A 121,896-nucleotide genomic window follows, 5' to 3' on the forward strand; every position below is an offset into this window, starting at 1 on the left:
ATGCTTGGTACACTGGAATTACACACAATGTCAAGGGGCATGGAGGAGTTGACCTCGAACTTGGTGCCGGGCTTTGAGCAGAGCTTGGAGCCCATCCTTACCCACACGGAACGGGTGGTCACCTCCATCCACATACCTGTGGAACCCACCATGATGCAGCGTTTGATGACCGACGCCGTGGCTTCCATTGCAGCACAGACAGGTGTCATCATAGGTCTGCATGCTTCAGCTGAAGCTTAGACAGCTGCTATGGCAGCTCAAACTGATGATATGGCAGCTCAGATTGATTCTAAGGCAGCTCAGACGGCTGCTATGGCAGCTCAGGCTGATGATATGGCAGCTCAGACTGATGCTATGGCAGCTCAGGCTGATGATATGACAGCTCAGATGGCTGCTATGGCAGCTCAAACGGCTGCCTAGGAAGCTCAGACTGCTGCTATTGTGGCGGGTACCACCGTGGAACGGGGCTTCCAGGGCGTCACAGCACTCCAGCAATCTATTCTCCAGCTGATCACCAGGATTGCTGAGGCACCGCCACGTGCGAGTTGCAGAGGTATTGTGACAGTCGAACCTGCTGTCCTCTTTCCGGATGACAGGATTCCTGCTCCCACTGCTGTCATTCTGTCAGTGCCCTTGCTGTTGCCTAGCAGCCAGCTAAGCCAGACTGCTGCAGCCCATGCCAAGATGGTGCAGTCTGAAGCCAGGCCCTCCCAGCCCAGAGCTGCTCCAGGTCGTCCGCCATGGCCATCTTCACACTCCTCAATTGAAGATCAGCAGCCTTCCACCACCCATGCTCCAGCCACTGGGGAAGCACCTTGTAGAGCACTAGGAAAGGTAAAGGCACACGAACAACAGGCACTGAGGGAATTGGCAAGGGTGAATAGTCTAATCTTTGCTACTACAATTAATGTGTTACGTTATAAATTTGGATTTGAAGTCAGTTGGTGGTGGTTTTTATTTCTGTGATGCGCTGTGGGAGGAGGCAATGTGTAATCATATGGAGGGTGATTTGATGGTCATGAGGATGAGGACAAGTGAGGAGTGTAGGACTGTTGGTGACTTGGGAGATATTGTTGAGGTTACTGATATCGCTCATGAATAAGGTGAACACACGGAGCCCTGGCTGATAGGGCCTATGCACCTTGTTGTCTCCTTGACTCTTCCTCCACTTCCTCTTCTGTCTCCTCCTCCTCTTCCTCGTCCTCCTCTTCCTCTGCCTCTGGCTCAGGGTCTTGCCATATAGACGGTGGCAAGGGCTGTTCCCTCATAAGGGCGAGGTTGTGCAGCACACGATGAATCTTGACACCTGCACAGCGGAGTACTGCAGGGCTCCACCAGAACGGTCCAGGCAGCGGAAGCGTTGCTTTAGGAAGCCTACAGTGTGCTCGATGACGTTCCACGTGGCCGCATGGCTCTCATTGTAGGCCTGCTCTGCACGTGTGCGTGCTTGACTGACCGGTGTCATGAGACACCTCATGAGGGGATAGCCCTGGTCACCCAGTAGCCAGCTTTCAACTTGCCGAACCAATGCAAATATAGTTGGCACGTTGGACTGCTGCATAATGAAGGCGTCGTGACTGCTGCCAGGGAAGCGGGCATTGACCTGCATGATGTGCTGCGTGTGGTCGTACACCAGCTGCACATTGAGGGAGTGGAACCCCTTTCTGTTCATAAAGATGGCCGAGTTGAGATGTGGAGCACGCATGGCAATCTGTGTGCCATCAATGGCACCTTGCACCATGGGGAAGCCTGTAATGCGAGCAAACCCTCATGCTCGCTCATTCTGCTCCTCTCTGTCAAGAGGGAACGTGATGAATCTGTTGTGCAGCTCGTATAGTGCCTCCGTGACCTCCCTTATGCAGCAGTGCACTGCAAACTTCGAGATGTTGCACATATCACCAGCAGAGGCCTGAAAGGATCCAGAGCCGTAAAAGTTCAACACCATGGTTACCTCGACAGCCACAGAGAATGCTGTCCTTGCCCTGCTCTGAGGCTGTAGTTGTGGCTGCAGCAGTTGACAAATCTCCATCACAACTTCTTTGATGAACCGCAGCTGTCGGATGCACTGATCTTCGTTCATGTTGAAGCAAGATTATTGTTCCCTGAAGGCCCTCATGGGATATGGCCTCCTGCTCAGTGCTCTGCTCCTCCTTCTCCTCCTCTTCTCGCAGCTTGACCTGCTCTGCATGGCCTCTCTGCATGCTCCCAGTCGTGTTCTATGCCCAGCAGGAGCCCTAGCAGGCCACCCATGGTTGCCAGGAACCTTGTTTAGCACACTGTTGTAAATGACACCAACAGTAATGTAGGACCTACCTAACCACTCTTTACATACTAAAGCAACCCTATCCAAGTATAGGAAACTTCAACAAACATATACAATCGTACCAGCAGCCAATGGCATTAGTCCAGCCACTAACCTGCAACACCTGCATGATACCTTTAAATAGTGCTGGTAGAGGGTCTTCCAGGCCGTCTAAGACATGGTCAGCTGTTCGTGGTTAAGAAAGTTTGTTGGCTGGAGCGTTGAGTGCCAAAATGGTGTCTATCCCTTTAAATCAGCATTGCACACTGACCTATCGCATATTCTTCCTACTTTACATGATGCCGACATTCGTTATCTGTGCGTGCGCAAAAGTCTTTACCAAAATGGCGTCTGGCGCACGGCATGCTAGAAGTGTGCGCACGCATTCCAGATGCCATTTTGAGTCCTTAGGAGGCCACATAGCACCTGAAAAACGAGCGCTACATGGCCCAATTTCTAGCCCAGAGCTTCTTTTTTTTAAAAGAAGAAAAGGTGAAGCACCAAGGCCAGTAGTGAGGACACCATTAAGAAGCAAGATGAGGTAAATGAAGAAATAATGGTTAGATGGTGTCAAGTAGGAGGAAGGGATGACTGAGGGAGATAAGAAGTTGCATATTCTTGAGTAGGGGAAATAACGAGTAGGAGGCAATGAATCTTCGTTTCAGTACAGTAGGGATTCATAAAAGGCAGAATGTTTTTAGCTTAGAATAAATTAATTGCCAATTAGATTAATGATGGAAAAAGTAGTGAGGAGGTGGGTAGATATTTCAGGTGGACACCCTTCATCAGAATGCAGTTCTGGCAATGGGGTCTGTGCCTGTTTTTATTCCTTTCTCTGTTTTGAGACCGGCAGACCGACTGCATGTTTCCAATATTCTCTGTTTTCCTTTCCCAACCCCTGTATCTGTAGAGCTTTCTTTTAATTTTTTTTTCCTCATTGCCTTGTCTCTCCCCTTGTGTGAACCTCTCCCTTGTCTTTTCACCTTGTCAGCTATTTGCACATTCCATGATCTTTTATATTTGCTAACAGTTTTCTATTAAAAGGTTTTCAGGTCATCAACACATTAACTTTCTCTCTATAACAGGAGTCTTTGTCGTTTCTTTTTTCTTTCTCAACCTTACTTGTCTTTCAGTTTTCAGTTCTGACAAAAGGTTATACCTGAAACATTAACCAGCCTTTTCACTTTACAGTTGACTGACCTGATGTGTATTTCTAACATTTTCTGATGTTGTTTCAGATTTACAACATTGGTAATTATTTTTCTTTTTTTTAGTAATATCCATTTTTCTGACTTAGGCCATCTATTATAGCATTCACACTGGTAGGAGATGTTCATCATGTGAATCACATAAAATTTTGATTAAGATTAGGTAACACAAGATACTAGAGAATGACAAACTCTAAAACAGTATGAGATTTTATCTTTGCTGTTGGTAATGATGAATTATATTTTCACTCCGTCCAGTGCTGATGGCAGGGAAGTTTTGCTGGAACTCAGAGAAGAAAGTGAGTCAGTGGCACTGTAGACTCCATCTGACTCCCCTTTCAATGGTTTGATGCTAAGATTTGTGGGGACACAACCAATAACAAGTTAAATTTATATAGTATCTTTAATGTAGAAAAATGTCCTAAAATACTTTATAAAATGGTGATTGGGAGCAAGTGATTAGGAAATGGGATGGAAAGCTTAGGTGAAAAGATGAGTTTCGAGAAGAATTTTAAAGGAGGAAAGAGAGACAATGAAGTGAAGAGGTCTGGAGAAAGAGTTCCAAAATGTGGGACCAATGTGACTGAACGCTGTAGCAGCAATAATTGGGTGAAAGGAAGATGAATAGAAAGCCCGAATCCAAGGGGCAGAGTATTCAAGAGATCGGTACAGTAAGGAACATAGGAACATAGGAACAGGAGTAGGCCATTCAGCCTCTCGTGCCTGCTCCGCCATTTGATAAGATCATGGCTGATCTGTGATCTAACTCCATATACCTGCCTTTGGCCCATATCCCTTAATACCTTTGGTTGCCAAAAAGCTATCTATCTCAGATTTAAATTTCGCAATTGAGCTAGTATCAATTGCCATTTACGGAAGAGAGTTCCAAACTTCTGCAACCCTTTGTGTGTAGAAATGTTTTCTAATCTTGCTCCTGAAAGGTCTGGCTCTAATTTTTAGACTGTGCCCCTACTCCTAGAATCCCCAACCAGCGGTAAAATAGTTTCTCACTATCCACCCTATCTGTTCCCCTTAATATCTTATAAACTTCGATCAGATCACCCCTTAACCTTCGAAACGCTGGAGAATACAACCCCAATTTGTGTAATCTCTCCTCGTAACTTAACCCTTGAAGTCCGGGTATCACTCTAGTAAACCTACGCTGCACTCCCTCCAAGGCCAATATGTCCTTCCGAAGGTGCGGTGCCCAGAACTGCTCACAGTATTCCAGGTGCAGTCTAACCAGGGTTTTGTATAGCTGCAGCATAACTTCTGCCCCCTTGTACTCCAGTCCTCTAGATATAAAGGCCAACATTCCATTAGCCTTCTTGATTATTTTCTGCACCTGTTCATGACACTTCAATGATTTTTGTACCTGAACCCCTAAGTCCCTTTGGACATCCACTGTTTTTAAATTTTTACCATTTAGAAAGTACCCTGTTCTATCCTTTTTTGATCCAAAGTGGATGACCTCACATTTGTCTACATTGAATTCCATTTGCCACAGTTTTGCCCATTCACCTAATCTATCAATATCCCTTTGTAATTTTATGTTTTCATCTACACTGCTTACAATGCCACCAATCTTTGTGTCATCATCAAACTTAGATATGACACTTTCTATGCCTCCATGTAAGTCGTTAATAAATATTGTGAATAATTGAGGCCCCAAGACAGATCCCTGCGGGACTCCACTAGTCACATCCTGCCAATGTGAGTACCTTCCCATTATCCCTACTCTCTGTCGCCTTTCGCTCAGCCAACTTCCTAACCAAGTCCGTACTTTTCCCTCGATTCCATGGGCTTCTATCTTAGCTAACAGTCTCTTATGTGGGACCTTATCAAATGCCTTCTGGAAGTCCATATAAATAACATCCATTGACATTCCCCTGTCCACTACTTTAGCCACCTCTTCAAAAAATTCAACCAGGTTTGTCAGGCAAGACCTACCTTTCACAAATCCATGCTGGCTCTCTCTGATTAACTGAAAATTCTCGAGGTGTTCAGTCACCCTATCCTTAATTATAGACTCCAGCATTTTCCCCACAACAGATGTTAGGCTAACTAGTCTATAATTCCCCGGTTTCCCTCTCTCTCCTTTCTTAAAAAGCGGAGTGACATGTGCAATTTTCCAATCTAGAGGGACAGTTCCTGAATCTAGAGAACTTTGAAAGATTATAGTTCGGGCATCCGCAATGTGCTCACCTACTTCCTTTAAAACCCTGGGATGGAAACTATCTGGTCCTGGGGATTTGTCACTCTTTAGTGCTATTATTTTCTTCATTACTGTTGCTTTACCTATGTTAATTTTATCGAGTCCCTGTCCCCGATTCAATATAAGTTTTCTTGGGATTTCTTTTTCGACTGTAAATACTGACGCAAAGTAATTGTTCAACATGTCCGCCATTTCCTCATTGTCAATGACAATATCCCCACTTTCAGTTTTTAAGGGGCTAACATTGCTCCTGACCACCCTCTTTTTCCTAATATAACTATAAAAGTTCTTTGTATTGGTTTTGATATCCCTTGCAATAAGGCTGTGGAGAGATTTATAGACAAGGATGGAGATTTTAAATTTACTACGTTGAGAGATAAGGAGCCAGTGGAGGTCAGCATGGACAGAAGTGATGGACGAATGAGACTTAGTGAGGGGCAAGGCAACGGCAAAGTATTTTTGGACAAACTGGAGTTTATGTAGGGAGGAGAACGGAAGACCAGCAAGGAGGGAAATGGAGTAGTTGAATATGGAAATTACAAAGGTGTGTGTAAGTGTTTTGGCAGCAAAGGAGCTGAAGTAGGAGCCGAGGTGGGCAATGTTGTAGAGGTGGAAGTGATGGATAGGATATGGAGTTAAAGAACATCAAGATTATGAACATTCTGGTTCAACTTGGCAGAATAGCCGAGGGTGAGCACAATGGAATCTGTGTCAAGGAAGAGACAGGAGTCTGTGACGTGGGACAAAAACAATTGCTTCGGTCTTCCTGATGTCAAACTGCAGGAAATTAAGGCCGATCCAGGATTTGATGTCAGACAAGAAATCTAAGAGCGTGGAGGCAGTTGAGGGGTCAAGAGAAGTGGTGAAGAAGTAGAGTTGGGCGTGATTAATGTACATGTGGCAGCTAATCCCATGTTTGTGGATGATGTCAGCATGGGATAGTATGTAGATTAGGAAAAGAAGAGGGCTGAGGATATATTATTGGGGGACTCCAAAGGTAAAAATGCAGGGGAATGAGTACAGGTCTTTGCTGGAGATGCGCTGGCTGCATTCAGGTAGGTAGGAATGGAACCACGGACGCGCAGTCCCGTGAAGGTGGACATTGCAGGAGAGGGGTTAGAGAAGGATGGTGTGATCAACAATGTCAAGTGCTGCAGATACGGCCAGGTGGACAAGGGTTAAGGCACCTTACTCACAGTTACAATGGATGCCATTCAAGACTTTGGCAAGAGTCGTTATGGTGCTGTGAAAGGGGAATAAATTTGAATTGAGCGATTCAACAAGGAATTTCCAATCCAATTGGAAGTTCGGCTATATTAATTGTGGGTGAATTGCAACCTAAAACTGGTAATGGAATCCTGCCTTTATAGGATAGGAGTCCCAGCAATATTTTGTGTCATTGCTTTTGTTTAAAGTACATAGAATACAAAAAGAAAATTGACAAAGCTTCCACACCACTTGGATAACTAGACACACATTATGTAGTGTTGGGTGGGGGGAGAGAAGGAGAAAATAAATACCGTGACACATAAAAGTTGTGGGGCAAATATTTGCAAATTAAACTTTCTTGTTTGCCACCCCAACAGGAAATTATAGAATGAGTAGTAGTGTAATTTCCAGCAGTAACACCAGTGGTAAGGGTAGTGACATCTAGCAGAAAGAATAACCTGGGATGTGTATTATCAGAATGGCACTGATTCAGCAATTTTCGTATGTTGGATATTTTGCACACAGCAATATCTCACAAATATCAATGAGATGAATTACTCATAATCTGTTTTGTGTTGACCAGATTAACAGGAGAACGTCCTAATCTTCAGATAGTGCTATTAAAGTCCACCTGAAGAGACAGATGGGATCTTAGTTTAACATCTCATCCAAAGAACAGCACTTCAAACACAGAGGCAGTCCCTCAGTACAACACGAGAGTGCTATTCTATTCATGTACTCTACTCCTGGAGTGAGGCTTGAATCCATAACTTTCTGAGTCAGTGACAAGAGTGTTACCAACTGAACTAAGCTGCCATTCAAAAGGAGAAGCAGAGGTGACAGTCTTATTTGGGATCTCTAAAATATTTATTACTTTTGTGTACTATAAAGTAAATATTCATAGAATCATAGAATCTTACAGCACAGAAGGAGGCCATACAGCCCATCGTGCCTGTGCCGGCTCTTTGAAAGGGCTATCCAATTAGTCCCACTCCCCTGCTCTTTCCCCGTAGCCCTGCAAATTTTTCCTTTTCAAGTATATATCCAATTCCTTTTGAAAGTTACTATTGAATCTGCTTCGACCACCCTTTCAGGCAGTGCGTTCCAGATCATAACTGCTCGTTGCGTTAAAAAAAAATTCTCTTCATCTCCCCTCTGGTTCTTTTGCCAATTACCTTAAATCTGTGTCCTTTAGTTACCTGCCAGTCAAAACAATTTCTCCTTATTTACTCTATCAAAACCCTTCATAATTTTGAACACCTTTATTAAATCTCCCCTTAACCTTCTCTGCCCTAAGAAGAACAATCCCAGCTTCTCTAGTCTCTCCACTTGACTGAGAGGGCATGCATCTCCCTGTGCAGTGGATGAGAGAAAGTTATGGAAGGTATACGAGACTTAGAAACAGTATCGGCAAATGATTTGCAGAGGGAGAGTTTCCCACTCTTATATGTTTTGGGGGGAGATGAAAACTAATTTAGAGGACAGCTCATCCCTTCTGAGCCACATCTCCTGCTGCTTGATCACAATGTAACTTTGATGTTGGTCGTAGAGACCTGTCACTCAAACTATCCTTATCCCAGATGGAAAAGAATGTGTGGCAACAATCCTAAGGGGAAGATTGGAGTTAAAATACTTTTAAAGCCACAAAAAAAAGCAAAGGAATTGAATACTACATGTAGTATCAATCCAAATATTAACACATTGCTTACCTAGCTTCTTTACACCAAATCCTGGTTGGCATTCATAGTGTTTTAAACAAAACTCAAATTCAAAGTAGTGGCCTTCGACACATTCACAGATACGGTTGTGAGTGCTGTTGCATTCATGTTTAACGTATTGATATTCTTTGCAAAACACATTGCAATACTGGCATTCGTCAAGGTAGTTCCAGTACCCTGTGTAGTGTGAGTCAGGACAAGGTGTACATTCAGTCCTCCTTTCTGCATTGCAGTGAGTCTTCCTGTAGGTGCCAGGAGGGCATTGTTCACATATGTAATACTGAGCCAATTCATCATCCCAATGTTGGTACAAAGGGGCAAGTGAGGATTCCTGCTGCATATGATTTCTGCTGGTATCACAGCAGCACACTGATAAAAAAGATATAATGAAGAGCTGGAAAATAAAATAAAGAGAGTTGTAAGTTTCACCATAGTAATCTTTCTGCGGAACAGATTATATCTTTATTCAGCTGTGAATTCTCTTAGAGTAAGAGTTGACAGCAGAGGAGCAGAATTTTACCACATGATGCTGTTTTTATTTTCTTGCCCATTTTCTCCTCTCCTCTCTTCCCCTCCCCTCTCCTTCCCTCTCTCCCCTCTCCTCCCTAGTCTCCCCTCTCCTCATCCCTGAAAATGAGGCCTACGACTGCCTCACAGCCCTGACCAGGATTTCCGTCCCCCCTCATGTTTGATGCATCCTCTGAAGATCCCACTCACTGTATGTCATGTTTTTAGTGGCACTGCAAGAAAGAAGGCATGTCAGGGTGATCAAAAGCCAGTATTGCCTGATTGACCACATCTGCCAAGATGCTACCAGCTATTTCTGCAGGACATGGTGCAGCAACCAGTCTTCTCAGGGTCTGAGTCAGCAGAGAGGACCATGGGGTGCCTTGCCATGGCATCTTTTGAAAGGCCACATGCAGCTCCCATGCAGAACAGTAAAGGTCAGCAGTGGCCTAAAACTTGACTCCACTTCACTCTGGGCATGCTGCAATGTCGACCTATGGGGATGGTATCATGGAGTGCCACATAGTGCAACCTTCATCACAGCCAACTCATGCAGAACCACTTCCACTTCAGCAGCTATTGAACAGGGGGTCAGATGCTCCATCAGGTGCTCCATCAATTGCCTGCTCCCTTGGTTTTCTTTCTATTCATTTTTTCCTGTCTTTTAGTGCGCTGTTTATTCTTGGCAAAGGCTAATGGTGGATTAAGATGCCTTCTGAGATTCTCCAAAGGGTTTCAAAATATTTGTCCCCCTTTTGTGACACTCACTTTTAATTGTCTCGATCCCTTTCACATGCAATTTTCTACACCTATGACTATTCCTACTGGTAGTTTCCATTCACCACTAAACCACTAAACCACCACCAACATAGAATCATAGAAGTTACAACATGGAAACAGGCCCTTTGGCCCAACATGTCCATGTCGCCCAGTTTATACCACTAAGCTAGTCCCAATTGCCTGCACTTGGCCCATATCCCTCTATACCCATCTTACCCATGTAACTGTCCAAATGCTTTTTAAAAGACAAAATTGTACCCACCTCTCCTACTGCCTCTGGCAGCTCGTTCCAGACACTCACCACCCTTTGAGTGAAAAAATTGCCCCTCTGGACCCTTTTGTATCTCTCCCCTCTCACCTTAAATCTATGCCCCCTCGTTATAGACTCCCCTACCTTTGGGAAAAGATTTTGACTATCTACCTTATCTATGCCCCTCATTATTTTATAGACTTCTACAAGATCACCCCTTAACCTCCTACTCTCCAGGGAAAAAAGTCCCAGTCTATCTAACCTCTCCCTATAAGTCAAACCATCAAGTCCCAGTAGCATCCTAGTAAATCTTTTCTGCACTCTTTCTAGTTTAATAATATCCTTTCTATAATAGGGTGACCAGAACTGTACACAGTATTCCAAGTGTGGCCTTACTAATGTCTTGTACAACTTCAACAAGACATCCCAACTCCTGTATTCAATGTGCTGACCAATGAAACCAAGCATGCTGAATGCCTTCTTCACCACCCTATCCACCTGTGACTCCACTTTCAAGGAGCTATGAACCTGTACTCCTAGATCTCTTTGTTCTATAACTCTCCCCAACGCCCTACCATTAACGGAGTAGGTCCTGGTCCGATTCGATCTACCAAAATGCATCACCTCACATTTATCTAAATTAAACTCCATCTGCCATTCATCGGCCCACTGGCCCAATTTATCAAGATCCCGTTGCAATCCTAGATAACCTTCTTCACTGTCCACAATGCCACCAATCTTGGTGTCATCTGCAAACTTACTAACCATGCCTCCTAAATTCTCATCCAAATCATTAATATAAATAACAAATAACAGTGGACCCAGCACCGATCCCTGAGGCACACCGCTGGACACAGGCCTCCAGTTTGAAAAACAACCCTCAACAACCACCTTCTGTCTTCTGTCGTCAAGCCAATTTTGTATCCAATTGGCTACCTCACCTTGGATCCCGTGAGATTTAACCTTATAACATGGAAGAGGCCTCGAGGCAGATGCTGAACAAGATGGGAGGACAACATAAAACTGCTCCTTAACAGCAAAGGCCTCACTGCCGATGAGGCACAAGCGAGAGCCCTGAACCGTAACGGTTGATGAAGCTGATAGCGGCAATGTCATACATAACAAACACTGCACTTCAAAACAATTAAGTGTGTCTGAAACGCTTTGAGATTTGATAATGCTCTATGATAACGCACATTTTTTTCTTTTTCAAGGTTACTGTTAACGCACAGAGATATTTCTGGAATGCATGCTGTTAGAGAGAGGTAGCTGAACCCTTGAAATATCTATATTATTTTAAATTATTATTTTAACCTTCCATACAGAAACAGAGGCCCTGAAATTCCTTGGGGGTTTGACCTGTTGCCCTGAAATTCCTTGGGATTGGCACCAGGTTTCCACTGTTTCTAGGGGTTTCCTCAATGCCTCGTACGGGGTGGAACTTCCATCCATCTCTTCCAAGGAAACTAAAGGCCAGGGCAGAGCCAGGAGTGAGGACTCCCTAGGCTGGGAGTTCCTGCTCCTGATCCTCAGTCGGGACCCGGTGTTTAGTAGCAGCCAGTATAGGGAAGTGGGTTGAAGAATACTGGCCTCCACAAGGGCGTTAGTGGACCGATCTGAGCCAGGCCAGGCTAGCAGTCTGGTGATTTCAATTTAAAAGTGTGTTGTGGTTGTTAGAGGAGGCCTGACACAATCATAGAATCATAGAAAGGTTACAGCACGGAAGGAGGCCATTCGGCCCATCGAGACCGCGCCGGCTCTACGTAAGAGCAATCCAGCTAGTCTCATTCCCCCGCCCTGTCCCCGTAGCCCTGCAATTTTTTTTCTTTCAAGTACTTAAACAGTTCTCTTTTGAAGACCATGATTGAATCTGCCTCCACCACCCACTCTGGCACGGCATTCCAGGTCCTAACCATTCGCTGTGTAAAAAAGTTTTTCCTCATGTCACCTTTGGTTCTTTTGCCAATCACCTTAAATCTATGTCCTCGGGTTCTTGACCCTTCGATCAATGGGAACAGTTTCTATCGACTCTGTCTAGCCCCTTAATGATTTTGAATACCTCTATCAAATCTCCTCGCAACCGTCTCTGTTTCAAGGAGAACAACCCCACCTTCTCCAGTCTATCCACGTAACTAAAGTCTCTCATCCCTGGAATCATTCTAGTAAATCTCTTCTGCACCCTCTCTAAGGCCTTCACATCTTTCCTGAAGTGCAGTGCCCAGAACTGGACACAATACTCCAGTTGTGGCCGAACCAGTGTTTTACAAAGGTTCATCATGACGTCCATACTTTTGTACTCTATGCCTCTATTTATGAAGCCCAGGATCCCGTATGCTTTTTTAACCACTTTCTCAACCTGCCCTGCCACCTTCAACGATTTGTACACATATATCCCCAGATCTCTCTGATCCTGTACCCCTTTTAAAGTTGTGCCCTTGGGTTTATATTTCCTGAATCAGGCCTGACTTGAGCTCCCTCACAGCTCAGATACACTGATTTTAACTACCAATGGGTTTCTGGCAGGAAACCGCTGGTTTCAGTCAGTTTCCCGCCCTGGGCGGCGGGTCCTCATTAACATGCCGCCAGTCCACTTCCCACTCGGAACGGGAGGAATGTGGATGGGAAGTAGCTGCCAGCATCTAGAAAATTGGGTGGCCCTCAGACACCTGCTGGCAGTCAGGCATGTGTGGAGAAGAGGTTCTGTGGGAGTCTAGCGGTAGGGAAGGGGGGTGTCCGGGCAGGGGAGACCTAAACTTTCCTTGTGGGGCCCAGAGGTGCACCCTTGCTCCTTCTGGACCCACAAAGGAAAATAAGAAACTTACTCGGAGGACCTCTTCAGCTTCCCAATCCTCTTGACGCTGTCCTTTACCCGGCGGGTAAGGAATGGCATCTTCCCCATTCAGGCCAAAGTTAAAATCATTGTCAGGGCCCGATGACATTATCGGACCCCAATTAGCATATGTGAATTAGGACCTCGCCAGCTTTGGGTGGGCATCTGAGCTGCCTATCCAGAAGCATCCGTTAAAATTGGAAACGGCGGGATCTGGGCAGCTTTCCAGCGGGTACGTAACCGGAACATTTTAACTGCATACCCGCTTGGTTTCTGCCAGGCGAGTGGGGTTAAGATTCCCCCCCACTGTTGGGACTCACATATAAAGAATGGCCTCTTAGGCCAGGTAATAAGGGTTGCCAGTACCTGTGGAAACATACCTCACCAGTCCTTTCAGGGCAGAAGGGAAAAAAATTGGAAAAGAAATATAAAATTATTAATTAAAATCTGAGCCACAATCTATTGAATTTAATAAAGTTGTTGACTAATTAGATACAGTACTAATGTACACATTGCAGTACATTACTTGTATTATTGTGTAAAATGCTTCTGTTTGTCCAATATCAGCATACTGTGAAATCTGTTTTAAAACTGTGGTTGTACTGTGCTACTGGTCTGGGACTGGTAGCAATAACGTCAGTTTGCAGTTGGCAACACCTGATTCATACTGCTTGGCTGGAGTATCTCACTCACAGCCAAAAGAGAACATGTGCTAACTTATACCCTCATAGCTCTGCTTCCAAGCTGGTAAATTTTGAGAGTGCGGTTGAAATCATCTCTGCTATCCATTCATTAAAAACAATTGCTGTCTGATTGTCCACCTGACTTCAGAGTAATGATGGCTGTTATCCTTTTCCTGGAGTTGTCCATGAGTAATTTCGGCAACGGAAAAGCACTGCGCCAGGAGCACCACCTTAGCATCCAACCCTCCTATCAGCCTGATTTGTGTATCACATGCACTCACTGGGTGCAAATGGGGTGCTCTATTGGAGCAAGGAAAAGAAGTTCTGGGTGCTGCCTGTGGCTTAAAGGCAGCAGCAACCATAAAGGGGTAGGTCAGATGGAAGTTTCATGAGAGATCGTAAGAATTTTGAATATGACAGGTAGCAGACAGCTTCTGATGAACTATGCTATGTTTTTAAATCCATTTACGCCTGCTCGAAGCTGTAATTTGCATGCCGCTGGTCTTCACAATTATTTAAAGTCACCATCTCCTGTAAGTAGGTTTGTGCTACTGTGCCAAAGCTGAGATGATAGCAGTGCTCCAATCAGGAGTCCAGGCACCTCTGCAGTCTGCCTTGGCAGGAGCTGGTAAGAAAGTGGCATTGTGGTTCCAAACAGTACATAGGAACATAGGAACAGGAGTCGGCCATTCTGCCCCTCGTGCCTGCTCCACCATTTGATAAGATCAAGGCTGATCTGTGATCTAACTCCATATACCTGCCTTTGGCCCATATCCCTTAATACCTTTGGTTGCCAAAAAGCTATCTATCTCAGATTTAAATTTAGCAATTGAGCAAATATCAATTGCCGTTTGCAGAAGAGAGTTCCAAACTTCTACCACCCTTTGTGCGTAGAAATGTTTTCTAATCTCACTCCTGAAAGGTCTGGCTCTAATTTTTAGACTGTGCCCCCTACTCCTAGAATCCCCAACCAGCGGAAATAGTTTCTCTCTATCCACTCTATCTGTTCCCCTTAATATCTTATAAACTTTGATCAGATCACCCCTTAACCTTCGAAACTCTAGAGAATACAACCCCAATTTGTGTAATCTCTCCTCGTAACTTAACCCTTGAAGTCCAGGTATCATTCTAGTAAACCTACGCTGCACTCCCTCCAAGGCCAATATGTCCTTCTGAAGGTGCGGTGCCCAGAACAGCTCACAGTACTCCAGGTGTGGTCTAACCAGGGTTTTGTATAGCTGCAGCATAACTTCTGCCCCCTTGTACTCTAGTCCTCTAGATATAAAGGCCAGCATTCCATTAGCCTTATTGATTATTTTCTGCACCTGTTCATGACACTTCAATGATCGATTTACCTGAACCCCTAAGTCCCTTTGGACATCCACTGTTTTTAAATTTTTACCATTTAGAAAGTACCCTGTTCTATCCTTTTTTGATCCAAAGTGGATGACCTCACATTTGCCGACATTGAATTCCATTTGCCACAGTTTTGCCCATTCACCTAATCTATCAATATCCCTTTCTAATTTTATATGTTTTCATCTACACTGCTTACAATGCCACCAATCTTTGTGTCATCGGCAAACTTAGATATGAGATTTTCCATGCCTTCATCTAAGTCGTTTATAAATATTGTGAATAATTGAGGCCCCAAGACAGATCCCTGCGGGACTCCACTAGTCACATCCTGCCAATGTGAGTACCTACCCATTATCCCTACTCTCTGTCGCCTTGCGCTCAGCCAACTTCCTAACCAAGTCCGTACATCTCCCTCGATTCCATGGGCTTCTATCTTAGCTAAGTCTCTTATGTGGGACTTTAGCAAATGCCTTCTGGAAGTCCATATAAATAACATCCATTGACATTCCCCTGCCCACTACTTTAGTCACCTCTTCAAAAAATTCAATCAGGTTTGTCAGGCACGACCTGCCTTTCACAAATCCATGCTGGCTCTCTCTGATTAACTGAAAATTCTCGAGGTGTTCAGTCACCCTATCCTTAATTATAGACTCCAGCATTTTCCCCACAATAGATGTTAGGCTAACTGGTCTATAATTCCCTGGTTTCCCTCTCTCTCCTTTCTTGAAAAGCGGAGTGACATGTGCAATTTTCCAATCTAGAGGGACTGTTCCGGAATCTAGAGAACTTTGAACGATTATAGTTAGGGCATCTATAATGTGCTCACCTACTTCCTTTAAAACCCTGGGATGGAAACCATCTGGTCCTGGGGATTTGTCACTCTTTAGTGCTATTATTTTCTTCATTACTGTTGCTTTACTTATGTTAATTTTATTTAGTCCCCGTCTCCGATTCAATATTAGTTTTCTTGGGATTTCCGGCAGTAGGTGGAGGAAGATGGGAAACAAGTGTGGGGATGAAGAATGATGGAGTGGGAATAGGAGGAGGGTACTAGTTTGACTTTGAGGCATCTGTTTTTATTCTAGGTAGCACGGAGCAGGTGTGAGGTCAGGAAGAGGGCAGGCAGGGATTCTTGCTCTGAGGTAGGGAAACAGTTGTTCTTGGCTCAAGAGAGGGTCAGGCCCAATTACTTCAGCAACTGACAAGGGGGCTTGTGGTTGTTTCTCTACATCTGCCTCCAATAAACCATATCGTAAAAGGATAGGGACGGTGCGGGGGGGGGGGGGGGGGCGGTGGAGGAGAGGGGCAGTGGCACAGTACTGAACATGGCCTCCATCTCTAAATATAAGATACCTTCAGCATTCTGCAACAAATACTGGAGCAGCAGAACCATTTTGAATGCCTAAAGCCAAAAGTAAAAACATTTTCTTGACAATACCAGCTGTCCCTTAAGGCAGATAGCATCTAAATGGCATCTCTGGACGCAGTCATACCAAGTTTTGTGGGGAGAGTTAGAACTGCGTCTGGCACTATTGGAAGAAATCAATGTGCAGCCATTTGCAAGTAATTTGCTGCAACCTCTTCAGGCACAGTCTGGCGCAGACACCAGAAAAGCCATAGAAGTAATTTGTGTGCAGCTCTATTTAGGCACAGAACAAGGAGAAACGATTAGTACCCGTTTTTCCTTAGTGTTGTATCTGCTTTCTTTTCGGTGCTATTTGGGAGCAAGGCAGAGAAAAATCAACCCGATTCTGTCACTGTTGTATTGCTGTGAAGTGAAAACTGCTTTCTAACAGTGCAAAGGTGGTGGTGCAATTATACCCTTAAAGACTAACTATGTATAATAACCAGTGAATATCAGCCTCACTGACAAATAATTCCGACTGCAGCCAGAATCAGGCTACCTGCCAAGTCCCGTCCAGAAGTCCCTATATACAGGCATCACACATTTTCCTAACAGCATTGATGCCCATGGAAAGTAATAGGCAAAGCTTGTTTCCCTAACGTTTTGTGGAAAATCAATATGACATAATTTGGATTGGGATGATGTAATTCCAGTTGAAAATATAATTGCTTTGTTTATATATAGAATCATAGAATCATAGAAAGAAGGCCATTCGGCCCATCGAGTCCGCGCCGGCTCTATGCAAGAGCAATCCAACTAGTCTCACTCCCCCGCCCTTTCCCCATAGCCCTGCAAATTTTTTCCTTTCGAGTATTTATCCAGTTCCCTTTTGAAGACCATGATTGAATCTGCCTCCACCACCCCCTCGGGCAGTGCATTCCAGATCCTAACCACTCGCTGTGTAAAAAGGTTTTTCCTCATGTCACCTTTGGTTCTTTTGCCAATCACCTTGAATCTATGTCCTCGGGTCCTTGACCCTTCTGCCAATCGGAACAGTTTCTCTCTATTTACTTTGTTTGGACCCTTCATGATTTTAAATAACTCTATCAAATCTCCTCGCAACCGTCTCTGTTCCGAGGAGAACAACCCCAGCTTCTCCAGTCTATCCATGTAACTAAAGTCCCTCATCCCCAGAATCATTCTAGTAAATCTCTTCTGCACCCTCTCTAAGGCCTTCACATCTTTCCTGAAGTGCGGTGCCCAGAACTGGACATGATACTCCAGTTGTGGCCAAACCAATGTTTTATAAAAGGTTATAAAGCCCAGGATCCCACATGCTTTTTTAACCACTTTCTCAACCTGCCCTGCCACCTTCAACGATTTGTGCACATATACCCCCAGATCACTCTGTTCCTGTACCCCTTTTATAGTTGTGCCATATAGTTTATATTGCCTCTACTCGTTCTTCCTATCAAAATGTATTACTTCGCATTTTTCTGCGTTATACTTCATCTGCCACGTGTCTGCCCATGCCACTAGCCTGTCTATATCCTCTTGAAGTCTATCACTATCCTCCTCACTGTTTACTACCCTTCCAAGTTGTGTCATCTGCAAATTTAGAAATTGTGCTCTGTGCACCCAAGTCCAAATCATTAATATATATCAAGAAAAGCAGTGGTCCCAGCAATGACCCCGGGGGAACACCACTGTACTCCTCCCTCCAGTCCGAAAAACAACCGTTCACCACTACTCTCCCTTTCCTGTCCCTTAGCCAATTCTGTATCTATGTTGCTACTGCCCCCTTTTATTCCATGGGCCACAATCTTGATGATAAGCCTATCATGCGGCACTTTATCAAATGCCTTTTGAAAGTCCATATACACCACATCAACTACATTGCCCTCATCTACCCTCTCTGTTACCTCATCAAAAAACTCTATTTGCCTTTAACAAATCCATGCTGGCTTTCCCTAATCAATCCACTCTCGTCCAAGTGACTGTTAATTCTGTCCCGGATTATCATTTCTAAAAGTTTCCCCATCACTGAGGTTAAACTGACTGGCCTATAGTTGCTGTGACTATTCTGTTCATCTTCCCAACACTTTTTTCCAGCCGCTCCACCCTAACAAACAGTGCAATCTCCCTATAAGTGCAAAATGTTCCCTATTACTGTGTACTTCTGGCTATTTTACAGCAGGGAACTGCCCTTGACATTAGATAACATATAATAAAATCCCATTATGGGGAATTGAGTCATCTAAATATACAATGCGACTTTATAAACATTCTCTTTAAACATTGGCTCATACTTTAATTATTGGTCTTCACGGAGAAGTTTTAACCATTTAGTTCCTTCTTTTTTCAAAGCACTTATTCTTCCTTAAAAAGTGTTAACAGCTTTTCCACTAATACTTCCTCTCACCCTATGTGATTCTGTTCCAAATAAACAGGGCTACTTCTGCTGCTGTTAACAGTTCTACTGATACACTCTCCGCTTTCTTTGTGAGATCCATACAAAACAAATACAGCAGCTGGATTATGTTTATTTGTTCCCATAAGAAAGAACTCAAGTACATCCTTGTGAAATGTGATTTTAACTGTAAGGTTATGCCATAGAATTGCGTGCGTTGGGTTCACGGAAGGGTCAGAAGGCAAATCTCCGTCAGAGTGAGAGTGGGGTGGGGTGGGGGAGAAATGTTGTTGTTAGTCTTGGGCTAGATAGACAAAAGTAAAAATCAACCAGGGTTCTCACCTCTTGTGCGGGCTGGGGGTTCTTTCGGAAAATCTCGTCAATCCCGACCATCGGGCAGTCACGCCCGTCGGCCTGGTAGCAAGTAAGATCGGTCAGAGAGAGATCAGAGATTGAAAGAATCATAGTTATCCAGCAACCTCTCTGGAAGGGTGCATGTGTGGATGACAGGTGAGGACAGAATTGTGCTTGTCTGTGATGACTCCTGAGGTTGATTGGCCCACCAACACCAGACCAGCCATTTGAATGAGGCAATGGAGGGTCAGTGCCACACCTACAATTGTACTTCAGCATGGGATGCTGTCTTCAGGTGAAGTGGAGTGAGGGGGAGAAAATTGCCCTACACTGAGCAAAAGGTTTATTCTGCTCAAATGTTTATGGTTCTTAAAGATTCATTGGACCCAACTGAAATGTGGGTTTCCCTAAGGAAGAAGCCCCCTCCAGCCGTCAGATTGATCCAGCTAGACATGGCCTCAGTATTTCCCAGGTTAAATCAGAACTCTCTGAGGAGATGTAGAAGACCAGCCTATTCCTATTCTTTTCTTCTCCATATATAAATATTTAATTTTTTTTTAATTCACACTAATCTTAGGTCGGTTACTCTTTCATTGAAAAGGAGGTAAACAAATTGTGTCCTCTACACCCAAGTCCAAGTCATTAATATATATCAAGAAAAGCAGTGGTCCCAGCACTGACCCCTGGGGAACACCACTGTACACCTCCCTCCAGTCTGAAAAACAACCGTTCACCACTACTCTCTATTTCCTGTCCCTTAGCCAGGTTTAAAGCTGCTTAGAATGTGCCATAAAAATAGTCAGAGATATGGAAACTACAAGATAGTTTAGTCATCATACTCCTTTAATTAAACTTTCTCCAATATGAGAGATAACTCAATCTACCAAAGTAATTTGTATAGCTGGGAATCTGTTTACACTTAAGCTCCAATGTTCTGTGCTCTACCTGCAACATAGAACATTGCTGGGGCCAAATGTCAGCACAGCCTGTCTCCGAGTTTCTGATTCAGATACATCTGTGCCTGGGGCCAGCTCAATCCTATTTTCGCCGACATCAGAAAATCGTGGCTTTAGTGCCTAATTGACATCTATTTAAATATATCACTCATAAGATAACATTTATATAGTACTTCACCTTTTCAAAATATTTCAGCACCTCACACAATGAAATGCTTTTGGAATGCGATGACTGTTGTCGGGTAGGAAATGTGACACTGTCAGCAACCCATTAATATATTTTCTTAAGGCAATATGACCCAAGACCTAGGTAAGTTGCTCAGAAATTTTGAATGGGATTTTGACTCTGATTTTCCCTAATTGTTTTATAAATAGATATCTTTGTATGGGTGAGTAAATTTTCTGAAACTTGCCTCCCAGTGTGGAGCCTTACTCGATGGGAGCAAGGATCTCGCCAGGAGTGAAACCAGGGGAAGATCGTAACAATCAGGGATATTATGGGTAGGACCCTCATTTGCATGTTTAAACCGGCACCTGCTTGATCTTGATGTGGGAATGTGCCCAACAATTTTCAGGCCAAATCAAACTGAGTGGGCCAAGGACATTCAGTTTCATCGCTTCCCCAAGTTTAAAAGGTGTAGGACTGTGCAATCTGGCAGAATTACAATCTTACATTAGGTAAATAATGTGTATGGACATTAAGTTAATCCCACACCGAATGAAATCCTTTACTACTAAAGTACTAAAAAGTTTCAAGTTTGATTACAGCTATAAACTAAAAGTGAAAATTAGTTGGAGTAGTGGGTTAGTGGACTATTTCTTCAACTTTGTAACCTGTATTTGAATCCAGTTTAGATTTGATAGGATGAAATCCTTCTCTCTCTGCTGGTGTAAGAGTTCTATATGAGAAGACACTGTCTTTTTAGTCAGTGTGAACTAACAGCAGAAAATTGCCCTTACTTTAGTAACTAAAAGTAACAGCTACAACACTGGCATCTACCCGACAATGTGGAAAATTGCCCAGGTATGTCCTGTCCACAAAAAGCAGGTCAAATCCAATCCGGCCAATTACCGCCCCATCAGTCTACTCTCAATCATCAGCAAAGTGATGGAAGGTGTCGTCGACAGTGCTATCAAGCGGCACTTATTCACCAATAACTTGCTCACCGATGCTCAGTTTGGGTTCCGCCAGGACCACTCGGCTCCAGGCCTCATTACAGCCTTGCTCCAAACATGGACAAAAGAGCTGAATTCCAGAGGTGAGGTGAGAGTGACTGCCCTTGACATCAAGGCAGCATTTGACAGAATGTGGCACCAAGGAGCCCTAGTAAAATTGAAGTCAATGGGAATCAGGGGGAAAACTCTCCAGTGGCTGGAGTCATACCTAGCACAAAGGAAGATGGTAGTGGTTGTTGGAGGCCAATCATCTCAGCCCCAGGACATTGCTGCAGGAGTTCCTCAGGGCAGTGTCCTAGGCCCAACCATCTTCAGCTGCTTCATCAATGACCTTCCCTCCATCATAAGGTCAGAAATGGGGATGTTCACTGATGATTGCACAGTGCTCAGTTCCATTCGCAGCCCCTCAGATAATGAAGCAGTCTGTGCCCGCATGCAGCAAGACCTGGACAACATCCAGGCTTGGGCTCATAAGTGGCAAGTAACATTCACGCCAGATAAGTGCCAGGCAATGACCATCTCCAACAAGAGAGAGTCTAACTACCTCCCCTTGACATTCAATGGCATTATCATCACCGAATTCCCCACCATCAATATCCTGGGGGTCACCATTGACCAGAAACTTAACTGGACCAGCCATATAAATATTGTGGCTACAAGAGCAGGTTGGAGGCTGGGTATTCTGCGGCGAGTGACTCACCTCCTGACTCCCCAAAGCCTTTCCACCATCTACAAGGCACAAGTCAGGAGTGTGATGGAATAATCCCCACTTGCCTGGATGAGTGCAGCTCCAACAACACTCAAGTAGCTCGACACCATCCGGGACAAAGCAGCCCGCTTGATTGGCACCCCATCCACCACCCTAAACATTCACTCCCTTCACCACCGGCCCACTGTGGCTGCAGTGTGTACCATCCACAGGATGCACTGCAGCTGCTCACCAAGGCTTCTTCGACAGCACCTCCCAAACCCGCGACCTCTACCACCTAGGACAAAGGTAGCAGACACATGGGAACAACACCACCTGCACATTCCCCTCCAAGTCACACACCATCCTGACTTGGAAATATATCGCCGTTCCTTCATCGTTGCTGGGTCAAAATCCTGGAACTCCCTTCCTAACAGCACTGTGGGAGAACCTTCACCACACTGACCGCAGCGGTTCAAGAAGGCGGCTCACCACCACCTTCTCAAGGGCAATTAGGGATGGGCACTAAATGCCGGCCTCGCCAGCAATGCCTACATCCCATGAACGAATAAAGAAAAAAAATTGACAATCTCAAACAAACAGGCCACCAGGATGGCTGGTGTGAGAAATGGAAATATTGCAGTAAGGGATCAATTTCTGAAGTTTGATGTTTAGCCACGTTGTTGGGACAGAACACAGGGATAATTCTTTTGCAACAGGTTGCCACTGGGGGGTAGATTTTGGTCTGGGCCCAGCACATGTCCAACAAAGAGACCTTGAGAATCCCTACGTGGTCAGTTTTCGGTAAAATATTAAAATGCCTACGTGGCAAAGAAGCAGAATGCAAAATGGTTAGAAAGGGTTAATTAGTTAGTAACTGAGATTGGTACAGGTGGCCTGGCCCTCCTGCTGGGCCATATGTTTGCGTAGTCAGCAGGTTTGCATTGTCTTAGCAATGTAGAGTCTTTGATGTGATTCAAGGACTGGTCTGAATGTCTCCATGTTTATGGCAGATCAATATTGGCAACGAGCTTAGCCAAAGTTGAAAGACATTCCAGGTTGGGAGATAAGGAACAGAAGGGACAGGGAAGAACATTTCAAGTTGGAAGGTGAGGAAGTATCCCCTTTGATGTCTAACAGCAACATGGTCAGCACATGGATTATCTATGATTGGCCGGAAATAATGTAACCTCGCATGGCAACCTGTGCCCGGCTTATGATTGGTGTTGACCCTCGTTAAGTATGTTCCAACCCTATTGATTTGTATAAAAACGTGTGGATTTCTGTATGTTTTTGTTCTTGCTCTGCCAGCATACAGGGACTCTATCAGGAGTCCAAATCAATGCTGCAGACTAAGAAGCCTGCTATTAAAGTTGTGATGAACTTTAAAATGTATTCGACTTCAGTTTTTACTGAACCAGACTGAGGGGAAAGAATCCAGATCGTCATTTGGTGGCGCGTACGGGGATCTTAACGGTCGTTCACCGAGAGTTCGCGGAGTAAGAGGCGGATTGTCTCAGACACGGAGGAAGGAAATGGCGCCCCGATGTAAGTAGTCGTAATTTACTACGTCGGTTTTCCTCCAATCCGTCAGTCTGACGACGAATCGTCCAATCGCTAACACTCGTGTGGCGTCCTTACAAGATTCAGGTCAGTCTGGCGAATACACAGAAATAGCAGGAAGAGGTCGGTGGTCGAATATCACTGAGGGAATAACTTGTAAGCGGTAGGTCAGTGGTTAATATCACTGAGGGTAGTCAGGGTTTAAGTTCCTGGTGATTGGATATAAACAGGAACTATTGATAAAAACTTAGATGCCGCCAAAAAAGGCTCAGGAATTAATTTGGAAAAATAACAGAGGTACCACAGCCAAAGAACTAATTGCTTTATGGAGACAGTACTGTCAAAAAAAATATGGATAGAATTAAGTGACTAGACAAATGTTTAAAAGACAGAGACCCTAAAAAGAAAGGTTTTGTTGTTTAAGTGTACTGTCCCTTTAAAAAGCCTGTCTTGATCAGTGTTTTTTTTGTCGGTGTTGTGGGCCACGCCCCCTTCTTACTGTGTCTTGCGTGTTTTCTTCCTTTGTGTAATGTATCTGTCTTGTCGTGTGTTTAATTCTGATACTGCCGAATTAAAATTGGAGTTATTGAGGTTAAGTGACCTATTAAATTCTGGTTCTTATCAAGTGTGGGCATGTTAAATTCTAGACGTGGGATCTTCAAAAAATTGGCATTTTGAATGTTTATTTTGTGATTGGCTGTGGTTTAAAAAGAGGTTAAAAATTAACGAGATAGATTAAAAAAACTATCTGGTATCACTGTGATAGGAAAAGTCGGAAAGCTGGAACAGATCCACTAAAAGTATGTGAAAAATAGTGTGCAAACATATAGTATAAAGCCATCCACAAATGTGGGAAGTAAAAAAATCAGTCAAACCTGTGTGAAGAGAAATTTTGAAGGTGGGAACTTAATCTCAAAGGGAGAAGGATCAAGTTACTCCTACCACAAGAGCAAGTTAATATTAACCCCTTCCATCCCAAGAAGCCAGACTGTCATGCCAAGACCAGTTCAAACAGATAGAAATGACCCAGTCGGTTGAGAACTGTCTGAGGCTAACCATTACACAGGTGAACATGAGGTAACAATTGGTATAGGTTATATTAGTAAAATTGTCCCAATCACTCGGAAATGCCAAAGGCTACAATTGACTGAGAAATAAGTTTTCACGCTACAGTGAAAAATTGATAAGAAAGGAATGTAAAACAAATCATATGAAAAGGAAGCATAGGTTAGACAATTGGAAGTCCATTACTTGAGCTATGTACTGACACAGGGTACTAAACGCCTATCAGTTTTACCCTGCCACAGTATGATAAGGAAGTTTTGACAAGTTCTGGGGCTATTCAATTTTATTTGAAATTAATAGTAGAATACAAGATCTGACCAAAGAGGGGAGACCTTCCCTGACAAATTATATAACTCGCATTGAGACTGCTAAGAAAACTCAACAATTAGATCAACACCTCCTAACTCAAGTGTTAAAACAAAGAGCCACATGGAATGGAGGTGGACATCGTAAAAAGAGATAGGCAAATATGGAGACGTAAAGATCTGTGATAAGTGATATAGCAACTGCCTTTGCCTCAGTTGTTAACACCATTGATTTGACAACATTAGATCAAAAGGTCAGAGATTTAGGGTCTCGCATTAAAGATATATTAAAAGATAAATGAAAATACAGATAAGGAATTGTCTGAGGATCAAATGCTGACCATATATTTGCAAAGGATAGCTACAGTGCTAGAAACACATGCCCAAACCATTAATAAATTAATAAAAGAGGAATATAACGTATCTTAGCAGGCGGCTGCTAATGATATCTGCTTAATGTGGTTACATCTTGAAAACACAGAGATTAGGACTTGGAGTTAGAAATTCCAGTCTGCAGCCCTGCGTACATCTGCATGTGGAAGAGACAGTGTTTATTTCAGACAGGCTGCGTGCTTCAGAGAGAGAGAGACGAGGCAATTTCTCTCTCCTGTTTTGTTTTCTGAATTTGTTTCGGGTAAAGGGATTATGCCTTTGGATAAATAAATAATAAATGAAGATTTGACAAATTAATCACTTGGGCTCTCAAGAAGAGCCGCAATGGATTTTCTGTGTTTCTTTTAAAACAGGTGACCCTGGGTTTTTTTTGGGACCACGTGAGTGTTGATGGTGCAGGATTACCAAGAGTAGTTACAAAGTTACGGTGCAACCTTTGCTGGAGAAATTTGGTGCAGGAAACGATCCAGTGGTGTTAAAGATTTAAGACTTTAGCTGCAGACATCAGCGGATACCAAATGTCACAGCGTGGTGATATCAACCTGATTCTCTTCTTTTGAAAACATTTTGATTTGTTTAGTTTTAACCTATTTGTTGTCTTCCGAGACAGAATGCTCGAGGTGGGGAGATATGGGAATTTCTCTAAAGTCATTGAATTGGGCATGATAAAAAATCAATCTGGCATAAATATACAATCTAGTGGAAGTCAGGAAAGTGTAGCTGAGAATAGTAAATTGATAGCTTTCTCGTGGAGATATTTGTGTCCTTGCCTATAATGAATAATGAGAAAACTACACTCAATAGCCTGGCCACTACCCTGACATCGGGACCATGCAGGGGGAGATAAGCACTCTAGACACCCCTGATCTTTTTGATAAGATAACCTGAAAACCTAAGAGTGGCTACAGTGGACATAAAAGATACAAATGTATGTTGCCATCATCTGAAACGGAGATCAGGATGAAGAACATGATTACAAAGGCCTATGGCCTGGTGAGCTATTGCAACCACTCTTTAAACAAACCAGTTGCTTTTACAGGACTGAATCCTACAGGACATATGATGTGTGCCATGGAAAATGTTCGGAAATACCATGAGGAAGAAGAGACTGGCCAGCAGAAAGTTAATATCCAAGAACACTAAGCTCATTCCTATGAGATGCTGCTCGTATGCGGAGATACATGAAGAAGATACATTGAAGAATGAGTCTCAGACAGGCTCAGTTACTTGACAACAGCACAACAGGAAAATGGTTAATGTGGTTCAGGCGGGTGAGAAATCCTTTTAAACAAGGCACTGACACATGGTCCATAGAGAAACCAACTAATTAATGAAACAGTCAGGAAACACTGGTATCAATCAAAAGGACTGAAATTAAAGTAAAGAGGGACACAGTAATTTGGATTTCCAAAATTCAGGGTTAGGTTCCCATCAGTTAACAATAAAATTGGGAGAAACAATATTTAGAAGATATCCGCACGATGGATACAAAATTACAAGATTATGAGGGGCCCAGATAAAGTAGACAGGAAGTACCTGTTTCCCCTAGCAGAGGGTTCAAGAACTAGAGGACGTAGATTTAAGCTGATTGGCTGGAACAAAATTAAAGGGATGTGTTACTAGACATGCTGTCACTGTGTGTCCACATAGTGTTGGACACAGCCTAGAAGCACAGTGTGGGTTTAATAATACCGGCACCAATCCGGATATTAACTGTGCCAGGGAGGCCATAGAGGCGGATCTAAAACCCACTTAAGTGGCATATGCCGGAGAGGGCGAATACTGTGTTACAACTAATTTGAAAACGTTTAAATATGCCAATCTAACTTGTGATATTTTAAGTCCAGAATTCTACTCCATTTCTGAAGTCCTGGTTCGGATTGGACCCGAGGAACTGGTAGAGATACACCGGCATAACCTCACCACCTTACAAGTTTCAGAGAATGTCAGAAAGGACTTAAAAGCATATCAGGACACATTTGGGTATCTGACAGCCCTGTTGCCTAAATATTTGAAAGCATTGCGAATGGAGATACGCCTCTCCCAGAAGGTTTATTATAACCTACAACAGGACAATAACAACATTAAGCATGACATTGACCAAATTAAAGTCACCACCTGGTGAAATGACCTCTGGAATTTGGGACTGAATATACAGATCCATCCTTGGATTAGATTAATTTCATATGTATTAGTCGTAGTGCAGTTTGTTGTAAAGTGCTTCTTGATTTTCATTGCATGTAATAAATGTAAGCAGAGGATGAAGGGTTTGGCAAAGATAGTAAAACAGAGCCTGGGTGAGAATGTCCCCATTGTCTCTGTGGTTTCAACTAAGAACACATCTTAATGGTACCGGGAGTAGCACCAGCTGGGGTAAGGTGCATGTAAAAGGGAAGACAATTATAGTTTGATAGGATTATCAGATGCTCTGCCTCTCTTCCACCCGGACTGGTGGCCAACACGAAGGGAACCTGGTTAAGATGAGGTACAGCATCTAACGGGATATTGTAGGGAGAATTTGGATTAAGGGATATAAAGGGGAGGGCACCAATTCACAGGTGTAAAATGGTCTGAAAGGTACCATTCAGTCTCGTTAGGCTGGAAACAAAATACAAAGCACCATGAGATATTTGACTATGTTAGCCTTTTCAAACTAACATGAATAGGTTTAGCTGACCAAGGACATTCGCAGCTTACTTGAGAGATGTTTAGAAGGAGTCTGTTCCTGAGAACAGATAAGATACAAAGGCGTATTGATGAAACATGTCTGTGTTCTATTGGGACTTCTCTAGTTCAAGGGCTAGTCATATTCATTGTTATAATTCTTATAGTTTATTGCTTACTTAAATGTTGCTGCACTGCAGAACCAGTGAGCACCGTAATAATTGGTTATCATGAAATGATAAAAGGGGGGAATGAGAATCCCTACGTGGTCAGTTTTCGGTAAAATATTAAAATGCCTACTTGGCAAAGAAGCAGAATGCAAAATGGTTAGAAAGGGTTAATTAGTTAGTAACTGAGATTGGTACAGGTGGCCTGGCCTCCTGCTGGGCCATATGTTTGCGTAGTCAGCAGGTTTGCATTGTCTTAGCAATGTAGAGTCTTTGATGTGATTCAAGGACTGGTTTGAATGTCTCCATGTTTATGGCAGATCAATATAGGTAACGAGCTTAGCCAAAGTTGAAAGACATTCCAGGTTGGGAGATAAGGAACAGAAGGGACAGGGAAGAACATTCCAAGTTGGAAGGTGAGGAAGTATCCCCTTTGATGTCTAACAGCAACATGGTCAGCACATGGATTATCTATGATTGGCCGGAAATAATGTAACCTCGCATGGCAACCTGTGCCCGGCTTATGATTGGTGTTGACCCTCGTTAAGTATGTTCCAACCCTATTGATTTGTATAAAAACGTGTGGATTTCTGTATGTTTTTGTTCTTGCTCTGCCAGCATAGAGGGACTCTATCAGGAGTCCAAATCAATGCTGCAGACTAAGAACCCTGCTATTAAAGTTGTGATGAACTTTAAAATGTATTCGACTTCAGTTTTTACTGAACCAGACTGAGGGGAAAGAATCCAGATCGTCAACCTGAGGATCGATGGAAATTGGCCATCGGGCCTTGTCAGCAAAGTTGGTGAGCTGCCCATGGAGGCGCGATCAGTGTCAGCAGCTTGCCCGAGCAAAGTCATTAATGTCGGGTTGCGGCCCTCAGGTAAGTCCCGGGAGTGGGGATTACAGTGGGCTACAGGGCGGGGGGGAGGGGGGGGGTGACAATTGCGCCCCTATTAAGCCGGAGGAGCACCCCTGCTCCTCCTGGCTCCACAGGATGTTTTTTTAAAAATTTAAACTTACCAGGCGGCCGCTGAAAAATCCTTAGCTGGGCAGGCCGACTGATTTCTGGATGAAATCCTTCAACAAGCTTTTAGGCCTAAAGAATGGGCCCCACAAATTTAGCAGTGGGACCAAAGCCTTCTCAGATTGGGCGCAGGCGAACCCACTGCTAAATTGTTATGCTTTGCACCTGTTTTATGCCTGAAAAACGGGTGCAACGCATACCAATTTCTACCCCTGGATGCCTAAAATATTCCATTTCTCAGTATTAAGGAAAAATCTGTGTTGCTCAAGCTTCCCATGTCACCTCCCTATCCAACTCATCAGCCTAAACTTTACTTAATTTCCTGCAAATTTCCAACATCTTGAGTCATTTCTGTTTTTCTTTTGAAAATGATGTTCTACTACCTCACCACAATGGAACCATGTTATGGAATCTCAGCTACAATCTTCTCTTTATTTGGCAGTTACCAGTCATTAAAATAAGCAATACTTTGTAATGTCTCTTAGATTTAATTTACATATCATTGAGAAACTGTAACTGCATAATATTGAGGATCAAATGAACAAAATGTAACCACCGCAGGAGATAAGGGATTGGCAGCATGGAATAGACAATGATGGAAAGCAAAATGTATCGCAGAGGAATGGACAACAAAACAGAGATTCATCAAATCCTGTAAAAAAGACAGAGAACCACCAATAAAGAAAGAGCAAATTAACAAACAAAGCAGGAAACACAGAAAGAAAGAAAATACATTGTAAGTGTGAGACAAGTGATGGATTGGAGATCTGCCTTGTTTTAAAATGTAAGGGATTGTATGGGATACATTTTGCAAGGCTTCACTCCCAGTGCAGACCCTTGCTTGATGGATAGAATTGCAGATGATAAAGTCAGATAAAGAAGTCAACAACTCAACTTGCGATGTTTCTGATTTTCCCGTCATTTTCCGAGAATCAAATACACCGGTTGCATGACCCCAGTTGCAATTTTAAGGTGCAAATGGGTATAACATGCACACTCCGCCCATTTCTACCAGGCGACGAACAGCCTAACCAGTGGTCCTTAAACACACTGCTGGAGACATCTCAAAAAATGGCTCAGGAAATTTATAATTTTTATTTCCATGGGGCCAGGAAGAGCAGGGGTACTCCACCTGAGCCCACAAACAAACTCCAGCCTGTTCGAGGCCCCATCCAGGATCACCTCCCCCCCACCACCCGCCAGACCCGACCTGCTGGCCAGCTCAGCATAAGAGCAGGCTAATTTCCTGCCCTCCCACAGCAGGTGAGCTGCAGCCAGAGTCAAGTGAGGGTTCGGGCCTCCTGATGCGTGGCTGCTCCCTCGACTTTGCGCCGTTTCCGGCAGAAGTTGAGGATCGGCCCCGCTGACTCATTGTTGAAAAGCAGATTACCATCAGTACGAATAAAAAGACAAATCTCAAACGAAAATAGAAAATGCTGGAAATACGCAGCAGGCCAGCCAGCACCTGTGGAGAGAAATTAGGTTTCAAGTAGAACTATTACTCAGAAGTGAAAACTGAAAGATAAACAAGTATTTTAGTAGAATTGAAAAATAAGAGGGGAGTTGGGAGGACAACTATATATATATAGAAGGGTGGGTTTGCACTTGCGGGCAGCTAGCCGATGGAACTTGCGGGACGGCCACCCAGTCTATTTTGAGGACTGGGCCTCATTAACATGAATGTGTCAAACTGTACACTCTGAACGGGGCAGCTCGCAATATCGGGTGACCCAGAGGCCAACCCAGCCTGGAGAATGGTAGTCCGTGATGGGGTGTGGGAGGTGGGGGGACGAGAGCCCAGGGTGGCAGTGGCCCACATTATTCCTGTGGAACACTGATGCTCCTCCTGGCCCCATGAAAATAATTTCAATGCTTAGCTTTTCGGGCATTTTCTGTTCTTCCTCCAGGTTTTAACGAACAGAGAGTCCATGACATATGCTTTCTGCCCAGTAGAGCATTAAAATGCCTTTCTGGTCCTACGAATGTCGTGGGACCCCGATTTGCATGAATTCATGACTCGGACGGGCGCCCTCGGCCGCCCATGAAAACACTGGGTGAAAAATGGCGGCGGACGGGAAGCGAGGCGGTAAGTCCACTACCACAATTTTAACTCCGTTCCCACCTGGTTTCCGTTGGACAGAGGGAGTTAAAATCAGCCCGAGATACTCCTATCACAGAGACTAAGTTAATGGATTAAATAAGAACATAAGAACATAAGAACATAAGAAATTGGAGCAGGAGTAGGCCAATCGGCCCCTCGAGCCTGCTCCGCCATTCAATAAGATCATGGCTGATCTGATCCCAACCACAAATCTAAAGAACACAAGAAGTCGGAGCAGGACCCGGCCACATAGCCCCTGGGCCCTCTCCGCCACCCACAGGGCATTGACCGATCCGAACTCAGCTTCATGTCCAATTTCCTGCCCGCTCCCCATAACTCCTAATTCCCTTTACTTCTAGGAAACTGTCTATTTCTGTTTTAAATTTATCTAATGATGTAGCTTCCACAGCTTCCTGGGGCAGCAAATTCCACAGACCTACCACCCTCTGAGTGAAGAAGTTTCTCCTCATCTCAGTTTTGAAAGAGCAGCCCCTTATTCTAAGATTATGCCCCCTAGTTCTAGTTTCACCCATCTTTGGGAACATCCTTACTGCATCCACCCGATCAAGACCCTTCACAATCTTATATGTTTCAATAAGATCGCCTCTCATTCTTCTGAACTCCAATGAGTAGAGTCCCAATCTACTCAACCTCTCCTCATATGTCCGCCCCCTCATCCCCGGGATTAACCGAGTGAACCTTCTTTGTACTGCCTCGAGAGCAAGTATGTCTTTTCTTAAGTATGGAGACCAAAACTGTATGCAGTATTCCAGGTGCGGTCTCACCAATACCTTATATAACTGCAGCAATACCTCCTTGTTTTTATATTCTATCCCCCTAGCAATAAAAGCCAACATTCCGTTGGCTTTCTTGATCACCTGCTGCACCTGCATACCAACTTTTTGATTTTCTTGCACTAGGACCCCCAGATCCCTTTGTACTGCAGTACTTTCCAGTCTCTCGCCATTAAGAAAATAACTTGCTCTCTGATTTTTCCTGCCAAAGTGCATAACCTCACATTTTCCAATATTATATTGCATCTGCCAAATCTCCGCCCACTCACCCAGCCTGTCTATATCCCCTTGCAGGTTTTTTATGTCCTCCTCACTCTCTACTTTCCCTCCCATCTTTGTATCATCTGCAAATTTTGATATGTTGCACTCGGTCCCCTCCTCCAAATCGTTAATATAGATTGTAAAGAGTTGGGGACCCAGCACCGACCCCTGTGGAACACCACTGGTTACTGGTTGCCAGTCCGAAAATGAACCATTTATCCCAACTCTCTGCTTCCTGTTCGATAACCAATCCTCCACCCATGCCAGAATATTACCCCCAATCCCGTGATTTTTTATCTTAAGTAATAATCTTTTATGTGGCACCTTGTCGAATGCCTTCTGGAAGTCTAAATACACTACGTCCACTGGTTCCCCTTTATCCACCCTATACGTTATATCCTCGAATGTTCTGAAATCTGCTTAGAGGAAAGCAGGAAATTGCTAAATAATATGAAAGATCTTAGTGAGAGAATGAAAACCATTAAAAAGGAACGTGCAAAGAGGTAAAATGGTGGGAGGCCACACAAAGGAGAATACGGGGGAATTTGAAAAAAAAACAGCCTGCAGATGCAGGTCTAAAATTAAACTGAAATGCTGAAAATGGGGAATATAGATAAAGTCTTAAGTTACTAGTCAGTGTTCAGGCCACAGAGAACATAATGCCCAGGAGAAAGATTAAATATTATTTTTGAGCCTGCATTGAGCTTGTTTGGAGTACTTTAGGAGATCAGCGACAGATAGGTCAGAATGGAAATAGGACGGGGATTTTAAGTAGTGAGCCACAGGAAGCTTTATGTTACACTTGTGGTCAGAACGGAGGTGTTTGGCAAAGCAATCACCTAATCTGGGTTTGATCTCCCCAATGTAGAGGAGACAGCATGATGTACAATGAATACAGAATACTAGATTGGAGTTAATACACGAATATCGCTGCCCAACATGAGAGGAGTGTTTGGTCTTGGACAGTGGTTTGGGAGGAGGTGGATGGTCAGATATTGCACCTGCTGCAGTTGCACATGAAAGTGCGAGGACAAGGGAAATAGGGTTGGTGGAAACATGAACAAGGGTATCTTGAGGAAAGTAGCCCCTTTGGAAAGCAGAGAGCAAAGGGAAGAGAAGATGTGCTTGGAGGCACGGTTATGTTCTAGATGGTGGAAATGGTGGAGGATGATCTGGCGAATGTTCAGACTGCTAGGGTGGAAAGTAAGGATAAGTAGGCTCCTGTCATTGTTGTGAGAAGAGAAGGAGGGGTGAGAGCAAAGGCAAGGAAAATTGGATTGACACTGTCAAAAGTCCTGTTGACCACGGTTGAGGGGTATTGCTTTAATGAATGGGGTAAATTACATAATGTGGTTGTCATTTATTCTTTTATATGTCAGGTCAATGGGTAAAATCCGTCACATAGATAGCTTTTTGGCAACCAAAGGTATTAAAGGATATGGGCCAAAGGCAGGTATATGGAGTTAGATCACAGATCAGCCATGATCTTATCAAATGGCGGAACAGGCACGAGGGGCTGAATGGCCTACTCCTCTTCCTATGTTTCTATGTCTCGAGATTCTTTTTCTGATGGCTTTTTTAATTTTCACTCAGTCTATACTGAACAAAATAAGAGAGGGTAAGGGCTCACTGACCTGGCATACAAATAGAACATATAACAATCCATGGTTTCTGGTCAGATTTACAGTGATAAAAATTGATTGGAACATTTCAAAACATTGGAAAAAGTCAAGGATGAGGAAAGGCCATTTGGCCCATCAAAGCTCATCCCTCTGATAACCAGACTCACCCAACCTACCATTCAATTGCATTCCGAATGCCCTTATCTCCTTAGTGTCTATGACTCTACTCCCTTACCCGGTAGATTATTGCAAATTTTTTACTACCTTTTAAGTAATGACATTTTTGCCAATATCTGTTTTAAATTTGCTTTGATAGCATAGTGCACATGTGACAGCAGATCCAGTGTTTTTTTTATCATTAATGCTCAGTTCACTACATATTCATAAATGTAATAGCTGAAAATATTTAACAACAGTTTTACGTAAAACATAACTGATAAACTATGTTACTACAGCGATGGGAATAAATATTCATTCATTTTGCCACACTATTCTATTAAAGGAAACGTTGCTTAACAGAAATAGTCTGTACAGTACTTACCATGTCGGTGCAGAGGGAAATTCGAATCATTTCTGTGCATTGAGTGAATAGCTGAAAGTAATTACACTGTGAAATGGGAACTTTTTTTGATAGCGTCTCTCTTTATATAGTTCCACAAGTTGAATTCATGCCAATCCTTATGGTGAAAAAAAAATCAGAAGTTGTCAATTAAGCTTAAATTTACCACTCCTTTTGCGTTAAAGTTTAGGGCTTAGGTGACAGTATAATACAACACTGATTTAACATTGCACTCGACTCAAGTTTATAAAAAGAAGCAGATGAGAAATTTGAACAAAAATCATTACACCATCAATGCCAGTACTTCAGAATCTAAGATAGGGGATTTGAACCCTGAATGTACATAGCAAATACAGTTCAAATACAAGAGATGACTTTTTTTTCCCCTATCCTTTCACTTTTATTTAGAAAAAAATCTAATTGTCTTCCAAGTTTGTGACTCGTGACTAATAAACGAGTTTCAATCTATTTTAAATGAGCAAGGAATCATTAAACTATATTTGAGACATTGACGGCATTTTTAGGCGGTAGTGGGGTGGAGGTCCATCCACCCAGATTATCTGGCGAACTTTGAATTAGGCAGCAAGTCTCCTGCCAGGAACAGATGGGGGGGGGGGGTGAGGTTAATAAATAAATGCAAATAGGGGTCAAACTATGACAGGACCCCAAAGCCAGCTTCATCTGAACCTGTTCAGCCACTACTATCTCTTCTACCCATTACCAGTTAGAGGGCAGCCATTCCCAGTGCTATTTAAAGGGATCCTCAGCTGCTCTCAATTAAAACATTGCAAAGATTGGGAGACATTATGCTGGGATTACACAGTAGCTTTTGGTTGTTTGGATGATTTTAAAGTTCTTGTAGTGGCTGTACAACCTTCTGAACTCCTAAGGAGCTTCTGACAATGAACTTTTTTCATATATAGGGCTCCTTTTGGCAATTTCACATTGATTAGAGGAAGATGAGGAAGGGGAGCAGCAGTAACAGGAGAAAGGAGCAAATAGAGCTGCAGCAGCCTGGAGAGCAGATAAAAGGAGACATGTTCGCAGCAATCCTTACCCTCCCAACAGCATTTATAGACCAAGGCTAACATACCTGCACTTATCTAAGGAGGCTGCGCTTCCCTAGAGAGACTGTCACAGACTTGAGGCACTTCCTGCAACAAGACCTACAACAACTGCATTGCCTGTTGCAGTCAAGGTCACTTTGCCTTTGGCTCCTTCCAAGCTGCCATAGGGAACTATCAGTAATATCAGTCAGTCTGCTGTTCATGTTTGCATTAAGCAGGTAACTGAAGCCATGTTTACAAAAGCAAACACTTTAATTGCTTTCCCCATGGACACACCAGAAACAGCAGGTTCTGGTGTTCAGACAGATTGCAGGTTCCCCCCAAAGTTCAGGGTCTCATTGACTGTATCCACATTGCCCAGTGGCTCCTGCAGATGAGCCCACTGCTTTCATCAATCACAAAGGCTTCCACTCCATTAATGTGCAACTGGTATGTTATCACCAGCAGTGCATTATGCAGGTCTGTGCCCGTATTCCTGGCAACTGCCACGATGCATTTATATTGTAATCCTCCATCCCCCCACTTTTCACCCCTGCATAGCAAATGAATAGCTGGCTGCTTGGATTCAAGGGGCGTTCCATGCATACTTGGCTCATGACTCTTCTCAGGAACCTATGCTCAGTTGGCCGGACTGCGCTACGACCAGCTGCAGAGCTCAACTCGGGCCGTCATCAAGCAGACCATTTGGGTCCTCAAGCAATGATTCTGCTGCTTGGACAGGTCTGGTTGTTTCCTCCAATATATCCTAGAAAGAGTGTCCTATATGATAGTGATTTGCTGTATGCTGCTTTGGTTGAGGGGGTGGCAAGGGTGCAGACGTATCCTGAGAGAGGGCAACATGTTCCACTCCCATTGCATGACTACTCCTGCTATTGGGCTGTGGCTCCGCATTCCCTCTGATCTGTGGGAGAGCAGGCTGTCGGTTATCTGTGATAAAAAGGTCCTTGATTTAAACATGGTATATAAGCAGAAGCTTTTTTGGTAACAGTAAGTGAAAAAGAAAGAAAGACTTGCATTTTTATAGTGCCTTTCATGACCTCGGGAGGTCTCAAAGTGCTTTACAGATAATGAAGTACTTTTGAAGTGTAGTCCCTATTGTAATGTAGGAAACGCGGCAATTTGCACACAGTAAAGTCCCACAAACAGCAATGTGATAATGATCACATAATTTGCATTTTTTAGTTATGTTGGTTGAGGGATAGATATTGGCCAAGAGACCAGGGAGAATTCTCCTGCTCTTCTTTGAAATAGTTTACATCCACCTGAGAGGGCAGATGGGCCCTTGGTTTAAAGTCTCATCCAAAAGACAGCACCTTCCGACAGTGCAGCTCTCCCTCAGTACTGTACTGAAATATCAGCCTAGATTATATCTCTGGAGTGGGGCTTGAACCCACACCTTCTGACTCAGAGGCAAGAGTGCTACCACTGAGCCACGGCTAACACCTAACTATCAGAGAGATGTATAGTGAAGAAGGAAAGATGAAAGTTAGTTTAATTTTTAAAAATTTTATGTTTCCAGTCATCACCATAAAAACCCATCCTCTTTCTTGATGGGAAGAGTTTGTTTATTCAATAATTGTAGATAAGAGCTGGATTGATGTTTCTTTCACTGTAAAGGGTATTAGAATTTCCTCTGCTCGCTATTAATAAGCAGATTGTAAACATGTGTATAAAGAACACGCTTACAATTTCAACATAAGTAACAAGTTTCTCCTAATATACTTTAATCATTGCAACTATTTCTAAAAAGTTTACAGATTACATTCAAATCTTCAAACTCCGATTGTAGCCTATGCATTGGCAAAGGATTAATATAATTGCATAAATTACAGGTGGTGCAACATGACAGATTTATGACTTAACATTCCATTGCAGAAAGGAGGTATTAGACATGAGTTCAGGTGGGCCCTAACAACTCCCATTTATAACACTTAGAAAATGATGCAAAATAGTGACTTGGCTTTTTCTTAGGTTGTCCGACCCATAATAATCAGTTGCCATTTGCCATTTTGCAAAAGTAATAATAATAGGATCTGGTAGTTTTCACATTGTTCGATCAGAATTAATTGCAAAACCTGAAGTCCAACTTTGGTGTAGTTTTTTGTGCATAAAGACTTTTGCAGTTTGAAATTGAATGTGCCAAAAAAAACCTCACTTTGTTTCACAGAATCCATGGCAATTCCTGCCTGTGCATTTTTCCACAGATCTTACTGACTTTTCTTGAGACAGGACCTTTTTTCAGTGAAGTACTATCCATACTGTGGTGGGCTCTGGTTTTGTATCTGTTGTTCCTCACAGTATAAGTTCTTGAAACTGATCTTATTGTAAGTGGAAGACACCAAATAGAAGCTAAGAGAAAAAAAAGTAAGTGGAGGCAAAAACTAGTTAAAGGATCTGTGTCTTAGTATGGTTATAGGTTTTCCTTTGGTGTATAGTTAAAAGCAGGACATGCGTACTTATTAATATCTACTACTTGTATAATTAAAAATGTTGTCTCTCTCATGGGTATATCGAGTCACCTCAAATGACCAGCGCATTTCAAATTTCTGTCACACCTGAAAAGTTTCCAAAGGGCGAAAATCGTGATTGGTTTTATATCAATACAATATTTGAACCAATGAATTACAGAATACAATCTGTAAAAGCGATCAATCATAAACCACTTTGAAAAATGAAACGGTAAGAAAAAGCTACAATCAACAAGCTGACTACCAATTGAGATACAGCACTTACCACAAAATCAACCAATCAAATTGCTCAACTGTTATTATCCCACTCATTTCAGCAGTCACATTAGCAAAATATATTGTCCCAAACGTAATAAGCAGAAAAAATAAATCATTCTGCTATAGCACTAAATTTACTCATATAATTGACCATTATGCCTTAGAAATTGTTCCAAAAGTTTCCCCCCTGACATGCTTTCCCTCTCTTTCTGGTGCCTGGGAGCATGAGTTTCGCTGCATCCCTGCAATGTCTTCCCTGAGAAAATGAAGGCTTAACTAGGTAGAGAACAAAAATTCCCAGAATGTTCCAGTGTTATTCTATGCACTCCAATTCCCAATATACAGTTTAAGATTTATTCAAACTGGACGGAGGAGCAGGATTACAAGTAAATTGTGTCATACTCTCCGAATGGTAAGTCTTGCTATCAATGATAACCTAACACAAAAACTTCAAACTTACTTGCTAGAATTCCCTGTTTCTAAGCCCTACCCTTGCCTTGTTCAGACTCAGCAAAAATAATAATGAAGCAACATTTGTCAGAGAAATACATAGGCCCCGATATTTACGGGGAGGCGGGGAGGGAGCAGGGCCGCGTGTTTGCGGGGGTGGAGGGGGATCCCAGAAATGCCGGAAACGTGGAGGTCCTGCCGAATTTAATGGCAGGACCTCATGATCGTTTTTTACTCCGTTTCTCAGCTGGCAGCCGGCTGATTGATAGGCTGGCCGGCTACCGGGCGGGAAAACCAATGCTAGAAGGTCACTGTGGCAGAAGATTTGCTTGAGGAGCCAGTGGGAAGCACTCCTGCTCCTCCTGGCCCACAACCAGTGGTATAAAAAAGCACTCACCTTTTAGATCTGGCATCTTCCGCCTCCCTTTACCTGCAGGGTTTCCCGAGCCCTGGGAAATCCAGCTGGCCGGCGTTAAATTCAAATGGCTGCCAAAAACTGAGGAACGGAGCCTCAATGACATATTGTAATCACTGACCCGCCTCTCCAGACCAGGTTACTCGGACAGCCACAAACCTGCCATGGTTAAAATGGAAGTAGGCACGTTCGCAGTGGGTTGGGGTCGGGTTTTGCATATTTGCTGATCTAAACCCCCCCCACCGACCTTTTCCCGTCCATCGTGGGGGGGTTAAACTCCCCCCATAGAGTGGGAGAAAGAACAATCAGAATTACCAAGAGAGATTTTCAGAGAACAGAAAGCAATAAAGGGTAAAAAAAGAGTCGGTGGGAGAAATTCAGTTCATGGTCGACCATTTTGCACCTGAAATGCAGGCGACCAGGAATTGAAAATCAGGGGCGGGCACCTCGGCCGCACCATTGATACCCGAGGCCAGTCTGATGCCATATTCAGGCAGACCTGTAAATGAGCGAGCAGCCTGCCCATCTGAAACAGGCGTAAGGCGGCTTTACCATGCAAATTGGCGTCCTATGCCAATTGTAGAACCCCGATGCAAAATTCAAGATTTTCCTCAGTCCTCTCCCCAAGCAGCCACAATAGAGATCTCCCTGGGCCACTTGGATTTCAAAGCCTGATATGAGATAGACATCACCAGCAAAGGCCAACTCCTCCACAAGAGCCACGTTATCAGCTAGTTAACAAATTCCACCTCATTCAGACTAGCCAATTCCAATAATTCCAAGTCAAACACCAATACTTGGTAAAGTCTTGTGTGTCGAGACTGGTGGTACAGTAGGTTAAGACACTGTCATTTCATCTTTGTGACCCGCTGATGTAATGGACCCAATATAAAATGGGTCTTAATTCAGCACTAATTGGTACTAAATTGACTATCTTACTCAGAGAGGCTACAGAGTGGTTGGTGTGGGAAATGTCACACTGGTACAGTAGGGAATGCTCTTCTGAGATTGGGGCTGACACACACTATCGGGGAAGAGCAGAGGGAGTTTTACTCTACATCTAACTATGCTAATCCTAACTTGGGAATGTTTGATGCTGATACTGAGAGGGTGCAACAAAGGTTCACCAGATTGATTCCTGGGATGAGAGGGTTGTCCTATGTGGAGGTTGAGTAGAAAGGGCCTATACTCTCTGGAGTTTAGAAGAGTGAGAGTTGATCTCATTGAAACACACAAGATTCTGCGGGGGCTTGACAGGGTAGATACTGAGAGGTTGTTTCCCATGGCTGGAGAGTCTAGGACTAGGGGCATAGTCTCAGGATAAGGGGTCAGCCATTTAAGACTGAGATGAGGAGGAATTTCTTCATTCAGAGGATTGTGAATTGTTGGAATTTTCTACCCCAGAGGGCTGTAGATGCTGACTCGTTGAGTATGTTCAAGGCTGAGATCGATAGATTTTTGGACTCTAGGGGAATCAAGGGATATGGGGATCAGGCAGGACGTGGAGTTGAGGTCAAAGATCGGCCATGATCTTATTGCATGGTGGAGCAGGCTCGAGGGGCCGTATGGCCTACTCCTGCTCCTACTTCTTATGTTCTTATGAATGCCTGAAGTGTTCAATTTCGGCACCATTTGTTGCTCAAGCATGTTGTTTTGACATACTGCAATAGCAGATGAAAATCAGCCTGACATATAAACAAGAATTTCTGAACTTGATGTCAAAAGCTTCTGAAGGCTTCCAGCCATGTTTACATTAACAAAAGGAAGTCACTCTGCTGGGCCCCACATCACTCCAAAAGAGTAATCTGCTCAGCCTCCTAGAATGGGTGAGATGCATGTGCCAGCATCCTGCCATCACCACTCCTAATCCCTAGGTATAATGCCAGAGTCAGAATAATTCCCCGCTTACCCAGCTCCGATCCCAGTCTGCTGTGTTGGATTTACACCAAACTTGTCCCTTTGGAGTTGAGCCAAACTCTGAATTTACTGCAAAGGGAAAGTAGTGGAATGTAAACTAGATTTCTTTTTTATTTCCAGCTTTTGTTCCGTAAATTTAGGCTGATTAACCCTGATGTCAGCAAAAGGGGGACAATGCCAGAAAAAAAGAGGGATAAGAGCAAAAAGAAAAAAAGAAAGACATGCGTTTATACAGCACCTTTCGTGACCTCGGGATGTCCCAAAGTGCTTTAAAAGTGTTGAAATACAGTCACTGTTGTAATGTAGGAAACACGGCAGCCAATTTGCACACAGCAAGGTCCCACAAACAGCAATGTGATACCAACCAGGTAATCTGTTTCAGTGATGTTGGTTGAGGGATAAATGTTAGCCAGGACACAAGGGAGAACTCCCCTGCTCTTATGAAATAGTGACATGGGATCTTTTACATCCACCTGAGAGAGCAGACAGGGCCTCAGTTTAGTATCTCATCTGAAAGTCAGCACCTCCAACAGTGCAGCACTCCCTCAGTACTGCACTAGTCAGCTGAGATTATGTGCTCAAGTCTCTGGAGTGGGGATTTGAACCTACACCCTTCTGACCCAGAGGGGAGAGGGGAGAGGGCTGCCATTGAGCCACGGCTGGCAGAGGGAAGAGGTAAGAGTGGAGTTTCCCATCAATAATTTATTAATGATCTATTAGTAAAGAATATAAAAGTAAAGAAAAATCATAGCCAAGCTTTGATATCATCAATCAGTATCTTCAATGCTACATGAAAACCAGCATTCAGCTTCCAAAATAAAAAATGCATGTGTGCTGATTCCACTGAAACTTCACCCTCAAATAAGGAAGTGGTCTGGCTATGATGTAATGTCATGTCAGTTTCTGTCTAATAACTGAATCCACCAAATGCTCCAACATCCAATATGTGTCATTGTGTCACAATTTTGTTATATCCATTGCCGTTGCCATAGAGATATCTACTGGGTCAACTTTGACCTTCCATGAAGACAGGTCAACAGTTCACCAAATGTAGGGATGATATATCTATGATAAGTTTAGCCCAGTCATGCACACTAGTTACTCCAAGTTCCTCTGAAATATGTGGGTGAGGTGGCAGGTAAATATCATAATTAACAAGGGCATTAATAATGTTGTTTTCTGCATGCATAGAATGCTAAGTTTAGCATCTAGTGCTCTTAGAGATCACAAATCACTAAATGTTAGTGCACAGGTACAAAAAGTAATCAAAAAGCAGTCCTATGCCACAACATCACTATGTATAAGTGATAGGAAATGCTCCAAAATCATGCAGCCAACTTGAGTACAAGACATTTGATACAGATGCAGGAACATCTGGGTCACTACTGCATGAAGGTAGTGGGCTATCAGAATCAGAAGAAGCTTGAGAGGAAACCTCTCACCAGTCACCATACCTACTTGATCAGTGGTCCAAAAATCTTCTGGTCTTCTCTATTTAGCTGTCTGTGGCTGTGTTCTGCTAGGGTATGGGGACTATGTAGAGGTGACAGCAAGTGACCAAGGCCTGCCAGGAGCCAATTGCTATAGTTTGGACTTTCTCCCAACACTTTTACTCATGCAAATAACTAAACAACAATTTCCATAAGCAGATTAACACTGATGTGGAGATGCCGGTGATGGACTGGGGTGGACAAATGTACGGAGTCGTACAACACCAGGTTATAGTCCAACAGCTTTATTTGAAATCACAAGCTTTCGGAGCTTTGCTCCTTCGTCAGGTGAGTATAGGAGCAAAGCTCCGAAAGCTTGTGATTTCAAATAAAGCTGTTGGACTATAACCTGGTGTTGTACGACTCCGTACAGATTAACACTGTTATGAACATAAATTTGCATGTTTATTGTATGAGTTAGTGTAACCCAAGTCTAACATTGAATCCCTACCACAGTGTTATCAATCATTCAAGATTGAAAGGCACAATATATGTAAATGGTCCCATGGAATGCCAATGACAAGTTAAACACATGTCATCTGGGTCTGAAGCACCTGCTAAAATGCTTTACTGCGTTCAATACAATCCTCACATATTTAAAAGCATTTAACTAATTTCCTGATCATCAACTTTGCTTGGTGCGTACAGATACTGCATTTTAATTCTAGCTACTTCAAACTATACAAAATAAATATAGAAATCCCTATTTTTACCATGCCAACTTTCCAACAATTTTTCCCCTTGGAACCCTTGGGTATACATGGTTGCCTTAGAATCAAGGCATGATGGGTATTTCTTGGGAAGCCATGTGCATAGTTTTCTGAAGGTGCTCATATAAATTTGCACAAAGCCTTCCTGCTGTGGTACTTGATGATTGTGTAAAAATGTGCAAATGGTGCATTGTATCTTGGAAGAGGCATAATTGCTGAAAAAAATGCACCTGCATTTCCTCCTGCTGCAGCTCAATTCTGAAGTCTATGTAGCTATGTGTACATTGAAATAAGACATCTGAAGCTCTCTAATACAGCAATGTATGGCAAACTGGCTAACCCCAGAGATGTCTCCTACACGTGACTGGAAGGATGCTGTAGCAAGTTTCAGTATCACTCTTAATGCAGTGGGGATGGTGGACTGAAACTGCAGGTCTTATGATATCAGGTGGTAGAGGTCAGCAATGGAATCTCTACTGATGTGGAGCCTCCTCAGGCAATGATCTTTTGTGGCCCATGTCATGATACACCCACTCTACAGGGTACTGCAAGATCCTGTTGCTCTGCCTTCTATGTCCACTGACCTCCCAGGTTGTTCACTCTTCCAACACACCTGCTGGTGTGGCACTATATGATGCAAAAAGTTGTTCCAACAGTAGTTGTGTGACTTTGTTCCCTAGTGGACTCTACTGGTCCGCTCTGCTGTACTATCACTAGTATTTATTGGGTACAATAATACATGTAATGTACGTGGGAAGTCTAGAGCTGTTGCGTTTTGCAGAAGGTTCCCTTATTTCACTCTTAATGCTGCCTTAACAAACACTGGGGGGTAAATATTAACCCCCAAGAACGGGCAAGTTGGGGGCGTAGGCAGTGAAAATATCAAGTTTTCGGAGCGGGACCACATCCCGGCTCCAACGCGCCCACTTCCGGGTTTGAATGCGGCGTGCTTCTGACACCCAGAAGTCCAGCTGGCACTTAAAGCTGGATCGATATTTAAAGTGCTAATTTAGGCATTTAAACCACATAAGGCAATTAACTTCTTGTGTATTGACTTACACAAATCATTTTAACTTCCCCTGAATGAGTCTCCCGTGGCTTCTAAAAGACGTCATGGAAACGGAGGCGAGTTGCAGCCGACCTTTAAGCCAGTGATTGACACATGTGAAGAAAAGGGGAGTTTTTGCAACAGGGCTATCAGTTCTCTTGGACAAACCTTTGGCTGGGTGTTCTTTGTGTTTAAACTGAGATTTCTTTGTTCACACTCAGAAATCTTATGTTCGGACATATTTACCCACATTTTGGAGCCCCTCACACTGACAACAGCAGGATGGGGGGGTGCAATGGATTTATTCCACAGTACATCTGAGGAGGAGGCACATCACCATCCGCGGCAGGCACGGTGTGCAGTTCTGGGAGTTGCAGCTCCACAAGACAGATGTGCACCACAAGGACCTACGGAAGAGCAGAGAGTGGACCAAAGGAGAGGCCGAAGTCGCAGGAGGCACTACCCATGTGAGAGAGTGTACAGGCAGAGGCTGAGCTTCCTGGACCTCTCTGAGGAGCAGTGCCTATGCAGGCTAAGATTGAGTCGGCAGGTGGTTCGCAGATATCTGCAGACTTCTTCATGCAGAGCTGCTCCCGGCTGGGCCTGGTGGCCATGCATTGCCCATCACAGTTAAAGCCACCACTGCCCTCAATTTGTTTGCCTTCAGATCCTTCCAGGGCGCCACCGGTGACATCACCAGGATCTCTCAGTCATCTGCACATAAGGGTATACGACAGGTCATGGATGGCTTCTTTGCTGGGGCATCCGACTACATCAACATCCCCAGCGATGACATCAGCCAGACTGAGAGAGCAGTGGGTTTCACCTCTCTCACTGGCTTCCCACGGGTGCAGGGCGCAATTGATTGCACACAAGTAGCAATCTGAGGACTTGCACATGAGCCAGGATTGTTCATCAACTCAAAGGGATATCACTCCATCAATGTGCAGCCATCAATGTGCAGCAGCTTTGCGACCACTGGGGGAGGTTTCTGCAGGTGCGTGTCAAATTCCTTGGCAGCTGCCGTGATTCCTTCATTTTGTGCAAGTCCAACATCCCTCTTCCATGCACAAAACAGACTTAAGGGCTGGTTCCTTGGAGATAAGGGATACCCCCTGCTGACGTGGCTCATGACACCTGTGAGAGACCCCACCAAAGAGGCACAGCAGCGGTACAATGACAGTCACATCACCACCAGGTCTGTCATTGAACAAGCCATTGGAATGCTCAAGATGCGCTTCAGGTGCCTGGATCGATCTGGGGGAGCCCTTCAGTACTCACCGGTGAGGGTGTGCAGAATAATAGTCATGTGTTGCGTTCTGCATAACATCGCTCAACAGATAGGGTTACAGGTGGAGGAGCTCCAATGCGCTCACGAAGCATCTGCCGGCAACATTGAAGAAGACGATGAGGAAGAGGAGGAGGAGGAGGAGGAGGGGGATGAAGATGGGCAACCCATCGGCAGAGCAGCAGCACACCCGGCTGCTCGTGATGCCAGGGAGTCACTCATATCTGATAGATTCTCATAAGGAGATCTGCAAACTGAAGATAGTGAAGTACTCAGACCGCCTGGAACAACCACCACCAATACCAACAACATCAGCACCCCCCACCCCCCCACCCCCCACCCTCCGCTTGCACAAACCAGTTCTTCAACCGCACATACACCCATTGTAAACATACCCAATGGGTGGCATCAAGTCTTGGCATTCATGAAGAAGCACATGCAAGGGCACTTTCACAAAAGGGACTCAGAAATGGACAAGATGTAGCGATGGTGGTGACAATTCTAACATTTAACGTGCATGTAAGAAAAAAAACAAATATAAATGAAAAACATGACATTGCATCAAACACCCTTATGCATACCCCTAGTGATCACAAAACCTCAGCCTTCCTCTTCCTAGCGCTTCTATGTGGTGCATCCACTATGGCTTCAGCAGAGGTAGTGGCAGGTTGCTCAAGCCCCTGCCCTGACTGCTGAAATGCTCTGGGTATGCGCCCTCTGGGTTTTGGAGCCCGTGAGGGCCCCGCCAAAGATTGCTCCACCTGCACCTGTGCAGGGGCAGAATTGGTCATTGGGAGAAGAGGCAGCATTGCGGGTACTGGTTAAGGGGACAACAGGTGAGACATGGGAGCACTTTGAGTGGAGTCCCCACTTCTATTTCCCCTTTTGCTATCATCCCTCTCCAGGGCCAGTGCAACATACCCCACACCACTCTGCTGGACAACAGCTTGGAGCACATCTGTGACGCGTTCTAAGGCCACGGCCAAAGTATCTGTCTGCCTGTTTAAGGCGGCAGATATGTTAGTGTCCAGAGTCCGCACGGACGTTGTCATGGCCTGAATGGACTAATTTTAGAGCCGTGCTTGAAGCTCAGTGGAGGCTGCCATTCTCTCGATCTCAGACTTTCCCGCACTGACCTGCGCCACCATTCCACTACTGCTGAAGTTGGACTCCTCCATCCTCTCCGCTATTTTGGAGAGTGTGCATGGCACATCTTCCAGTACCTCGCAAAGGTGCAGCTGTACGTCTATCATTCTCATTCTCAATGATGGCCCCCAGGGTTCAGCATTTGTGTCCAGTTGAGCAGAGCTTGATGAGGAGCGTGCCTCCCGACGTGGACTCTCCACAGCTGCCCCTGCCACCAGTATTTGCTTGTGCACACTTGTGAGTGGTGAATTACCAGGTGACAACCCAACTATCTGGCTAACAGGACCCACCGAAGTTCGAGTATCTGCACTGGTGTGTGGCTGGATATGATGTGACTGTGCACCCTCAGAGGAATGAAGCTCCTCTGAGGAATCACTCTCTTCCATGGCGCCTGCCTCTTTGTCAATCCTTGAAGACCCTGGAAGAGAACATAAAGCAATATTAAGAATCATCACAGAAGTTAGTTTGCAATAATTATACTGAGGTGTACAACAGGTTAATCATTGATAACATCAATTCATGGTGTGTGTGAAGGACGTTGAAGTTCTGTCACCAGCCGTTTGTGGGTTGCCAGTCTCGCCATCTCCGACGGCCAGGCATTCCACCGTGCGGCTGATCTCCAAGACCTCCAAAACCTCCTCCTCCTCATCTGTCAGGGCTACTATTTCTGGAGGGCCCCCTCCAGTCCTAATCCTCTCCCGTGCATTTTGCGCTCTCTTCTACAAGGGGAGAAAGAACAAATGTGTGAGTGAGTGAAGGTGATATGGTCACCCGATGGATGCATTGCTCTGGGTGAGGCTGCCAATGAAAGAGATGCATCAGAGGGTATCAGTCAGATTCATGACATTGCATCAGGATTGGGGTGAGTGGGAGTGGTGGGTTCACAAATGGGGAGGTGAGGAAGTGCACAGAAAGTGAAGGTAAGTTGATGATGAGACTTAGTGGGTGTGAGGAGTGATGTGATGGAGTAGGCTTGGCAAGACAGAGTGAGGGGGGGTGATGTACATCACAGGATGTAGGTGAATCAGTAACTGTACTCACTTTTCCTGACCTGGTTAGGTCATTAAAGCTCTTCTTGCATTGCACCCACGACCTTGCCACCGTGCTCCTGGTGCTCAGTTCCTCTGCCACCCAGAGCCAGGCCTTTTTGGTGGCAGAGGCAGGGCACTTCCTCCGATCAGCCGGGTACTGTATCTCCCTCCTGCTCCTCACACCAGCCAGTAGGAACTCAAGAGAAGAGTTGTTAAAGCGGGCTGCTCCTTTGATGCTGCATCTCTGCACATTCCTCCTTTCTCCCTCAAAATGCATGGTTGGAATGGCCCTTTAAATACTCCAGTTCCCAGCACATCATTCGGGTGCACAGTACACCTGCTGCGCAGCTTGGAGACGCCAAACCCAGAAGTTACATTAAGGGCCTTCAAATTGCGATCGCTCGGGCCGACGCTCAGAAAATTTTTCTGGGTCCCCCACGCGACTAGTCCCCCCCACCAAACTGAGATCCCGCCGCCATGTTAAAATTTTGCGATGGGAATCTCCATTATTGTTTTTAATCCCTGCTTACATATCAGGAATTTTAGAACAGCTGGAAGCAGTTGAATATTTTGTTCAGGCAAAATTCACAAATTCCTCCATGTTATGCTTAGCTTTTACTTGAAATAAATATGTGAATGGACCAATATCTCTCCCCTAAAGTCATTAACCTATGTCCAAGCACAGAGAGGTTGATTTGAGTAATATATTCAAAAAGTAAAAGGGAAGTTCTCAACAGGAGCAGATGGGTATAGGATCTTTATCAAGACAGGTGGACGATGAAAATGGTCTGATCAGATCCTACAGATGGCAATAAACAACAGCATCCTTTGTGATTTGTAGCTTCTTATGGGAACAAAATTCAGATACAGATCAAATGTAAGCAAAACAAATGAAAGTCATAGAAATAAAAGCCACAATCAGAAATAAATGACAAAAACAAGTTGGGACTCGGCATGAGGAAAGTAAAATGGAGAAATAAAAATACAGAAATGAGAAAATGAGCACAGGAGGAAATTGTTCAGTTCTGCAGGTGATGTTGTTTACACAATTGAGCAGATGGAGGAAAAAAGTCCTAAAAAAAGGATATTATTTTTGAATAGTTTGCCTAAGATCTAAGTAATTGTTTTCTCTTGGTAGTGACATTACACAATTAGTGCAGATCAGCTGAGAACTAAAGGATCTGTTTGGTTCTGTGATCACTGTTTAATGAGAGGTCGGTCTTTAATAATCATATAACTGAACTCTTAAATAAAATTTGCCATAAATATTAATCATTTTGTTGTCTTTCCTTAGAATAACTTTCACTGTTTTTAAACTCATGAGTCATGTATTGGTTGCAGCAACATAAAAATACAGTATAACATCAGTTGTCAGCTTTGAACACTCGATTTGTTCGTTTCTAGACCCATTTAAAGTTAGAATTGGGCTGGATTCTTCTACATCGTGTGGAGATCTGTGAAGGATCTCAGGATATTGTAGCAGCTCATAAACTCACAGCAGTCCAAACAGTTATATTCTATAATATTTACTGTGTAGCATATCTTTCTGCTTTCTAGGGCTCCTAGACGAGGCAGTTGGGTGCCAGCAATGATCATGAAGGGCCCGATGCCCTGTAAATGAAAAGCGTAGGGCTCTCTCATCAGTTTAAAACCTTCCTGGATGTACTGAAGCAGATCAGTCGGACATATTTGGGAGGTAGAAGAACCTTTATTGCAGTTTAAGCTATGTTAGGCTTCTGTATATGAGTGATATCTGTATGGTGTAAATTGCATCAGGGACCCCCTGCCTGATGAGCAGGATGCCAGCCACGGATGCCCTGCTCACTAAAACCTGGCAAACACCCAGCGTTGGCCCTGTAAGTTTAAGTGTAAAGCTTAACTTTTTGGGGTCCAGAGGATCAACTGGACGAATAGAGACTAAAATCCATTTAGTTCACCCTCTACCATCCTGATAGTCGCATGATATAAAGATAATGGAGTTGTTAACCAATCAATCCGATGGACATTTTGGGAATTTTATTAACTTTCTTTTTAATCTTATGAGAAAAGCTTTGCTCCCATTTGTTATCCCATAATACTAACATTTATCTATCTGGGGAGCAGAGCTCTGCACGAGGTCTGAAATGAAATGCCCATCCCGACAAGCACCTTCCCACTGGACTATCTGTTTCATGGCATGTTGTTTTGCCAAAACTGGTTCAAGCAACTCTCCAGCTGGCATGCGCAGTAAGATGGCTCAGCACAAGAAGTAAATATAAACCACTTGCCCTTTATCTGTTCACTTCTTTATGGCAAGCAATTGGATGGAATTTTTGTCAGTCTTTGTTCTGTCTACATAAATAGAAAAATATAGGGGGAAAAAATTGGATAAGAGCCGTTTTTGGGCGTAGGTAGCGTGATGTGCTATTACCCCGCGCCCAATGACCCCTGTGCAGGTAGGACATACGTTTCGGCCCACCCGAGGACTTACCTGTAATCAGTGTTCCCTTCCAGGCCTTGCAAGTGGAATCAATGCAATTCCCACTTTCCACCACCAGGGGGAGCACAATCTCTTAAAGGGAGGATGTTTCTTAGAAATATCTTAAAGATAACTGGTACCTGTTATTTGTTGAAAATAACCGTCTACTGCCTACACCTGAGTCTGAATGGAGATCAGACATCGCACACGTAAAACACAGATGCAGGTCCCATCCCTATGTTTACACACTGATGAGTTATGTTAAAACATTGAATAAAGGTTGCATAATGCTAAATCCCACATCCTCTGATCTGCACACCAGACCTCACCAATCTGCCGATCTGAGTTGGTACCAGGCCTGCGAGAGTGCATGGACCAAGGTTCTCTGCTGATGCACTAGAGACCTTGGGTACAAGAGATAGACAGAAGCAGGGACATCCTATATCCATAGCGGGGGGGCAAGAGGCCCTCCAGACATATACACAAAAAGCAGTGAGAGGCAGCGGGGGACAAAGTCAATGCCAGGCGCACAGCATCATGAAAATGGATGCAGTGCAGGAAGAAGTTCAATGCTTTGACATGAGTGGTCAAGGTGAGTGAGGTCAACTGTCAAGTGACGTCTCCTACCAACTGCACCACGCACTATACCCCCATCACCCACATACCAATAAACTCTTTCCATCAGTACGCAACTCTTCCAATCAGATGCTTCCTCTCACCCTTACACATTACCACTATTTCAAGCCGCCCACCCACAACTCACAAGCCACACACACTGGCAGCTATTCAACCATGACAGGCACATCACCCAGACACACGTCCCGCTTTATTGCAGAAGAAGGTGGTGCATATCAGGAGGCAGTAAGTGGCAGTGGTATTTAGCCCCTCGAGCCTGTTCCACCATTCAATGAGATCATGACGGACCTGTGACCTAACTCTATATACCCGCCTTAGCCCCATATTCCCTAATACCCTTGGTTCACAGAAATCTACCAATCTCAGATTTAACATTCACAGGTGAGCTAGCATCAACTGCTGTCTGTAGAAGAGCGTTCCAAACGTCTCCCACCCTTTGCGTGTAGAAGCATTTCCTAACTTCACTCCTGCACATCCTGGCTCTAAATGTTAGGCTGTGTCCCTGCGTCCTAGTATTCAAGTCTAGGAGACCTCCAAAATCAGTTACTAATGTCTCAGCAGCCAGAAGCAATAATCCAGCCACTAACCTGTAAATTCTGCATGGTCCCTTTGAATAGTGTCGGTTAGGGGTCCTCCAGGCACTCTAAGATACGTTCAGATGGTCAGGGTTAAGACTGTGTGTTGAGATGAGCGATAAGTCCAAAAATGGTGTCTATCACTTTAAATCAGCATTGTACACTGAATGAAGCCATTTTCTCCCTACTTTACATGATTCCAGCGTTCGTTATCTGCGCCTGTGCTAACTCCTATACCAAGATGGCATCCGGCGCACGTCACACTGGAAATGTGCGAGCGCATCCAAGGTGCCATCTTGGATGTCGGAGAGGTCGTGTAACGCCAAAACACCGGCCAATTTAGTGCCCATAGAAACTTTTCTAAAATATCTGGCACAGCATCTTCAAACTGAGCCAGAGGAACTGCTGACTAGCTTTTGTCAATCAGAATAATATTTATTAACCTCATAACCAGTCCAGTAAAATAAATTTGATGACATCAAAAGATGATGTAAATTATATGGTCCAGAATTTCCGGTGCTGTCTTGAAGAAATCATTGATGTGCTTAAAATTAATCCACAGTGACCATTCATTTATTATAAGGAAAGCAAGAAAAATATACAAAGGACAATTTTGTAATAAGATAGCTTGAGGAAAGTAATTTTTTAACTTTTTAAGAAACTCAAGGAATATGGTCCAACAAATGTCAAAGTTCATGTTGAAACACGATCAGTAACCTTGACAGGGTTTTAGTTACTTTGAGTTGTATCTGGAACTGGTCAAGCTCTACTTGGAACTCTAGTAATCTGCATGTCTTCACAGAATGAAAGGGAAAGTCAAAACTGCATTTCCCGTAATCATGCTCAGCCAAACAATTTGAGCTGAATAGATCTCCTGCAGCCTTGGCTGAATAAGAACTAAAGAAAATTCCAAAACCGTAAGTTCCTAATCATAAAGGGAACTGATGCCACTGCAGCCACATTTTATATTGGGAAAAAGAAGTGCATGGGAATTTCCCTTTTGAGCAATTCTATGTGAAATATATTTTCTAACCTGTTGCCTGAAAGTCAGCACTTCTACTTGGCTGATAAATAAAGTAAAAATGAATCTGCAAGTTTATAATGACTAATCATAAACATTGTCATTTCCGATATCAATTTCTCATAAAACAGGTATATGCCGGAAATAAGCAGCAGATGAGTTAACAAATGAGACAGAAAGACGGGTTAACTTTTCAGATGGGATCCTTCATCAAGCAGAACTTTTCGTATTTTAAAAGTGTAAACAAAGGGGTTTCAAAAATCTGCAGCTTTTCCAGCTCATTTCCGTCTTATCTTTGACAGGACACTGTTGGGACAGCAGAGTCCCGGCCGTGCACTGGAATTTCCGGGATGGGTTGTGAGAGGTGGAGTTCTGCCTGCCCCTAAACTTTCCCAGCTGTGGGATCGCCCTCGCCTCACAGAAGAGGCTGTGGGGACATCCATAACATCTTTCTGAGGGAGAAGGGGTACCCGACACCTCCCAGAAACCGGAAACTTGTGCCGGATACTTGTTTTCTGCCTCCCAACCATGGAAGGTGCCTTAGATAGGCCCATAGTGAGACAGGATCCTGCTATTGACATAGTACTGAAGGAACCTCCCCTGATCCCCCAAACATTGGCAGGGTCAGTGGTCGAGATTCTAGACAGGCAGAATTTGGCACTAAAGCCAGGAAGCCCATCTCCTTGTGGATTTTCCGGTACCGGCAGTGTCTTTTTCTGCACACTGACAACAACTTAAAAGTTGTTCACTCAGGACTGGAGTGATCTGGTTATTTTCATAAATCATTGATCCCTATAAATAACTTTATTACTAAAAATATTTTCCAATTTTATGTCCATTATGTCAATAGTTGTTAAAAAAAATTCATATCAGCCCAGAGCCAACATATTATTTACAGTAGTTTCTGTTAAGTAAGCATAGCTTTTTTTATATATATAGTTTTATTCAAATCCTGTCTCACATGGGAAAAGGCAGTAAATCAGAGGTCACTAACACAGAGTACAAAATGCAAATCAAAGACCCTGACAGAAGCTAGCAGAGGGCACAGATATATACAGCACAAAAAGAGGCTCCAGCCAGAAATCAACCTCCAATTTTCCAATCACTTCAGGTCCACATTGGGCTCCCTGTTTACAAATGTCAGTTATAATTAGGATTTTATTTGTCTAGCATTATAACTATTGTGGTAACCCATCTTTATTATATTTAATATATCAACAACATATTTTTGAATATATATGGAAAGAAAGACTTGCATTTGTAGATTGCTGTCTGTCCTTTTAAGTTACTTTCCTTTTAAAAGTGCCACCTAGATGCCCCATGTATATGGATGAAATTAAGAAGTGGTGTGACCCCAACGTATAGACCTGAAAATGGCGTGCATGTCTTAATGATATTGGCCAGGAATTTCTTCAGAGTTGATCCCGATCCGCTGTAACTTTGTCAGAATGCTCAAATGGGGTTCTCGCCGCAAAGTTAAGTCAGCAAAGTTAAGCCGGCGGAGCGAGAGCAGCTCCGAGGAATTTCCCAGCCACTACTTCCTTTACATATACATATTATAATGACGCTCCGACCTATTTGACCCAAAGGTAAACCAGAAATGCATGTCAAGTGAAAATAGGTAGAGAATAGGCACCATTGATCTCTGCCCCTTTTGCTGCTCTGTTATGCCACATATGCTCCGTTATGGGGTGTAACAGAGAAGAAAATCACTCTTCTGGGTCATAGAATCATAGAATAGTTACAGCACAGAAGGAGGCCATCAGGCCCGTGCCAGCTCTTTGCAAGAACAATCCAGTTAGTCCCATTCCCCCGCTCTTTCCCCGTAGCCCTGCAAATTTTTTTCCCTTCAAGTATTTATCCAATTCCTTTTTGAAAGCCACGATTGAATCTGCTTCCACCACCCTTTCAGGCAGCGCACTCCAGATCATAACCACTCGCTGCGTAAAAAAGTTTTTTCTCACGTTGCCTTTGGCTCTTTTGCCAATCACCTTAAATCTGTGTCCTCTGGTTCTTGACTCACCAATGGGAACAGTTTCTCTTTATTTACTTTATCTAAACCCTTCATGATTTGAACACTTCTATCAAATCTCCTCTCAACCTTCTCTGCTGCAAGGAGAACAACCCCAGCTTCTCCAGTCTATCCACGTTACTGAAGTCCCTCATCCATGGAACCATTCTAGTAAATCTTTTCTGCACCCTCTCTAATGCCTTCACATCCTTCCTAAAGTACAGTGCCCAGAATTGGACACAATACTCCAGTTGTGGCCGAAGCAGTGTTTTAGAAAGGTTCAACATAACCTCCTTGCTTTTTTACTCTATGCCTCTATTTGTAAAGCCCAGGATTCCATTTACTTTTTTAACCACTTTCTCAACCTGCCCTGCCGCCTTCAAAGATTTGTGCGCATATACCCCCAGGTCTCTCTGTTCCTGCACCTCCTTTAGAATTGTACCATTTAGATTATATTGCCTCTCTTCGTTCTTCCTGCCAAAATATATCACTTCGCACTTCCCTGCTTTAAATTCCATCTGCCATGTGTCCACCCATTCCAGCTGCCTGTCTATATCCTCTTGAAGTCTTTAACTATCCTCCTCACTGTTCACTACACTTCCAAGTTTTGTGTCATCACAAATTTTGAAATTGTGCCCTGTACACCCAAGTCCAAGTCATTAATATTCAGCAAGAAAATGCAGTGATCCTAATACTGACCCCTGAGGAATACCACTGTACACCACACTCCAGTCCGAGAAACAACCATTCACCACTACTCTGTGTTTCCTCTCACTTTGCCAATTTTGTATCTATGCTGCCACTGCCCCTTTTATTCCATGGGCTTCAATTTTGCTGACAAGCCTATTATGTGGCATTTTATCAAATGGCTTTTGAAAGTCGATATACACCACATCAACCACATTGCCCTCATCAACCCTCTCTGTTACCTCATTAAAAAACTCAATCAAGTTAGTTAAACATGATTTGCCTTTAACAAATCCATGCTGGCTTTCCTTCATTAATCCACACTTGTCCAAGTAACTATTAATTTTGTCCTGGATTATTGGTCTGTGTAGCACCCATTGTTTCAGTGCTACATCCAAGATGGCGTCTTGGCTGCACACGCACGTTTCCAGCGTGACATGCGCTGGACGCCATCTTGGTATAGGAGTTAGTGCATGCACAAATACCAAATGCCAGAAGCATGTAAAGTAAGAGAAAATGCATGAAATCAGTGTGCAATGCTGATATAAAGTGATAGACACCATTTTGGACCTTAACGCTCAACTCAATGCACTTTCTTAACCATGCACACCTGAACGTGTCTTAAAGCGCCTGGAGGACCCTCCACCAGCGCTATTTAAAAGGACCATGCAGGATTTACAAGTTAGTTGCTGGATTATTGCTTCTGGCTGCTGGTGGAATAGGAAGTGTTTTTTGAAACTCCCTATACTTACTGAGAATTCCTAGAGTATATTTGAGAGTGGTTTGGCAAGTACTGCCTTACGGTTCGGAAAGTTACAAACATGGTTGAACAACATTCCTGGCAACCATGGGTGGTCTGCTAGGGCTCCCGCTGGGCATTGAGCACGACTGGGAACATGCAGAGAGGCCACGCACAGCAGGTCAAGCTGCGAGGAGAAGGAGGCGGAGGAGGCGCAGGGCAATGATCAGGAGACCGTATTCAATGAGAGCCTCCTGGGACCAATTCTGTTACCTTAACATGACCAATGCAACTCAGGCATTGCATCCAACGCCTGAGGTTCACCAAGGAAGCCATGACCGAGATCTGTCAACTGGTGCAGCCACATCTGCAGCCTCAGAGCAGGGCGAGGACAGCATTGCCTGTGGCTGTGAAGGTCACCGTGGCACAGAATTTCTACAGCTCAGGATCATTTCAGGCCTCTGCTGGCGACATGTGCAACATCTCGCAGTATGCAGTGCACTGCTGCAATAGGGAGGTCACAGGTGCACTGTACCAGAGGAGGAACAGGTTCATCACCTTCCCTCTTGACGGAGACAAGCAGAATAAAAGAGCATGGAAGTTCGCTCGCATTGCTGACTTCCCCATGGTGCAGGGAGCCATTGACTGCACGCACATTGACCTGCATGCTCTGCGTATCAACTCGGCCGTCTTCATCAACCGAAAGGGCTTCCACTCCCCGAACATGCAGCTGGTGTGCGCATCGAATCATGGAGGTCGATGCCCGCTACCCTAGAAGCAGTCACAACACCTTTGTCATGCGGCAGTCCAATGTGCCAGCACTCTTTCGCCTGGCTGGCTACTGGGCGACAAAGGCTATCACCTCACGCCGTGGCTCATGACTCCAGTCAGGAACCCACGCACACGTGCACAGTAGGCCTATAATGAGGCCCATGCTGCCATACGTAACATCATGGAGCACACTATAGGTCTCCTCACACAACGCTTCTGCAGCCTGGAATGGTCTGGAGGAGCCCTGCAGTACTCCGCTAAGCAGGTGGGCAGATTCGTGGTGGTCTGCTGCATGCTGCACAATCTCGCTATCATGAGGAATCAGCCTTTGCCACCAATGATCGGAGAAGACCCTGAGCCAGAGGTGGAGGAGGAGGAGGCTGAGGAGGAGGAAGAGGGTGAGGAGGAGGAGAGGAGGAGCCGGAAGAGGAAGTGGAGGAAGACGCAAGGGTGCAACAAGAACCACACGCCTTGCCTGCAAGGGCTCTGCGTGCTCACCTGATCCATGCCCAGTATCAATAATATCAACTACATCCCCCAACTCACCAGCAGTCCTACACTCCCTACGTTCTGCTCCCACAAGAAAATCAAATGCCCTCCATCTGATTGCACATTGGTTTCCCCCTCAGCTCATCACACAAATAAAAACCACCACCAAATGCAAATTCAAAGTCACATTTATCAATGAATAAACGAAATTATGGAAACGTAACAGAACTATTCACCCTTGTACATTCCCTTAGTGCCTGTTGTTCGTGTGCCTTTACCTATCCTAGTGCTCCTACGAGGTGCTTCCCCAGTGGCTGGAGCATGGGTGGTGAGAGGCTGATGACCTTCAATGTAGGAGCAGGCAGATGGCCTTGGAGGACCACCTCGAGCAGCTCTGGGCCGGGAGGGCCCGGCTTCAGACTGCGCCATCTCAGCATGGGCTGCAGCAGTCTGACCTGGCTGGTCGATAGGCAACAACAAGGCCACTGGTGGAGTAGCAGGGCTGGGAGCAGGAATGCTGTCGTCCTGAGAGAGGACAGCAGGTCCGACTGCCATGGTGCCACTGCCACTCTCCCGGGGCGGCGCCTCAGCAATCCTGATGAACAGCTGGAGAACAGATTGCTGGAGTGCTGATACACCCTGGAAGCCCCGCTCCACAGTGGTCTCTATAGCCACGATAGCAGTAGTCTGAACTTCCATTGCAGCAATCTGAGCAGCAGCCGTAGCTTGCAGACCTTTGATGACGTCGGATGGTGCTGCAATGAAAGCCGTGACATCGGCCATCAGACGCTGCACAGGTGTGCTGATGGAGGTGACCACCCATTCCATGTTGGAAAGGATGGGCTTCAAGCTCTGCACAAAGCCCTGTGCCAAGTTGGAGCTGGACTCCTCCATGCATCTTCTCATTGTGCACAGGCTTTCTGGCAGACTTTCCAGTGCCCCATACATTTGTTGTTGTATGCCCATCAGCCGTCTTCTGTAGCCTGGCCCATTTAAGTCCTCATCTGACTCCTCTGCAGCAGAACTAGTGAGCGACCTCGCCCTCCAGCGAGCTGGCACCTGTGGTATTCGGTCCCCCTGCCCCAGCTCCTGTGCACTTTTGCCTGGTGTCTCACCACGTGCAGATCTCTCCTCTAAAATAGCCTCTAATGGATGCGCAGTGTCAGTCTCTGAGCTGGTGGAAGCGAGTGTCAGATCAATTGACGGTGTGGCTTCAGTGTCGCCCTCCTCCTCCATCTCCTTGGATTGTGCCATCACGTGTTCTTGGGTATCTGCAATGACAAAGGCAAACAGGTTGAGTTGTGGAGCGGGGAGAGGAGCAAGTAAGATGTGCGTGCTGACAGCATCTGCAGTACGTGAGTCAGAAAAGATTATGGGAGGAGGCAGACGTGGGAAAGGAGAAGGAGCATTAGATATACAAAGACCCCCTTCGTCAGGACCTCCAGCGCGGCATGTTGTCATGGCTGCATAGACGGCACGCCCAATGATCCAAAGCACTGTCTCCTCTAGGGGGGGTGAGGATATGTAATCATCCCCGTCCACCCTCAGGTCTCTCCTGCTGCTGGCTTTTATGCGCCCTCTTCTCCTGCAACAGAGGACAGTGTGTCAGTGAGTGTCCTGCAAGGTGTGCAGGTGATATGCCTGTCATGGTTGAATAGCTGCCAGTGTGTGTGACCTGTGTGTGGTACTATGTGCGGGTGAGATGCAGTGGAGCAGTGGTGCAGCTGGTAGGATGTGCCACTTGACACTTGCATTCACTCACCTTGACCACTCGTGTCAAATCATTGAACTTCTTTCGGCACTGCACCCATGTGCATGGTGCCATGCTCCTGACGTTCACTTCCTGGGCCACAGCCTGCCAATGGCTGCGCAGCTGCAGTCTGGAGGGTCTCCTGCCACCCTGTGGGTACATGTTGGCCCTCCTTTCGTTCATCCCTTCCACCAGGGCCTCCAGTGCATCATCCGAGAAGCGTGGGGCCTTCTCTCGTGCCGGTCCTGCCATTCTTGCGGCCATCTTTCCCTCCTCCTAGTGGACTGCGCATGTCCTATTTAAAATGTGCCCCTGCACCTTTAAGAGGTGCAGGCTGCCGATGACGTGCGCTGAGCACATCCCATTTCCAACTTCCTTATTTTCCACGCAGCCTCTCAGCAGCGCAGGTAAGCACTGGCTGCACGGAGATATCATGGTAAGTAGCAGGCAGCTTGAAATTCATGTGCTGCCTGGTAAGGGCCATCAGGCGTGGGGGAATAGTGGATCACGCTGCCTGCATCCGAAAATGGGCCCTATCGAATTTTTTCCCCCATTGTTTCTAAAAGCTTCCCCACCACTGAGGTTAAACTGACTGCTCTGTAGTTGCTGGGTTTATCCTTACACTCTTTTTGAACAAAGGTGTAACATTTGAAGTTCTCCAGTCCTCTGGCACCAACCCCTATCTAAGGAGGATTGGAAGATTATGACCAGTACCTCCGCAATTTCCACCCTTACTTCCCTCAACAACCTAGGACGTATCCCATCCAGACCTGGTGACTTATCTACTTTACGTACAGCCAGCCTTTCTGATACCTCCATTTTATCAATTTTTAGCCCATCCAGTATCTCAACTACCTCCTCTTTCACTATGATTTTGGCAGCATCTTCTTCCTTGGTAAAGACAGATGCAAAGTATTCATTTAGTATTTCGGCCATGTCCTCTGCCTCCATGCATAGATCTCCTTTTTGGTCCCTAATCAGCCCCACCCCTCCTCTTAACACCAGTTTACTATTTATATGCCTATAGGTCAATGAACTCTTACAACTACAAAGAGCAAGAGCTGAAATAACCTGCCTGACAAAATCCTTGAGATATTGCATACAGAGGAGTATCTTTGCAAGAAATCCTCCCTGTTCCTCCCCCCATTTCCCAGTAGATAATAATATAAACAGAAAATCCTGGAAATACTCAACAAGTCAGGCGGCATCTGTGGGTAAAGAAACAGAGTTAACATTTCTTTCTCCACAGATGCCGCCTCACTTGCTTAGTATTTCCAGCATTTTCTGTTTTTATTTCAGATTTCCAGCATCCGCAGTATTTTGATTTTGTCCCAGTAAATTATGTTTGACTCCTATCTTCCTCTTCCCGTGCTCCCTTCCGATCACAAAGAGCAAGAGCTCTGATAACCCGCCTGACAAGATCCTGGACATATTGCATACAATGGAGTATCTTTTGCAAGAAATCCTTCCTGTTCCTCCACACCCCCACCATCCCAGTGCCCAGTAAATAATGTTTGTCCCCTCCTTCCTCCTCCCACGCTCCCTTCCATTCACCGCTATGCTGTTACGATGTGGTTCAGAGTGAAGGCCAGCAGTTTCAGAAAGGAGGAAAGATCTTGAGCAACAGTCACCCTGCGTCACTTTTGTGCACCTTTTCACAGCCTCCTACACATGGAGGTGTCGCTGTAGGCTTGGGAGGAAAGTGCATAGTGGAGGAAAATTTTATAACAGAAAAAAATAACTTTTTTTAAAGAAAGCAATTTGCTCACTGCAGTAATTAATTTTAAATAAATCACATTTCCTTAAACAATGCTTTCATTTATTTTAATGGTACCTACACGCTTTAGAGATAGTTTTAAAAAACTGTAATATAATAGAATCAGATCCTTTAAACAGAAACACTGGGTGGGCAGTATGATTCGCTGGTGCATTATTAAAAGCTACTCTGTAATAAACAAATGTCAACAATGAATAAACACTCTGGGAAGGATGGGATCTGGAGGGCTACCAGCTGAAAGGCATGGATAAGATTCTCCATTTTATTCTGTTGCTTCGAGAGGTAAGCTGTCTATTCTTTTTGCAGAACATGCAAATCTTGTGCTTAGTCAAAGACTTTAGGTCGTGTTTACTGTTATAACATGAGGATTGACTTTATTTTGTAAGAACGCTGAGTAGCAAAGTATGCATGAAACGAACAGTGGCACACAAAATCTTCAGCTTTTGTTTTCATTTAATTCTCAGAATGATACCCTTGTTCAGATATGTAGTTTAATGAAAAATATGTTTCAGAAAATATTTTGGGACAGGACCAGAACAATTTTCTGTTTTAAAACGATAATATAGAAAATTGTAGATATGCAGCTAATGGTTATTTTGTTCACCATGCTTGGGTCAACAGTTCCATGTTTCTAGAATTATTTACATACCTCCAACTTCATAGAACTGGTGATTAAAGTAGCGAGAAAGGAGGGTTTGAAAAGTATTATTCATGTTAGCCTCACATCCACTATAGATGCACAGCTGCATATCCTGTTGGGCCTCAAAGGGGAAAATCCTAGCTCACCGAGAAGTTAAATTACATTGAGGCCCTGTGCTGAGCTACATCAAAGCAAAGATAAAGAATAATGATGGGCTAAATCTTTATTCCATGCTGATGCCCACAGACTAATTAAAGTGGATCGTTGCTGATGGTGAATTACTGCAGGTGAAGTAATCTTGCCAGATCCAGTGGTTTTTTTTATTTGGATCAGGGCAATTATTAACAGAGCCAAGGGAATTTTTAAATGTTGTAATTCCCAGTGAAAATGTACTGTCATATTTTGTCCAACTGTTAGATGAAACACCATTTTATGTTGCGATGTCATCTGATGATATATTAATGTCCATAAGGTTTAAAGGATGAAAAAAAAATCATTGGACAAGTAAATCATGCACAAGCAAAAATGTAAAGAGAAACATCCAGGCTGTCAAAAATATATATTTTTTGTTTGGGGGTGCAATTACTTCTTTGTAAAATATAGAAGTAAAAAATTGGTTTTGGTCCTTTATTGGGTGTATAACCAATGGTGTGCACACAGCACATGCCCCAAACAGTAGGCCCAAGACGCGCCCGAAATTGGTCTTGGATCGACTCCTTGTACAATTTTTTCTGTGAAATTGACTGGCAGATCATGAAAGAGACACAGAGTCACTTTTCCTCCCGTTGTGGTACCAAGTCTCCGATATTTCCTCTTTGCCCGTAGCATCACTGGCTAAGATCCAGAGCTCAGCAGGTAGAGTGTTGCTTGCAGGAACACTTATCATACCATTCCACGGTACAGCATAAGGAACAACATTTTGTGACAAAATATTCCAACCCCTCGAAAAATATATATTTAATTTGGGTTAGTTACTTTCTGTTCCTTTTTTTGTCATCCATCTACGGTTGGCAACGCTGGTTGGACATATTCCTGGAGGTTTGATCACATGACCTCCCGCCTCCAACCACCCTGCCAGGTCAAACAGCCTTTATCCCCCATCTTCAATATTTTTATAACTAAGTGTTCAAAGAAAATGAAAAAAAAAACACACTTTTTTTTAATGCCCCTGTGATTTTCTCCCGGAGTTGCTCGCAGCAGTGTCCGGGAAAGTAATGTTTAATTCCTGGAGACTCCAGGATAATCCTGGAGGGTTGGCAACCCTTCATCCATCATGAGGCACCACTTTGTCTAAGAAGGTGATGACGTGAACTCCCAGGTCTGTAACATCACTCCATTACTCACTGCTCGGAGTTGCGTAAAAGTGGCCAATGCGACTAGCCCTCTGATTTTCACTCCCTTCCTTCTCTCAGCAAATACTCATTTGGATACTAGCATACAGGCACTTAACACATTGGTTAGAAATTCCACTCTCCACTATTTTGATAGCGGCTTTAACTCTTTTACAATAAATAGTTTAATTCCTCCACTATAATAGTGCAGAGAGGAATTTCGGGTAAATGCATTAAGCATTCGTATACTACTGTCTATGCATAATCTCAGTGCCCTTGAATCCGATCTCAGTGACTTTGCTGATATCAGAGGTATGATTTTGACTCCGAGCTGGGAAGAGGGCGGGTGGGTCAAATTGTGGGTTTCCCAGGCGTCCTTACGATTTTGACGTAAGGACATCTTTCTTTTTTTGTCGGTTTGCCTTCCCACTGACTGGCCTGATTATCAGGCTGGCCTCAGTTGGACGGGAGAGCAGCCAGGGAGAGGACGTGGCAGGGAGGTTTATAAAAATCTTATAGAAAAAAAGATATTTTATAACACCACTGCATTCAAGATTTCCTTATTCTACTCAACACACTTCACTTAAGATAGATAGATAGATATGCATCCTGTTTTTGGCTTACTATTCTTGTCATTGTTTCCTTGACCTTAAAAGCAGGTTCTCTGTGCTTCCCACATTAAACATAATGTCCTTAGATCCTTCCTCCATAAAACTTCTCTTCTGTCTTTACAGTTAGTTGTTTGGTTTCAGGGATTCATACCCTTCTCGTAGTAGATCCCTCCATGCTTTCAGGAACTGAGCATTTGCTGAGCATTTTGCAGTTAGGTCTTCCATTTGAGTCATCAGGTAAATCTTTCAGTGTATGCATGGGGGGGCAGGGGTGGGCATGGGCCACTGATGGGCATGGGGCACTCAAGGGTATGGGGAACTGATGGACATGGGTCGGCATGGGAGTACTGGTGAGCATGGGAGTCGGGGGGGGGGGATTCAGTCATGGGGGGGTGTCACGATCAGAGGTCATCACGGGGGGTCCGCGATCGTTGGGGGAGGGGGGTCAGAGATCGGGGGAGGGTCCTCTCACGAGGCGTGAAGGAGGGTTGGTCTCCTGCCCCTTGTTCCGCCCTGATGAAAACCGGAAATGGGCGGGTTGGAGGAGGGTCTGAAATGGTTGCGATTTTGAATGCCCCCCCACCACCCTCAACCCACCCATTTTTCAATGTTAAAATCGTGCCCAGGAATTCACTATGTGGTGTGAAACGCGTATCTTTAGCACAGTATTATCTGTAAGGAACAGATTAATCTTCTTCAAAAGTCTCAGCCCAACAGCTTCAATGCGTTGCCTCAGAGGTGATAACAATGGCCACAAGGCCTCCTCACTGCTGATCAGTCTTTTACCAGAACATCTTCCTATGTGATAAGTATTAATGGCGCAATGCTTCAATAAATACCATCTGTTTTGTAACCAATTATTATGGACAGTTAAAAAGAATTCCACCCATGTGCAATTGCTCCTGATTTGGTATACAGAGGCAAGTTTAAGCAAGGTCGTATTATGGAGTCCTAGGTTACACTAAGAAATACAATTACAGCCTCAAGAACATTGTCACTGACTAAATAGCAGCTGCAAATGGAACATTGTATTGTTGCCAGACTGTCGTTTACTGTTTTTTTTGTTGGAGCTTGCTGTGCGCAAATTAGCTGCTGTGTTTCCTATGTTATAACAGTGACTACACTTCAAAAGTACTTAATTGGCTGTAAAGTGCTTTGGGGCATCCTGAGGCTGTGCAAGGCATTATATAAATGCAAGTCTTTCTTTCTTTCTAGTCCTTGGATAGTCAATTTAAGTAATAACACCATGTGTGCCTAATACAATTAGGATAACAGTAATACAAAGTGCACCAGAAGATTACAATATTGAAATTATGATTTAAATATTCAACTGCAGGAAAATAAAATTCTATATCAAACAAAATATGGTTTTAATACCCTTCTGCCATTGATCGCTATTGGTTTCAGCATTAATAATGATGTTCATGATTGAAAGAAAATCTTGCCTTAAGGCAAAATTTTAACTTCCTGGCTGTCAACATAAAGAAGCAGAACAAAAAGAGTAAACTTCCTAAAAGAAATTGAAAAGTTGCTAACAGTCCACTGGGGAAAAAAACAGAAGCAAAGTGTTTATCTAAAATAAATGCAAACATGACTCCAGAACGAAGTATTGTCAGTGATAGTGAATAATCCAATAGAGAATATTCCATTTTTTCTGGGTTCTGGACCTTAGCATTAATCTAACTAACTGGGGGGCGAAATTGATTAGCGCACGCCTATGGGCGCAGAACAGGTGGGGTGATTACAATACATGCCCAAAGAGGTCGGCCCGAAGATCACTCAAAATCCATCTTTAGGCTCATTACCATGACACTGGCGAGCTGTCGGCACCAATCGGGTGTCCCAATACAGCTCGGTGGTCGGGCACAGAGAAAGATTGGCTAGTTCGGACATATTTCAGGTGTCCTTGGGGCGTGGGTCGTAACTCCGTGAAATTGGACCTCACTTCCCCATTATGCGCCAAGAAATGGGCAAAACAATGTCCAATTTTGCTCCCGCTAACTCATATACTGTAGCCTTCTCATCAATCTTATAAGCCTAATAATTACTGTTGGTGATATTATTGTTTGATATTCCACTGTCTACTATTTTAGCACAGACATTAACCCATTTAAATTAAAGGATGTCATTTAAATACAACAAGCATTTGTCTACTAATATCACCATCAAAGCTATAATTGGTTGCATGGGGTAAGGTTTCTCTTACCCCTACGCTTCCCCCCAAGTTATTCGCCAGTAAAAGGCAGTAAAGTCTTTTTGTAAATATTTTAATTCACTGGCTGAAGTACACGGGCACTTTAGTGCCTGAGAAATCTCATGGCACGAGCACAATGTTCAAGGATGGAACTCTGCCTGATGCTAAAATATAGATCAGAACAATTAAAAAATAAAACAGAAATGGTCCTCTGACAGTTGCTGTTATTTGATAGTCACAATACTAACTCACTGAGCACAGGACAGGACCCCAGTGGTTTATAATGGGAATTTGTAAAAGAAAATATGCACAAGAAAAGTTGAATAGCATTTTGCTCCAACTTCTGACAGTTTTGGGCTGAGGACCCGGGCCATTAGGAATTAGATTGAGACCATCAAAGCTAGTTTCACATTGAAAGAGATGCAATTTTATCCAATCAATCTGCAGAAATTCAAACCATGGCCCCAAAGAACAAAAGACAGTGTGCTAACTCACTGTGCCACTCAGCACCCACCCTTTCTCCTTGTTTTTATATAAGTTACATATTCTGTTGTATATCTCAGATGTAACAATGTTAAAATTTAATAACACTCACATAGAAAACGAATGCCACGTTTGTACAAAATTCCACACAACTTGTAAAGTACAACCATAACTTGAGCAAACTCAACAAAACATAGAATTCTTCAAAATTAGACCTTAATCGTACAGCTACTGTGTAATGAGGAGAGATGAAAGCATGGAACTAATCTTACGAGCAATAAAGTTATACTGCAGTGCATAGGAATACTGAGTAGGAAACAAAACACTGGATCGCATTAAAGCTGAGGTGAAATAGGATGCACTGTAATTGACTTAGAAAAGAGGACAGTGTCTGATGTGTGCTTATGGTTGCCATGCACTGAAGCATATGGTTGCCATGCACTGAAGCAGAAAGGACACTTGAGCTGTTTTGAGAGTGTGAGGATAAAGGCTGAACCTTTTTAGAATTAAATAACCAATTTTCTAAACAGGTTTTGATAGCTGCTTCATAATTAAATTATCTGTTTTTTTGGGTTGAACTCTGTAAACTCATTATCGCACCTCCCCCCCACCCCACATCCAAAAAATCTGAAAACAGTTTTTGTTAACAGGAAAAACCCTTCATTTCATTTTTAAAATTTGATTATTTCATCATAGTTTGTACTTTTAGCATTTTATATCATCAGACTAAAGTCCCAATGCCTGAGGTCAGAGCATTACATAAGGTGGATGGGCACCTATGCCCGTATCAGTGCAACTTGAGGGCTCGCTGCAGGAAATTAAAGTGGGAGGAGTCACCGTGGCAATAGTGGTCCGGCCAAAAAAAAATTGAAGAAAAAGTTATCAAGCCTTTTATTCAAAATAAACCCTGGCCTTCAGTAATGTAGCAGCTTTTGATGCCCTTACCGTTGCTGGATGCCAGGAAGGCTCAGGTGTTCCATGTGTGCACCGTTCCTAAGGGCATAAATGCAGGAATGATGTCGTATGATGTTATTTCCACAATTGCATGCGCCCACCCAATTTTGGCAGGTAGTGAAAGGAGCGGAGACCTTGGCATAATTAAATCCAGCCCTTACTAGTTCCCGCCCACCTCGAATACAACGTTTTAACAATGGAAAGGCCACGAAAATTCAGTCCCATTATTATGAGCTTTCCTCCCTCCCTTTTCTTCACCATTGTCTTCATCGTAACTACTATGAATCTTTCTTTCCCCTTCGGACTTCATCCCATCAACCATTTCTGTGCTCATTACATGCCATCGCCAAATTCTCTGAAAACCCTGACCTTCCTGATAGAACTTTTCAACACTTCTTGTCACTCAGCCTTTACTATCCACTCACCTTGACAGCCTTTTATTCCATTCACTACCATTAACCTCTCCACCACCCGTCAGTTTCCTCCTCTTTTCTTCCCTGATGTGTCATATCTCCAGCCACTCAAGCCTAACTCCCCAATCTACGCCCTCCAAATTGTCACATATCCAACTTTGCACTTGCATTTGAATCAGCAGAGAAACTGACACACAAGTATAACATTCTCTAAACGCTTTTATTGTACGATTTATATACAAAATACTGCATTCAACCATGGGTTAATACGTTATAGAAAAATATTCCACAATTTTTTACATATATATATTACATATGTAAATATACTTTACTATAAAATTTTATGTATTTTGCATTAATTTATTTTAACTCTTTCATTTTTTCAATCCTCTGCGATTAATTTAAAATAAAAACCTTCTAATATGCAATTTTGTCCCAATTTTCAATTACTAACATTAATTTTATTATAATTTCTACATAGTTTTACAATTATACATTCTCTATTATATAATCTGATCCTCCTGATCCATGCAAACAGCTTCCTATGAGCAACATCACAGGAGATCTACAAATGTCTCAAATGAATATAATGTTTTTTTTTATTCGTTCATGGGATGTGGGCATCGCTGGCAAGGCCAGCATTATTGCCCATCCCTAATTGCCCTTGAGAAGGTGGTGGTGAGCCGCCTTCTTGAACCACTGCAGTCCGTGTGATGAAAGTTCTCCCACAGTGCTGTTAGGGAGGGAGTTCCAGGATTTTGACCCAACGATGATGAAGGAACAACGATATATTTCCAAGTCGGGATGGTGTATGACTTGAAGGGGAACGTGCAGGGGAAGGTGGTGTTGTTCTCATGTGCCTACTGCCCTTGTCCTTCTAGGTGGTAGAGGTCGCTTATTTGGGAGGTGCTGTTGAAGAAACCTTGGCGAGTTGCTGCAGTGCATCCTGTAAATGGGACGCACTGCAGCCACGGTGCGCCGGTGGTGAAGGGAATGAATGTTTAAGGTGGTGGATGGGGTGCCAAACAAGCGGGCTGCTTTGTCCTGGATGGTGTCGAGCTTCTTGAGTGTTGTTGGAGCTGCACTCATCCAGGCAAGTGGACATTATTCCATCATACTCCTGACTTGTGCCTTGTAGATGGTGGAAAGGCTTTGGGGAGTCAGGAGGTGAGTCACACACTGCAGAATACTCAGCCACTGACCTGCTCTTGTAGCCACAGTGTTCATGTGTCAGGTCCAGTTAAGTCTCTGGTCAATGGTGACCCCGAGGATGTTGATGGTGGGGGATTCGGTGATGGTAATGCAGTTGAATGTCAAGGGGAGGTGGTTAGACTCTCTCTCTTGTTGGAGATGGTCATTGCCTGGCATTTGTCTGGCGCGAATGTTACTTGCCACTTACCAGCCCAAGCCTGGATGTTGTCCAGGTCTTGCTACGTGCGGGCACAGACTGCTTCATTATCTGAGGGGTTGTGAATGGAACTGAACGCTGTGCAATCATCAGCGAACATCCCCATTTCTGACCTTATGTTGGAGGGAAGATCATTGATGAAGCAGCTGAAGATGGTTGGGCCTAGGACACTGCCCTGAGAAACTACTGCAGCAATGTCCTGAGGCTGAGATGATTGGCCTCCAACAACCACAAACTTCCTTTGTGTTAGGTATGACTCCAGTCACTGGTGAGTTTTCCCCCTGATTCCCATTGGCTTCAACTTTACTAGGGCACCTTGGTGCCACACTCGGTCAAATGCTGCCTTGATGTTAAGGGCAGTCACTCTCACCTCTAGAATTCAGCTCTTTTGTCCATGTTTGGACCATGGCTGTAATGAGGTCTGGAGCCGAGTGGTCCTGGCAGAACCCAAACTGAGCATCGGTGAGCAGATTATTGGTGAGTAAGTGCCGCTTGACAGTACTGTCGACGACACCTTCTATCACTTTGCTGATGATTGAGAGTAGACCGATGGGGCAGTAATTGGCCGGATTGGATTTGTCCTGCTTTTTGTGGACAGGACATACCTGGGCAATTTTCCATGTTGTCGGGTAGATGCCAGTGTTGTAGCTGTACTGGAACAGTTTGGCTAGAGGCGCAGCTAGTTCTGGAGTACAAGTCTTCAGCACTACAGATAGGATGTTGTCGGGGCCCATAGCCTTTGCTGTATCCAGTGCACTCAGCCGTTTCTTGCTATCACATGGAGCGAATTGAATTGGCTGAAGACTGGCTTCTGTAATGGTCGGGATATTGAGAGGAGGCCGAGATGGATCATCTACTCGGCACGTCTGGCTGAAGATGGTTGCATGTTAAACGTCATTAATTATTGTACTATCTGGTGAACTGCCCCACCTTCAATCATGTCTTTTATACGCTGTAAATATAACATTAGTGTAAATCAGGGCGTGTCTTGGGGTTTTCTATATGCTATAATATAATCTTGGATTTCTTATTGGAAAACATATGTTTGTAGGTGTTATGTCAAGTCATTTCTTTTACATAAATTGAATGCATTTTAAAAGTATCGCAGTAAAGTGTGAAAAATGTAGATAATGACCTTGACAGGTGATAGCGAATCGACAGCCTGTTTTACATCTCTCATAGTTTTTATTTCCACTGACTTCAATAGAAATAAAAATTGGGAGAGATGTAAAACAGGCTGCTGATTCGCTAACACCCGTTTTACACTATTGTTCAAATTCAAAATCTATCCCAGAAGCAAACTTAGTTATAAATTCTGTGGACTTCTGCATCTGATTTTTTTTTGTAGGTTGGAAAAAACTAGAGGAATGGAAGTTGAGAGGGTGAGGAGATTTTTGCTCTTGCTCGTAGTTCTACAAGTACAGACTCTGACTCGCACTGCAACCCATCGTCCTGCCTCAGACATCTGTGCAACTCATATAATCTTGCCAGGTCCAAAAGGTACTGAGGATATATTTCAGACAAACAATACTTAATGCATCACTAAAGCTTTATCGTTGTTATAGTTATGCATTTATTGAACTGATTTCGCTGTGGCTATTAGAGATGGTGTAATCCCACTCTGCTTTTGTGCAACTATCTCCCCAACTTACCCTCAGCAGCTGGGAAGATAGATAAGTTAAAAACAGAGTATAAAAATAAGTACTAGAAAAGGACAAAAATTGTTTTGGCAGGTATTGCAGGATGGAAAATGTCCACATTTTGAAACTAAGCAGCATCTTCTCAAACGGGTCGATTCCCCAATTGTGCACTTATGGAGCGCACCCACAGATTCGACCCACACTTTTCAGAATTGGGTGGCTAGACCTATAAACACTGGAATTGTTGTGCTCCCTGTTCTGAAATCTATCAGTTTTTTAGAAGCCATGCGAAAAGCATGCATGGGCCTATTTCATGCAAATTAAATTTAAATGGTGCCAGATACGGGACTCCCCTTTGCTCAGATGTCCAGCCACAGCATTGTTGCAGCCTGCAGCCACACACTGCTCAGCCAACAGCTGTCACGGATTTGGGGGAGGACTAAGCATTCAGGTTCAGAGAAGACAGGCATGTGCACTTGCACTTCAGGCTTGTGCCATTCACTTGGAATCTACCCGGGAACCAAGTTTTCAGACCCAAGTACCCAGGTACTTGGCCATGACTGAGGGGGCCTGCCTTTGCATTCCCATTTCACAAAAGAGGCTGTGACTGAGTTATGCCATCTTCTGGTGCCTAACTGGCAGACAAGATCTCGTGCAGGGAGAACTTTTCCCATTGCTGTGAAAATCATTGTAGCCTTGAACCTTTGTGGAATATTTTAAGCCAGCACTGGTGATATAGATCCACATTAGACTTTGGGTCACTGATGCATCAAGCAGGTCCCATAAGCATTGTTTGCCAGGGGGAATACTTTTATCACTTTCCCCATGGAAAATAAGCAACAGTGTAAGAGGGTGCAGCACATTTACCAGATACATACATGCCAACCTATTAAATTTCGAAACGCAGTCCAACAGCTTCAAGAAAGCTGACAGAGCCCCGAAAAAGCTGACAATTCAAAAACAATGTACACCTGAAAAATAGTCTGAATAAACATCTACGACTAAGGCACTGCTTCAAAACCACTGATGAAGTTAATTTCCTTCTTATTACATTGGATTTCAGGATTTTAATTCATTTTTTGTGATCACATTCCACAATTCAGTTTCTTTTGGTGAAAACTGAAACCCGATGGTCTCAAGTACGACTAGTGAAAAGAATTAGATACAATGGAAGCACAATGGGGTATGAAATGTCATGAGTTAAGCTGTAGCTATATCCAATATTCCACCTCTTGTGTTGTCTATAAGATATTACATTTGCAGTGTATGCCATGAACTCCTTATTTGAGCATCACCATTCCGTGACACACTCAGAATTTGCTGTATAACTGGTAATACTGAAGAAATCAATATTATTACCACCTAGAGTGGAATGAATTCTCTGCAATCTCTATATAACAAAGAGAATTGCAAACTCAGCACTTTTAATTGAAGCAGTTTGCAATTAACAGCAACTGAGGCAGGAGAGTTTGGTTATCACAAACTTGTCCAATGCAATAATCCAGCTGTCGCTCTACTGCATCATTACTCCATGAGGCTATGCTGGCACATTTGACAACTCATTGGGGTAATTTTGACTTTGGATATTAGCGTAAACGCCTCGAATTTGGCTCAGCTACCCGTTAAACACCTCTCCTGATTTTTGTCTCCATTGAAGTCAATAGAGACGGAGTGCAAAAGACAAGGCTGAAGCGTTTGCAACCATCTTCAGCCAGAAGTGCCAAGTGGATGATCCATCTCGGCCTCCTCCCGATATCCCCACCATCACGGAAGCCAGTCTTCGGCCAATTCGATTTACTCCACGTGATATCAAGAAACGGCTGAGTGCACTGGATACAGCAAAGGCTACGGGCCCCAACAACGTCCCAGCTGTAGTGCTGAAGACTTGTGCTCCAGAACTAGCTGCGCCTCTAGCCAAGCTGTTCCAGTACAGCTACAACACTGGCATCTACCCAACAATGTGGAAAATTGTCCAGGTATGTCCTGGCCACAAAAAGCAGGACAAATCCAATCCGGCCAATTACCGCCCCATCAGTCTACTCTCAATCATCAGCAAAGTGATGGAAGGTGTCGTCGACAGTGCTATCAAGCGGCACTTACTCACCAATAACCTGCTCACTGATGCTCAGTTTGGGTTCCGCCAGGACCACTCGGCTCCAGACCTCATTACAGCCTTGGTCCAAACATGGACTAAAGAGCTGAATTCCAGAGGTGAGGTGAGAGTGACTGCCCTTGACATCAAGGCAGCATTTGACCGAGTGCGGCATCAAGGAGCCCTGGTAAAATTGAAGTCCATGGGAATCAGGGGGAAAACTCGCCAGTGGCTGGGGTCATACCTAGCACAAAGGAAGATGGTAGTGGTTGTTGGAGGCCAATCATCTCAGCCCCAGGACATTGCTGCAGGAGTTCCTCAGGGCAGTGTCCTAGGCCCAACCATCTTCAGCTGCTTCATCAATGACATTCCCTCCATCATAAGGTCAGAAATGGGGATGTTCGCTGATGACTGCACAGTGTTCAGTTCCATTCGCAACCCCTCAAATAATGAAGCAGTCCGAGCCTGCATGCAGCAAGACCTGGACAACATCCAGGCTTGGGCTCATAAGTGGCAAGTAATATTCGCGCCAGATAAGTGCCAGGCAATGACCATCTCCAATAGGAGAGAGTCTAACCACCTCCCCTTGACATTCAACGGCATTACCGTCGCCGAATCCCCCACCATCAACATCCTGGGGGTCACCATTGACCAGAAACTTAACTGGACCAGCCATATAAATACTGTGGCTACGAGAGCAGGTCAGAGGCTGGGTATTCTGCGGCGAGTGACTCTCCTCCTGACTCCCCAAAGCCTTTCCACCATCTACAAGGCACAAGTCAGGAGTGTGATGGAATACTCTCCACTTGCTTGGATGAGTACAGCTCCAACAACACTCAAGAAGCTCGACACCATCCAAGATAAAGCAGCCCGCTTGATTGGCACCCCATCCACCACACTAAACATTCACTCCCTTCACCACCGGCGCACTGTGGCTGCAGTGTGTACCATCCACAGGATGCACTGCAGCAACTCGCTAAGGCTTCTTCGACAGCACCTCCCAAACCCGTGACCTCTACCATCTAGAAGGACAAGAGCAGCAGGCACATGGGAACACCACCACCTGCACGTTCCCCTCCAAGTCACACACCATCCCGACTTGGAAATATATCGCCGTTCCTTCATTGTCGCTGGGTCAAAATCCTGGAACTCCCTACCTAACAGCACTGTGGGAGAACCGTCACCACACGGACTGCAGCGGTTCAAGAAGGCGGCTCACCACCACCTTCTCGAGGGCAACTCGGGATGGCAATAAATGCTGGCCTCGCCAGCGACGCCCACATCCCGTGAATGAATTTTTAAAAATCGGGAGTGGTGTTTAACGGGTGACTGGCCAATATCAAACGTTTTACACGATCATCTAAAGTAAAAATGACCTCCATTCAATTTGCAATCAAATGAGGCTCACGCTACATTCATGAGATGTACAGTGTTTGCAGTAGGCATTAGAAAACATTCTGCAATTTGTATTGCTTGGCCAGCAGCATCTACTATTTGATGGGAAGTAACTGTATGAGGTGCACATGTTATTATTGATCCTATAAGCAGAAAGAAATAATAGAGAATTAGCTAGTAGTTCTCTTTGACCACTGCTTCAGCCACCCCCAGTTCTCTTCCTACCACCTCTGAAGTGCCTTGGGGTATTTATTACATTAAAGGCCCTAGATAATTTTTTTAAAAATAATTTGTTCTTAGGACGCGGGCAACACTGGTAAAGCAGTATATGCTGCCCACTCCTAGTTACCCTGAAGGCATTAAGAGTCAGCTGCTTAGTGTGAAATGAGTCTCACATAGTCCCTCCTTGTAGGACCCTCCCTGTTAACCAGCTGGGTTTTTTAATGACAGTACAACATTTTATCTGGTGCCAGGCCTCAAATGACCAGATTTATTAAATTCTATTTCACAACATTCCATGGTGAGATTTGAACTCTGAACCATTAGGGTTACTAGTCTAGCACCAAAACACTAGACTACCATATCCTTGCAGCATGTGATACTTTAACTGGCTTTATGCAGCATTTAGATTAGTTTGACCATGATGTTTTGTGACTTGAAGGCCAAATTCTACCTTCTTACTATTTTAGAACCAGAACCTGTGTAATCTATGGGAACAGTCAAGTGCTCAGTGCATTTATTTTTAATGACCAGTATTTATGCAGGAAATTTGATTGGTTAGGTGACTGGATCACTGAAGGTGTGAGTGCCTTGGATGACAGGCAATCTCCTTGCCCTGTTTCACTGCCATCATTTCTTAATGAGTACATAAGGATGAGGGAGTAAATTTTAACCCCAAGAACAGGCAGGTTGGGGGCGGGTAGGAAGGTAAAAATTGTAAAAATGTAAAACCCACCTCTAACTCGCCCATTTCCAGGGTTCGAGGGGTCGGTGACCAACCTGCTCTCTTGAGGCGGGTCAGTCAGTAAAATCTTTTAAGGAGCCTCCATTTTAACAGCATTTTTATTTTTAACTCCTGGGGGCTGGATTCCTGGGCCTTCTGTTTCACGCACGTAAAAGGAGGTGAGAAGGCCCGGATCAAGTAAGTGCCTTTATTGCACTGCTTGTAGGCCAGGAGGAGCCCAACAAACCTACCTGCCACAATCCCATTCACGCGATTGGGCGACCCCCCACCCATGTCCGACACCACCCCCCACCGATCTCCGACCATCCCCCATGAGGTCCAATCCCCCCCCCGCCACGAGCTTTAACACCCCCTCAAGAGCTCCGACCCCTCCGCTGTCCGACCCCCCATGACTGAGCCCCTGATAATCAACCCGGCCGTTGACCGCCGACCCCAATGGTTGGTCCGATGACCGACCCTCCCCACCCCCGCCCTGCGATGACGGTCCCCCCCCCCCCGATGTCCGACCCCCCCCCCGCCCATCAATGACCTACCTCCGCCCCCCTGATCTAAGACTTACCGATGGCATTCGCTCCCTGGCTGCTCTCCCGTTCGACTGACTGCCAGCCTGTCAATCTGGCTGGCTGTCAGGCAGGAAACCTACTGAAAAAAATTGAACAATGTCCTTCTATCACAATCGTAAGTATGTCCAGGAAATCCATACTTCCAGGTTTCCCATCCGGAAATCCGCACATCCACCCCAACCACCCACTCTCTTCCCAGCTTGATGTTAAAATTTACCCCAGGGTGTCAAATGACTTCACATAATATAGAGTCTGCTCATTTGCTAACCTATAAAAAAAATTCTTGGTAGAAGTTCCAGACAACGACTTCCTGTACTATTATAAAAATAACAGTTTGCCAAGTACATGGATCTCATTCAGGCTGATTCACAAAATAGCTCAAACAACAATAGCCGTCATTACTCATTTCCACTTATGGACTGCATGGGTGGTCTGGAGATGGGTGCGTAGTAAAAATTGTTGATTTCTTCAGCAGGACCGCAACCCGGCTCCAAAGCGCCCAGTTCCAGGTTTAGCCCAGGTGCGTTAGTACGCACGCGCACAACCGAAACCCGGAAATCCTGTTCCCACTTGATGCCGACGGGCGGTTTGTTAAAGGGGCAATATAGGTAACAGTTGAGCTACTTTTTTTTTGTGGATTCTGCAACAGAAATGGATTTCACTTCTCCTGCGCGGGTTTCCCGTGGCTTCTGAAACATACCATTGAAACGGAGGCTAGTTGCAGCTGAAGCTCATTTGGCCCTTTAAACCTGTGATTGACACATCTCAATAAAAGGTCAGGTATTGTAACTAGGCACTCAGCTCTCTCAGGCAGATGTTTGACTGGGAATTCTTTGTGTTCAGACTGAGAATTCTTCGTTGAGACTGTGAATTCTTGTGTTCAGACAAATTTACCAACATTTTGGAGCCCCCCAAACTGACAAGATCATGACGAGGGGTACAATGGATCTATTCCACAGTACATCTGAGGAGGCACGTCATCATCCGAGGCAGGCACTTCGTGCAGTTCTGGGATTTGCAGGTGCACAAGGCAGAGGTGCAAAAAGGACCTGGAGAAGAGCAGAGAGGGGACCAACAGAGGGGCCGAGGTCGCAGGTGGCACAACCCACGTGAGAGGGTCTACGGGCAGATGCTGAGCTTCCTGGACCTCTCTGAGGAGAAGTGCCTACACAGGATGAGATTGAGTTGACAGGTAGCTGCAGACATCTGTAGCCTCTTTCATGAAGAGCTGCTCCCGGATGGACCTGGTAGCCACACATTGCCCATCGCAGTTAAAGTTACCCACTGCCCTCAATTTCTTCGCCTCTGGATCCTTCCAGGGTCTCTCAGTCATCTGCGCATTAGTGTAAAAGGCTTGTTTGACAGGGCATTTGACTACGGGAACTTCCACCATGACGACATCAGCCAAAGTGAGCGGGCAGTGGGTTTCAATTCTTTGGCTGGCTTCCCACGGGTGCAGAGCACAATCGATTGCACACATGTAGCAATCTGAGGACCACCACCATGAGCCAGGAGGCTTCATCAACTGAAAGGGCTATCGGTCCATCAATGCACAGCTGGCTTGCATCCGCCAGAAGGGGTTTCTGCAGCTATACGCCAAATTGCTTGGCAACTGTCATGATTCATTCATTTTGCACCAGCCCAATATTCCAGACCTCTTCCAGACAGGAGACAGACTTAAAGGCTGGCTCATTGGAGACAAGGGATACCTACCCCCTGCAGATGTGGCTCATGACATCTGTGAGAAATCTCACCATGGAGGCACAGCAGCGGTACAACTAGAGTCACATCACCACCAGGTGTGTCACTGAACAAGTCATAGGCATGTTGAAGATGCGCTTCAGGTGCCTGGATAGATCTGGGGGAGCCCTTCAATACTCACCAGCAAGTGTCTCCAGGATAATCATCATGTGCTGTGTCCTGTACAACATAGCACAGCAGAGAGGGTTGCAGGTGGAGGAGGTCAAATGTGCTCATCAAGCATATTTTGCTGGCACCAATATTGAAGAAGAGGAGGAGAATGAGGATACGGAGGAGGAGAAGGAGGATGTGGATGAGGATGCGCATCACGAGGAGGAGGAAAATGAAGATGGGGAACCCATCGCCAGAGCAACCGCGCACATTGCTGCCCGTGATGCAAGGGATTCCCTCACGTCCAACAGGTTCTCATAATGAGATGTGCAAATTGAAGAATTCAAGATACTCAGGCCGCCTGGAACAACCACCAACCACCAACCCCCCCACCCCCACCGGACCCCCCCTCCACTTCCTTTGCACAAAACAGTCCTTCAACCACGCTTACACCCATTGCACATCTGCCCAATGGGTGTCGTCATGTCTTGGCATTCAGGATGAAACAAATGAAGGGGTGGCTTCCCACTCAGGACGCAATAATAGCCAAGACATGGAAGTTGTGGTAATGAATAAATTTAATGTGCCAATACAAAAAAAAAAAAAATGAACAACATGACATTTAGTCAAACACCCTTGTGCATACCCTTGGTGAGTTACAATTGCTTAACCTACCGCTTTCTGCCACTTCTATGTGGTCATCCCCTGTGGCTTCAGCAGAGGTAGTGGAAGGTTGCTCAGATCCCTGCCCTGACTGCTGAGATGCTCTCAGCCTACAACCTCTGAGTATTGGAGCCCCTGAGGTCTCCACCAAAGACTGCTCTACCTGCACCTGTGCAGGGGCAGACTTGGCCTTTGGGAGAGGAGTCAGCATTTCGGATACTGGTTGAAGAGGGGGGGCAACGGGTGAGACATGGGAGCACTTTGAATGGAGTCCCCACTTCTACGTCCCTTTTCGCATTTATCCCTCTTCTGGGCCAGAGCCACATCACTCCCACCACTCTGCTGGACAGCAGGCTGGTGAACAGATGTGCCACCTTGTAAGGCCATGGATAAGGTATCTGTCAGCTTGTTTAAGGTGGCAGACATGTTAGCATACAGAGTCTGCACGGCCATTGTCATGGCCTGCATAAACTAATTTGAGAGCCGTGCTTGAAGCTCAATGGAGGCTGCCACTCTCTTCATTGCAGACATTCTCACACTTACCTGCGACAACAATCCACTAGTGATGCAGTTGGACTCTTCCATCCTCTCCGCTAGTGCAGATAGTGTGCATGGCACTTTTTCCAGTACATCGCAAAGCTGAATCTGTACCTCAATCATTCTCAATCCCAACGATGGCTCAGCATCTGCGTCCAGCTGAGCAGAGCTTGGAGAGAGTGCGCCCGCCCCGACGCAGACTCTCCACAGCTGCCCCTGCCACCATTGTCTGCTTATGCTCACATATGAGTGATGAATCACCAGGTGATACCCCAACTATCCGTCTATAACAGGACCCACCGAAGTGCCAGTATCTGCGTTGGTGCATGGCTGTATGTCACATGACGGTGCACCCTCAGAAGGAATGAACTTCTCTGAGGAATCGATGTCTTCCATCTTTCCTAATTCTTCTTGAAGTTGTGAAGGACCTGGAAGACAACATAAAGCGATATTAATTATTCATCGGAAAAGTGACAATATTTCCAAAGACTATACTGAGGTCTGGCAGTCAATAAAATTAATTCATCATGTGTGTGAAAGATGTTAAAGTTCTGTCACCAGCGATCTGCGGGTTCTAAGTATCTCCATTTCCGATGTATAGGGATGCATACGTCCCACTTATTTGCATGGCCTCCACCTCCGCATCTGTCAGCTGCACTCCATGTGGAGGTCCACCTCCAGTCCTCGCCCTCTCCCTTGCGTTTTGCGCTCTCTTCTCCTATAAGGGGTGGAAGAATAAACCTGTAAGTGACTGATGGTAACATATTCACCGGATGGGTGCATTGCTCTGGGTGAGGCTGACAATGAATCAGATGCATCAGAGGGTGACTATCAGACAGATGCATTACATTGCATCAGGATTGGGGTGAATGACAGTGGTGGGTACATAAGTGGGGAGGTAAGGAAGTACATAGGAAGTGAAGGATGGTTGATGCTGAAACTTAGCTACATGTGAGGAGTGATGTGATGCAGTAGGCTTGCCAACACAGAGTGAGGGGGTGGTGTTGTACACCACAGGATGTGGGTGAAACATCAAATGTACTCACTTTTCCTGACCTGGTTAGGTCATTAAAACGCCTCCTGCACTGCAGCCAAGACCTGAACACCGTGCTCCTCTGCTGACCTCTTCTGCCTCCTCCAGCCATGCTTTCTTGGTGGCAAAAGTAGGTTTCTTCCTCTTATCACTTGGGCATAACACCTCCCTCCTGCTTCTCACAGCAGCCAGTAGTACATCAAGGATGCATCCAAGAACCTGGATGCTGCCTTTCCTCTATGTCCATCCTTATCCGTTTTTCCTCTTTTCTCCTTCAAAATCCATTTTTGCATTGGCCCTTTAAATAGTGGGCTTTAAATTGGGTCATGCAGGTGCACAGTATGCCCACTACGCCGCTTGGAGACGTGAAACCCGGAAGTAAAATTAAGTGCCTTCAATTGAGATGCAATCGGAAAATTCGGTTGTTTACCCACCCGCTGCGTTCCCACCTCCATGCTAAAATCATGCCCCATGGGTCAACTAACAGTATGGGTTGGCTCAGCTTCTGTTCTTTCTTTCACATAGTGACAGAATTTTGGTTCTGCTCAGTAGCTATTTTCCTACAACACTCCTTCCCCACCAGCCTAACCATACCTTGGATCAACCCAGCTTTTAACACTGAAAATCCAACACTCAGAACATTCACAAAAATTCCACATCCCCAGAGTTCAATAGGTGACTACACGCCCCACAAGTTAAAATATGTGTTTACAGCTGAGGTGAATAACTAGGCTTCATAATTAGGACCCATTTCCCCTCTGGTCATTTCAATTCAAAGTAACTGCTATTCACCCAACAATGAGGGAGTGAATCTGGCTTTAAAAATATGCTGATTAAAAAGTGACTAACACTTTGTGATTAGGTACTGTTTCTGAGAAAAATATATATAGTATCAGTTTCAACATAAAGAATTCATTGTCTGGAGATAAGTCACAATTTGTCACTGGAGTCTCAAAACACAAGAAGAGCTGACACCCACAATCCAGTACACTGCTTCCTTTACATCAAACTGCAACAAGTCTAAGTTCTTCAGTTTCAATTTTTTTCACATAGTAGTAAAATTCCCAGGAAATGATGTTTGCATTATTGTTCTTTTAAGGATGTTTTGTCCCACATTGTCTCTTTCTTCCTTTTCTCAGACCATAATTACTTTTTAAAATTACCTTTGTAACTACTAGTTTGTTTTATTTTCTGGTAAACCCAACTCAAGACCCCTGAATTGAACTTTCACTTTCTTCCTCCAAAAAAAAAATCAATTCAGATTTATTTTATTTAAATGGATGAAGTTCAGACTCCTTAGTGTTGTGCATCATTTAAAAGTTTCTAGCTCACTAAACCCTCTCACTCAGAGACTGGTTTCAAATTCTTAATTAACCGTGGGCATTTAATGTGCGAACATTATCAACACTCAAATTACTTTAGATTATGATGTGGAGATGCCGGTGATGGACTGGGGTTGACAATTGTAAACAATTTTACAACACCAAGTTATAGTCCAGCAATTTTATTTTAAATTCACAAGCTTTCGGAGGCTTCCTCCTTCGTCAGGTAAATGTTCAGGAGCTCCTTGAAGTCTACGCATTTATACATCACAGAACAATACATGGTGTTTACAGACTGCCCCTGCAACTGCCCGTTGCCAAGGCAATCACCGTGTTCAGACAGAGAGGTGTCACCTGCAGAACCCCCGAATACACATTCAACAAAAAAACAAACAGGAAAAAAAACAGAGAGAGGCAGAAACATCCGGAAGGCAGAGAAAGCCAGCAAATGACCCATTATATTAAAAACAGATAACATTTGTTCACTGGTGGGGTAACGTGTAGCGTGACATGAACCCAAGATCCCGGTTGAGGCCGTCCTCATGGGTGCGGAACTTGGCTATCAATTTCTGCTCGACGATTTTGCGTTGTCGTGTGTCTCGAAGGCCGCCTTGGAGTACGCTTACCCGAAGGTCGGTGGATGAATGTCCATGACTGCTGAAGTGTTCCCCGACTGGGAGGGAACCCTCCTGTTTGGCGATTGTTGCGCGGTGTCCGTTCATCCGTTGTCGCAGCGTCTGCATGGTCTCGCCAATGTACCATGCTCTGGGGCATCCTTTCCTGCAACGTATGAGGTAGACAACGTTGGCCGAGTCACAGGAGTATGAACCATGCACCTGGTGGGTGGTGTCCTCTCGTGTGATGGTGGTATCTGTGTCGATGATCTGGCATGTCTTGCAGAGGTTACCGTGGCAGGGTTGTGTGGTGTCGTGGACGCTGTTCTCTTGAAAGCTAGGTAATTTGCTGCGAACGATGGTCTGTTTGAGGTTGGGTGGCTGTTTAAAGGCGAGTAGTGGAGGTGTGGGGATGGCCATAGCGAGGTGTTTGTCCTCATTGATGACATGTTGAAGGCTGCGGAGAACATGGCGTAGTTTCTCCGCTCCGGGGAAGTACTGGACGACAAAGGGTACTCTGTTGGTTGCGTCCCGTGTTGGTCTCCTGAGGAGGTCTATGCGATTTTTTGCTGTGGCCCGTCGGAACTGTCGATCGATGAGTCGAGCGTCATATCCCGTTCTTACTAGGGCGTCTTTCAGCGTCTGTAGGTGTCCATCGCGTTCCTCCTCGTCTGAGCAGACCCTGTGTATTCGCAGGGCTATCCATAGGGGATGGCCTCTTTGACGTGGTTAGGGTGGAAGCTGGAAAAGTGGAGCATCAACATACTTTAGATTACTGTACCCATATCTGCCAACCCCATCTCATGTGACAGCTCTTTTTTTGCTCTGGCTGACTGTCATCCCATGAAGCTTAGGAATGTGCCTGTTCTGCGCACGCGCTAACAACATGAGTGTGCAGAAGAGAAACACCGCAAAGTTTTGTGAGGCAGTTTTTGTAGCCCCCAAAAATAAGGATACAAAGAAAGACCAAAAACATGAGCGGTTGGTAACTATGAGGTGCTAGACTTCCTTAAAGTGCAGGGTCTCACTGATTGTACTGCCATCAACATTCCCTTGGAATATATGAATAGGAAACATTGTTATTCCATCACCGTACACTTGTGGTCCTGTATGAACAATCATATGGTTTTCTCTGTGATATACTGGCCCCATTAACATCATTACTGCCCATACTACCATCTCACCACCTGTGACATTTATACATCACTTCTGACAATAAATGTACCCAATACATTCTAAAGGAGGTGCAACCAGTTTATTTTCATACTCAAGTTCTGCCTCTACTTTTAGTGTTTAGTTCCCTGGTGTGAGTTATCTACTTCGTAGTCTTGAGATTTTTCTGAGTGTCAGGGGGAGAAGCAAGTGTTCTGCAGTTTTCCATAACATTTTCATCTATCTACACAGATGTCAAAGCTGCACATCTGTATATTCTCCATCATTCTATACAGGGAGTTTAGAAGATTCTCCAAAGACTGCATGGAGTACTTTGTTTGATTAATAAGTTCAGCTCCATATGGAGCCCCTGTAAGATACAAATCCATACAAGCTACAGCAGATACATGTCTGAATTCTCTTTCTCCTGTTGCTGCTCATCAGCTGCCATCTTCACTTGGTATACCTCACTTGTTTAGGTGCCTCACCAAATTATACCCCCTGACCCTCTGCTTCAGATGCCCCTGAGGTTAATGTTTGTGAGCTGGTGCTTGTGGAATCTGGAGTGCTTGACTAGTGCTTACAGTGCTAGCTTCCTGCTCATCTCTATTAGAAGAGACATAGGGGTGAATTTTAACCGCCTCCACGATGGGCAGGAGAGGGTCGGGAGGTGGGGGGGCTGTTATATTGTTAAAAATGTGAAACCTGACCCCAACCCGCCGCGAACACGCCTACTTCCGGTTTTACAACGGTTGGTTGGGGAGCGGCCGAGTAACCCGCCCTGGAGAGGGGAGTCAGTGATTATAATATTTAAATGAGGCTGCGTTCCTGATATTTTAGCAGCCATTTAAATTTAATGCTGGGCATCCGGGTTTCTCAGGGCTCAGGAAACCTGGCAGCGGAAGGGAGGCGGGAGCTGCCAGATCCAGAAGGTAAGTGCTTTTCCAGCATTGCTTGTGGGCCAGGAGGAGCAGGAGTTCCTACCCCAGCCCCTCAAGTACATCTTCTGGCTCAATCTCTCACCACCCAACAATCTGCTGATCCCCACAACGATCTACCAACCCCTCCACGATCTGTCATCTCTTCCCCTCGATCTCTCTCCAAGATTGCTCTCCCACGCGATCTCTATAATTCTCCCCCACAATCTCTCCAGCCCGCGATCTCTATCTAGCCCCCTCATGATCTCTCCCCGCCCCCCGCGATCTCTCCCTCCCTCCCTCCATCTTCACTGCCACACTCCGAGCCAACCCCCACCAACCCCCGATCTTCTCGACTTCCGGGGACCATCCCAGTCCAACCAGTCACCGGCTGCTGGCTTCTACAGCAAGCTTTCAATTTGGCCGGCTGCCAGGTGGGAATGGGAGTAAAAAAATTCTAATGAGGTCCTGCCCTTAAATTTGGCAGGACCTCCGCCTTCCCGGTATTTCCGGATTTCCTGGCAGCTGGCATGCACCCCCACTCCCTCCCTGCCTCCCCATAAATATTGGGGCCATTGTCTTCGGAAAGCCCTATACAAAGAGAAAAGGAGGATGTAGTAGCATGGGATATCTGGAGCAATATTCTGCACATAGAGGTAAGCCCAATAGTGTCGTGCTGCTGCTGGGCAGAGATGCCAATATGCTACTGAAAGGCAAGCAAGAAGAATTATAAGAGATACATTATCTTTGTTGGGATGGCACAAAGCTACCAAGTTCTCCCTCACCCACACCCTCTATGGATTTGTACGGCAAGCTCCATGTGATGCAGGTTGGTCGGGCTTCCACCAGCAGAGGTTCTTTCTTGAAGGTTGTGGACAGCCTCTCCTTTAAAAACACAGCATGCAAGTAGATTCAGGTACTAAATGAACTTGTGACAAAACATGCGACAATTATATGAGGCAAAGGATGCCTTTCTCTTTGGCAGCAACTAGTTGCAGCTATAGCTTTACAAACATGGTAGTTAGGTGGAGCAAGATGTGAATGGTTTTGTCAGTGCTTTCCATGTTGCATTGCTGATATGGCATTATGTTGCAGGCTTAGCGTTTGTTGCATGCGTAGTACAGACACTCATTTGAGTTGGCATATTTTAGTTAATCACCCTCAGTCCAGAAAACTTCTTCCTCATTTTCTTCCACAAGTTGTGAACATGGGAGGCTGTATTGACTGTTGGCTACCTCCTGTCAATACTAATTTTCTTTAAATGACTTAAGTCGTGACCATCAAACCAACCTTATTAGTTCAATTTATACTGCAACAAGTTCCTTATACCAAATGCCAGAATTAGTTCTTAGCAGAACTGTTTTCAACCAGTGCCAAATTTAAATTGAATCATGTTGTCACCGGTCCCAGAGCAACTCGAGAAAATAAAAAATATCAAATGAGAAAGAGTCATCTTACCCAATAAGCCAACTCCTTTCAGCAGGAAATGATCCATTTGTACCGATAGGGACTCAAAAATCCATTGATTTAACTTCTGAGTTCTAAAACTTACACGAACATAAACTCTGGAATGTCTCCCTGCTTCAACTTTTTTATTGGGAGTTCATTTTAGGTTCTTACAATTCGGGTATGATTTTCTCTACTGACTATGCATGTAAGATGTCAGACTTTCACCAAAATCTCAAATGCTGATGTGCAACCAAAAAAAAATGAATGTTTAAATGGAATGTTAATAACCATCAGGAAATCAAGGGATATGGGGATCAGACGGGAAAGTGGAGTTGAGGTTGAAAATCAGCCATGATCTGATTGAATGGCGGAGCAGGCTTGATGGGCCGTCTGGCCTACTCCTGCTCCTATTTCTTATGTTCTTATGTTCTTATAATGTATTACTTGCATTCTCTTGTGGTCAGCCTCAGAAACTGTATAAGTTACAGTTTGATGGCGAGTTAATACTCCATATTCAATTTTTTCTGGAGGTAAAGATGGCAGGGCCTTCGTAATTTGAATGGAGGCATTCTCCACACAATCCAGGTGTCTGGTCCCTCATCTTAGTGGACCAGAGGAGTAATGTGCTCAACAGATAGGCACTGAAAATTCATCAGCCACGATCCCAGTAGTTATGCCAGAATCACACTCAATGGTGCACCTTCAGCACTAACCCTGCCGGAGTTTGCCATGTCAGTGGGAGAGCACCTAATTTGCATGGGGCAGGAGGGTACATGCCCCACTGTGGGCGCATCTCCGGCACCCACCTGCCCCATGCAGCCAAAAAATCCAACACCTGCCTGCCATGGGACCCCACTTCAGAGACTTGAGCACATAATCTAGGCTGACACTTCACTGCAGTGCTGGTGGGGGAGGCGGTGCTGCACTGTGGGAGGTACCGTCTTTCAAATGAGACATTATACTGAGGCCAAGTCTGCCCTCTCAGGTGGACATAAAAGATCTCATGACACTATTTTGAAGAAGAGCAGAGGAGTTTTCCCAGTGTCCTGGCCAATATTTATCCTCAACCAACATCACTAAAACAGATTATCTGGTCATTATCTCTTTGCTGTTTTTGGGACATTGCTGTGTGCAAATTGGCAGCCGCATTTCCCATATTACAACATTACACTTCAAAAAGTACTTAATTGGCTGTAAAGCACTTTGGGATGTCTAGAGGTCATGAAAGGTACTATATAAATGCAAGTTCTTTCTTGCCTTGTTTTTACCTAATTTCAGTTGCTTGAGGAATCTGTCTGAGATGTAAAAGCTACCTTACTGCTGGAGACCTTTTTGTGGCCAATTATAATTTTAGTGAGGGTTTGATCCAATGAGATTGGTTTACTTTGAAACCCAGAACTGATTGCAGAATTACAGAAAATCTCTTCAGAAGCTAAACTGATAAGATCCACTACTTACAGTACCTCAGAGCAGGATAATGTCAGGGAACCTGAGAGGAACATTGATGCAGGTCCACTGCCACTCAATGCTGGCATGGGAACAGTCCCTCATGGAGACAACTTACACCAACAGTCAGTACCAGTTTGACAGCTGACATTTACAGCACATGAAAATCTTTAGTGCAGTATTGACAAATTGGATGCACTCATAGACTTGGAGCTGGTATGCATGATACAGTGAAGTTTTTTAGCACCAATATGGGCAATAGAGTTATCAGTGCATGGTGATATCGGTAAATTGAATGTAATTACTGGCATCAAGGAGTTGTTGAAGCTTGAAACAAATTATTTGAGTTAATTGTACAGTTATTCCGGACATGTAATTGGCTATTTGGAATCTTCAACTTCTGAACAAGGAAACTTTCACATTACATCAACAGGAATTCCCCTGAATCAGTTTAAAAAGTAACATCAAAACATTTAATTAAACAGGTTCTTTCTTCTTACTGTGGGAGTTTGATGCTTTTCCAAGACAATGCTTTGATGCTTTGGAATGTCTGATTACGTTTATGTACATTGTTAGACATTTCCACAGTCTGACAATCCACATCCACTAATAAAAGTCATTATTAGTTTTAAACAATTTACAACTCGAATTCTTTACTGAAGGCTTGCAATCTTGACAATTTAATAATCACTTATTGACTTGATTTTTCCATGTTTCAACATGTGCTGCCCAGAAATAATTTCTTCCATTGACTTTACATATCAGACCTTTGTTGCTTCTTTACAGAATTTTCAAATAGTCTGTGTTCCTGGAAGAGTCCAGGGCTGCTTACTTGGAAAACTGTGTCATTATAGCACTATTCAGTGCGCACCAAGGTCAAATTACTGGGTTGAATTTTAAATCAATGCTACACTTAAAATACAGCTTGGAAAGGAAAGACCAGATAAATCAAGAAGAAATGATTCATTGATGCCAAGGTCATGTTTTAAAAGCCAGAAGATTATTGGAAGAGGGAAAACTAAAAGAGATAAGGGGGCTGATCTTCAACTTGCACCTGAAGTGGTGACACACACACTCTGCCCATTTCTACCAGAAAGTTGCAATCGAGGGCCTACAATCCCCGATTTGCATATTTAAGCCAGGAATAGGTGGACTGGATGCTTGCCCATTTACATGCCAGCCTGAATATTGCAACCGGCAGGCCTCGAGCGACAATGGGGCAGCCGAGAAGCAGGTGGCTAGTCGTTTAAAATCGCCTCCAAGGAGTTTCACAGATTTGAGGTGCTATGAAAGAATGGCTTAGAGTGGCAGGCACTGTTCCCTCTAAGCAGCACATGTGTGCAGCCGCGCAGCAGTCTGTTGTGTGCCGCGCACTTCCTCATTCCGTCTACGCTGTCCCGGTGACTGTATGTTCTGTTATTGCTCTCAACACATTTTTGACTTTTGCAAATGTTTTAAAGCTCAGGTAACGCACAGTTTACCTGAAGCCTGTTTAATCTAATTGAGCGGCATTTCTTTTTACTTTTCTTCTATAAACACAAAGTCCTCTACTGTATCGAGGGACGCGATGTTGTTTTATTCAATGCGCAGTCCCGAGGAGTCCCGGCTGGAAGGAAGTTGGGGGGGGGGGGGGGGTATTAGGGGGATGGGGAGCGCGGTTCTGTACAAATTGAATTATATGCAGGTTAAAATGGCGGCTTCAAATAGGGGTGAGAACCCAAAAAAAAGACTGAGTTGGAATCAATTTTTTTTTCGTTCATGGGATGTGGGCATCGCTGGTGTGGCCAGCATTTATTGCCAATCCCTAATTGCCCTTGAGAAGGTGGTGGTGAGACGCCTTCTTGAACCGCTGCAGTCCGTGTGGTGAAGGTTCACCCACAGTGCTGTTAGAAAGGGAGTTCCAGGATTTTGACCCAGTGACGATGAAGGAACGGCGATATATTTCCAAGTCGGGATGGTGTGTGACTTGGAGGGGAACGTGCAGGTGGTGTTGTTCTCATGTGCCTGCTGCTCTTGTCCTTCTAGGTGGTAGAGGTCGCGGGTTTGGGAGGTGCTGTCGAAGAAGCCTTGGCGAGTTGCTGCAGTGCATCCTGTGGATGGTACGCACTGCAGCCACTGTGCGCCGCTGGTGAAGGAGTGAATGTTTAGGGTGGTGGATGGGGTGCCAATCAAGCGGGCTGCTTTGTCCTGGATGGTGTCAAGCTTCTTGAGTGTGTTGGAGCTGCACTCATCCAGGCAAGTGGAGAGTATTCCATCACACTCCTGACTTGTGCCTTGTAGATGGTGGAAAGGCTTTGTGGAGTCAGGAGGTGAGTCACTCGCCGCAGAATACCCAGCCTCTGACCTGCTCTTGTAGCCACAGTATTTTTATGGCTGGCCCAGTTAAGTTTCTGGTCAATGGTGACCCCCAGGATGTTGATGGTGGGGGATTCGGCGATGGTAATGCCATTGAATGTCAAGGGGAGGTGGTTAGACTCTCTCTTGTTGGAGATGGTCATTGCCTGGCACTTGTCTGGCGCGAATGTTACTTGCCACTTATCATCCCAAGCCTGGATGTTGTCCAGGTCTTGCTGCAGGCGGGCATGGACTGCTTCATTATTTGAGGGGTTGCAAATGGAACTGAACACTGTGCAATCATCAGCGAACATCCCCATTTCTGACCTTATGATGGAGGGAAGGTCATTGATGAAGCAGCTGAAGATGGTTGGGCCTAGGACACTGCCCTGAGGAACTCCTGCAGCAATGTCCTGGGGCTGAGATGATTGGCCTCCAACAACCACTACCATCTTCCTTTGTGCTAGGTATGACTCCAGCCACTGGAGAATTTTCCCCCTGATTCCCATGGACTTCAATTTTACTAGGGCTCCTTGGTGCCACACTCGGTCAAATGCTGCCTTGATGTCAAGGGCAGTCACTCTCACCTCACCTCTGCAATTCAGCTCTTTTGTCCAAGTTTGGACCAAGGCTGTAATGAGGTCTGGAGCCGAGTGGTCCTGGCGGAACCCAAACTGAGCATCAGTGAGTAGGTTATTGGTGAGTAAGTGCCGCTTGATAGCACTGTCGATGACACCTTCCATCACTTTGCTGATAATCGAGCAAAGGGTCCTCGGTGACTCGGGATGGACTGCATTCTTACTGTGTCTGCTACACAGCAGACAGTGGTAATTGCCAGGAGGTCCAAGTCTGCACATAATGGGAAAATTCTAGGTCTGATTTTTTAAAAATCAAATAAAACATTAAACAATTTCAGGTGTTTGAGAGAGGCTGCTCTCTGTATTTTTGCAGAAAGAGCCACGAGCTCATTCGCGCTCCACTCCTGAACGATAGACCGGGGCACGCACTCGTTGGTCTAGTTCCAGCTCCTAAAACGCCCCCACTCCACCCTGCCATATCTCCTTCAACTGCCGCAAAGCTGCTAATTAAAGGGGCGGTGCTCACAGGGCTGTGCATGTGCGAATCTCTGCAAACAAAAAAACAACTGTCTTCAAATGGCACAACATCCCCTTTTAATATTCCTTTTTAAAGCTGTCAAACAACTTGTGTGATTTCGCTTTTTTTCATTCAAGAAGCAAATGTATTTTTTAAGGATTCCCGCAATAGTATTATTATCAGGACCACTGATTTACAGTAAGTTATATACTGTTTTAATACTTAGGACTCAAAAGAACATAAGAAATAGGGGCAGGAGTAGGCCATTTGGCCCCTCAAGCCTGCTCTGCCATTAAGATCCTTGCTGACCTTCTACCTCAACTCTACTTTCCCGCCCGATTCCCATATCCCTTGATTCCCTTAGTGTCCAAAGATCTTTCAATCTCAGCCTTCAACATACTCAACGACTCAGCCTCTGGGGCAGAGAATTTCAAAGATTCACAACCCTCTGAGTGAAGAAATTTTTCCTCATCTCAGTCCTAAATGGCCAACCTCTCATCTTGAGACTATGCCCTCTAGTTCTAGACTCTCCCGCCAGGGGAAACAGCCTTTCAGCATCTACCCTGTCAAGCCCTCTAAGAATTTTATATGTTTCAATGAGATCACCTCTCATTCTTCTAAACTCCAGAGAATATAGCCCCATTCTACTCAATCTCTCCTCATAGGACAACCCTCTCATCCCAGGAATCAATCTAGTGAACCTTCGTTGCACCCCCTCTAAGGCAAGCATATCCTTCCTTAAGTAAGGAGATCAAGACTGTACACAGTACTCCAGGTGTGGTCTCACCAGAGCCCTATATAATTGCAACAAGACCTCCTTACTCTTATACCCCAATCCCCTTGCAATAAAGGCCAACATATCATTTGTCTTCCTAATTTCTTGCTGTACCTGCGTGTTAACTTTCTGTGATTCACATACAAGGACACCTAAATCGCTCTGACTATCAACATTTCTTAGACTCTCAGCTTTTAAAAAGTATTCTGCTTTTCTATTCTTCCTACCAAAGTGGATAATTTCACGTTTCAAGCTTCAAGTATTGATTGTGACCGTGACTTCAGCCTTATGAATAATATGAAAATGAATTCATGAAACAGTTTAAAAGAAAATCACCTTGATATGCTTATGCAGATCAAATCTCATCAGTCAAGTGGTAAGGAAGTAAACCTGGAGAAAATGTATAAATACTGGAAAACAGGGAGAGACAGAAGAGAAAAACATCCGAACCAGAGACAGTCACCCTCTCCTCCACCATCTGGCCTGTCATCTACCGACTCTGGGTCTCAATCAGGATGTCCCCATTCCTCTGGTGACACTGTTTGCTTCTGAAATTTCTATCATCAGTTTTGTTTAATTAAAAATCCTTGACAGCTCGCCTTGTTACAATTATCCATTATGTTGTACATTTGTTCTATTTATTATGTACCCTGAATACTGTTTTCTAAAAAGATCTTCTATTCAAAGTTGTGATTGTTTTTTACGGTGGCGCACACAGCTTTATATCGGTGCACAAACCCAAATTCATTCCGCACATGGCCGAAAAAAATTAGAGGAAGCCTTGGTGGCAGGTGAATGATGAGTCTTGACTGCAACACAGTGAAGATGTGGAAAAGAGGAAGACCCTGCAGGATAGTGTCTGGGGAGTTTAGAAAGAACAAGAAAGTAATCTCCAGAGCAGCACTGACAATGTTAGGCAAGTAAGAATGGTAGTTATGGAAAAAGGAAGCTTGGAGGCTACAAATGAGAGTAAATAGCAATTCCACCATTTTCAGTTTGCAGATGTGTAGGAAGGGAGCTGGTTTGTCTGAGTGTTCCACTCTAAATAACCCCCTGATAATCAGACAATGTTCATGTTCTAATTCCTCAATGTAAAGAATTGCATAGCCTGAAGGACATATTGAGAAGATTTTATAACTTTGGGTTTCTGGCACAGTGCTTTGTGTGAGAGGAACACCTATCAGGAATTTTAGCATGGAGACCAGTGCTTCCCACATGTTTTTTTTATTCGTTCATGGGATGTGGCCGTCGCTGGCGAGGCCAGCATTTATTGCCTATCCCAAATTGCCCTTGAGAAGGTGGTGGTGAGCTGCCTTCTTGAACCACTACAGTCCGGGTGGTGAAAGTTCTCCCACAATGCTGTTAGGAAGGGAGTTCCAGGATTTTGACCCAGCGACGATGAAGGAACAGCGATATATTTCCAAGTCGGGATGGTGTGTGACTTAGAAGGGAACGTGCAGGTGGTGTTGTTCCCATGTACCTGCTGCTCTTGTCCTTCTAGGTGGTAGAGGTCGCGGGTTTGGGTGGTGCTGTCGAAGAAGCCTTGGCAAGTTGCTGCAGTGCATCCAGTTATGCAGGATACATTGACTTCTACACCATAATTCCCAAAGTGCACTCCCATCATGCAAAGCTGTGCTCCCCAAAAGCACTAAATCATAAAATCTACTCTATTCCACTCAGTGAAAACTTAGGGAGAATTTGCCTGAAATTCTAATTGAAGCAAACTTAAATCTTTCCAAGCTATTAAAAGGATTTATTTTCCCTCAAGTATTTGACATGAAAAGCATTTTTTTCTCCTTCCTCTGCTGAATGACACACATCTCTCAAGATGCTCTTATTGCACATTTCTTACTGTGCATTGAGTAAGAATGTCTCCTTCGATCTGATCACCATCACTTTCAGGTTTTTCATCTGGGAGAATAGGGAACTTTTCAACAGCTTTAATATCCTGGCATATAGTTAGCACAGTGCATGTGTCAGTTCTTACGTCAAGTCTGTTATCTACATTGAGCTGTCGAGTCACTGGCCAGCTTTCATCTGCCTCATTGGTAAATATTTAAGTCTCCGTTTTTCTTCTTTCTAATACGTTATTTTCTAGGTTGTTCCACTTTTTGTTGTTCACCGATATATAATGCCCCATGAAGAGCAAACAAAATAAAATGATTAACAGATAACATAGTAGATTACTGTTAATATTCTGTCTAATATTTTAAAATTATTAACTCACCAGAGGCAGAAGTCAGGCGTTAGAGGCCCAGTGGAATGGAAATTGAGGCGGGGCCAGGAAAGGACGGGTCTCCGCCCAATAGATTTATGGTTGCAAATTTGCCCGCACAGGTTTGGGGAGGGCAGAACTTCCATCTGCTGCAATAACGACCCCCAACGTCAGACTCGGTGGGGCCAAGCAGAGGGCTTTCTCATGCCAGGAATTCTCTCGGTGCCTGTCTCCATTCTTCCCGGCAATCAGGATGTCAGAAAAAATCTGGTACATCGGTCAATTTGGGTACTAAAGTGGGTCATAACCAGAAATGCAAGAGTTATTTAGATCAGCCCTCCTACAAAGGGTGTAGGGTCAATCAGTGAGGAACCCTATCCTTTTGGAGGGACCCACAAGTCGTCCCCACTCCCCAAATGGCCACCCAGCACCACATTTCCCAAATTCCCTCATCCAACAGGAGCTCAAAATGTGTCCACCCTGGTGCGGATACCTGCCAAACATATGTAACTACATTGTCCTTGCATACACCAATGGGGTCAGAAGCGGAAGTCAGAGGTGACTGCTCCACTGCTCTTAAACTAATAGATTAGGGCCAAGGATTTTTGGGTCTGTATGTCCATCAGTAATACCACACAAAATCAACTAGGATCAGCCATGTTCTAATAAATCAGCCATGATCTAATTTGAATGGTGGAACAGGCTCGAGGGACTGAATGGCCTTCTCCTGCCCCTATGTTCCTATAAAGGTGTATTAGTGACATCATAAACATGATGGAATGATTTTCTATGATGTTTCCAGCAAAATTGTACAAATTTTATAAAAGAAGAGTAATCATACCAATTACTACTTTAATTAAAAAGTTTCTTGTACCACTTCAATCTATGCAATGGGTGATTAAACATCATCAAGCAAACACTTGGCATGCTCAAATCATGATCCTGATGTTTGCTGCGCACCAGCAATATGCTACAATATGTACATCAACAACAACTCTTGCATTGACTCCCTGCATTGCTTTCCTGATTTTATTTTTAAGTCGGCCTGTGTGTCCATTTGAGGCCATTTGGGTACAGGGAGACTGGTAGTTCTGCACTTGTATTGAGTGTCTCAACATCATGATGCAGCTTCACACGATGATGAGTGCAGTCAAAACTTGAAACTGACAATAAGCTGGTCCACCAAAGACTGCTCATGACTAGCAGAGTGGCAGTGGAGGCATTTATTCCATTGGTTGATGATGAGACCCATTACTGTTAGCTGTATGGAGGTCGGGTCATTTGTGTTTTAAAGTCTGCAATTGACATTGCTCTATAATGTATAAGTGTCTTTAACTGCTGATAATGTATTGTCCTCCTAGAGGAAAATTACTTTGCCCTGCTTTGTAGCTCTCCCTTTTGACATTGGCATGATTGGAAGCTTACTATGTGAGCAACTGCGAGCATAAGTAATCCCCCAGTCCAACTACTATGGGACAACACATTGGGATGCATCAAAGCACCTTCTCATTAATTCCTTAGTGCAGAATCAGGAGCATTTCTGACTGTGTTACAATTAGGCATCTATAGTGATACAGCCCATTCACGCAGCTTTCAAAATCAAGGAAAGCATATATAAAGGAGCAGTCGCAAAGCAATGAGGGAGACCAGGCTCTGACAAGCAGCAAAAATACAGTACAACAAGTAGTCTGAATATTTTTAAAGTGTACATTTAAGTTTGAAAAGCCAGCCCTACACCAGTTGTAGTTATGCTGCAGCCAACGTTCAGTACTAACAGTGGGTGTGCTGTTAATACCAAACAATCAATTTCTCAAAAATTGTCAGAATTATACTGGGTTGTCATTTTCATAACGCAAAATCTTAAGATAATCTTATTTTGTAATGGAGTTACAAATGCACAGAAATCATGTTTGGAGATCCCTCATTATGAAAACTATACATGCATTTTGGAACTGGAAGGAATACTTGTACTAAAGGGACACAGTGTTCTAACAGTAGAAACCTGGAAAGAAAGGGGAATCTTTGAATCAGTGAAACTTGCATCTGATGACTGTTTTCTGTTTTGAAAGGTGAGCATGGTGAAAAGGGTGACTCCGGTGAGCCTGGGAAAACAGGAAAACTAGGTCCACCCGGACCAAAAGGTATGGTGCATTGTAAACAGAAATAATCAACAGTTATATTCTGCAGGGAAACTTTAACTTCCTTGCAGTTACTAATATCTCTAGTATCTGCTGGTCAGGAACCACATAGTGGTAATATTGCAGAACAATAACTATTTACGCGGTGTCATAAATTTTACTTAGGAGATATACAAAGGAAGAGCCAGCTGCACACTGCAGGATCTAACCGAACAGTACATTTATTGTTTTGGGGCCAGATCAGTTTAGTACTGATTCATCAAGTATTCCTACATTAAGTATCGTATGAGTTAGTACAGGGTGAGGATCCCTGGATACTGACCTCCACACAGTACTTTAACTCTTTCCGTCTCCTGATGAGCACTACCTACTGCACCAGTTCTGATTCTGGTCATCCTGCCTAAGTGAGATTGACAATTAGTATACATGCCCAATAGGAACGAGCTGATACTGTCCGAAACTCATTTCACTTAGGAACTTTATAATTAACAGACAAAGGTAACTTCAATTCCACCAATCTGAATAAATGTAAACTCTGTTCTGTGGGGTGAAAGGTCAGCGTGCTGACTGTTCACCTGAACTCTCAACATTGAAGGTCATAAGGCTCTTCGGAGATTCGAGTTAAGGCACTTTGCTGGGGCAGAGCAGAGAGAGTTTTACTTTGCATCTAGCTGCGCTGACCTGACCAAGGAGTGCTTTATGCCAATGCTAGAGGGCTAATTTCAAACTTCACGTTGGTGGCCGAGAGCCTCGCCCCCAGTGATACTTAGCGGAAATTTAGGCGAGCACTACACACGATTTTGCAAACAATAAATGAAATGGTGAACGAATTTCCAACATGTGCTTCTGCCGGGTGAGAATCTCAACTACCAGTGTGAAGTGAGAATATCACCTCTTGGGCTTCATTTCCCAGCAATGACACACTTGCCTTGATAAGCACGTAAATTTACCACCCCTTCATCACCAAAAGAAAAGTGAAACAACTGGCAAAAATTGTAAACTTCAGTGAATCCCTAAAGCTTGTTTCAACATATTGTTCCTTATTCCCATACACAGGAGCAATTCCAGTAATCTTGCTAGCTGCAGTACTGCGTAAACACACAAAGCCACTCTTTACTGACCAGAGGGTGCTTCCATTAACTTTGATAGTCATTTAATTGGAATTCCACTAAACAGGAAAGTGAAAAGGAATTTATTTCTGAAACAAAGTGTTTGCCATTGATGAATAGCAGTGTTGGTATAACAAACAGCAAAGTAAACAGACCTCGTACGTGGTCGGTGAGTTAAACTCAAAAAATGTGACCTTTCTAATTCATAAGTTGTTTATACCTTTTGTGATAGCCAAGCTGAGATATTAGTAAGGAACACAGAAACATAGAAAGTACGAGCAGGAGTAGGCCATTCGGCCCTTCGAGCCTGCTCCACCATTCAATATGATCATGGCTGATCCTCTATTCAATACCATATTCCCGCTCTCTCCCCATACCCCTTGATGCCTTTTGTGTCTAGAAATCTATCTAGCTCGTTCTTAAATATATTCAGTGACTTGGCCTCCACAGCCTTCTGTGGTAGAGAATTCCACAGGTTCACCACCCTCTGAGTGAAGAAATTTCTCCTCGTCTCAGTCCTAAATGTCCTACCCTGTATCCTGAAACTGTGACCCCTCGTTCTGGACCCCCCAGCCAGGGGAAACATCCTCCCTGCATCCAGTCTGTCTAGCCCTTTCTGCTTGTAATGGGTAAAGTCTTTAAACTAATCAAATGACACAGAGGTAATGCTGTGTTAGTTAGAGTTATACACGGTACAGATTTCCTACAGATGAAAAGACAGACAAACTAACAAAAGATGAAACATTACAGACATTTAGCAAATGTAGCCCAAAATCTTCATTGGTAGATTTAAATATCTTAGCAATGCTAGTCTAATGTTAACTGTATCCATATGATTTATATCAATTAGTATTAATTGTATTCAGGTGGTGCGTATCAATGGGGACTCTCTTGTATCCATTTATATGAGAGTTTATCTAGAGTGTGGAGTGGGTAATGTGGAGTTCTGTGAATAAAGGTTTGGAAGCAACTATAGACCAGGCTCTAGTATTCTATCCTTCACTACCTGGCTATCCGATTTATTACATGGTGACAGAGGATGGTTGCCTGAAGGAGGTTGTAAACTATGATTTTTTTTTGGATATAAAAAAAACTTGAAAGCCTAGTGGCCATTGTAGAAAATGGCAGAAAGCAAGTTTAAATTGTAGAGGTACGATTTCCTTCCGATGTTCTTGGAGTTTGAACTGTATGACCAGTGGAAGAATGAGGTTGATTGTGGACACGGGTTACTACTCTACCAAAGAGAAAACAAGTCATGGCCTTGGCTTTGTCGCTTCCTGAACGAAGTAAAATCAAAAGTAAGGTATTTTCTGAGATGGATGCAGATCTTTTAGATAATGATGAAGGTTTTACCTTTCTAATAGAATTTCTGGATCAAATCTACAAGAAAGATGACCTGTTAAGTGCCTATGAAGCCTGATCAGCATTTGATAGATTTTGGAAAATGGACAATCATTCAGTGGAAGAGTATATCATGGACTTTAACAATTTGTACAAAAGATTGACAAAGTTCAAATTGGGAATCCCTGGTACCAGCGTTTAAATTACTAGACTGTGCTCATGTGGACAGGCAACTGGTCCTAACCAGCGTCCAGTTCTCGGAAAAGGAGACTTGGATCAAATGTCTACTTCCTTAAAAAAATTTGTGGGGAAACAGTCATTCCCTTCAGCCCTCATGGAACAAATGAGTCCTTCCGCTGTAACACAAAGAATAGAAGATTCGATGGTTACCAGGTTTCAAAATGTTCTAGATACTAAATGCAGGTGCCAGTCCAGGTTTCAAAATTTTCAAGAGCCTGGACACAGGTGTCAATATGACGGAAGGATTAAAGACAGCCAGATTGGTGATTGAAGCAGGTACAGCAAATCCAGTTATACCAAAAGAAGACAAAATTGGGACAGTAATAATGGGCGAATGAATTCCACGATTGCCCAAGGAAAAATCAGTCGATGTTTTAGATGTGACTTTAAGAATCAACATGAGGCAAATTGCCCAGAGCGAAGATACAGGATCTTTGAAATGATGCATGAAGAAAGTAGTTCTGAGGAAGAGGATGAAGATAATGATGAATATGAACAGATTATACTGGTCACAAGGAGTTTTAATCCTGTGACGAATGTATTAGTCATGGATTCCTTTAATTGTGTGGTGTTAGTGCGTGTACTTCAACTGTATGCAGGGTGGATTGGTTAAAATGTTGGCTGTTAAATTGGTTAACCTCCGAAACCAGGCGCGAGTATTGCGATTAACCCGCGCCCGGTGCTTCCATTGCAGGTGGGACAGCATTCGTCCTGCCTGAACACTGACATTAGCCAAGCGTTAAAAACTTGCGTTGACACGAGGATTCAAGGACATTCGCACTTTCCACCAGCAGGGAGAGCCCGAATCTCTTAAAGGCAGGCTGTATCTCTGACAGGCAGCCTGCACCTCTTAAAGGTAGCCTGTACCTGTTATTTACAAAAAATAAGATGTGTCTGAACAGAGACTAGATATCGCACACGTAAAACACAGATGCAGGTCCCATCCCTATGTTTACAAACTGTTATATGTTCAAACATTGAACAAAGGTTGCGCACTACTAAATCCCACATCCTCCAATCTGCCAATCAGAGTTGGTACCAGGCCTGCGAGAGTGTGTGCACCGAGGTTCTCTGCTGATGCACTAGAGGCCTTTGTGCAAGAAGTGGATAGAGGGAGGGCATCCTCTAATCGCAAGGAGACAAGAGGCCCTCCAGACATATGCTCAAGAGGCAGTGGGGACAAAGTCAATGCCAGGCGCACAGCATCACGAACATGGATGCAGTGCAGGAAGAAGTTCAATGCTTTGACACGAGTGGTCAAGGTGAGTGAGGTCAACTGTCAAGTGGCGTCTCATACCAACTGCACCATGCACTGCACCCCCCATCCCCCACATACCAACAAACTTTCAATCAGTACTCAAATCTTCCAGTCAGATGCTTCCTCTCACCCTCACATATTACCAATGTTGCAAGCCGCACATCCACAACTCACAGGTCACACACACTGGCAGCTATTCAACCATGACAGGCTCATCACCCAGGCACACTTCTCGCTTTCTTGTAGGAGAAGGTGGTGCAAATCAGGAGGCAGCAAGTGGCTGTGGTATTTAGCCCCTCAAGCCTGTTCCGTCATTCAATGAGATCATGGTTGATCTGTAACCTAACTCTATATACCCGCCTTAGCCTCATATCACTTAATATCCTTGGTTCACAAAAATCTATCAATTTCAGATTTAAAATTAACAACTGAGCTAGCATCAACTGCTGTTTGCAGAAGAGCGTTCCAAACTTCTCCCACCCTTTGTGTGTCACAGTGTTTCGTAACTTCACTCCTGCACGTCCTGGCTCTAAATGTTAGGCTATGTCCCCGCGTCCTAGTATTCAAGTATAGGAGAGCTCTAAAAACAGTTACAAATGCATCAGCAGCCAGAAGAATAATCTAGCAACAATCCTGCATGGCCCCTTTAAACAGCACTAGTGCGGGGTCCTCCAGGCACTCTAAGACATGTTCAGATGGTTGTGGTTAAGACAATGCGTTGAGTTGAGCGTTAAGGTCCAAAATGGTGTCTATCACTTTAAATTAGCATTGCACACTGATTGTATCCATTGTCTCCTTACTTTACAAGCTGCCAGTGTTCAGTATTTCCGCATGCACTACAACCTATACCAAGATGGCGTCCGGCACACGTCACGCTAGAAACATGCATGTGCAGCCAAGACGCCATCTTGGCACTTCAAAGAAGCCACATAGCACCGAAACAACGGGCGCTACACAGCCCAATTTCTAACCGCATATACCCATTGAATGTTATGTAGACAATCGTTCATTGTGGGATAATGTACACTCTATGAAAAATGTGAGTGAGAAAAGATTATGGATTGACCTTGCAGGCTTGAAACAAATGCTGGAGAGAAAGGAAATCTCTAAAATTAGATGGGTGGATTCAAGCCATCAACTATTGGATTGTTTTACTTTTAGATGTACATGTACGAAGAAATTATTAGGGGTCCTGGAGAAGGGTCGCCTCACAATGTAATGCTTTGAATAATATAAGTTGTACAGAGTATGGAAGTTTTTGATTTTTGAAATTTTTGTTTGTATTGTGTGTGTATATATAAAGTTTACTTTTTATTTAAAGCGAGAGAAGGGAATCTGTTAATTGTATCCATCTGATTTATATCAATTAATGTTAACTGTATTCAGATGGTGCATATCAAATGGGGACTCATTTGTATCCCTTTATATGAGAGCTTATCGAGGGTGTGGAGTGGGTAATGTGGAGCTCTGTGAATAAAGGCTTGGAACAACTGGAGACCAGGCTCTAATATTCTATCCTTCACCACCTGGCTATATGATTTATTACATCTAGGACTGGAACATAAATGGTAAATTCACTGATATCCCTGGAGATTAATTGTAGGTTTTTATGATGGTCATTCACTTTTTTATTAATGTAATATTTAATTTTTAATTTAGACCAAATATTGCTTTCTATGAAATATGATCCTTTAAAAATTCATATTTTGACTTCACAATCTCAGTGGTAAGCTTAACCATGCTGTGATGAAATGTTGAGCAAAGACCAAGCACGTGCAGTGTGTGTGTGTGTGTGTGTGTGAGAGAGAGACAGAGACAGAGAGATGCAGAGACAGAGAGATGCAGAGACAGACAGAAAGAGAAGGAAAGAATTAATCACACAGGAAGCCATAGATTATGAGGCAGAGAAAGCAGAAAAGGCAGCTCTACAGCTGCTGCCAGACAAATTCTGCCCAGTGCCCAGGAACTTTCAAGTAGGCTGAAACACAATCTTTGCAAACGTGATGTTTGGGCAAGCAGATTCCATGGAAGCAATGATATTGCTGCAGCCTCTGCCAATCACTGTCTCCTTTCAGCCAACCTAGTCAGATATCTTGCCCAAGGAGGAGATTATATTGCAGCACAATTCCCATGTTGCAGCAGTCTGAGCATTCAGCAGTGAAGAAAAGGTTGGTGCTTTGACCTCTGCTGTGAGGGGCTGTGCTGCAGATGGCCCTGGAGTTTCCACTCACTCTAAGGCTGCATGCATGCTATCAATGCCTGGCATAAACACTCCACATAATGTGGGTTGTGGAATCCTCCACCCTATCTGCCATGAGTTGTAAGCTGCAAGGTAACTCCTCCCAGTGATTCCAACAATTCTCCTCCTCTGGCAAGGTGCTTCCTGCACCTCATCCACTGGGGTGATTGTCTCTGAATGCCACACTGAGATATAATGACAGGTGTCAGGTGAGGTAGTTGGTGGATACTCCTGGGAGGAGCCCACTGCAGCATTTCTATTATTGAGACAATGATGATGATGAGGTCCCAGTTTCAGTGCATGTGGGAGGATGCAAATCTTGTGCCGGACTGCCTCCTTCTCCATCTCCAACCTCCTCTGGAACCTTTTAGCACCTTGCAGGACCCCCTTTTTCAAATGGTGAGAGGTCCTGCATTGCAGCTAGACCCCCTCCCATGTGGCTTGCCCCCTTGTCCTCCAAAGAGGCAGGGATAGAGAGATCACAATGTGCGCATGGAATCTGCCTTGTCTCAAATGTAAGGGTGAACTTCATGAAGACAAGTACCATATGCAGGTGTTTATCAAGGAAAGTGTTCTACAGTCATGCTTATGCTGAGGGAACTGTTGCCAGGCAAGGGAGTGTACAGTGGTACCTCAGGAGGGAAGAATGTAAAAGATTGCATGAGTAGAAGGTGCTGCTACTTGACACTTAAAAGAATGAAGAGAGGCCAGTGAAACTGTGCCTTGCACTGTCTGGTGAGGGCATTGAATTTGGTTCTTCATTAACACAGTGTTCTGGTTATAGTGCTGATGGCATTGATCCTGACAATGACCTCTTCTGTCAATTACCTTGGGCACCTTAAGGCCATGGATGGGAAAGAGGACTGACCTCCTCCCTTCAGCAGCAACTCGATGGCATCATCCTTAACGAAGGGTGCCCTGCTTCTTCCGGAACACGTTCTCAACATCAATTGTTGAACAGATGCTGCCTATATTTAATTACCAATTATAGGAAAAAATGTACAGACAGGCTGAATTTAACTTCAACCGTTAAACAGTACTTGAAGATTGATATGTGTTGCACAAGCTGATGAACACCCACAAACTCATTTGCCGAAGATCTTGGCATATCATTTTTAATCAACTTCTTTCCTTCATCTCTCTTCTTAACTTAGCTAGACTGACACAAACTGTAACTTTTCTGTGAACTATTGTACAGTATTTCTCTCAATGTTTAATTAAGCCTTATGTTATTAATACTTTACATTCTGAACCTTAGTATTCAACCAAGCGCGATAGAAGGACAGAAATGACAGAGCAGAGCTGAACCCCTGTATGTGAGAGAGTCATAGAAAGTGGTAGCAAGTCTTATTAAATTTGTGTGACACTGATGTCTGAGACAGTCTGAAACCCAGTCTGTCTTCCTAGCATGTCCCAGTCTCAGCGCATCTCAATTAGATCGGAAATTCTATCTTTTTTTGTACCTTCAGCTGTATATTAAGGAATCTGACTTAAGGAAACTTAACTAATCAAAGGTCATTTTAATCAAGTACATCTACATGTTTTTTAAAGATGAAACTATGTGACTGTGAAAACCTTAGCAATATAACTTCTTATACTGATAACTAAGTAACATTAGACTCCTTACACAATTTCAGCATAAACTACACTGGTTCATTTTTTTTATCTAGGCCCAAGGACACTAGACCCAAATAAGAATTATTCTCCTTTGCATTCTTATTGCCTGCTAACATATACAACAAACTCCAATTTAATTGGTCACATAAAAATACACAGTGAATGACCATGTTGTCTGAATAACTGCCATTTTGTCTGTCAGTAAAAGTCATGTAAGAGATGAATTCACCTGTTTTCAGGCACAGTTATATTATATTGCAGCATATTAACCATCTAATGCGGAGTTCTAATTTTATTAAGGACTGATTGGTGAACCTGGTCAGAATGGGGAAATTGGACAAAGAGGTAAAATCGGTCCAATTGGTACAAAGGGTAAGTCCAGAGTTTGAACACAGTGTAAGAACCTTGAAGTTGCAATGTTTAGATATAACTAAGTCTTTCATTTCTCATGCAGTTATTTTTCTCATAGAATACAATTAAAAATTAAACAAAGGGAATTGGAAAAGAAATATCTCCGATTACATTCAGCACATGCTAAAACACATTGGAATAAAAGTTCTATTGCAAATGTTTAAGCAATTCATTTGTATTCTTCCAATGAAGAAACAGTTTAGGAATAAATTTTGTGTCATGGCAAGAATGAGTTCATTCTGTATTTTTGTGATAGAAACGCTGTATGAGAAGAGGAGGGTGGATGGTATTAATGTGGCTCCAGTAATGGTGACACCAGTATTTTACTTAATCTTAGGTTGGTGCACATGTGCTGTATTTCATCATTTTAAAATACATACTTTTAGATAAAACATTTACACATATTCCTGATAATCAAGGTAACCAGAGGACACAGATTTAAGGTAATTGGCAAAAGAGCCAGAGACGACATGAGGAGAATTTTTTTTAAGCAGCGAGTTGTTATGAATGCACTGCCTGAAAGGGTGGTGGAAACAGATTCAATAATAACTTTCAAAAGGGAATTGGATAAATACTTGAAGGGGAAAATGGCAGGGCTATGGGGAAAGAGCAGGGGAATGGGACTAATTGGATAGCTCTACCAAAGAGCTGGCACAGGCATGATGGGCAATCTTCAAAACTTGCTCATAAATGTCATCAAAAGGTGCATTTCAAATCTGAACCATCCAAATAGTAATTTTGAACATTTTTTTAATGGAAAGTCACACATAAATAAAAAATATCTGTGGAATAATTTATTTCCAGGATAGATTGATACTACTGTTCCCTTAAAGGGACACCGTCTTCATGAGAAACATTTGTCATACTTTTACATGTTCGTTTACCAACATATCTTGCAATTATTGTATGCAAATCACATTGAAACACATCATTGTATCACTTGCATGTGACATCATTGTGGTAAAAATAATGCTCAGCTTTTCTCTCTCCCCAAGCAAAAAAATGATTTGCCAAACTTTTTTTTCATAAAGACAGTGCACCTTTAAATAAAATAATCTTGTGCCACTGATAATAACTAATCCTCTTTCTGTGATATAAGGTCATAACACATTGTGGATTATAATTTAGGTGACAAAGGGAATAGAGGTTATCCAGGACCTCCCGGATTGAAAGGTGAACCAGGTATTGTATCTGATTTATTAAATATAAGGGTAAATTCAGCAATCCTATGCTCTCAGTGAGGAGCCACACTCATAAGGGATGTGGGTTGGCCATAGGGCTACAACATGTGGGATTGATAGGCTAAATTCAATCATTTTTTGATGAGGTTTGTGCTTATGAAGCTGAGAGATGTCAGTGCTGGAGATTGGAGCACTTTTAGACTTTTGGCAGCCTGTGGTAGCATTTAGCCCTCCCATGTTAGATACGGTGAGGCAAATAACACTCCCTGTACTCTGTTCCATCAATATGTTTTAACTCCGGTCCCAGAAGAACACCCCATCCTCAAAGTCAAGCTTCCTTACTTACACCAAAATAGAGACCATTTGCTCAGCTGCCTTTGTCCCTTCCCCCCCATTCCCCTTGCCTAACAAACTCCCCCCCACCCCCCGACCAACAATACCTTAACCCTGAACCCCCATCTCTCTCTAGTTTCTCTATCATTTCCCTCCATGCTCTCTCTCAGCTCATAATTTTAGAGACCCACTTTCTGTTGTCTCGATCCCATTCCCACTAAACTGCGGACAACTTAGCTTCCCTTCTTGCCCCCCTCCCCCCCCCACCACCATCTTAGCTGACATTGCAAACACATCCCTCTCCTCAGGCATTTATCCTTCTCTTTCAAAACCGCAATCATCAACCCCCCCCACCTCAAATGAAACACCCTCGACCGCTCCTTCCTTACAAACAATTGCCCCCAGTTCCAAACCCTTGAATGTGTTATAACTACCCAGATCTGAGCCCATCTTTCATGCAACTCCCTGTTTGAATCCCTCCAATTGGGTTTCCACCCATCACACAGCACTGAAATATGCCCTAACCAAACAAGCGATTGACATCCTCTGTGACTGTGATATTATTCCTCCTCATTCTCCGAAGCCACTCTGCAACCTTTGACACGGTCGACCAAACCATCCAACGCCTCTCTTCCATTGTCCTGCATAGTAGGACTGACAATATTTGGTCTGATACTAATGCATCTCTAACAATGACTTCTCTTCCCATCACTGTAACATCGCCTCAGAAGTCCCCCAAAGATCCATCTTTAGCACTTTCTATTACTCATTTATGTGCTGCCCCTGGTGATTCCGTCTGCAGACATGGGGACAGCTTCCACATATATGCTAATAACACCTAGTTCTACCTCTCTTTACCCCTCCACTACCTCTGTGTTGTCAGACTTTTTAATCCAACATCCAGTCTTAAATGAGCTGCAATTTTTCCTAGTTAAACATTGGGAAGACCAAAGCCATCTACCTCAGTTCCTACCACAAACTCCATACCCTCACCGCAAACTCCATTCCCTATCCAGTGTCCTAGCTGGCATCTACCCAACAATTTTGCTGTTCCAAAACCAGCTATCCTTGTAGTTTCTCTGAGTGACACTATCAATTTAGTGCAGTGGATACATAACTGAAGAACTAGACTGAAACTGCTTCCATTAACACCAACAGAGGCTATATGGACCAAGGGGCCTGTTTATATGCTATAATTCATTATTTGATGCCACAAAATATCCCACCTTACAACTGATAGAGGGGATGTTCATCTCATTAGTTATTTTTATTTCTTTCATTCTGTTATCATCAATACAACTGCCATTGTTTTTGCATATATTTTAAAATCAATAGCATTGTAAATATAATGTGGAGATGCCGGTGATGGACTGGGGTTGACAATTGTAAACAATTTTACAACACCAAGTTATAGTCCAGCAATTTTATTTTAAATTCACAAGCTTTCGGAGGCTTCCCCCTTCGTCAGGTGAACGATGTGAAATGAAATCCTCGAAATGAAATCGCCATAACTTGGTGTTGTAAAATTGTTTACAATTGTAAATATAGATAAGGTAGATCCAGAACACTACTTCAAACTAAACTGTGACAGCAGGATAAAAGGGCACAGGTACAAACTAGTGAAAGGCAAATTCAGGACTGATAGCAGGAAGTCCTTCACAAAAAGAGTAATTAATATATGGAATGGACTTCTGGATAAAGCAATGGAATTCTCTCCCTAATCTTCTCCACCTCGCCTCCTTAAAGACACTCCCTAAAACCTACCTCTTTGACCAAGCGTTTAGCCACCTGTCATCATATCTCCTTCTTTGGCTTGATGTCAATATTTGTCTGATTATGCTCCTGTGAAGCATCTAGGGATGTTTTATTGCGTTAAAGGCATTATATAAATGCAAATTGTTGTTGTTGTAATTTTCTTATGAAAGGTGATTTATTTGACTGTTCAATGTGCCAATGCCAATAGTGAAACAGAGGCACTTTTCTCCTCAAAGTCTTCATTTTGATTTTGGTCAGTATTATTTTAACAGTAATTTTGAGGCCTATTGTCATGCATGTTAACCATCATATTAGTGCCAGGTGATAATTAGCCAGCATCCATATGTCAGTTCACACTTGGGAGTTGAAATTCCTCTGGCCTTTAGTTTTTGTGGTCTTGTTAATGTGTTCATACAAAATTCTTCTAAATTACAGACAATGATAATTAGATAGTGAGTCCTTTCATGCTTCAATCATAAATTGTTATCAGACAGATAAAATCCATGCTTACCTTGGATAAGTCAACATTAACCTGGGCAATATAACTCAAGTAATGTTTTCTGATGAATTAATAGGCAGCTTCTGTGACTGTGGAAGATACCGGAAAATAGTAGGACAGATGGACATTAACATTGCTCGTCTGAACAACACGATGCGCTTTGTAAAGAACGGTACGTGATTTTAGATATTAAGTGGAAGATAGTCCCCACTGAATGGATGTGCTGGTACATTTTTTTGACTATGGTGGACTAAGTGAAGAGGATGTTTATTTAGAGCAAAATTTATACTTAGCACCAGGAATACAGTGATATTTCCTCAATATTTTATATGTACTTATTATCACAAAATTCCAAATGCTATTTATCTAGATTCATATTACAAAAGAATTAAGTAAAGAGTTGATCTGGAATATACTGCCTGAAAGGGTGGTCGAAGCAGATTGAATAGCAACTTTCAAAAGGGAATTGGATAAATACTTGAAAAGGAAAAATTTCCAGGGCTATGGGGAGAAAACAGGGGAGTGGGACTAATTGGATAGCTCTTTCAAAGAGCTGGCATAGGCACAATGGGCCAAATGGCCTCCTTCTGTGCTGTAAGATTCTATGGGGGGATATTTAACCACCTAGGCCAGTTGCGGGGGAGGGGGGAAGGTGGGGATGGCGGAGTTCAAAATAGAAAAGTCTGGAACCCGGCCCCGACCCGCCTCCACTTCAGGTTTTAACGTAGGCAGGCGGGGAGCGGGCAACTAACGCACTCTCAGGAGGCAGGTCCATCACTAAAATATTTTAATGAGGCTGCGTGCCTCCAATTTAACAAGAGTATTACTTTTAACGCCTGTGGGCTGGGTTTCCCTGGCCTTGGAAAACTTGGCAGCGAGAGAACGGCCTGATCCATCAAGTAAGTGCCTTTATGGAGCTGTTTATGGGCCAGGAAGAGCAGAAGTGCTTCCCTCCTGGCGCACCAAGCACACCTGCTTCCCTCTTGTGATTGGGCCCCCATGATCAGACCCGCCCCCCACCGTGATCAGACATCTCTCCCCACGATCAAACTCCTCATCCCCAAGATTGAAAAACCCCCACGGTCAGACGCCTGATGTCCGACCCCCGACTCACCGCCCTCCGATGTCCGATCTCCAACTCCCTCCATGACCTCCGATCTCCAACTCCCTCCTCCCCCCCACCAATGTCCAACTCGCCCCCCCCCCCCCATCGCTGATGTCCGAATCCCCCCATCATGTCCGACCACCCCCCATCATGTCCAACCCACCCTCCCTCCTTCCTGCTGATGTCCACTTTCCCAACACCATGTCCAATTTACCTCCACTCCGCTCCCCGGCTGCCTTCCCACCCGATAGCCTGTCAATCTAGCTGGCTGCGACTGGGAAACCGATGCAAAAATTATCTGTTTAAATTTTTTTGCAAGAACTCCGGAAACCCATATTTCCTCCCTCACTCTCCCTTCCTGCCTCCTATCAGGGCCCATGATTCTAATTAGAGTGAGATGTAAGTTTCACCATCTGTAACCATTTAAAACTAAATCAAGCTGTTAGTTGTAAATGGTGGAGTTTGTTGGACCACCAGTGTGCAGTGCCCTGACAGTGATGGATAAGCAACTTCAGATACAATTGTGTCACGGATTTCTGATATCAGCCTGTATGACAGGAAACTCCAGAAGGAGGGGGGAAATCAAAGAGAGAGCAATCTCTAAGTCACTGTCTTGCACTACTGAGTGGCTGGCTCAGAGCAGAATAGAAAAAGCACTGGAAGCAGGTCTTATTCCTGTCCACTTGATATATTGCTTAGTGAACCACAGGAGGAAATGAGAGAAAATGTCCTCTCAAAATTCAGATAAAAGAAAATCAGGCTTTGTTATAATCAACTTTAGTGTCCGTTTGTTTTTACTTTGGACAAGTGTGGATTAATAAAGGAAAGCCAGTATGGATTTTTTAAAGGCAAATCATATTTAACTAACTGGTAGAATAGATAAGGGAGAACCAGTAGATGTGGTTTATTTGGATTTTCAGAAGGCCTTTGATAAAGTCCCACATAAGAGGTTAGTGTGCAAAATTAAAGCACATGGGGTTGGTGGTAATACATGGCATGGATTAAAAATTGGTTAACAGTCAGGAAACAGAGAGTAGGAATAAACAGGTCTTTTTCGGGGTGACAGGCAGTGACTAGTGAGGTACCGCAGGGATCAGTGCTTAGGCCCCAGCTATTCACAATATATATCAATGATTTGGATGAGGGAACCAAATGTAATATTTCCAAGTTTGCTGACGACACAAAACTGGGCGGGATTTTTTTTATTATTCGTTCATGGGATGTGAGCGTCGCTGGCAAGGCCAGCATTTATTGCCCATCCCTAATTGCCCTTGAGAAGGTGGTGGTGAGACGCCTTCTTGAACCGCTGCAGTCCGTGTGGTGAATGTTCTCCCACAGTGCTGTTAGGAAGGGAGTTCCAGGATTTTGACCCAGCGACGATGAAGGAACGGCGATATATTTCCAAATCGGGATGGTGTGTGACTTGGAGCATGCAAGTGGTGTTGTTCCCATGTGCCTGCTGCTCTTGTCCTTCTAGGTGGTAGAGGTCGCAGGTTTGGGAGGTGCTGTCGCAGAAGTCTTGGCGAGTTGCTGCAGTGCATCCTGTAAATGGTACACACTTCAGCCACAGTGCACTGGTGGTGAAGGGAGTGAATGTTTAGGGTGGTGGATGGGGTGCCAATCAAGCGGGCTGCTTTGTCCTGGATGATGTCGTGTTGTTGGAGCTGCACTCATCCAGGCAAGTGGAGAGTATTCCATCACACTTTTGCCTGACTTTTGCCTTGTAGATGGTGGAAAGGCTTTGTGGAGTCAGGAGGTGAGTCACTCACCGCAGAATACCCAGCCTTTGACCTGCTCTTCTAGCCACAACATTTATGTGGCTGGTCCAGTTAAGTTTTTGGTCAACGGTGACCCCCAGGATGTTGATGGTGGGGGATTCAGCGATGGTAATGCCATTGAATATCAAGGGGAAGTGGTTAGACTCTCTCTTGTTGGAGATGGTCATTGCCTGGCACTTGTCTGGCACGAATGTTACTTGCCACTTATCAGTCCAAGCCTGGATGTTGTCCAGGTCTTGCTGCATGCGGGCTCGGACTGCTTCATTAACTGTGGGGTTGCGAATGAAATTGAACACTGTGCAATCATCAGCGAACATTCCCATTTCTGACCTTATGATGGAGAGGAGGTCATTGATGAAGCAGTTGAAGATGGTTGGGCCTAGGACACTGCCCTGAGGAACTCCTGCAGCAATGCCCTGGGGCTGAGATGATTGGCCTCCAACAACCACTACCATCTTCCTTTGTGTTAGGTATGACTCCAGCCACTGAAGAGTTTTCCCCCTGATTCCCATTGACTTCAATTTTACTAGAGCTCCTTGGTGCCACACCCGGTCAAATGCTGCGTTGATGTCAAGGGCAATCACTCTCACCTCACCTCTGAAATTCAGCTCTTTTGTCCATGTTTGGACCAAGGCTGTAACGAGGTCTGGAGCCAAGTGGTCCTGGCGGAACCCAAACTGAGCATCAGTGAGCAGGTTATTGGTGAGTAAGTGCCGCTTGATAGCACTGTCAACGACACCTTCCATCACTTTGCTGATGATTGAGAGTAGACTGATGGGGCGGTAATTGGCCGGATTGGATTTGTCCTGCTTTTTGTGGACAGACACACCTGGGCAATTTTCCACATTGTCGAGTAGATGCCAGTGTTGTAGCTGTACTGGAACAGCTAGTTCTGGAGCACAAGCCTTCAGCACTACAGTCAGGATGTTGTCGGGGCCCATATCCTTTGCTGTATCCAGTGCACTCAGCCGTTTCTTGATATCATGCGGAGTGAATCGAATTGGCTGAAGACTGGCTTCTGTGATGGTGGGGATATTGTGAGTTGTGAGGAGGATGCAAAGAGGCTTCAAGGCGATTTATACAAGTTGAGTGAGTGGGAAAATACATGGCAGATGCAGTATAATGTGGATAAATGTGAAGTTATCCACTTTGGAAGGAAAAACAGAAAGGCAGAGTATTATTTAAATGGTGATAGATTGGGAAATGTTGATGTATGAAGGGACCTGGGTGTCCTTGTACATGAGTCACTGAAAGCAACCATGCAGGTGCAGCAAGCAGTTAGGAAGGCAAATGGTATGTTGGCCTTCATTGCAAGAGGATTTGAGTACAGGAGCAAGGATGTCTTACTGCAGTTATACAGGGCCTTGGTGAGACCACACCTGGAGTATTGTGTGCAGTTTTGGTCTCCTTACCTAAGAAAGGATATACTTCCCATAGAGGGAGTGGAGCAAAGGTTCACCAGACTAATTCCTGGGATGGCAGGACTGTCGTATGAGGAGAGATTGGGTCGACTTGGCCTGTATTCACCAGAGTTTTAGAAGAATGGGAGGGGATCTCATTGAAACATATAAAATTCTGACAGGGCTAGACAGACTGAAAGCAGGGAGGATGTTTCCCCCGGCTGGGGGGTCCAGAACGAGGGGTCACAGTCTCAGGATACGGGTAGGACATTTCGGACTGAGATGAAGAGAAGTTTCTTCACTCAGAGGGTGGTGAACCTGTGGAATTCTTTACCACAGAAGGCTGTAGAGGCCAAGTCACTGAATATATTTAAGAAGGAGCAAGATAGATTTCTAGACACAAAAGGCATCAAGGGGTATGGGGAGAGAGCGGGAATATGGTATTGAGATAGAGGATCAGCCGTGATCATATTGAATGGCGGAGCAGGCTCGAAGGGCCGAATGGCCTACTCCTGCTCCTATTTTCTATGTTTAACTTGATTGAGTTTTTTGATGAGGTAACACAGAGTGTTGATGAGGGCAATGCGTTGATGTGTGCATGGATTTTCAAAAGGCATTTGATAAAGTGCCACATAATAGGCTTGTAAGCAAAATTGAATCCCATGGAATAAAAGGGGCAGTGGCAGCATGGATACGAAATTGTCTGTGTTAGGAAACAGACTGGTCGTGAACGGTTGTTTTTCAGACTGGAGGGAGGTATATCCAGGGGTCGGTACTAGGATCATTTTTTTTTTATATATATATATTAATGTCTTGGACTTGGGTGTACATGGCACAATTTCAAAATTTGCAGATGACACAAAACTTGGAAGTGTAGTCAACAGTGAAGAGGATAGTGATAGACTTCAAGAGGACATAGACAGGCTGGTGGAATGGACAGTCACACGGCAGATGAAATTTAATGCAGAGAAGTGCGAAGTGATACATTTTCATAAATACATTAAGAGCAAGAGGATTACTAAGGAAAGAATAGGGCCTATTAGAGACCAAAAAGGTAACCTATGTGTGGAGGCGGAAGATGTTGGTATGGTTTTCAATGAATATTTTGCATCTGTCTTCACAAAAGATAGGGACGATGCAGACATTGTAGTTAAGGAGGAGGAGTGTGAAATATTGGATGGGATAAACTTAGTGAGAGAGGAAATATTAAGGGGATTAGCATCTTTGAAAGTAGATAAGTCACCAGGGCCGGATGAAATGTATCCCAGGCTGTTAAAAGAAGCAAGGGAGGAAATAACGGAGGCTCTGACCATCATTTTCCAATCCTCACTGGTTACAGGCATGGTGCCGGATGATTGGAGGACTGGTGACATTGTACCATTGTTTAAAAAGGGAGGGAGGGATAGACCGAGTAATTACAGGCCAGTCAGTCTAACCTTGGTGGTGGGCAAATTATTGGAATCAATTCGGAGGGACAGTATAATCCATCATTTAGAAAGGCATGGAGTAATCAAGGACAGTCAGCATGGATTTGTTAAGGGAAGGTCAAGTCTGACTAACTTGATTGAATTTTTTGAGGAGGTAACAAGGAGGGTCGATTAGGGTAGTGCATTTGATGTAGTCTACATGGATTTTAGCAAGGCTTTTGACAAGGTCCCACATGGCAGATTGGTCAAAAAAGTACAAGCCCATAGGATCCAAGGGAGAGTGGCAAGTTGGATCCAAAATTGGCTCAGTGGCAGGAAGCACAGGGTAATGGTCGACGGGTGTTTTTGTGACTGGAAGGCTGTTTCCAGTGGGGTTCTGCAGGGCTCAGTACTAGGTCCCTTGCTTTTTGTGGTATATATTTATGATTTGGACTTAAATGTAGGGGGCATGATTAAGGAGTTTGCAGATGATCCAAAAATTGGCCGTGTGGTTTTTAGTGAGGAGGAAAGCTGTAGACTGCAGGAAGATATCAATGGACCGGTCAGATGGGCAGAAAAGTGGTAAATGGAATTCAATCTGGAGAAGTGTGAGGTAATGCATTTTGGGAGGGCAAACAAGACAAGGGAGCACACAATAAATGGGAGGATACTGAAAGGTGTAGAGGAGTGAAGGACCTTGGAGTGCATGTCCACAGATCCCTGAAGGTAGCAGGACAGGTAGATAAAGTGCTTAAGAAGGCATATGGAATACTTTTCTTTATTAGCCAAGGCCTACAATATAAGAGCAGGGAGGTTATGCTGGAACTGTATAAAACACTGGTTAGGCCACAGCTTGAGTAATGTGTATAATTCTGGTCACCACATTACAGGAAAGATGTGATTGCACTGGAGAGGCTACAGAAGAGATTTACGAGGATGTTGCCAGGATTGGAGAATTTTAGCTATGAGGAAAGATTGGATAGGCTGGGGTTGTTCTCTTTGGAACAGAGGAGGCTGAAGGGTGATTTAATTGAGGTGTACAAAATTATGAGGGGCCTAGGTAGAGCGGATAGGAAGCACCTATTTCCCTTAGCAGAGAGGTCAATAACCAGGGGGCATAGATTTAAACTGATTGGTAGAAGGATTAGAGGGGAGCTGAGGAAAAATGTTTTCACCCAGAGGGTGGTGGGGGTCTGGAACTCACTGCCTGAAAGGGTGGTAGAGGCAGAAACCCTCAACTCATTTTAAAAAGTACCTGGATGTGCACCTGAAGTGCCGTGACTTACAGGGCTACGGACCAAGTGCTGAAAAGTGGGATTAGGCTGGGTGGCTCATCTTCGGCCGGCGTGGACGCAATGGGCCGAATGGCCTCCTTCTGTGCCATAAACTTTCTAATGATACTATGAAGAACGAGGAGAGGCAATATAAACTAAATGGTACAATTCTAAAGGGAGTGCAGGAACAGAGAGACCTGCGGGTGTATGTGCACAAATCTTTGAAGGTAACAGGATAGGTTGAGAAAGCGGTTAAGAACATATAGGATCCTGAGCTTTATAAAATAGAGGCATAGAGTACAAAAAGCAAGGAAGTTATGATGAATCTTTCTACAACTCTGGTTCGGCCACAACTGGAGTATTAGGTCCAATTCTGGACACCACACTTTAGGAAGGATGTGAAGGCCTTAGAGAGGGTGCAGAAAAGATTTACTAGTATGGTTCCAAGGATGAGGGACTTCAGTTACATGGATAGACTGGAGAGGCTGGGGTTGTTCTCCTTGGAGTAGAGAAGGTTCAGAGGAGATTTGATGGAAGTGTTCAAAAACATGAAGGGTTTAAATAAAGTAAATAAAGAGAAAATGTTCCCATTGGCTGAAGGGTTGAGAACCATCAGACACAGATTTAAAATGACTGGCAAAAGAACCAAAGGCGACATGAGGAAAAGCTTTTTTACGCAACGAGTAGTTATGATCTGGAATGCGCTGCCTGAAAGGGTGGTGGAAGCAGATTCAATCATGGCTTTCAAAAAGGAATTGGATAAATACTTGAAGGGAAAAAATTTGCAGGGCTACAGGGAAAGATCGAGGGAATGGGACTAACTGGATTGCTCTTACAAGGAGCCAGCACGTGCCAGATGAGCCAAATGGCCTCCTTCTGTGCTGTAACCATTCTATGATGATTCTATGATTCTACTATGACTTGTGTTGCTTTTTTGTGAAGATTTTTCTTTCATTGCTGAATGCTGATATGCAGAGCTGAGGTCTTTAGATTTTCTTTTTCTTAAAATGCATTGCCAAATTAGATATGGATGATAGGGCTCAGTCTGTCACAATAATGGTAGTAATTTTCTGTAACACTAGCGGAAATGCTGTTCACAGTAGGCCGGAGGACACACTGTTTTATAAGGACAGGAGCACTATACCATGTAATGCACATTATGTTATTTTTCTGCTAAAGTGTGTAACTTAGCATGTCACTGAAGCCCACAAGGTGTTATTGCAAAGCCTTCCTGAGTGACATAGAGGCTAATTGTTCTTAGATAGATCCTCAGGTCAATTATAGCTTTTAAAATATTTTCCTTTCAGTGTGACTCCTGAAATCATTTAGAATGTATTTTTTATTTGGGAAAGTTTGCCTGTACAGTGCGAATGAGTGGGTCTTTTTTCATACTCTTAGAAGAGTGTGACTGGTGCATGTTTGACAGATGCATGCTCGATGCCAGGATTCCCATTCTTGTTCACTCTTCAGAGATGCCTTCGTTAATATGCAGGCATATCTAAACTTTTCCACACTAACCTATAGTGAAGAGGATGGGTGGGGAAAATCTGACAAAACCCTGTCCCAAAGCAGCCCTACTGAAAAGTACACAAGTGGAACTGAGTTGAAGACAGAATTAAACTTGGTTACGATGTTTTCCACTGTCCAATAAACCACCTGTACTCACTGTCCAGGCTCTCACATGAGGAACGATAATTAGGGTGAAGTAGTAGTAGTCTGGACTTGACTGTTGAACAACGTGAGTTAACACCTTCAGGAGAGGGAAGGAAAAAATTAGAAGGAAACATTGTAAGAGAAAAAACAAATGTCAGCACAAACAGGTACTGGGTGTAACTAGGACAAATCTCCATAAATACCCTTCACTTTAAACCTTCTGGTTTAATGAATGAATGAATAAATGAATGAATTCTTCTCACTTCCAGTCCTGTCTCCTGTCCTGCTGAAGAAATAGACCATTCCTGTCACTTATAACAAACTCACTCAGCTAAAACGAAGTTGAATAATTCTTATAAGCAGCATTCAACAAACTTATATGCAAATAGAACACTTAAATTATATAAATAGAGATGAGGGAGTTAGAAGTTTTTGAGCAGGGTGCAGACATAACTCACTTACCACTTCCTCACAGATGTTATATGGTCATACGATCAGTTTTACGGTCTCTTTTACTCATAGTACAGCCATTGTGTTCAACCACTTCTTGTGCAATATCCTATGCTTATTCACCGCTACACATACATCATTTTCTTACGCTGAACAAACATGCATTGCCTGTTTTTAATTTCTTTCTAGCACATAAGGCATAGAATATAAGAGCAAGGAGGTTATGATGGAGCTGTATAAAACACTGGTTAGGCCACAGCTGGAGTACTGTGTGCAGTTCTGGTCGCCACACTACAGGAAGGATGTGATCGCTTTGGAGAGGGTGCAGAGGAGATTCACCAGGATGTTACCAGGGCTGGAGCGCTTCAGCTATGAAGAGAGACTGGGAAGATTGGGTTTGTTTTCCTTGGAGCAGAGGAGGCTTAGGGGGGACATGATTGAGGTGTACAAAATTATGAGGGGCACAGATAGGATGGATACTAAGGAGCTTTTTCACTTCGTTGAGGGTACTATAACAAGGGGACATAGATTCAAGGTAAAAGGCGGGAGGTTTAGAGGGGATTTGAGAAAGAACTTTTTCACCCAGAGGGTGGTTGGAGTCTGGAACTCACTGCCTGAAAGGGTTGTGGAGGCAGGAACCCTCACAACATTCAAGAAGCATTTGGATGAGCACTTGAAATGCCATAGCATACAAGGCTACGGACCAAATGCTGGAATATGGGATTAGAGTAGACAGGGCTGATGGCCGGCGCGGACACGATGGGCCGAAGGGCCTCTATCCGTGCTGTATAACTCTATGACTCTATGACTCTATGACTCTATGTTTGCATTGTGTGCACTGAAAATACATCAAGAAGTCATAGCCAAAAGGGACTTATAAAGCACATTTGAAAATAGAGGTTAAAGTACCTTGGGCAGCCAAGGTGATCTAAATTGAATTAATATAAGTGTATCTCAACCTTTTCACACTCGTCTAGAGATGAAGGGCAGATAAGCAAAAACCCACCGCATCAGTTCAATTGAAAGCAGCCTGCAGAAGGGCACCTTTAGCCATCCAATTATGGAGCAGCATTAACAGTGGGTATGGTAACATCCACAGCCCAAAATGTTTACTGTTCATAATGAATGAGGTGCTGTGATGACAGGAGGTAGCAATGAGTAATCTAAAGGGGGGGAAAGTAGCATTTTTTTTAAATAATGGAAAGAAGAAAAAGCTTGCATTTATATAGCGTTTTCACCTCAGAACATCCCAAAGTGCTTCACAGCCAGCTAAGTACTTTTGAAGTGTAGGCAGTGGTGTATTATAATGAAATGCGGCAGCCAATTTGTGCACAGTTAGGTATCACAAACAGCAATGAGACATATGACCAAGTAATCTCTTTTAATGATGTTTGTTGAAGAATATATGTTGGCCAGGGAGAACTGCTCTGCTCTTCTTCAATTATTACACCCATATGGGAGGCCAGATGGGGCATCTTCAACTATACAGGACTCCCTCAGTACTGCATTGAAGTATCAGCACACCATCTACCACCTGAAACATTCATTCACTCCACCACTGGCGCACCGTAGCTGCAGTGTGTACCGTCTACAAGATGCACTGCAGCAACTCGCCAAGGCTTCTTCGACAGCACCTCCCAAACCCGCAACCTCTACCACCTAGAAGGACAAGGGCAGCAGGTGCATGGGAACAACACCACCTGCACATTCCCCTCCAAGTCACACACCATCCTGACTTGGAAATATATCGCCGTTCCTTCATCGTCACTGGGTCAAATTCCTGGAACTCCCTACCTAACAGCACTCCTAAATTTCCTATCGGATTTATTAGTGACTATCTTATATTTATGGGCCCTAGTTCTGGTCTCCACGTCTACCCTATCAAACCCTTTCATAATCTTAAGGACCTCATAGAGTTATACAGCACGGATAGAGGCTCTTCGGCCCATCGTGTCAAGGTCACCCCTCAGTTTGCTCTTTTCTAGAGAAAAGAGCCCCAGCCTATTCAATTTTTCCTGATAGGTATAACCTCTCAGTTCTGATATCATCCTAGTAAATCTTTTTTGTACCTTCTCCAGTGCATCTATATCCTTTATATAACATGGAGACCAGAACTGTTCACAATACTCCAAGTGTAATCTAACCAAGGTTCTATACACATTTAACATAACTTCTCTGCTTTTCAATTCTATCCCTTTAGAAATGAACCCGAGTGCTTGGTTTGCTGTTTTATGGCCTTATTAACCTGCGTTGCTACTTTCAGTAATTTGTGTATCTGTTTCCCCCAGATGCCTTTGCTCCTCTACCCCATTTAGATTTTTATTATCCAAGCAGTACGTGGCCCCCTTATTCATCCTACCAAAATGTAATACCTCACACTTATCTATATTAAAATTTTCATTTGCCAATTACATGCCCATTCTGCAAGTTTATTAATGTCTTCCTGTATTTTGTCACAGTCATAGAAACATCGAAACATAGAAAATAGGAGCAGGAGTAGGCCATTCGGCCCTTCGAGCCTGCTTCGCCATTCAATATGATCATGACTGATCCTCTATCTCAATACCATATTCCCGCTCTCTCCCCATACCCCTTGATGCCTTTTGTGTCTAGAAATCTATCTCCTTCTTAAATATATTCAGTGACTTGGCCTCCACAGCCTTCTGTGGTAAAGAATTCCACAGGTTCACCACCCTCTGAGTGAAGAAATTTCTCCTCATCTCAGTCCTAAATGTCCTACCCCGTATCCTGAGACTGTGACCCCTCGTTCTGGAACCCCCAGCCAGGGAAACATCCTCCCCACATCCAGTCTGTCTAGCCCTGTCAGAATTTTATGTTTCAATGAGATCCCCTCTCATTCTTCTAAAACTCTGGTGAATACAGGCCTAGTCAACCCAATCTCTCCTCATACGACAGTCCTGCAATCCCAGGAATCAGTCTGGTGAACCTTCGCTGCACTCCCTCTATGGCAAGTACATCCTTTCTTAGGTAAGGAGACCAAAACTGCACACAATACTCCACGTGTGGACTCACCAAAGCCCTGTATAACTGCAGTAAGACATCCTTGCTCCTGTACTCAAATCCTGTTGCAATGAAGGCCAACATACCATTTGCCTTCCTAACTGCTTGCTGCATCTGCATGCTTGCTTTCAGTGACTGGTGTACAAGGACACCCAGGTCCCTTCGTACATCAACATTTCCCAATCTATCACCATTTAAATAATACCTTGGTCTTCCTCGGTATTAACTGTACCCCCCCCAATTTGGTGTCATCTGCAAACTTTGAAAGTCCAGATTGTTTATATGAATGGTGAACAACAATGGGCCCAGCGCCGATCCCTGTGGAACACCACTTCCCACCTTTTGCCAGTCTGAGTAACTACCTTTAACCTCTACTCTGTTTTCTGTTTTTTAGCCAGCTTGCTATCCACTCTACTACTTGTCCCCTGATTTCACATGCTTTGACCTTAGTCACGAGTCTACTATGTGGTACCTTATTGAAGGCCTTTTGAAAATCCAAGTATAGTACATCTACTGCATTGCCCTTCCCTACCTTTTCTGTTACTTCTTCAGAGAATTCAATAATGTTGGTCAAGCATGACCTTCCCTTTTGAAATCCATGCTGACTATTCTTTATTATATTTTCCGTTTCGAGATGTTTTTCTATTATATTTTCAGTTTCTAAATGTTTTTCTAATGTACTGGTACATAATTCCTCTCTCTGCTATTTTCATGGAGGAATTAATCTCTTCTAAAATAATGGGTTATTTATAACCCATTTAAAATACATGTGTTAATGCCTCAGACAGAGAGGAATTTGACAAAACTATGTTAAATGTTGTATGTTAACATCACTCATTTCTAGGCTCGTGTATGATTAAGAGCATTTCCCATTATGAATACGGGCACTTGAAATTCAAGGGACTGTCATGAGATCCCGCAATAGCTTAAAGAACTCAGGAGAAAGAAGAACAGTCACACATTATTTTTGCCAAAACAATTTCACATGCAATTGAGATGTTGAAAGATTTGTGATGCAATCATGTATTTTAACGCATGTAGTATTGGCTTGCAACAGTACTTAGGAAACAAACAAAGACGACTTACCAAATCTTTTCAATAGCCTAGTGTCCTTTACATGGAATAAGGATGTGCAGCACACAGAGCCTGTCTAGGATTTTGCAAGTTGAACTCAAAAGTAATTAAAAGAATTATTATTGAAGACTGTTTACATTGATGGTGTGTTAAGCCACATCAGATAATGAAATAGCTAAAAGCCAAGTACCTGGAATCATAGAATCATACTGTACAGAAGGAGGCAATTTGGCCCGTCATTCCTGTGCTGGGTCTTTGAAACAGCTATCCAATTAGTCCCATTCCCCTGTTCTTTCCCCATAGCACTGTAAATTGTTCCTTTTCAAATATACTTTAAATTCCCCTTTTGAAAGTTACTATTGAATCTGCTTCCACCACCCTTTGAGGCAGTGCACTCCAGATCATAACAACTTGCTGCATAAAAAAATGTCTCCTCATCTCCCCTCTAGTTCTTTTGCCAATTTGCCAACTTCCTAGGCAACCAAGCAGTCACAACCATAGAATTATCTGGAATGTATTGCACAGAAACCTGCCATTCAGCCCAACAGGTCCATGCCCAGTGTTTATGCTCCACACGAGTCTTCTCCTTCCCTACTTCATTGAACCCTGTCAGCATATCCTTCCTCATGTGTTTATCTAGCTTCCTCTTAAATGCACTAGTCATTGATTGAAAAACAAAATAAATTCTCTGCTTTATTAATCTACAGTTATAGCAGGCATCAAAGAGACAGAGGAGAAATTCTACCTGATTGTGAAAGAAGGGAAGAATTACAATGATGCTCTTGTGCACTGCAAAGACAGAGGAGGATCACTGGTGATGCCAAAGGATGAAGAAACAAACACACTGATTGCTGCCTATGTGAACAAGACTGGCTTATCTCGCGTGTTCATTGGGGTGAATGACTTAGAAAAGGAAAGGCAATTCATGTACACTGACTTTACCCCTCTACAGAATTACAGCCATTGGAGACCAGGAGAACCCAACAATGCATTTGGTGGTGAGGACTGTGTAGAAATGGTTAGTGACGGAGGTTGGAATGATGTGGAGTGCCACCTCACCATATACTTTGTCTGTGAATTTTTAAAAAAGATTTCGTGATCTATAAGGAGACTTATGTTTCATCTAAGATCACAGCCACTAGTAGCTTATCAGAAGATAACAGCCATTTATATCTTTGGTTTGCAACATAGTGGGGTCATAATTAAATACACTTAATTAGATCAATCAATTATATATTAACTCATAAAACTATGTACGAAGATTTTCAATTTAAAAGGAGGATGTTGGTGGAAAACATTGATAAAAGATACACATTTCCAATCTGGACAATAACTTTTTATTTATTTTTTTAGTATGTTGTGCAATTTAATAAAGAATAATCCAATATTTTCTCCTTGCAGTGATCCCTGTAGTCAGGCCTGGTCCATTACTTCTTATTCTAGCTTATGGGTTTTTAGGACTGTTGGTCCTGATATTTACTGGAAGTCAGGGAGGAAGCGGGGGCGTTTGTCAGCGGCTGGAAAATCTGGAAATACCGGGAAGGCGGAGGTCCTGCCGAATGGGAAGGCAGAACCTTATTAGAATTTTTTTACTCCATTTCCCACCAAGCAGCCAGCCAGATTGAGAGGCTGGCTGGCTGCCAGGCAGGAAAGCCTGCAGTACAAGGCAGCAGCCGGGGAGATCGGGAGTCAGTGAGGGGTGGGGGGAGGCTCGGAGCATGGCAGCGAGCAGGGAGGGAGGGATCGATCGCGGGCGGCGGGGGGGGGAGATTGAGATCACGGTCGGGAGGGGAGATTGAGATCGCGGTTGGG

General features: G+C 44.0%; 2 protein-coding genes across 4 annotated transcripts in view; one reads left to right on the forward strand and one right to left on the reverse strand.

The window, feature by feature from the left end:
* The window catches only part of LOC137308518 (tumor necrosis factor receptor superfamily member 11B-like), an 18,935-nt gene extending 5,807 nt beyond the window's left edge, over nt 1-13,128 (reverse strand). The window contains exons 1-2 of the mRNA XM_067977175.1: nt 13,012-13,128; nt 8,644-9,046 (exon numbers count right to left, since the gene is read on the reverse strand). Coding sequence (XP_067833276.1) covers nt 8,644-9,046; nt 13,012-13,128 — 520 coding nt within the window. The remainder of the gene's footprint in view (nt 1-8,643; nt 9,047-13,011) is intronic.
* A 47,436-nt stretch (nt 13,129-60,564) lies between these two features.
* LOC137317638 (collectin-10-like) lies at nt 60,565-121,471 on the forward strand. 3 transcript variants are annotated; one of them, XM_067980822.1, is made up of 7 exons: nt 60,743-60,993; nt 70,094-70,245; nt 94,872-94,943; nt 103,045-103,116; nt 104,284-104,337; nt 107,000-107,095; nt 120,792-121,471. In XM_067980822.1, exons 2-7 carry the CDS (start codon nt 70,113-70,115, stop codon nt 121,181-121,183), a joined length of 819 nt encoding a protein of 272 aa, XP_067836923.1. In that variant the 5' UTR covers nt 60,743-60,993; nt 70,094-70,112; the 3' UTR covers nt 121,184-121,471. The 3 variants fall into 3 exon arrangements, with proteins under 3 accessions (XP_067836931.1, XP_067836923.1, XP_067836924.1); XM_067980830.1 differs by lacking the exons at nt 104,284-104,337; nt 107,000-107,095 and having other exon boundaries at nt 60,565-60,993; XM_067980823.1 differs by lacking the exons at nt 60,743-60,993; nt 70,094-70,245; nt 94,872-94,943 and adding an exon at nt 98,750-98,892.
* The last annotated feature ends 425 nt before the right edge of the window (nt 121,472-121,896 follow it).

This window comes from Heptranchias perlo, chromosome 3, assembly GCF_035084215.1.
Source record: "Heptranchias perlo isolate sHepPer1 chromosome 3, sHepPer1.hap1, whole genome shotgun sequence".
NCBI classification, from domain to species: Eukaryota; Metazoa; Chordata; class Chondrichthyes; order Hexanchiformes; family Hexanchidae; genus Heptranchias; species Heptranchias perlo.

What these genes read in the sequence shown, in the direction of transcription:
- LOC137317638 (XM_067980822.1), top strand. Translation starts at nt 70,113, where the DNA reads ATGGAAGTTGAGAGGGTGAGGAGATTTTTGCTCTTGCTCGTAGTTCTA. An exon ending in AATCTTGCCAGGTCCAAAAG is followed by an intron (nt 70,246 to 94,871) that starts GTACTGAGGATA and finishes CTGTTTTGAAAG; the next exon opens with GTGAGCATGGTGAAAAGGGT. An exon ending in AGGTCCACCCGGACCAAAAG is followed by an intron (nt 94,944 to 103,044) that starts GTATGGTGCATT and finishes AATTTTATTAAG; the next exon opens with GACTGATTGGTGAACCTGGT.